Here is a 144,179-nt window from a genome sequence, read left to right as displayed (position 1 = left end):
GCGTAACTTTTAAGGACACTAAAATATTTGGTTCAGCATCCTTTTAAACAAACATTCTCCCCTGTGACACGCAGAAAATCTGCACAATGAAACGTCCTGCTGAGTGTCAGAGTTGAGACTGGTTTATTATTTTTGTAGATCTAAATATATTTTCAGTTTAATGATTCGACAACTTCTCTCTGTAGACAGCACCGGTTGGCCATCCCATGTGCTTTGCGGGAAAGCAGACGCTCCAAATGCTTTGGGGTACGTGCGGTTTACAGTACCGTTTCCTTAAGATTGAGTTTGAAACGCCTTCACCGCCAATGCATCCGAGTATTCCTTGAGTGGCAACAAAACACTTCATGGGAGGCAGCGTGCAATTGGTGGCCATCATCCTGCATGGCGGTTGATTAGAGAAGCGCCAGCCGAAAAGGTGAGCAAACGCATGTGTCCCATGCTGTCGCGGGGCTAAGTCGTGCTGCTTCAATTGATATCTGCTGGCTGGCTGCAGGGGTGCTTCAGAGTGAGCTGCATCCCAAATCGCGGCTGCCGTATTCACCTGTTCGGCTGCGCAACTGCAAAGATTACGGAAAACAGCACCACGGCACAGTTGGGACGGCACCAGCCGGAAGTGGTGGAGGCGAACATGAAAATAGGAGTCAAAATGCAGGGGAGCCGCTGAACTATTTAAGTGAGAAATAAAGCCTTGAGACAAGGAAACAAAAGGGACATGCACACCATGGTGTGTGTGTTGAGTAACACCGTCTTCTTGAGACGGTGGTGTGCATGTCCCTTTTGTTTCCTTTTCTCAAGCTTTTATTTCTGCGAATTATGCGAACATGAAGCCGCGCTACGCACAGTGGTGGGGGTCGCGTGCGGTATTGTGCGTACCCGGGACCCTAGCCGGACCTGAACATCGAGCACGTGTATTTTGACGAGCCCTCGATGATCGAAAAGCTCCAGCCATTAAAAGACGTTGCAGCGACATGTTGGCACTTTCTTATAAAGGAAAACGAAGTGCATGATATTTCCAACCCACTGATCTCTATTGTACTAGGCTGAATTACTAGGCTAAAGCTGTACTTTTTCGCACAAGAAATAAATCAATTGGAATAATGGGAGATATTACTCTCAACACAACCCCAATTGAGATTGTGAGCAATTTTAAGGTTTTGTGAGTGATCTTTTCTGAGAATATGTCCTGGGATAATCACATAAATTATATAATTCCCAAACTGCCACGAATAACTGGATTGATATATCGCCATCGATCAATTTTGCCAACGAATGTAAAATTACTGATCTACAATTCCCTGTTTTATTCGTATTTAAATTATGGCCATCTTGTTTGGGGCTCAACTACATTATCGAACCTTGAGAAAATATTTTTATTACAAAAAAAACAAAAAAAACTGAGGTCCATCGGTGGCGTCTTTTTTGACTCCCATACAGCTGGTCTGTTTAGGGCTTTCCGCGTTATTAATATATGCAATTTATACAATTATAGACTTAGGAATTTCTTTAAAACGGAAAACAATAGAAATACACGTTTCCTTACAAATTTGGCTAATCTTTATCTGAAAGAACCGGTTTACCCCACTCGTCATGCACACCTTTGGGAGATGGTGGCTCGGAGAACAAATTACGGTTCCCAGATTGTTCGATATAAGTTGCCTAAATTGCTAAACCAGTTAGAAGAGAGTGAACTGGAATTGAATAGAATATCACCAAAACAACTTAGATAATATTTTATAAGCTTAGATAGGTAAATTAGCAATGACTTCATCTTTCATTTAATATTCTTATATTTTTTAATATATATGTTTCTTTTTATTCCTTGTTTGCGTAGTACGTATTTTGCGCTTGTATAGAGTCCTCTTGTTTCACCTTGAACCATGTTTTGGTATGGAATATATTTTTTGTATCTGTTCTTTTTTTTTTCCTTGTGCCTCTTATATTTCGCCTAAGGTCGAGGACCTTGTCAAGCTGTACTTTACAGCCTTTTTTCTCGACCTCCGCCATCAGTGTTGCCAGATTGCCAGCAGATACAATCTTAACATTGTTTTTTCTGCGCCCTGCAAACTGGCTAAGATTTGTCCCATGATGACTAGAAAAAAGAAAGTTCTGTGCTCCAAGAAGCATGCAAGCCAATATACTGACTGTGTCACTAACGAGATCTATGAAATACCGCTTAGTTGCGGGAAAGTTTATATAGGACAAGCAGGACGCTTTTTCAATGACAGCGCAAGAGAGCACAAACTATCTGTACGCAACAATTCGGGGGGTCATCTGTCGGAGCATTGCAAGCGTAGTGGTTGCGAGCCGAGTTTGGAGTCAACAACGTTCTTGAAAAAAGCGAAAGAAAAAAACAGAGCGGGAGTTTATAGAGGCTTCCTTTATTAAAAAGAAGAATGACAAGTGTATCAGTGCGCCATCTGTTAGCCTACTAGATAAAGAAGTGACCTATCTCGATGGGTGTTTGTAAGGTGTTTTATTGGCTGTTGGCGTTGTTAGAAATGTAAACGGTGGATGAGTTGTCTATAAAAGCGTTGAACGGTCTTGCAATAAATCAGTTGAGAGTAGCGCCTTGTCCCCATCGTTTGTGTTATTTTCCGTTGTCCCTGTCTGTTTGCGCCTTTAAACCTTATATCGAACTAGAGCGCGACTCTTGGGGAGGAGGAGGGGGGGGGAGCCTAACGAAAGAAGGTTATGCCCCTCCTCTTCCTCCGTGCTCTTTTCTCCACCTCTCATTCTCCTCCCCTCCTTCCCTCCTCCCCCGTGACGTCACTCGCGACCCTCGTGACGTCCCTCGTGAAAGCCTCGTGAAGGTCGGGACTTTCGTGACGTCACTCATGACCCTCGTGACGTCACACGTGACGTCACGTAAGGCGACAGTGACGCCGCTTAGGCCGGAAACGGGTAGAGCTGAGCTCTAAAACGGGATACGGCCCACTCGTCACATGTCGATTCGTCATAGCGCAACTGGTAGCAGGTCCGTTAGTCACAGCAGAACATTGGCCATAGGAAAATTGGTCACTTGGCATTTAGTCGCATAATGCCCCCACGGTTGTCCTTTTTGTTTTTCTACCTGGTGTTCCTTGAATGTTTGGAAAATGAGTGAACCAAAACAAATTCGTCGAAGATCACTGAAGTTGATCACCGGCGATGCGCAGTGTAGTAGGCGCTACCGAAAAACAAAAAGTAACGAAATACGTTACTCTTTACTTTTCAATAAAAGGAAAGGGTTACCGCTACCGTTAGCGATAAAAAGTAATGCACGTTACTTCTGGATTGCTTTTATATTTATGAATTAGCTCGTTTTACTGTTATAAGGTTACAGGCATGCACAACTGCCATATTTCAAGAAACGTTATGTTAACGCAGAAACTGAACATAGCTACTTTATCTATCGTATTCATAGTTCTACCTAACTACTCGGGAGCAAAAAAGCAAAAAAAAACGCAAGAAAACGGAAAAAAAAATTCACATGGCTTGACGCCTAGAAACATGAAAAAAATTGAAGTAATTTTTTTATGTCATGGGAAGAAAACGTAACGAGCAAGGCAAATGCGTTATCCGTTACTTGAAATAAGCAAGGTAAGTACGTTACCCGTTACTGTTTTGAAAAAGTAACGAGTACGTTACCATGATACCGAGATCAGCAACGCGGTACCCGTAACGCCGTTACTTGTAGCGTGTTACCCTCCCTTACTGGCGATGCGTCTGTGTCAATTATTATTTTTTTTTTAAAGTTCTGAACGGGAAACAAAAGCAAGGTCAAATGAAAGCAACATTTCAAAGATCCCGGAGATAGGGAAGGAAGCATCCAGAATCAAACGCCGATTCAGTGAACGTATAATCACTTTGAAGCAGAAGTTCCTCATACAAAAATTTAAAAAATAAAATATGTGTACACCTAAATCAAGATTAACGAAGCGACGTTGTATTGGTCCTACCGGGGAAGAGGAACCCGTAAAACCAAAAAATGTCACCGATCACGCCAAGCCTCTTGTAATCTCTTGTTCTCTTGTTCCAGCGAGCGAGCACACACATGCCGCTAACCCCCCCCCCCCCCCTTGCCGGGATAAAGACACTGCGGGTTCGCCATAAAATGAAGAAGCAAGCTGGTACATACATTTGTTTTGTTGTTCTGATCCCAACACCAAGTGGAGGTAGCCGGAGTCATCTGGAAACTTTGATGACGGCAGCTCTAAACGTTGCTTTTTAGCATGTTCTACTGCGCCGCATTTAATCTTTTGTTTTTAAATATTACAATCACTCGTTTAAGTGTTGCCTTTTTCCGGTACAAACAATGGAAATGAAGTATAATGTTTATAACGTACGGATTTTTGCTGCATTTAACAACAACCAAAATTAGTAAATCATTTCTTACACATGCCCTTGACCGCGAATATCAATTGAATATCAGTGCCCTTGTTGCGCCGATCCCAGTATTCAGTTCACTCAGTGACGAATTCCCCTATGATGAATGTTCCGCTGTGACGAATGGACCTATTTACCAGTTGGCCTATGACGAATCCGCACGGGCCAAACGGCCCTACACCCTTTAAAAACACACCGAGACTGGATAAAGGAAAGGACGGGAAAACACAGGTCTCAAACGCAAATCAATTTATTTGACAACAGCAAGAACCCATACAAACAAAAAAGAAAAAAACAAACGAAGAAAAAAAAAAACTCTTTCAGAGAAACGCTTAAAACAACAAAAAAAAAAAAAAACAGTGACCTCCGAGAGGAAACACGGAATGAATCACCCCTTGCAGATCTCTTCCTTTGTAAAAGCGCAAAAAAAAAAAAAAAAAAAGCTAGAGACAAACGTTCAGCGCTAAAAGATAGGGGTGACTCGTTTAACAAAGGAAGCCCCGAACTTTATAGGGATTACGTGTTGACACATCCATCGAGCCAGTACATCCATCCACCCATTACATCCATCGATGGATGCAATGGCACGGTGGATGTACAAGCGCGTTGGATGCGTTGACATGTGTATGGATGTAGCTGCTCGATGGATGTAGTTACACGTTGGATGTAGTTGCTCGATGGACGTAGTTGCTCAATGGATGTAAATGCTTATCCTTCCTGTTACGACGTCTAGCGTGCCATTACATCTCTCGTGGTAGTATCTTCATAAAAGCCAAGATGGCCGCGATTGGGCCTTTTGCGTTGTTCACATCCTTATGCGGAGGGCAAGTTTGTCTCCTTCTTTTGCAGGGGTTGTGGCGGTGCGGTGGTTGTTGTTGCGTCAGAACGCCGAGCTCTGACTGGTTCTGGATGACGGATAGTTGGTAGACCTCAAGGCAGTTTGCTTTGAGGTGTACCAACTATCCTTCAATCAGAGCAAGCAAAGCTAGGTGTCTTTCTAACGTCACCGCAACGCCTGCAAAACAAGCAGACAACTTGCTCCCCGCATTGGTTTGGGAGCCACAGGAAACAAACCATATGCCCCAGGACGTTACTGTATCGCAATTAAATTCTATAAGACATTCAGATTTTTTTCTCTCAGGCGATATAAAAGGTGGGATTTTGTGCACTGTCGTAATTCTATAATAATGTTAATACTTAGTGAATTTTTTGGGTGAAAAAAGCAGTAACTAAAATTTGTTCAGTGTGGAAAAAACAAACAACGAGACGTCGAGGGCCGCATAAAGTGCATGACGCACAGAGGGTCCTTTTACTTGGTTTAGTACATTCAATTTAGCGTAAAACTCTTCTATATGATGTGAACCATCCTACAGTATAGTTAAACGAAGAAATAAACTTGCGTGAATGATGGATGTCATGGCACGTTTTTGGACGAAGCTGCACGATGGATGTGATGACACGATGAATGTAACGGCACGATGGATGTAATGACACGCTTTTGGACGAATTTGCTCGATGGATGTGATGGCGCGGTGGATGTACTGGCACGATGGTTGTAACAGCATGTTGGATGTAACGACGCGTTGGATGAACTGGCCAAAAATGGATGCAATGGCACGATGGATGTGCTGTCACTATGGATGTTCAGGCACGATGGATGTAATGACACTAAATTGGACGTACTTTCTCGATGGATGTAATGGCACGATGGATGTGTTGGCCCCAAGCCCTTTATAGGTTGACCCCAAATGAGGGGTAGAACTGACTTTGAACAGGCAAAAAAGAAAGCACGGTACGACAAAGGCTGAAGCCTGAGGCACAAGGCTATCAAACTTGTTGTCCAGAGCTCGGAACATCTGCTCCTCAAAGAAAGATAAAGAAAGTGAAGAACCGGCTGTCATCGGGGGCCGGCCTCAAAAAGAATGGCTACACCAACAGCTTCATCAGCCGTGTTGCCCGTCGTCTTGTCGCAGTTTTGAGCACTCACAGAACACTACGCAGTCCCGCCCTAACATCCGTGTCTTTGTACCTTATATAAAGGGAACTAGCAAAACTCTGGCCCGTACGCTGGCCAAAGAAGGGATTCAGGTGGCTCACAAACCTGTTTCAACACTTGGGCTCGTAATGCCTTGACCGAAAGACCGTCCAGCAAGAGAAAAAGCACAAGGCGCTGTGTACCAAATTCCCTGTGCTGAGTGTTCCGCTTCATACGTCGGCGAAAAAAAAAAAAAAAAAAACAACCTCAAGGAAAGAGTCCGCCAACATAAGAATGACGTACGCAAATTTGATCGAGAGCGTAGCGCTGTTGCGGAACACTGCGACGACAATGACCACCGCATCGACTTTGAAAATACCCGAATCCTGGATGTAGAAACCAACTGGCAGCAAAGGCTCTTTATTGATCATAATATTAAAACAGCACAAACAAACACGGACGAAGGAGAAGAAACACGCAGACGGGACAAGCGCTGTCCCGCGGATGGGTCAAGCGCTGTTCAGCACTTGTCCCGTCTGCGTGTTTCTTCTCCTTCGTCCGTGTTTGTTTGCGTTGTTTTTTACATTATGATCAACGAATACCAACTCGCTGCAAATCGTCTCATTTCACAGAAGAAACAGGCACCGTTCCTCTTCCAGGGGCCCGTGCTGTACCGCCATGCAAAGCGTCTTTTACGTCTTTTACCACTTTTCAAGTAACGAATGGAGATATCAACTAGATAATGGTTGCCGCCCGGCGTCGCTAGCAGTACGGTTACCATGGCAACCTCCCAGGCCCAAAATGGAGATCACTATAGGCGCTTCTGACGTCGTGTATCTAGATAATTCTGCGTCGTGTCGCTACCCTGGCAGCTACGCTGCCATATACAGTGGCTCTAGGCCACGCTACTGAGCTAGCTGAGCACAGCTGGCAGCGGCGCGAGCAAGGCCACGATGGGAACGTGATGGTGCTTGAGCCATCCCACAGTAAACTATTATTTCGGCCACCCCACAGGTGCGTGTCGCCATCTATTGCTTGAACCAGGGTGTCGAACCGAAATTTTTATCGGTTCGGTTCCGGTTCCGGAGAGCAAAAAATAACGGTTCAAACCGGTTCGAACCGGTTTGAACCGGTTTGAACCGGTTTGAACCGGTTTGAACCGGTTTGAACCGCTAAATTGAGAATATATTTTTTTGCGTTGTTCTGACAATATACACTATTTACGCCGTGAAACGAATAACTATATAGTTTTTTCGATCGTCCGTGCAATTTACTTTTGTTTTTAGGTGCCAAAAATATGAAATTCAGTTATTTAATTTCGACGCAACAGTAGAATAAAATCTACATTAACATACATAACGTCGTGTTCATACGACTCAACATCCCTTTGTTTACCAGTAACATATATTTTACCTGAATCAAAATGTTTAAGTACAAGAGTAAAGAGTTGAGCTTATTGGTACATGCCTGTAAATAGATCAGCTTCAAATTTAGAACTATACGGCATTTTCTTGTCTTTTCTTCACGTTTAAGTAAAATTCTAAAGTTCAAGCTGATCTATTTACACGGTATAAAATGTCGCGAAGCGTGGTAGGTCGTCTAAAATACCCGTGATTGGTACAACTTTGTGTCGCAGTATTAAAAGTGAAATCGTGTTCTTGAACTAAGGAATTAATTACATCACATAACATTATGAAATGAGATCTTCGTGGGGATATATATCATGAAATAAGGTTCACAAAATACACTTCACAATATATATGTATATGATGACGACCCAACTGAGCTAAAAGCAATGAAATTTTCTAAATGTAACAAATGTTTTAGGATAATTCCTTCCAGTCTATTTTTATAGAAACACCGAGCGGCAATCCAAATGCCTGTTGTTCTAACCAAACATTGTTTACACTCAGCACCGCACGCATGCGACTAATCATGGAGCAAGGAGTAATTGCAATTGTTCACTCTAATATATACGCACCTTCGCACTCAGATCGAATCTGCCCCAAAATAGCGCTTGTCCAAGTGAACATTTTCTTATACGGGAGAAGCAGGCATAGCCTGGCTGTTGAGGTTTGTTCTGGACAAGATGCTGGACAATTTAATTTGCAAATGAGCATCACCCTCGCTAATTGATGATTTTAACACGATAGCGTTAAGGAGCTCATGTCGCAGAAAAGCCGATGTTCGTGGCGTGACTGGAAAATCCTGGTTGGTCGATAGGTTCATGACGTCAGAGCTACATGCCCTCGCGCAAGAATTTCAAACAACCCAAAATGCTTACGTGAAACGTGACATCACGCGTGGAATGAGAGTGATTAAAACATGACATGTAATACGAGTTAAAGCTTGCCGTATGTCTCAAATGATTTCACTTTTGAAAGTAATTCTTTTGCCTTAAAGAAAAAAAAAATTAAAAATTTTAGACGGGATTCGAACGCACGACCCTTTACTTGCGAGTCAGACGCTTTTCACTAGGCCAGGCGAGGCACGCTTGCGCGGCAAATGAGAATGCGATGCAAATGAGACCCGTTGACGCTATTGCGTTCCACTTTTAAAGGCGAAGCTTAAGCGTCCTTCAAGATTTTTTTTTTTTTTGTTAAGTAAAATGAAGTACTATTTTACGTTTTACTCGACATGGCAGCTACTTAATTAGACACTTTCTGGCGGTTTGCCAGAAAGTGTCATCGTCATAGTTCCGCCGTGCGCCCCCTGTTTACTTCGTTTTTGTCCAGCCCACAGACACATAAAAGTAACGTTCACCGCATAAAAGAGGCAATAACAGACTTCTATATGTTTGAGAAGTTATATGTGTGAGGAACACATAGTTATTTAAATTATGTTCAAATCCGAAACGTATGTAAGGCCGCCCGATATCACTTACAACGTGCTTGTCGAGGATAAAAACGCCGGAAAATATTGGCAGAACACTTTTCAAATAATTTGGGGGGGCATTGCTTTAGGGTGGTCGGCCCTCTATTTATGTTGTCAAATATTCAGTTAGTAATTAACAGGGATGGGCAAAACACATGCAAATATGTGTCGAAATACAAATACAAAATACTTCGTAAAAAATAATTTAATTACCAATCTAATTACATTTCCAAAAAAGCATTTAAGTACAAGATACAAATACAACCAAATGTATTTGGTCTCCCTCCAAATACGTTTCCAAATACATTGCTCAAAATTTGCGTCAGCGACTTCAGGGCACCTGCAACGGGTTTCTGGGTATCTCATTTTAATTTTGCATCGTACACTCGGGAGTTAGTGTGCGAGGGTCTAGTAACGTGATAGAAATATAATCACAAAAAAATATAATCAGCTTGGACGTAATAGGTGAAACAAGTACAGAGCTTCAAGCAGTTTTTTTTTTTTTTTGTCGATCACATTTTGGTATAGACCAACAAACAACCGAGACGACCAAGACGCGCAGCACTAGCTAGAGAATTTTTTTTATTGTTGATACTTGCACGAGTTACGAAAATCTGGACGACCCGCGCATTTAGAATGTTCCAGACAAAAATATGGATGGAAATCAGGCTGGAAAGCATCACAAGTAGTCACAGGCACTTATTTAGCCAGTCTGCCAGTGAACGTCGATTTCGTCACTATTCTTGCCCTGGATTAGCACCGTAATCACAAAGTCACTAAACGCGTGCGCTTGATTGAGAGACACTGCATTCGGTGCAGAACGTAGTTTTCTTCCTGCTCTGGGCAGTGACAATAAACTTGAGGGATGTATTTCTCGCCCACAAAATTGTATTTAATTACAATTGTATTTGAAATATCCACGTTTTAGTATTTAAATACACACGTCAAATACATTACCCAATTTGTAATTAAATACAAATGCAAAATACACAAAGTATTTGAAATACGTATTTCAAATACTTGTATTTGAAATACTGCCCATCCCTGGTAATTAAATATATGTTTATATTGATCAGTAAGTTTTACTTTATAAAGTTCGCATAACCGCTTGAGACCGACAGAGAAGGACGATACTCGAAACTACGCGAGCTGTGGAGTAAGCGTAAGAGTGTTTTACTGTTTTCTGATTGGCAGTGTGAAACATCGGGTTGCAGGGCACGCTAAAAAGGACTCTGGGCTCACATGATAAATTGGAAGTCAAATACACGAAATGTTCAAAAAGGGTGAGATAATTAATTTTATTTTTCCAAATAATCCCTTGCAGAACGCCTTACTGCAAAAAGAGATACGTAAAAATGCAAGCAATGGAATTCATAATTTTACATAAATAGCGCGAAGGACAGACGAAGATTCTTAAAATCTTAGTATAAATTACATTTCATCAGCTTGCATGAGCTCGAAACTTCGCGAAATACTGCCTCTGGAGGCTAACGTTATATTCGGTTTTACCTGCACTTGTTTTGGGCCCTCACTTTACAACACTATGCTAGAATAGTCATGCGCTCTAACATTTCTCTAGGCTGCCATATCTCATCGCGAGACTGCTATAAATACTACACAACTTTACAATTAAAAAATTGGGTTGTGTGGTATGTTTATACAGCCTAGAACTTGGTCTGCCTCACATTGGCGACGAGTCTCCCAGCTGTAGATGAGCAATTTAGCCAGTGCAGTACAACCGCTAGCCTGGGGTCTTTAACGTGCATCACGCAGTAGTGATTAGAACATCTATTGCTAGAGTTCCGAATATCACATTTCGCCAGAAAGCTGAACTTTTTAGCATGGTATGCACGGGATGCCATCGCACTGTAGGCTGGTGGTCATTCTGATTTCTTCTTGCTGCGAAATTCGAATTCGACGGTGCAAAAGGCACGCTGCAGGAGGTTCAAGCTCAGTGAAAGCCAAGTATTTGAAAGACACGTATTATTATTCTTAGTGCATCGTTGTGAGGAACGGCGCGAGCGTCTGGCATGACAAAGACGTGCTTTTTGGCAAGAGCGTTTTTACAAACAAAGTAGTTTCCGGAGTCACGCTTTTTGGTCTGCGCCAAAGATGCAGGGAAGAGGAACCTTTACAACACAGTATGTTTTTAAAACTATCCCGCTCCCCCCCCCCCCCCCCCAAACACACAGACGCACTTCTTTATACAGCGGTGCTGTTAAGGGCTAGTTTCTCCAGTGTCGTATCCGTCAGCAAACAAATGATGACACTAAACTCTGGAGAGCTACCGCGATCTATAAATGACGACGGCAAGCAGACAACCGGCTTGCCGGTTGTCTCGTGGCCGCCGTTGCGCATAGGTGGCGGCAACCTTTCGAGCCTTTCCACTCTGGCTTGCCTAGTTGCGGCCGGCGATTACTTCATTCCCACCATAGTACAGCTTCACTGGTCCTACTTCTTCACCAGAGTGGAAAGGCTGAAAGTATTCCTGAGGAATTGCCTCCTCCGTTTGTGTCTGTTAATTCGACAATTTTATTTGACACTTAATAACCGCAACTCTTCATTGCTTTTATTTTGCACCCTGTGAAGTTTAAAAGGTTCATAAAACGATATGGGGTTGGAATGTTCATGACTTTTCCGAGGCGTACTGGTCCTCTGGCCCAAGTGTACTCGCACAGGCCACCACTGATTCAGAAGCTTCTTTGTCGCGGTGCAATGGCGAGGATCAAACGAGACTATTTCTTTTAGTCTTGCGTTCGCAAAGATTGATATCGTAATTGTGGGATCAAAACCACCCGCCTGTCGACAGTCGAGCGCGGCTCATGGATTGGACAGGAGAACTGCGTGAGCACCGTGCATCGGCTCGTAACAATCAATGCCTCGGCGGTCACTAGGGTAGTGGCTCGTGTCCAACCACTGCGCTGATGAGAATAGCCGAACTCTAACAATGCCTGGAGCTTGGCACGGGTTTTCTTCCTTTGAAACCCCAGCGCGGGGGTATGATTAACGTTGGCGGCATAAGACAGGCACTAGGCGACGTGGCCGCTTCTGGCTCCGAGTTGAGGGGACGAACGATGCTCATATTTCTCTAATTTTTGGGCGACTGTCATTGCCTAGAAAAAAGAGCAAAGCCAAGTTCAATCAGTGATTAACGTTTGGGAGTGATCCTGAGTAGTATCTAGTAATGTATAGAAATATTTTTATAGCCTATTTAAGCAAAATACAGAGGGGGTCGAAACTTGGGCAATAACTTGAGAACGACGCTCGTGTGAGACTTACAGCGCGACTGCCAACGTTCGGCTGTTCCTCTGAGGTCACTAAAATATCTCCTTTTTTTAGGTATTCCTTCCGTACACACGTGTACTTCTATGTAACGCCACATTAATAAGTCGCATGCAGTCATTTCAGAACTTCTATTCTCAGGGACATCTTTCAGATGCAGTTCAGCAACAACGAAAAAAATTTTCGGTGCCTCAATAATGTAAAACTGGTCTTGCAACAGTTTTTTTTTTTTTTGTATTTCAATAAATAGTGTTAAAAAATAACCCCTGTCGTTGATAGCTTGCGAAAACATCCATTAGTGTTTCCCTAATAACAGATGCAGAAAAAAATAAAGGGCAGAGACACTGTCGATATCTCCTCAACTCGCAATTTGAACAAGCGGCCACGTGATTTGACGCTAATTATATACCGCCAGTGTTCACGGTCATGCCCTAGGCGGCTAGGGTTTGGAAAGCAAAAGCTTGGCCTGAGCTTCAGATATTGTTAGAGTTGGGCTATTAATTCTCATATTTAATTGACATTAGCCATTACCCGAATATTTGGCGATGCTGATTGTCACGAACCCGAGCTCTCAACTAGGGGTTATGAAAATCGCTTACGTCACGGTATCACGTCACTCTCGGAGCGAAATCGTAATGTCATGTTACGTCATGCTGTGAATAATGTTAATACATCTAATGACTTCCTCAAATTAAATCGAGTTGACGCAGTGAGTCACATGACGTCACGAGGCCACGTGACATTATTTGACAACATGTATTGACACCATGACGTCACGTGAGAACGTGACATATGGTTAAACCTAGTGCCAATACAAAGGTGCCACGAAAACCCACAATTTATCACACATTGCAATTCTCTATATGACGATTTGATCAATAGATAGAAATACAGCCGCCAATTTTTTTTCCATGTGTTCATTTTGTAATACTAACAAAGAAGAAAGAAGAAATATTACCTTGAACCGTTTTGAACCGGTTACCGTTATATTTCTTTTCGGTTCGGTTCCGGTTCAGTTCCAAGATGGCGGCGAAGCTTCCGGTTCGGTTCAGTTCCGGTTCGGCTAAAAATAACGGTTCTGTTCCAGTTTTCGGTTCGGTTCGGTTCCGGTTCGACACCTTGGCTTGAACCAACGCCTTGTTCAAGATGGCTGCCGTCGGACCGCAGCCTTAACAGCTCCGCTGTAAAACTGTTACTAGAGCGAGGTCTGTACAGAATATACGTGAAACACGCTCTTTTTCAATAATAAACATACAAAAACGTTGGTTTTAGATATCAGTACGATCTTTTATTTCAATTCGCTTCTCTAGTGTAGACCGCAGCTGACGAGAGTAGGCCTATAGCAGCCGTAAAGGAGTTGCGGGAACTCAGGTTCACGAAAAGGACCTTTACGCTAAATGCCATTTGAGTTGCCGCGTTGCACTGCCTAAATGACTTTTACACTAAAAGTTTTTTGGGGTAAAGGTTTTTTTAGGTGCCCGTCTGACAGTGGTGTAAGTCATCTAAATAACGCAAGGATGAGGGACTGCCGACTCTCACAACTGTAAAAGCGCTCTGAAAGAAGATGGAACTTGCTTCTGCCACGTATCGTTCTCACTCGCTACGACTCTGCTGCTCATCCTTATGGTCTTTTAAGAAAAACTTAATCCTAAAAGTGTCACTTGAGATACTGTTCAACCTCGAGACCAGCAACGAAAATTAACTTTCTTTGAGGATGCCAACGACAATTCCTTCTTGATCTGTTTTATGTTACCGTGAAATTGCCTGAACAGACCCTCAAAGGCTGTCAGACTTTTCACAGAACTTGTCCACGGGTAGCACACCGAATTATCCAGAGATGTTAGTTTCAAGGAGTACCACCTTTTTTGCTTTTCATTCCCTCTTCATCGAAGCAATTTTTCCAAAGTTTCTACACTGTCAGTCCTAAAAGAGGGATCTACAGAAGCTATTCTTTTCAACGAGCATGAATGAAGGGCAGTCTTCTCAGCAGTATTCGGTTTTTGCTTTTCATTCCCTCTTCATCGAAGCAATTTTTCCGAAGTTTCTACACTGTCAGTCCTAAAAGAGGGATCTACAGAAGCTATTCTTTTCAACGAGCATGAATGAAGGGCAGTCTTCTCAGCAGTATTCGGTATAGCGTTTGATTGACACCGTCGACTGTTTGCTAAACTGACATTGCGGGGTTTTTTTTTCATTTTTTTATAAATGGCGGTTGATAGAACTTTTTAATCTGGAAACTATGCCGAGCCGAAAAGCTACGCGCCGAAAAACAGAGGGAGAGGAGGAGACGAGAGCGCGTTGTGACGTCAGAATGCCAAGCTGCGAATGGAAGGATTAGTGGGTAGACCTGAAGCTAGTTGCCTTTGCCTCCACTGCACTCTTCAGACGCGTTCGAATGCGTTCGAGGAGTGCAGTGGAAACAAACGCGCTTTGGGTCTCGCCGCTAAAGATGGTTTCAACCAATACGCATTCCGGATTCGTGTACAGGAACACGTATGGATGCCGGCTTCCGGTTCTGATGTCACCGCTGTGACTTTACGTGTTCCGGCACCAGCCTTTGGAGTTCAAATATTTCAACTTTTTACGTGCGCCCATATAGTGACGTAGGCGTCCGAATTGAGGGAGTGGCCAATCACGGAGCATGCTTCCTTTCCACATGTGTTCGCGCGCTCTTTGAATGCTTGACGAAAAAACGTTGGCGCCGGAGCCAGCAACGCCGGTTGGCCGGTGGCCGGCAGTGTTGCGCAATGGCCACCCCCTTTCCATTCCAATTTCATTCCGGGAATTGGAGTTTCTGACAATTCATGTTCTTTCAACTCCTCGGAATCAGACACTGGGCCCATTCCCACTCCTGCAGAATGGCTGAATTCTACTATCTAGTCTCTAAACGTAAAAGATGGCCACCAACAGCCGCATTGAGTTACTGAAAAAAGGCACTATGAAGCACCAGATGTTACCAAACGCGAAGACGACCGAAAAAGTGTGCAAAAGCTTTCTCAAAGCACTCATTTTACTAAGCCGAAGGGTGGTCGCACAAAGCACTTCGAGGAACTTAGTGTCACCGCAGACATCGATTGCACGATCAAGCGTAAAAAGCTCGCGAGCCGCGGAAGACAAAAATTAAAATCACCCGTTTTTTTCCTTAATAAATCGTATACCCTCCACAGATACATGCTTAGTCTGTTTGTTTGACAAAGCCTTAAAAAATGTCTGGTTCGTGCGTGGCGCAAGAAGCTATCTCTGCTTCGAATACTTGCACAATAGCACCGCTATGTGCGCTGTTAGAAGCGGCGCCGCGTATATCTGCCCCGAATCTGTACGCACTGCGGCAAGAACAGAAAAGAGCTGACAAAGTGCAATGGGTATACGACTCCAGCACAAGGAACTGTAGTACCATATAGTGAAAGCTCCCTTAAAACGTGAACTTTTACATTTGCTGTACAGTTCTTGCGATTCCACCACTAGAAGGTCGATTTATCCAGTGAAGAACGACCAATATATTGGAGTCATTAGCGGGAATCACGAAGCTCTGATACACGACCGCACGCCGGTACAATGCTCAATCAGATAGAAACGGCAAACTACCCACATACCGCACGGCCGAACACCTTGATCGAACAATTGAGTTGAAGAGGAGAAGGGCAGCCAAGGCTGGTCGAAATAGGATGAAAACAAAAAAGTACATAAACAGCAACAAGCGACTTGCTGTTTTTAAAAGAACGCACACTCAAAAATGTTTTCGTTATGTCCAGGACATCTGGCTACTGGCGACCCAGCGACCGGCGTCTCGCGTTCGTCGCGGCTTCTCCTCTTGGTGCCTCTAAATTTCACCACCGCGGAGCAAACGCGCCGACAGCCGTCAACGTTTTGTTTTTATATTGATGTTTATGTTCAATTTCTCCTTCCTTGAGTAATATTGCTTAGCAACAACAAAGATAACAATACACACATACACACACATACACAAAGAAGAGCTCTTTAGCCTCTCGGCATAGTCAGACATATTTCGTCTCACTTTATGATATACCGCGATGGACGTTACAAGCTACAGGAGTCAACCAATAGTTCGAAGACGCTTTCTCCTTCCTTGAGTAATATTGCTTAGCAACAACAAAGATAACAATACACACATACACACACATACACAAAGAAGAGCTCTTTAGCCTCTCGGCATAGTCAGACATATTTCGTCTCACCTTATGATATACCGCGATGGACGTTACAAGCTACAGGAGTCAACCAATAGTTCGAAGACGCTTTCTCCTTCCTTGAGTAATATTGCTTAGCAACAACAAAGATAACAATACACACATACACACACATACACAAAGAAGAGCTCTTTAGCCTCTCGGCATAGTCAGACATATTTCGTCTCACTTTATGATATACCGCGATGGACGTTACAAGCTACAGGAGTCAACCAATAGTTCGAAGACGCTATCTCCTTCCTTGAGTAATATTGCTTAGCAACAACAAAGATAACAATACACACATACACACACATACACAAAGAAGAGCTCTTTAGCCTCTCGGCATAGTCAGACATATTTCGTCTCACTTTATGATATACCGCGATGGACGTTACAAGCTACAGGAGTCAACCAATAGTTCGAAGACGCTTTCTCCTTCCTTGAGTAATATAGACCGTTTTACTGAAAGAGGGCGAGAGAGAAAAGGGGAAAGGGCTACCGGCGCTTTCCCCCTTTCTGATTGTGTAGGAAGAGTGAAAGTCCCGGATGAGAGGCTTCGCCGGTGTTGGGTGTCTGCTATGCCCCAACTTCGTTCGCGCTTTCTTTTCTGTTTTGAACTCGCAAACTTAATTAGAGTAACGGGCTTCGATGGCAACAGTTCCCCGGTCATCGGGACACCATTGCTCGGTCATAGGGTGCACGAATAACGACAGAAAGCGTCGAATACTGTCCGAGGACCCATGTAGCTTGCAATGAATCCGGCAAGGCGAGAGCGGCTGCACGCATTCCACATGACCCCGGTCTTGGCGGCAGTGGATTGCGTTCGTAAACCGAAGACATTTCCTCAACACCATCTTCTCGACTGTGCTCGGAACAGCTTGTGAATGGAGCTCGCACCGAACGCTGTACCGCCGATGAACATGGGGTACGCTCGCAAGGTGCGTGCCAGTTTTCTCGTGATAATTGCTGTTTCAGCTTCTAAAACTTCGTAACTGAATTTATCTTAATATTGATAATTTGCAGTGGTGACTGACTCGATTTCATCATTTACAACATTTAGTTGAAGGCTTATTTCCGCCGCCGGGTGAGGCTAGAAATTGTTGAAAAGGTACGGTTTTCCTGAGTAGCGATCCCCTGCGATACCAGAGAGCCGACAAAAGCGCTCCTTGGAGTGCCGCTGGTGGGTTGTTTGGGTTGTTTCCGTTGATTGGGCGCTTTGAAGCGCTGGATAGTCGTTCCAGGGTACGACTCGCGTGTTGCGATCTGCGTTTTCGAGCCCAGTGTCTACGTTTCTTTGTTCGAGTCATGGCATCCGCCAGTGCGGCAACGGGGGGAATAGCGGCAGCGAACGTGTCAGTGATAGAAATTGGAGGTTAGTACTCAAAATATTGCATCAAATAATAAAATAATTCGTGGCTGCTTTGACGCTTTCTGCGGTTCGATATAAGCACATCTAGAACGTCTTCGTCGTTCATCCACAATGAAATATGAAAACACGGACACGCAAGATAAAAGCAGCGCAGCAAAACGATATGTAGCAGCTCCGGGTGTTTACGAAAGTTAATTGAGGTTCCCGTTTCGTGTATCGCTTGTTCATTACTAAAAACGGCTGCGTTGAAATGGGCCTATTGCAAGCAAATATTTATGAATGGTTCATTATTTCCAGTCACGCGGAAAGCGGTGGAGCTTCAAAACATTGCAGCCGCACGTGCCTTGCCGAATTCCATGCAGGCTACGAGGTCCCTGGGCGGTATTCGACGCTTTCTGTCGTTATTCGTGCACCCTATGACCGAGCAATGGTGTCCCGATGACCGGGGAACTGTTGCCATCGAAGCCCCTGGCTCTAATTAAGTTTGCGAGTTCAAAACAGAAAAGAAAGCGCGAAAGAAGTTGGGGCACAGCGGACAACCAACACCGGCCAAGCCTCTCGTCCGGGACTTTCACTCTTTCTACACAATCAGAAAGGGGGAAAGCGCCGGTAGCCCTTTCTCCTTTTCTCTCTCCCTCTCAAAATGGCGCTACCCACGATAAAACGGTCTATTGCTTAGCAACAACAAAGATAACAATACACACATACACACACATACACAAAGAAGAGCTCTTTAGCCTCTCGGCATAGTCAGACATATTTCGTCTCACTTTATGATATACCGCGATGGACGTTACAAGCTACAGGAGTCAACCAATAGTTCGAAGACGCTTTCTCCTTCCTTGAGTAATATTGCTTAGCAACAACAAAGATAACAATACACACATACACACACATACACAAAGAAGAGCTCTTTAGCCTCTCGGCATAGTCAGACATATTTCGTCTCACTTTATGATATACCGCGATGGACGTTACAAGCTACAGGAGTCAACCAATAGTTCGAAGACGCTTTCTCCTTCCTTGAGTAATATTGCTTAGCAATAGCAACGATAATACACACATGCACAGACACACACATAAAGAACTCTTTAGCCTCTCGGCATAGTCAGATATACTTCGTTTCACTTTATGATATGCCGCGATGGACGTTACAAGCTACAGGGGCCAACCAATAGTTCGAAGCTTGTCTCGTGACTTTCCGCTCCCCGCGTCGCTCTGCCAAACCGGAAGGACACATATGACACCCTCCGAGCCACGGATAGACTCCGGTGGCCCGTAGCTAAAGTGAACTAGAGGTTCCTTTGCGGAACATCCTGAGTTTAAAAATGCATAGACATTTTTCACAAGGGCGCCGCCATCTTGAAATATTGTCACTTCCAGTATGGGCGAAAACATTCTTTTGCCGTCGCCACGCCAATAGATTGCATGTAAGAGATAAGCGTAACCGTCACCCATTCTCGTTTTGTCTGCCCTCGATTCTTTTACTAGTTGCAAGTTGAAACGTTTTAATATTTTTTCGTCGCCCATACCGGATACTTGGCTGTCGGGGGCGAGAGTAAGCAGAAAAAGTCTATAGAAGTGCACACCTCCACGCCGACTCGCCGACGCAAATTCGTGGTGCACAAACATGTAATATACTTATTTGTTTCATTGAGCTGTCTCCATGTCGTCTCAGCCGTTTGTTTAGTCCAAACTGAGCCGTTGACGCAACCGTGGCGAATATTTATTTGTCTTCACGCCAGCATTCGCAAGAATGCGCAGCTCACATTATATTATGCCGGACCGTTTCCAATGAACCTGTAACCGCAACATGTGATTATGGTTTTGTTCCGATTCGGGTTCAATATCGAATGATTAATTTTGGTTGCAGTTTTTTTACGATTCAGTTAAAAATAACGGTTTTGCTCCGGTTTTCGGTTCGGGTTCGGTTCTATACACTGGTAAATACTACATGCTAATCGCGCATGATTACAACAGCCACTTTGCCTCCCTTCGAGGCTCCAGGAACGACACCTTGTCTGTCTGTAACTATTTAATTTTGGTTGGTTCACTGAAGTGCGCGCCTATTCCATCCTCGAAGGAGCATAAGTCAGTGGGACTGTCAAGCCGCCAATCACCTCCAGTATACTGATTCTGCTTCAAGAGCAACTTACTGAGCGCTAGCGATTTGCGCCATCAGCCCATAGGCCCCAGATGAAAAGCGATACAGCCCACATAAGAACCGACCCCATTCCATTCCCCCTCCATTTCGGGCAAAAAACATATAATTCCATTCTCATTCCATTCCTCCCAGCACTGCCGCCATTCCATTCCCATTTCATTCCGGGGTCGCGAAAGTGTGGAATTATTCCGGTATTATTCCAACTCCAGAATGGCAACTCCGCAACGCTGGTGACCGGTGTCGCCGAGCACGGGGTTGACCGCGTGAGCTGCTGCTGCCGGCAGCGATTACTCTGCGCCGGGTCACGTCTCTCCCATCGCAAATTTATGTCGGCGCTCGCTTTTGTGCGCGGTGGTTTGGGTGTGATGAAGTGAAAATTCGCCCGTTCTACTCGAGGACTGTTGAACGTCCCAGCGCTTGGTCGAGCCGAGCGTGTATAGACGAGGTGCCCCTCGATACCGGAGGAAGGTCTGTGGGCGCCGCTTCTTTGTTCGTCAAGTTGTGTCGCAAACTCGTGGTGGTGAGAGCTTCCCTCGCGATGGTTTCCGTGGTGCGGCGTGAAATATCTGTGCTCACCACATGCTCAAGTTATACCGCCACTGTGCAGCCTCACAGGACTCCGTCTACGCCTCTGCTGGCGTTATTAAATGAAGGATACCTACTGAAACGTTGCCTTCAGAATAAGTATTCATTCGTCCGTTAAATGTTGTGTTCACGCTAAGCCTCCTAGCTTTCGATGAGTCGCGTGGTAACTCAGGTAAGCAATGACTGCCTCGTCCTACCACAGTCGCACATTGAGACTTCGTGGAACAAAATTACAATCGGGGCCTGCCGTCACCCTTTCAGCTTCATCGAAACGAAGGGGAAACAAAGGGGAAAGTATAGTGAAGGTACCTTATGGCGACGATGTCGTTCCGCTCGATAGGCACCGAGCCACGCGCCTGGAATTAATCGACGTTGCCGATGTCGCCACGTCGCGGAGCAGACGACGCGCAATTTTCTCGAGAGCGGGGGCATTTGTATAGCAGCCCCATTACACCCGTTGCCGCGAAGTACCCCCACCGCGCTACGTATCCCCTCCTTCCTTCGCCAGTATTCTGAATACGCTCGTGTTTTTCCGGATGGCAGTCCAAACCAAAGTATTCGTGCGCAGGAACACGTATTTTGTTACTTGTTCCGGTACTCGAATTCGTAATCCGCGTCGGTTTGTATCGCGCTCGGTGTTCTGACGACCCCACTCGCTCTCCGCTCCTCCCTCTGCCTCACTTTCACGGCGCATAGCCAGTGCGCCTGTTTGGGATTTTGATATTAGGCTAACTTTCCCACGGTCTCCCCGGGATCAAGGACACTGAACTTGCCAAAAAAAAAGAAATAATCCCTGGAGAAGTGGAACAAGGGGGACAAAGAACAAACACAAACCTCAAAACAACAACTAGGGGACTGGTGCATTACGGAAAAAATCCGCCTGGTCCTGATATCGAACCGGGGACCTCTTCCAGTAGAGCGCACTACCAACTGAGCTAACCAGGAGTCAGTAGAGCAAACGGGTTTCATCAGCTCCCACCAGTCTAACACCAACAAGGGTCATGAAGTCCTTCCGGACTTCATGACCCCGTCATGGTGCTCAGAAAAACCGGCAGTTCTAACCTAGCACCTGCTCTGTCACAGCGTTCGGATGACATTAGTGAGTCACCCCTTGTAAATATTTCTGTTATTTTTACTAACATTAGAAGCGTTATGCGTAACCGCGATGACTTGTCGTCCATTGTGGACTCATCAGACGCGGATGTTGTTGTTCTCACCGAGACCTGGTTGTGAAGCAAAATACGTAACGATGAAATCTTAAACTGTCATAAACGTTTCAATTTTTACCGTCATGAGAGAGGCGAAAACAATGGCGGTGGCGTATTGGTCGCGGTGGCGGAAAACGTATTATCATTTCAAATCAGTATTGCTTCTGACCTGGAGCTTCTATAGGTTTGTCTTCAGTTAAAAACAAAAAAAATATATATATATTTTAGGCGTTTGTTATCGTCCTCCTTCTAAAAGTGCCACTTTTGTTACAAGCCTACACGACGCCATTAACGGAGTCATGGTCCGTTTTCCCAATACGCCAATAATGCTGCTGGGTGATTTTAACTACCCCGCCATAGTATGGTCAGATATGGGTGCTAGCCTCAGTCCCTTTTCTTCAGAGAGTAGTGAGTTTTTGAACTTGTGCTTGGACTTTAGCTTTTCACAAATTGTCACGCAACCGACGCGTATTACAACTACAACTGCCTCTGTTTTAGACCTTATATTAACAACATCGCCCGAGCTTATTACTTCATTGACTTACATACCTGGCATTAGTGATCCTTTCTTGTTGCATTTTATATTAAACATTCCCAGTTCCCCCAAATCAAAACAAATAAAGCAAATACACGATTATGCTAGAGCGGACTTTGATGTGATTAACAATGAAATGAGTCTCTTTTTAGATCGGTATATGCACTGTTTTGCCGAGCGCTCAGTCGCAGACAGCTGGCGTTTATTCAAAGATAAGGTGGTATCACTGATGAAGGCACATGTACCTCTTCGCAACATAACGTCGTCACCTGAATCGCCATGGTATACCGTGACTCTGAAAAGGCTCTCAAATAAAAAGAAGCGTTTGTTTCGTGCTGCCAAGCTGAAGGTTGACGTACAGCGTTGGGCAGGGTACCATCTAGCTGCGGGCGTGTACAAAAATGCTGTTGTAGAGGCAAAAAGCTCATTTTTTAATATTCTGTTACCATCTATGCTAATAAACAACCCCCGTCAATTTTGGAAAGTTGTTAACCCCACTGAAAGCTCCGATGTTGCGCTTAGAATGGCTGACGGAGTAGATGTACCAAATGATCAGTGTTCTTTTGTTTTAAATGATGTTTTTGTCAAAGCGTTTTCGTGCCCTGCTACCTCCAACTTTACCGCAGCTCCAGTTTGTAACTTTTTGCCAATGTATCCTGTCATTATAGAATCTGAAGGGATTGCTAACATAATTGAAAATCTTAAAACCTCTTCGGCAGCCGGCATCGACAATGTCACTGTTAAGTTTCTAAAGAACACTAAAACGTATTCAAGCATTATTCTATCTTATCTTTTTTCCCAGTCTCTCGAACAAGGAATATTACCCAGTGACTGGAAGGTGGGGAAGGTGATTCCAATTCATAAAGGCGGCGATAAACATAATCCTATTAATTTCCGCCCGATCTCTCTAACGAGCATCCCTTGCAAAATTCTTGAACAAGTAATATATTCACATCTTGTTAATTTTCTTGACTCCAACTCTTTTTTCAACACAGCTCAACATGGTTTTCGAAAGTTTTATTCCTGTGATACCCAACTGCTAACATTAACTCATCATCTTCACCTCACTCTAGACCGGGGTTCTACGACTGACTGCATATTCCTGGATTTCTCAAAAGCTTTTGACAAGGTTTCTCACCAGCTACTTCCTCATAAACTTAGTAACCTTAATATATATCCCAAGGTCCTCACATGGATAAAATCATTCCTAACGAATCGCTTCCAATTTGTTCGAACTAATGACACTAATTCTTCGCCCTCACCTCTTAACTCCGGTGTCCCTCAGGGCTCCGTACTCGGACCACTCTTATTTCTTATTTATATCAATGACCTTCCTGTGCATGTTTCTTCCTCTATTAGTTTATTCGCTGACGATTGTGTAATTTATAAAGAGATAGTTAACGACTCTGACATTTCCGCCCTTCAGGTTGATATTAACAACATCTGCAAATGGTGCAAGGAATCGCTCATGGAGCTTAACATCACTGAATGTACATCTATGAGAGTATCTCGTCATAACAACACTCGTCCTTCCTACTCTATCAACAATTCTACTCTAGTTTCTGTGTCGTCCTATAAATATCTCGGCATTCACATAACCAACGACCTCTCCTGGAATATCCACGTCCAATATGTCACTAACAACGCAAATAGGCTTTTGGGCTATCTCAAACGTAACTTTTCGCTTGCTCCTCTTTCGTTAAAACTTCTCCTCTATAAAACCCTAGTTCGTCCTAAACTGGAATATGCAGCTTCTATCTGGAGCCCCGGTATCACCCTTGCATCAGCTGTCGAATCTATTCAGAATCGTTCTGCCCGTTTCATACTCTCGAACTATCATCGTACAGCCAGTGTAACTTCCATGAAATCGTCGCTCTCCTTACCTGATCTCTCTCTCCGAAGAAAAATATCTCGTCTATGTTTATTTCACAAGATTTATTACTCTAACCCCGCTCTCCGTCAAGCATTGTTTTTAGAACCATCGTACATATCATCACGTGTAGACCATGACCTAAAGGTAGGGATTCCCCATTGTAGCACATCCACTTTTAATGCATCTTTTCTACCCCAAACCTCCATTGATTGGAATCGCCTTCCCGCACATATAGTCTCAATAACTAACACTGTTGATTTTAAAAATGTTATTACCAACTTTTTAACAGATGATGCGTAGCGCGTGTTTTCTTGCTGTGTGTGTGTGTGTGTGTTTTTTTTTGTATTCCTTGCCTCGTTCAACTATGTTACTTTCATGTGCCCACTCCCCTCTGTAATGCCTTCGGGCCCTGAGGGAATAATAAATGAAATGAAAGGGTGAACGGCATGAATGTGAGGCTATGATGATAATGCATCTAATGCAAAGGTGCAAGCGAGCTGGAAGAGAATAAAATATTGATCCAAGGAGAAGGGAAACAAGGGGACTTTTGCGTTTGTCCTTTGTTCCCCTTCTGCAGGAATTATTTTCGTCATTCTTGTCGAGCTCGCTTGCACCTTTTGCATGAATCGCAATATCATCACACTGAATTTGAGGTCCATTTGATGACCGTGGCGATAACTACAGTACGCGAAGGGGGCGACGAATCCCGCGTACACTCGTATCCCTCTAGGCAGACTTGTACGTAATCCGTTACAAGTAACAAAATTACTTGTAATCCCTTACATTTATCAGTAATTTTGTAACGGAATAATTACATATTTTCTAGAGTAATTTTCAAGTAATTCCCTTACATTTTTTACGTAACGGATTCCTTGTAATCCGTTACATTTTTTTTTGTCACAACCAACCCCTCCCCCCCCCCCCCCCCCCCCCCATTCTAAATAAAGTTTTTTTTTTTTTTTTTTTTGTAAAGTCGAGCGCAGTGACACTGTCACGCGAATCGACCAGCGCAAAGGGAGGCTTGGCACTCTTCAGTTCCGCAAACCTTTTCTTGCAACACCAAGCCCCTGAATCTTACTTTTTTTAGACCCTAACATCACTGTCAAAAAATCCAAATAAACAATTCTACAAAAAAAAAAAAGCGGGGGGGGGGGGGGGGCAAGTTTTTTTCGTTTTTTGTTTTTTAGTCCCTTTGTTTTTTTCTTTGCGATCGAAGACGGGGAGAGGAGGGCACCAGGTGATTGTGTGCATCTTCGAGAAGCTCGAGGCGGTAAGTGCACTGAAAAGAATTTACAATGTCCTTCTCGGTTATAGTCACTACGACCATTTTCATAACGTCACAACACGAGACAACGCTCCGCCTACCCTACCCTTTTTGTGAGTCAGCTTTTTGCGAGCACTTAGAAAATGGTAATAGTCCTCCTTTCTTCTTCTTCCTGTTTTGCCCCAGCAGGACGCATCTTATCTTAAGCAGATATTTTTACAAATAAAACATAATGGTGGCTGACGTAGACTTGATATTCTGGGCTTGAGGAGAGAGTAAATTCGTGAGTGGGGCCATAGCGCGGCTTACTTGGTACTCTACCCTTTGCTGCCCGTGGCATCAGCGGACGACTATCTGGAGAACACCGGAGTAAACTGCAGTCGGTTCGTGCTCCGTGCGTTTTAGAACGACACCAAGAAAGGTACACGTGGCAAACGTGCGTTTACACTTCCTTGTTTAACCAACGTTCTAATTAATTGTTGTTATGAGTGTCCTTTTTCTTTTATTACTTATATTTATATCCTGGAAACTTTTTTTCATTCACCAACGTCTGAAGTGAGGCTCGAACTGTTCAGAAACAAAAGGAAGAAGAATATCGAGCCAAACCTTATTTATTTTTTAATTATCACCTTACTGTTCCAACTATGTTTTGCTATTGATGACTTCTACAGCTTCGCGATTTAGACAATGGAAAATTCTAGTAGATCGGTCCGATGGCTCCGATAACGATATTTGATACTTCGCCGCCGTCTTTGTGTATGCATCATATTGTTATCGGGTACCGTTATCGGAGGTATCGGAAGGATCTACTAAATTTCTCGAATAGCAGGCAACGGCTGTAACGACGAAGCTTTGCTCTACATTCGAGGTAAATAGTACTTCCCTTGCTTCGCTGAAAAAGCTCAATGCAGAGCATGAAGCATTAGGGAGGAACAATTTGGCACTCCCATCCAGTGCCCCAGCTCAAATGGCGTTTAGCGTAGCAGTCGACATATTGAGTAAGAAATAACGCAAAGTGTCTGACAAGACTTTCGAGAGCCGGCTGTTGCTCAAAATACTCAAGGTCATTAAATGGAACAGGTGGCAACAATAAGAACTTGAACAACCCTCTTCCCTTTGTTTCTTAGTTGAGGACAATAATATTAAAAGTAACGCCACGAAAGTAACGGATTACTTTTTGGGGTAACGGTCAGTTACTTTCATGGGAGGGTAATTGTAATTGTAATAAATTACAATTTAGCCTCGAGTAATTGTAAATGTAATTCCTTACTATTTTTCAGTAACGTGTACAAGTCTGCCTCTAGGTATGTCCTGTTCTCCATTAGTACACAAAGCGAGAAAACACAAACGCTTTCGAAGCTTTCGCGCGATAACATATAGAAGCGTGGAAGTCTTCGCAGTTTTTTTTGACGTCCGCCGAACAACACACTGGTTCCTCAGCCCAAAAGCTGGAGTCAAGTTAATCCTTTCCAGACGAGTCCGTCAGCTGAGTCGAAATTCGACGTCGCCTATCTTATCGGACCGGCCACATTTTCTCCTCTTTCTAGCTTCAGAGAGCCATCGCGCTGACCTCGTTGATATTTACATAAGCAAAGGCCTTCCGATGTTTATGGACCCTGGGAGTGTGTGTGTGTGTGCGTGTGCACACGCACTCCCCCGGCAAACATGCACCATGTGCCTTCCATCAGAACGGTTCAGACCATCGCCGCCAGCGTGAAATTCACTCGGCGCCTAAGGGTACCGCGCTCGGGCGAGGAGCAATGACTTCGGAATCGCGACAGTCTTCTCCACTTCCCGTCTGGGCCGTGAGGAGTCGAAGGGGTGAGAAAAAGGGATTAGGGAGCTTTAGTCAAGCTAAATTCCACCGCTGTGCGTCCGTCCCCAGTCTATGACCCAGAGGTCGCTGAATCACCTCCCCCCGCCGCGGACCTGTTTACGAACTCTCCGTGCACTCCTAAGCTGACAGCGCAGTGGAAGCTACCCGCTCCTTGGTCCAGTCATACGTTCAGCTTTCGTCACGTGATCACGCTCTCGTCCATATCCCCAGCTGACAGGAGACGGTGAAAGAGAGGCGGCTGATTGGTCCGCAAAGCGCGTAGCTCCCACCCCACTCTCAGCTTAGGCTTTGGGAGTGTAGTTATGGAGTCATCCTTCTGACCCATTTTCATCCTGCTTGAAAAGTTTGCATGGGGGTTGCTTTTATTTTATTGTTTTTACTAGTTTGGTTGTTGCTTAGTCATAAATGGAGATGGTCACATGCAACAAAAATAAGCTTTTTTGTGTGTTATTTTTGTTTTTTTAGGCTTTGTTCGCTTGTCCCATTGTGAACTGCAGGACTCCAGGGCCGTTGCTGGTGAGTCAGGGGGTGCCAGACAGTTCTCCTCTCTCTCTTTCTCGGCGGGCGAGGGGTGGTGATTGTGGAGGAGGAAACTTTCTCGGCCGTTAGGTGGTAAAGTCGCTGCGAAACGAACACCATTGCAGAAACATTCGATCTCGAGTCGTGGTCCTCGTCGTCGCCTCCCCAGTGTGTTCTTCCGCCGAGCAACGTGTTTGATCAGCGACCGAACGAGCCAAGAGCAACTGTTAGCCTCCGTCGAAACGAGTGAGTAGAGCAGCCGTCGTTGATTCCAAGTTGACCGGTATACTTCATGATTATTCAAGATTGCTCCGAGATTGACAAATGTGTCGAGGTTCCGATTTGACCGATTAATTTGTTGTTAAAGGAGCTGTGCAACGATATTCAATTGGAATGTTTTTCTCTCTACACGAGCTTACTGGCACACCTGGGACTCAAGGACACTCACACGCAACGCCATTGGCCAAGAAACTCCTTTGTTGCGGTGTAATTTCAAGGACAAAAGCGATCATTTTCATTCAATCTCTCCTTTGCAAAATTTGATGACGTAACTCGGGGATCGCAGCACACCCAAGTGACGATATTTGAATGTGGTTCATAGATTGGACCCGAGCATTGCGTGGGCACTCGACTTGGGCTCGTGACAATTGCTAGCTCGAGAAGCATTCGGGTTGTGACCCGTGTCCAATCGCTGCATTGACGACAAGAGCCGAGCCATAACAATGTCTGGAACTCAGCGCGTGTCCTGCGCTTTGCCAACCCCAGCGCGTGGCTATGATCAACACTGGCGGCATATAATCGGCTCCAGATCACGTGGCCGCTTGCTCTGGCTGCGAGTTGAGGGGGTGAACGCTGCTCGTTTTTCTTTAATTTTGTTCTGGGACTTCTGTTGCGTGGGGTGAAAAACGAACGCGTGTTTTATAGGTCATTAACGTTAGGGATCCATTTTAAGCGGTATTTGCGCAAAGTACAAAAATTGTTGCATTGCTCCTTTAAGAGGGTTTGCGCGGATAGGGGGGTAGATTGGTAATCAAGGAGATTTCTCTCTGTCTCTTACGGTCCTTGGTCCATGATTAGCGTCAATCTTCCCCATGCCGTTTTAAACTTGCGAGGCGGCCGTTTTGTAAAGATTTAATGGCGGGAGAGAAAGATGGAGATATATGTTCGGCATCCTAGCGATTGTACAAACGCCAGCCCCACCGAGGTGGAAAGATACTGGTTCTAAGGTCAGAGAATTTTTTTCATTTCGTGGATGGGTAAACAGAGAGAGGTTGGTGTTTTTGCCCTCCCGCGGTAATGGCCTTCCAGATACTGATGTTTTTCGCGCATTTCGAATCGGGAATTGCACGACCTCACGCCAAACACATGCCCATCAATTTCGAAGTAAAAAAAATTAACTAGGAACTTGGGGATTGACTTTTGGTTCGGTTTTCATGCCCGATATACTTACCACCCGCGTCGCTATCACTCAAAAGAACCAGTACCGGTGCCAAAATAGGTTTGGTAGTTTTGATTTTACTTGTGCGTACATCGTGGAGTCACGCCTTCCCTTAAATTTGATCCTAAGGTTCGAATGCGCCTTATTTTATCGAAACAATATGAGTGCAGAATGACTCTGTGTCTGTGACTCACTCGCGTTCTTCGTTGATTTCCTATTCTATACTGTTTGTAGCGTTCATTATTCCGTAGGAATATATCTTGACAAAACCCTTAATTGGCAGCTAAATGCGCGTCGTATCTGTAAGGTTGGGCTCTATAGACATATTCAACGTAGGAAGCGCAGGACACTGCGAGTCCCCGAATAGATGCCGACATTAGAGTCACTTTCAGAACCCCAGGGCATGACCTTACAACGTTCACGTTCTCTGCTGTTTGATTGGTTCTTAGGCGGTGTTATCAGTGACTGCCGCTATCTGATTGGCCGCAGAGCGATAATGAGATTGGCCACGCCTTGCGTCTCTCACGCCTTCGGCTACTACAACCCAAGCGGCCGTGCTCGGATTCGCGGCTGTGTGCTGGATTCACTTTTAACAGGCGTACATTGCTCGGGTCGAGGGAATAAACGAGCCCTCGTTCTATTCTCTTCGTAAAAATACAATTCCTCGGGTCAAAGTGGTGCTTAGAGCACCGCGTCATAAACTGCATTGCTAACTGGGCCTTTCGTAATGAGGGAGACTGTAATATTGCGGACGGACTCCCAGCGTCACATGCTCTCCGATAGGAATCCAACTTTTTGATTCCTCTTTGAGATTGGTTGTTCTTTCAGTTTGTGTTCGCGCCGCTACTTGGTCGCCTGCTATGGGCGCGAAGCAGACGACGCCACGGCGCTTGCCGACGTCATCGCCAGCTGTGTGGCTGTATCTACGATAGCGCGTCGTCGTTGCGCGACCTTGCGCTCGCATGTGACTCTTCGAAGTAAGCTCCGCGGAAAGCACACGGAAAGAGTCGGTCTCTGCGCCGGGACGTTGGAAGGGTGGAAAAGGGAACTGGGCGCCCTTTGCAGGGCGCTTGTTTCCGGCGCCGTGGGACAGGAAGGGTAGCCGCCGACTCCCTCGTCCTCGACCGGTCCCCGTGCGCACCGACGTCTGTCGGAGGGGATCGCAGACGCCCTTCGGGAAAACACGGCGCCGCCAGTTTGAGTTTCCGCTTAGGGAAGAACAACCCATCCGTTCGCTGAAGGACGACCCGTCGGTAAGCCGACCGGCGATAATGCCCCGTCGGACAATCGCGTGGGCGTTCCAGGGCCGAACTATGTTTTGGTGTTTCACCGGATTGCGAGATCCGCCCTGTTTTTCGGCCTGTCAATCGTTGCGATTTCATCCAGAGGAAAGTCGGCCGCTTCCGCCGTCCCGATACCAATACCGCATGTAGTGCCGGCGGCTTTCCGCGTGCACCCTACTTTTGCAAGGGTGCTGTTTGCGGAATTAGGGGGGGGAGGGGGGGGGGGGGCTACTAATTAAAAGTACCTAATAGGGCGTCCGCGCGCAGAGCCTACTGAGTAAGATACTGAAAAGCAGACGCCTTGACGGTCGTCCGCGGCTCGACTACGACATCGCTACGGCGTGTGTATCGTGCGTATCATCAGCCTATGTTACAGCATCCACATGTAGGACATCAACACGAAGTTTCCTTCCGAAATGCAGGATCGCTGAACTGAACGTTTTATCTCGGCGGCGGAGGTTGTTCGCCGCGTTCTTAGCCCAGACGTTGGCTGGGCACCCAGGCGGGGCTCGCATCGTCTATGAGAGTCGAAGGTTCGCCTGCCCATTATAAGACGCGCCTGTACTTGAGGCATTAAAAGTCTCAGTATCAGAGCTGTGCAAACTCGCGCCGCCGTCGAAGCACTCAATACAAGTGGGCTACGAATACCACAGAGATAAAGAAGCTCGGTGGCAAAGGTAAAAGCAAAGAGAGCAACACCGACTGTCCGTAATCTAGTAGGAGGTTTGTCGGACCCTGCAGCGTGACACTACCAGCCGCTGTAGCAAAGCGCACAGAGTGCGAATGTAAGCTCTCGGCAATCCATGCATTTTCCCGATGAGACGAAGCATAGACCACCAACACGGTTGTTGTTGAGGTTCTTCAATCCCTTCCGGTGTATGCGAGAAAGCCGAAAACTCCGGTGCTTCTCGAACAGCACCTTTGTCCGCTCAAACTGTCCGTTTATCGTTTTCTGCAAACAATACAGACTTGTATTTGGCATTCCGTTGTTCCCCTTTGCGGAAAACTTGCTTCTGCGGCGACAACCGAACATCGCGCAAATCGGCATTACTGCGCCACTGACCGCAAGTGCACATAGCACGAAATTACGGAAGAAAGAACTGCGCGCCGAAAACGATGCAGCGGCGGCTGACACTGAAACTATGTCGATCGGTACCGGAGTCGGCTTACTAGAACCGCTGAGACTGGTTAAAACCCGCGAAAGAAGCAGTGCAAAGGCTAGGGCCGTTGGCTAGGAGGAGCGAGCGTCACGAGATGCGGTTTGAGTCCCGCTCAAACCCTGGCTTTGGCAGTGCTTCCTTTCCCACAGTCTTAGCTGAGTCGCTATTTCTAGCAAGCCGGGCTCTGGCCGGCCCTGGTGATGGCGGCGACATATCCGAGTGACGTCCGTGGAGTCTATATTGCAATTTCTCCCTGACATCGCATAGTAACAATTGGATTACAGGTTCTTATTTTATCTAAAGAGTAGGACACCGAAAAATAAAATTCTGGTGGTTCATATCATTACTTAAGTGCACGGAGTTACTTTTTGCTTCGTCGACTGCAACGCTAACCTGGCATAATCCCCCTCCCCCCCCCCCCCCCCAAAAAGAAAAAGAAAAAAGAAAAGAGAGGCGTCTTTGATGTATTTCATTCATTTTTCTTGTGTCTATTTAACGTAGATGACAATTTCGCAAACAATTTCTGTGCCACATCCTCACCGCGCGTGACAATGTCCATGAGAACGGGAGCAGACATGAAGAGAACATCCCATACTCGACTAACTTTTTTTTTGTGCAGTACACAGGCAGCGACTTTCGAACCCCTAGTTTACTTTTCTGGATAGTACTCGAACCTTCAAAAATCGTGTTTCAGTGAAAAATATTGAAAAAATTATAAATACGCGGTCAGCGCAGTTCAGGAACGCCAACCTGCGATGAGGCTCGACGTTGCTGGTTCTCAGAACCTTAGAATTTTTGACAAAGTTCGACGGCGTTCGAATCCGGAACAGTGTCGCCTTAAAGTTCTGAAGAAAAATGTCCAACTTTGGGAAATAAATTAAAAAAAAGTGGAGTACGATAAATTTTTTAACATTGTTTACCCATGTTTACACACTAAAAGAAGCAAACATAACGATATTTTATTGACTTAGTCAATTTATTGCCCACTTACCAAAAAGGGGTGCCAAACTGTCACAAGCACTCGGACATGAGATAAACGTTTGCCAAACTTTGCCTTAAAAATCTGAAGACGAACCGGTTTAAACTCGATCGAACCTTGGCAGGTTCGCAACTCTCCCGTGTTTGGGCTTTGCGACGTCCTCCAGGCTTCTCGGTCGCCACGGGGGCCACGACATGAAGCGGCTAACGCAACCACTTTCCACATGGGCGGCGAAGACCGCCGTTGTTTGTTAATTGGACTTGGGGAGGCGCGGTGTCACCAGAGAGCCACTACCGCGTCAACAGAAACCCGAGCGTTGGTCCCCCCTCGGGCGCCAGCTCCGACACTGCGTGAAGAGGGGAGACGGACGAGCCGACGCACGCCCGTCTCCGCTTTCAAAGTTTGGCAACCGCCCGGCGCCGCTGGTCTCCCCTCCGAGGCCCGGCCGCGGAGGGTCAGTGGGCAGGGTTACGCCGGCGCGCAAGTCATCGCCCACTCTTTGTTTGTTTTTGGGGCAGCTTGAACGCGCCCTTGCCAAAAGGAGGCTGGGGCGTCAAACTGGGACCGTGTATGGTTGCTTCAGGCTGGCCGTGTCCCGAAGTCAAATAAAGCACGACAACGCGATTTTGTGTGTGTGTGTGTGTTTGTGAAATCTCAAGGTACAATTAATCTTTCAATAATGAGCTACCAAAGCCAGGAATGTTGCCATGTTTGTTTGTTTTGATTTAAAGAGAGTATAAGGTAATAGATCGTAGCGAAGCGGTTCCGCTCTTTGGATACATTACAATACTGATAGCGACTTTATTTTTGTGACTTAAACAAATAAATATCGAGAGGAATAGACCGATCTCACCGATCAGTTTGATGGCAACGCCATTGCTGGATGTGCGACAAGCTCACTGGAGATTTTCGTGTGTACAGCGTGCGAGACGGCATGAGCCGCCTGGGAACTAAGCTTATGGCGGTGTCACGCGAGCATCGAACGATTGGTGAGACCGGTCTGTTCATCTCGCGGAATATATTACTCTACGCATACAAAGGCAAAACCTATCACTTCAAATCGCCAGATTTCGTGCCAGCCAAATATTTTCCACAGCCACACTTTCCGAAATTCGCGAAAGATTGAGCCCACGAAAATTCAATTACTGCTGTGATTGATTCAAGGAGGGTTAGATCGGTTGCAGTCAGGCAAGATTGCACATAGCGGCAATATTATTGAGGAACTGTAGGCAGCTCCAACTGAACTGGCTCGACGTAGCTAAGTGGTGTCAAAATGATGGTGTAGAGGGAATCGACATCGATGGCGATAGCAAGTTACTTGAGCTCATGTCGAAGCTTGTTCCTGCATGCAAGGGGTGATTGGAGTGTTGTACGTGTGTAGGTTGCCGAGAGTCACTGAAAATCAAACGAGGCCAACTAAACGTCGTATTTTGATACTAACAAAAATGCCATTTGCCTATGGGACAAAATCAATCAACCCAAGTTTACTGGCTATTTGATTCGTCTCGCTTGTCACGAGTGGTGACTCAATGTGCGTCAAGCTTTGTTGAACCTGTACAAATGCCGGCTTTAGATATTTATTCCTGTTAGCTTTGTAATAGCGAAGGCAAAATGATTAATTCCGGAAGCATCGAAATACCTTCTGCGAAAGTCGAGACAACCGCAGGCTACCGTCGGTGTGTGGATATTGTGAGATCCTTACGGCGGGCAGAGGGTTAGCGTCTTACACTTGGCGACTGAGCAGGGTGGAGAATAAAGACCAAGATGATGTAAATCGTGATTTTAAATGATGATTTAGGTCAGACCAGTTTTGCTATGATGATTTAAATCCAACTTTTCACGCAAAAATAATCCCTGGATTATATTTTATTTACCGTTTTTTGGTTTGTATTATTTGATGCTCTCCGTGTGTCTTTGTCTTATATTTAAACTAAAGAAGCATCAGCAAAAAAATATTTATATCGGGCTGAGCACGAGCACAAAACAGTGGTCTTCTGAGAAAATCGGCACGTTGAGCTTTTTCTCTCATTCGCTTCGTTCTGCCGTTATGTAACGTCCCGTTGCAAGTAAATGAGAACACGGAAGGAACAACTTAACACAAGAAAAGTAATGTCAATTTTGTACAAGATCGGGAAAAACGCAAATAAAGATTTTTTTAATTATGTTTTTTCTAATATGGTGGGGTTTATTCAATAAAAGGTTGTTAGTTAAACTGGGTCTTTAATTTTAAACTAGTTCCTTCTTGTGCATTGTTTTCAGTTATCGGACGAACTGATCAATCGATCTGTCATGTTTCAAAATATATCTAGTGAAGAAAAAGCACTATTTTATGGCCACAGTTATTTCAATAAATTAATCCGAGTTAAATCAAAATAGCTCCGATTTAAATCAAATTGACCTGCCTTATTTCATATTAAATCTTATGTTGTTTTTTTTTTTCCACCCTGCTACTGTGTACTACGAGAGGACGATCTTGATCGCATTATTCAAAGTCCAAACATGAGAGATTCCGTAAAAATAATTAAATCGGGCAAATAGGAAGTCAGTCAAAATATACAGGGTGCTTGTTTTAATTCGAACATATTTATTAAAAAAAAAATATCCGCGAAAGCTACACTAATGCGCTTTGTGCAAGTGAGCTATGCGATCAGGGGGAAAAAATATAGGAGGGTAATCCTCACGGTACGTCGAATAATTAACTAAAATCTCTTAAGTCACTCTTGAGTTAGTGACAATAAACCCATAGTTTCATCTAGAAACTCGGTCGAGTGTGATCAAAAACCCCTAAAGCGAGGGCTTAAGCTAGCGGTGGAAAAACGCCGATGATAACCTAATTGTGCGCCTTTTTCCCTCCTCTAGCTTTGCGCTTGCTGGTAACTTTGGCGCACTCCCGCGCTTTCCCCGCGCTTCAAATCGTTGTAAAAACGATTGAAAAGTGGTTTTCGAAGACTATCAGGAACTTTCCAATTGGAACCGTATGCTTTTCTTTAATAATTAGTATGTTCATTAAGAAATTTCAGTGTATTATTTGAGTTATGGTGAGGATTTGCCCCCTATGTTATGCTCCCCTGGCCACATAACTTACTCCCACAAACCGCATTGTGTACCTTTCGCAACATGTTTTGTAATTAATCAGTTTGAATCTACAGGGGTATTCACACGGCGCGCGTGCCGGGGAGAAATTCCCGGGATTTCTCCCTCGTGTGAATACCCCACCGCCCTGTACGGAAATGTCTAGTCAGGAGACCTATCGGATGTTTCTGAAAGCCAGCACACGAACTAAACTAGGGGGTACAGATTTTTACTCACTCCGTTCAAAATAGATGAAAATTGCCTCAAAGTAAAGAGTCATTGCGTGCTTGCAGTGCCCGAGTTTTTATCTCCTTTTCTTTTTGGAAGAAAATATTACAAAACAAAAGCTAATCTCCATGAGCCTTTGTAAATAGAAGACACTCACTTGTATAAAATGCTAATACAGAAAAGCTGTAAAAAAAAATTTGAGAAAAACATGTAGCGTATTGCATATCGAGAACAAAGACCTAATCGAGGAAAGAAAAAAAAAACGAACCACATTTCTTATTAAAAAAAAACTCCGGAGGTGGGTCATTAACTTCATTACACGATGATGAATACCTCAAAAGAAAATTGTGTTTTATGTTGATTTCACTAAGAAATACAGAGCACAGTATACCCAAGGACATTCAAGAGTGATTACCACGAACACACTTTCAACAACCGAGTGCATCGCATCGACTGGCTCCCGAAGCATTGGGTGTTCCAAGAATTCTGGTATAACATGTTAGTGGCCACTAACCTCCGCTCGGGTGTAAGGGAATTTGAGTAGATAGCTCCATAAAACGTTACCCGATTATCCGTTGGCGCTTTTGGGCATTTATATTATCATCGTCAGAGCTCGAAAAAAATCGGCATGAGTTCCCCATTATCACAGCGCGAAACCGAGCAACTGGACTCCCCATTATTTAGGTATGAATCATCTACCGAATAACATTCGGAATTAATCGGTTCTTATGTTTTTCCTGTAGTAAATTATTTCTCGTTATTTTATTGACCTTTGGATAGTAAGGTTTATAAGAAGCTAAGACGTATTCCATTCATTTACTTTATCATTACCGCGCTCTTCGACGAAGCAACACCGGTCTTATACGAGGGTAATACACACACGGCGGTACAGGTTTACAATCCATCTGCACTGCAGTTGTGTAAGAGGCGAAGACTCTGGCTTGAGCCGCGGAGAACCCCGCCGTCTGGAAGGCGGCTATATATTGGGCAGAATGCTACCTGGTTGCGGATAACCTCATCTACGTAAGAGTCGCCAGGGCATCGACATCGACAGCCCAAAACTTGATCGTTTAGCGTAAACTGCTCCGTATACATGACAGGGTAAACAAAAGAGGATCCGAAATATCTTTCGAAGACAGAAACTGGGGAAATCACAGTTGAACATCTTATTAATCCTATAATTTATGGCTGGTCTTCGATTAAAAAAAAAATTAGCCCGATTAATCTCTATACTCCGCGACAACTTTTCTTGGCAATGCAGTGGAAGGTACAGGCCCGCGTCCCCTCTCCCATTTTGAGTGTACGCAGGCTCTCCTTCTCCCCCATTTTCGGGGAGAGGAGGAGAGCCCGCACACACTCAAAATGGGAGAGGGGACGCGGGCCTGTACCTTCCACTGCATTGCCAAGAAAAGTTGTCGCAGGGTATAGTCTTTGAGGAATAATCGGTTACGTTGCAACTCGTGGAAAATATGTTTAAAAAATGTCAGCACCACATATTTTTATTATTTCTTGCTACGTTTTCAATGGCAGAATAAACAGCGTGATATAAAATTTATTGTCGTGCCACCTACAAAAGAAAAAAAAAACAAAAAAAACAAGGAAATTATATTAAAACAAATTTCAGTTTATATCAAATTTTTGTAGTAGCTCTAGATAACAATCGCAAGGAGTCAGTGGCGTAGCAAGAGGCAAGACTTATCGCTCCCCCGAAATCCAGCCGATTCTATAATATTCGCATCCACTTTGAACCCCCCCCCCCCACCCCTGGGCACCCTTGTGTCATGGACCACCCAACCACGCCCCTCCCCCCCCCCCCCCCCCCCCCCCCCGCCTCAAAAAAGAAAAAAAAAAGAAAAATTCCCGGCTACGTTATTGCAGGGAGCGCTAAAGTGATTCACTATGGAATTCAACAGTGCAAACCCATCAATAGACTACAAGTAGTAAAGCGGGCATTTTTCTTCTCAAAATTTCGAACTCAAAACCGAACCGATTAACCGAATAAAAACATTATCCGAGGTAAAACCATTAATCGATCAATCTCCCAGTACTACTCACGATCATTATAATTTAATAGTGCCATGGCGCTGCAGGAAGTCATGACCCTGTGGCTGCAAAACAAACAGGAAGTGCCTAAGTCACAGCTCTTGTACGCCTTCTTCGAAACGGCCATTTTGCTCGAATCCATCCACTTCTCGAACATTGCCACTGACAATCCTTGTCGTCTTTCTCCCCAATGCCCGGTTTCAATGTGAGGGGGAGGAGGAGACGAGAGGAGACGTCAGAACGCCGAGCTCTGATTGGATGGATTAGTGGGTAGAGCTGAAGCTAGCTGCCTTTGACTCCACTGCATTCGTCGAACGCGGTCGATTGCGAAAGACAAATGCGACCCGCGGGCCGACGCCCAAAATCTGTACGCGACAGATATCGGCACGGAGCGCCTCGTCTGACGCGAAGTGACGCAGACGCGGATGAAGCGCGTGAAAAATGCTCCACGTGGTCTTTACGCTTTCGACGAGTGCACTGGACACAAAGGCAGCTAGCTTTAAATAGGAACATTTGTACCAAGTGCGGTCGTTTAATCACTGCTTTGTGATGCAGTTTAGACAGCACCTATTCATGATCGTACTGATCAGGTCAAACGGCCCACTCGTTATCAGGGACCATTTTTTCTTCAGTCAATAGCGGTCTTTCGGTGGATTGCTGTGTGCTTAGTCTAATGTCAATTTCACTCAGAATGAGCACCAATGTGTTCTATACATCGTTTCTCCAAAGTCCAGACGCAGCCGACGTTACGAGTTGATGCGATCAAGCAGACAGCGTCAAAAGGTCACCATCATGGTATTCGTCGTGTCTCCGTACGTGTTCTATCATCGCTGAACCGATCAGAAAGACAAATGGCCCAGTGACTTGCGCTTTTGACGCCGCTTGGTTGGATCGATTTGCTCGTAGCGTCGGCTGTGTCTGAACTCGAACTCAAACGAAGTAGATGTAGTCCAGGGTGCAATATAGACAGGTGGGAAGACGACCATCTGAGGCCTGCCGCAGCGGTGCGACCGGATTCTGTCCTGGCGGCTCCCGCTCGACAGGTACCTCGGCCTTATGATAGGTGGCGCGGCGGCATACGGAAGAGTAGAGTTCCTGTACGGGAACCCAGGTTGCGCGTTCATCCCCGTAGCGCCGTCTTTCCTGCACGGCATTCGGAGTCTGCCTCTCACGTGACTGAGTTCGGCGAATAGCGGCGCCGCGCGTTCGAGGAACGTGGGGTGCTCAATCTAATGTTACAACGCCTACACACACACACACAAAGCAGGGGAACGTACGCCGGGGCGCGCGCAACGTCTACTTTCCTGCACGGCATTGGAGTCTGCTCCTCACGTGATCGGATCTCGGCGACTAGCGGCGCGGCGGCACGTGGAAAACAGACGCGCAACTGTGCCTCCCGTAGGGAGCCTATGCAGGAACTCTATGGAAGGCTATGGACTCGGGTTTGTACGGAACTCTGCGAGAATGCACCGTGTCAGCCATATTCCTTAATTTAAAGTAGAATTTACTAAATCCTGGCAAAATAAAGTTACCACGCGATTATTTATTGACGTTTTTCTTAACTTTGATGCATTTTCCAAACCGTATGAGCGGCTGGCATTTTGAAGCCGTCTGCGAAACGTCTGACGTTTTCTTTGCTTTTCGCTTTTGTTTAAGTTTTGGTCTTGAAGGCGCTTTCAACAGACGACTGTGGTGGTAGCACACGAAATTGACATTTTTCGCTGCGTCTTGGCGCATGAGGACGGCCAAGATTCTTGAGGTATGGGCCGCTGCTGTTGTGCTTCGATCTGTCGGTCGGGCTTCGCCCCGAATGAAGAAAAAGCGGTGATATCTAAGGCGTTCGGTGATGAGTTCAGGTGACTGCCGTGGTTGGCATAGATTGCAATATAGTGCCACGGCGTACCGCTGGTTCAAATCACGTCGCACTAGAACTTACCTTACTTGTACATAAACAGCGGAAACTTATAAGCTAGACGTCCGAACACAATATGCAGGCGGGGTGGGATATACGCCGTCGACGCATCCACGACACGCCTCAGCTGATTTCCCAGCTGGCCTTCATTCTGTCACGCGCTAACCGGTCACCTAGCCGTGTTTGGATATTTGTGTTTGTCCTTTGTCCTCCTTGTTTTCCCCTTCTCTAGAGATTATTATTGTCATACTGGCCCAGCTCGCTTGCACCTTCAGCGCCCCCTTGAATAGTTTACTTTTTAATGTAAAGCTATAGGGGAAACACAGAACCTATATATTAAATATATAATTAGTTTGCTTGATTATACTCGCGCGGTTCATGCACATTTTATGAAATAAACTGCCAGTGGGTCGCGTTGCGTGCAAAATTAATGAGGATATTTAGTTTTTCATTTCTTTACGTGGCGCCATCTATGTCGGAAGTGCCACGAACCTTTCTGGAGCGAGGACGCAATCCTGTCGCCCAATCGGCTATCGTTTCTCCATCTGCTTATCTTACACCCTGGTATTGGCGACAAGATGTTTTGGTGGCGCCACCTCGCGGGCGCCTTCCTGTGACGGAACTGGTAGTATGCGAGACGACGACGCGCCATGTCAAAGCACAGAGTGGATGTGTTAGTTCGCATCTATGCCGATTAAAAACGCTTTATTTATTAAAGAAACGTGTATGCCGTTTTTGTGAGCGATCTTTCTAATGAATAGCGGTGCCTCGAAGTTTTTTTTTTATATTAAATTTTTTTTTAAATGTTTAAAATGAGCCTGGAGCTTCACATTACAGCTCGTGCGGCGTGCGTCAGGGCTATTCACAACCCCTCTGATTTTTTTTTTTCGGATCTGTAGAGGCTGTTGTACAAAAACGTTTTGCATTCATCGGAGTAAATGACGTACTGTCTTCTTAGCCGTGCATGCGCGCACAGTTGTGTTGCAAAGCGCCGCACACTTGTTTTAGGATTGAGCTTGCCGATGCCGACGCTTCTATCCGAGTGTGACTCCACAGTTGCTGTCGAGCAAAAGCTCGTCAGCAAATGTCGCCTAGGTCATCCCGTGTCGAATACGTGGCAAAGTTTGTCACACCGCGACTTCTGCTCGAAATAAAAGCAGACATTTTCATCAATTCTTAAATTGTCGAAAATGGCCCGGCAAACTCAGGCTTTTGCTAGTTTGCTCTAATCAAGTTTTACTAAGAAGTGTTTAGAAATTTATTGTTGCTTGCTGACAAGCGCAGCACGCATTATGCGCATTTGGGTCGACAAGGTTCAATATACAAACGATAGCAATTCATAGTAGTGTATACCTTAATTTTCGGGACCCTGAAATGTCACCGTCTTACTACATTTAAGACTTCGACCGCGAGGGGGTCTATTATGTTTCACGTCGACCGGGTGAATAAGCAGGGATTTAATTAAAACGACTCCGGAAGCCAGCCATCGTTTCTTCCTGCCAGTTATTTTGAGAAAAGGCTTGTTTACTGGTTTACAAAATAAAAAAAAAACGAATAAACTCGGCACTAATAAGAGACCAGTACTCACAGAACACATTGGAAGTAACAGGATACACGGAGTCCCTTTCACTGAAGTATTTACTACACGCGCGAGATGTTCTCGAATTTCGCTTCCCCATTTTCAATTTGATCACACATTCCTTTATCAGTTTATATTATCCGATTCATAATTAAAAATGTGACCTGTTCGCCGTGGTAGGTGTTGTAGTGGGGTAAAGCGCTAGAAATTCGATTTTTATCGACCAACTTTTTCTACACCTCCCTCGCAGCGCTTCGGCACCTCAGAGCTAAAGTTTTTTTGTTTGTTTTTAGCACGACTACGTGTGCCACGGTTTAAAGCACTGTTAAAATGTCCTACTACAGATATCACTACACGAAATAAACGCAATCCGTGAAACAGGCTTTACCACGCCTTACCCAACCACCGTATGAAGTGAGCTGACGGGCCGAGGGATCCAAGATCTGCGCGGTCTGTCCCAGTCTGTCCTACCCGTGACGTCACAAGCGATGATGATGATAGCGAGAGAAGCGTCCCCTGTAGTTCGCGCACGCCGCCAATAGTCGCTGCTGCCCGTGCTGCCATGCGCGTGGTATCGTTACACTTTTTTTAGTTTTTATATGATGCAAAGTATTGTAACAAAAACTTAGCTACGACGCACATATACCGAACATACCTTAGTATAGACCTTTTTTTTTTTTTGTTTTCGTGGCGGCCGCCATGTTAAATTTTTACGTAGCTGAGTTGGGCCAAAATAGCGAATCACTTTGTTTGCCAATTAGAAGGCGCAAGTATTCAGGCAGTTCGTGCCCGTAGTTCTATTTTTCTCCTTGGCATACTTCTTTATTTTGGTTATGCTTAGACTTTTTACTTTAGTTTCGTAGCCCAACCCCACAAGGTCATATTTGAACATCGCAACCCTTAGAGGAAAACGGCCGCCATCTTGAAATATCGTCAATTCCAGTATGGGCGTGTTTTGCCGTCGCCACGCCAATTGAATGCATTTAGGAGATAAGCGTAACCGTCACCCATTCTTGTTTTGCCTCCCCTCTATTTTTTTACTAGTTGCAGGTTGAAAGTTGAAACGTTTTAATATTTGTTCGTCGCCCATACCGGATATGCCGACTTGGCGGTCGGGGGCGAGAGTAAGCGGAAAAGGTCTATAGGTATGGCCGCCGCTGTGAGATTGGATGAAACGGCTGAAACAGCTCAGTATTTATCGAGGCGTTCTTCGTAGATCATTCCCGTGACTCCAGCAACAGTAGCCGATATGCCACCGGCACCTTTGCGCATACGTCGCATCGTTATTCAAGCTACCGGGGAGATCTACTAAAACTCCCTAATTTCAAAAGACCCGCATACAGGAGATCTCTTCGCACACGGCATCAGCCACACTCCCGAGACTCTCACAACTATCTCGTCGCCCAGATGCCACAACAGCACTGCGGCTGTGCGCGCTGGCCGACATGTTCGAGTCATCGGACCAAAAAACCCTGCAGCTTCCCTCGCTTGGTCGGTCTCCGTTGGCAGGCTGCGCGAAGGCGCCGTCGACTAGAAAGCCCGCGACGGGAAACCGAACCCGGCCGAGTTGTCGCCTTCGCTTCCGTGGGCGTTGCGACGGTCCCTGCAGGGGGGCTTGGCGGGGTGTCGGCCTCGCGAGGGACGGCCCATCGGGGACTCGGACTTGGCTGGCGCCTGACTTGGTGCGGCTGAGAGAGGGGGACGCCATCCTCGGCCTCAGTGTCCGCGTGATTTGGCGGCATCCACACTTGGCCATAGGTCCCGGGCATGCTCTAGCCCAGCATCCGTCGCTGTTTTATTTTGGGTGCGCTCTCGCCCGTGGCATCGTGGTCTGCGAGCTTTGATTTCGGTCATCCATCGGCATTTCTCGTGAGTTCAGATTGCGTCCTACTTTTTCTTCCGTGGAGTTTTGATCGGGTTGCGGTTTCGATAGAGAGCTTTAGTAGATCGTTCCGGTGACTCCGATAACGATGCCCGTTACTCTGCCGACGCTCTTGGACATGCATCGAATCGTTATCGGACATCATTATCGGAGGTGTCGGAACGGTCTATTAAAACTTTATCGTGTCTTGTTGGTGGCGCCGGCTGTGTTTCCGTTAAAAGCAATTAATGCTTGTGCATCTTGCTTCGTACCGGCGTATGTTTGTGTTCCACTCTTGCGTGGTGCACGTTAAAGTCTTCAGGCTAGCAGTCATACTGCACTGGCTCAATTTCTCATCTGCAACGTAAGCCGATATCATCATTCCTTAACGGCAAACCATTAGACTGCCTAACGTGAACGCCTCATTTAATTTTTTTTTCTGTCTAACTTTCTTTGGTATATCATCTTAAACAACCAAGGATGATTATTTTACTATTTGATGCAATCAGGATGGGATTACACGCGCAGCAGCCATGTCTGCGCTCTTGTTCCTCACACAAAGTACTCGCTTAGTATGCATCTGCTTCCCTGCGTTCAGTAAAATAGGCTTGACAATAGGTATTACATCAAGACGGCTGCGGGTTTTCACGCCAAAATGAAGGAATTCGCGCGAGTATGTGGATTGAGCGTGCGAAATCGCATCGGAGCTAGAAAAGTCAATCCGAACGGAGCATTTATCAAAAAGGCAACTCCTAAGCTAGCTCCAATTGCGGTACGATTGAAGCACCAAGACATGGTACACTAGGTTTCCCTGGATAACGATCTAAATGCACTGCTCGTCTTTTTTTTTTTTTTTTTTTTTAACCGGGATGAAGCAGCTTGTAGAATCAGGCTGTTGGTCAACCCGTGGCCTATACATAAAGGCCAACATGTCATTCTTATCGCGGTTGTAATCTACAGGGAGAAACGTATTGCACCCCATGCTACATTAGACAAGTTATGTCCCTTTACCAGGGTACCACAACTCCAGAGATATCAGTCGGCAGTACCAGCTCACATTATAGCGTCATCGCGTTAGCCGCCTCGGTGGCTCCGAGGCTCCGAGGCAAAGGGCCGGCCTACGGATCCCCAGGTGGCGGGTTCGAATCCCGGCCGAAGTCCCCGCAGTCTAAAGGAGGCTCGTTGCCGAGAAGGCGTCGCGTAACCGAGTTTTCAAGGTTGCACTTCAAAAGATCCCCAGGCGGTTGGAAGTAATGGCGTGCCAGATGCCCGTCATTGGTTTGGCACGTAACCGCCCCCCCCCCCCCCCTTTTTTTGTTTCTTTCCAAATTTGACTTTTTATTTGATTGCGTCGTCGCGGCGTGCAGTTATGGTGAGAAGCCGCCTGCTCTTTCGCATTTTTTTTTATTATTTTTGCAGTGACAATGGGCACCTTGAAATTTGACAGACTGAGAAAGAACCGAGACCCGCTCAAGATTTCATGCAAACGCACTCTTTCTTATAAAGTCTGATTCCCGCCAGCGCCGTATGCGACCTCGTGCACAGCAGACGTCGGCGATGATAGATGTACGGATCAGTACGTATGGTGACCTTTGATTTGAGTCTGTGAAGGGAACAGGAATTTAGGAGTTACCCGCAGTAATCATCTTGCTGTTGTACAGCAGAAGTGTACGAGGCGTGTCTTGTATGACGGTCACATGGGTCATACAAAAACTGTCTCCAGGCATGTTTGAAGTTTGTACGAAACAAATGTGATTGGAACATGCTGAAGGCATGTGCGAAGATAATTCCGTCATCGTGCCTGCAGCGTACACTCTGTCCTTTGTGTGATGTGTTGAGACTGCGGAGTAAAAGCTTACCTTCTAGATTGCCGTGTGCTAAGACGAACCTCCAACCTGTATTATGCTCGGGTCGAGGCTGTCTCGTTGACGGATGTTCTTTCGAAAATTGGTTTTGCGCTCCGAGAAGGCTCCCAAGAACTATACAGTATGTGCCCAAATACGGTGGCGAAGTTTGTGCCATACACTTGATAGAACCATCGACTCAAACACTTTCAATTTAACGCTCGTATTAGGTTTTCTAAAGGTTTCCTTCAAAAACGCCGTATCTAAAGTAAATCCTCGTTTGGTACTGCAATTTCCGATGGCGCTTCATAGCTTTTCAACTCACGCTTTGACGGTTTCCGAAGATTTCACGCCTGCCAAATCATCGGACACTAGAATTTAGTTGTTTACGGCTTCATTTTTATTTGAGGAGACATATTCTGAGATCAGTGTCACATTGTGTACAGTTGGTTTTTAGTTGGACTCAAAGGAGTTGATAAACATCTTAACGCTTATTAAAGCGCGTTGTTTTGCTCACACCCAAAAGAGACGAACCCAATAACTTTGTTCGTGCCCCCGTAATGACCGACATACATTTTTCAAACTTGCTCGCCAAACCCTTTTTATCTTCGGCGTCCCTATCGCACAAGCGTCGGAACCTCCCCCCCCCCCCCCCCCCCCCACACACACACACACACGCTCTCTCTCTTTCTCCCTAACAGGAGAGTGTTCGGAATCTCGTGCTCGTAGGCTTCTCCTGCTTTGCTGTCTCAACAGCTCATAGTAGGGCCTTCTAGATATCAATTTTTCACGTCACCGACAAGGGGCCAGTGCAAGGCGGGGATTGGATACGAGCGCTGCGTCAGCGTTCGGCAGGTATGGCGTTCATTCTGATTGGACACGAATACCAGCCGAACGTTGACGAGGCGTCCAATCCGTTTGCCGCGCTCGCCCATTGGAAGTGACGTGGAAGATCCATCGCTACAGCGCTTGGCTATTCATAGACCTTTCCAACAATCGCCTTCTGGGCGCTGCCATCTTTGTCTACTGGGCTGTGGGAGACGTCGTAACGTGCGCAGTATAGCTCTCTTGCGCGAAGTGTGAGACGCCGCCCAGGCGTCCACGGTCAAGTGACTCGTCATTTTTCGCCCGAGGTGATAAACGCTGGAAAGTTCTATAAACCGGTGTCCGAAATCCTAGCCCCCGGCGATTAAAATGGGTAATAATAATAATCTCAAACGCAGGCTCTCGTGAAGAGGGAGGGGGGGGGGGGGGGGGGTGTGCAAAAAATACGAAATTTTTTGCTTCTTGCGGTACTCTTGGCATCGGTGCTGTTCTCGGAGATTCCTGACTGCGCATTTCAGACGTTCTTGCATTGCGACGTGTGCGAAGGTTTCTAAAAAAAAAAAAAAAAGCAAAAAAACAACAACAAACAAACAGTCTCTCAGAAAGCGCAGCGCCCTTCTGTGTCATGGCATCAGCATAAACAAACATGGCAGCGCCCATAGAACGGAGCAGACACTGGTCTGCACTCGTTGTCACCTCAAGAAAAAATACAAAAACAATTTTACGCATTGTTGATACACCGCGCGAAATAGTTCCCGCGAGATTTGGTTGTGGGAGGAAGAAGCGATGCTTTGGGCGTTTGAAACCCTGTACGTCTTGATAAGATAACATATATCTAATCTAAATTGCACCTACACGCATCTTAATTCTCCACATAAAGGGAGAAATTAGTAACGCTTCGCAAGGGGCAGGACTTTTTTTTTTTTTCTTTTCTTTTTTACGGTTTTTGTGTTGAAACCGAGCATGGAGGTGTTGCCTATCCTCGTGGTTTAGGGGGAGAAGGGGGGGGGGGACGCTGCGAGGGTTATTATTGCCAAGGTTTGAGGTCTGGGGGGGGGCCTTTACTGGTAGGAACCCCTTGCAATAGGCTCAATATCAACGACGGGGGTGTTGAGCGGGAAACACGGCCAGAAATATGAGATCCTCACTACTCTCGTGGTCGAAATTTATTCCCGATTTTCCTTCTTAGTTGGTCTGTGTTCCCGGAATCGCTTTGTACTTGTCCAAACTGGGTTTTCCTGTTATCCAGCGGCCCCACCTTGACCCTTTCGACGCTTTCGAACGTTTTGGACCTGTTCCGCGTTGGTTATAGCTTCGACATTTTCATCATTTTGTTAGTCAGTTGCTTTTTAGTGACTTTTTTTTGTCAAGAAAAACATGATATTGGGTTCTCAGGTTCGCACACGTAAGGGCAACTTGTCAGTCTTTCATTGAGGCACCAGCAGGGGTACGACAGCCTCAGAAGTTACTGCGCCCGGCAACAACGTGGAGGCCGCGGGGAGTAGGGATTTCCCACTTATTTTGGTGGAGACCTCATCCGCCCTATGTGCAACTCGAGGATTTCAGTTTTACTCCCTATTGTAGCTTCATTTTTCGTTTATTTAATTCTGTGCGCCTCGTTTTGGTTCAATGAATACTTCCAAATCAGTAAACCCACAAATTGTTGCAGCCACACCGAAAAATTGTACCCATGACACGAGAACATGTTGCTGCAGTTCTACTTCGAGAATGTTCGAAGTGTTTTGAATTATCAAAAAGGAAAAAAAATGCCCCCCCCCCCCCCCAAAAAAAAATATATATATATATATATATATATATATATATATATTGCCAGCGATTTAATTAGGGTGAGAAGGCTACCCAATAAATATTTTGCCAGAGAGTCGCGTATATTTTTAATAAAGCATTAAAAAAATTGCTCTAAACCTAAACATGAGCACCGAGTAATGACACTTCATGTCAGCTAGAGAGGAGGGAGAAATATAGAGGAGGAGAGGGTTGCCGGAAATCATGTAACTACACCCGACCGCGTTTTAACATTGCAGTGTTCAAGCACACGAGGTGGAACTCCTCGTTCGCAGTAATGCAGCCAGTCGACTGTAAATGAGAAAGTTTGCTGCCAGTTTCCCTGCTGCAAACGCACTCGCCAGGCGGCTCGAGGTCGGGCAGCACCACGCATTGGCCAAATTCGCACCTAGGAAGGAAATCGTACTCAAGCATATTCAACACCACGCACGCACTTGGTGCATGACGTTTGCGCGTTTTTCGAGCTCTTACCAATTCGTGTTCGTAAGACGAGCGATATCTTCATCCAAGGGAAGGGGCGACGACTCGGCGACGAACGACTTCCAGCGAATCAGCTTGGTGGTCGGCCGCGTCGTACGGAATTGTTTTGATTGGTCAAAAATGTATCTTTCGAAGCTCGAAAGATTCGCCGGTACCAAGAACGACAGTTCCGAAGTACACGCCTCACGCCCGTCGTCCGCCGCCGCTTAGTCCAGCCGTCCAGCCCGTGACTCCAGCCATACGACCCCATGCTGAGGATTACGCAGAGAATGTACAGCGTGCTTCCGGTACTCTGAGGAACTATTTTTTTCTCTTCAATCAGCGTATTAGAAGTTTTTTTTTTTTTTTTAGAAATCCACGCAAAATGGGTTTGGATTTCTTTTTTCTACTTTTAATATTGAGTGTGTACCTTCGATGACCCACGACTGTGATTATATTTGGAGGCACGTGACCACGGAGAGGAGAGTGAGCGCGACTCAAACCTGCTCGTTCTCAATCGGCTGTCTTGAAAAGAAAAAAAGAAAACGAATTTCGAGCCGCAAGTTGTGTTCTGGGTAGTTGGGCTGCCATGTGGCATGTACAAATGAAAACCTTAGCGAACTTCAAGCTGAAACGAAGTATAGCTGCCTTCGTCTCTACCAGCGTTGCCAGATTGGAAAGATGCTTCGGTACCAAATCGTGGCCGAAATTTTACCAGCACTAAAATATCGCGTCTATTATATCCAATTCTTTCAGCTTTTTTACGCATGAACTGGCAAAAAAATAGCTTTCAAGAGGTTAACAAATATAAGCCTCATCACAGCACAATAAAAAAGGAAGAAAGCAGACATGTGGCGCATCAGCATTGTTACTTTTTAATATACAATGTTTATGAGATGTTGGGGCTAGCTGAGTACTCCTTAGACGGAAAATTCAAATTAATGAAGGTCACCGGCACGTAAGAAAGGCCACATAGTATTGCACTTAAAGACACTCGCAGTCTAAATAAAGCGTACATTCTCTGCACAGCATTAAGAAAAAGAAATGCTAAGAACGAAGTCCAAATACGACACCATGATAAAGTTCAGTTCATAGCAGGTCTTGAAGTAAGCGTCAAGAAAAAAACTGATATGCATGACAACCAGCCACATAACACTTAACTTCACACGAAGTCCAGTCACACTGACACGGAATATCTCTTGACACATAGAGCACATCTATCGCTCATATCCATAAAAATATGGAACATAAACAAATAGGGTACATAAATACACTAACAAGTGCCAGAGCTAAATACCCTGCTTCGTACATCTCTCACATAAACCTTCGAAGCATGTCATCAGTTGCAAAAAACTGCACACAGCAGCCAGACTTCAATTACAATGTGCGAATGCGCACAATAGCATCCAGCGTTGCAACAGACATCTTATTTCTGTACTTGGTCTTGATGCAGGTGACTTGGCTAAAACTCGTTTCCACTGTAGCATTCGACACTGGGCAAGACAGACAAGAAAAGGCGTAGAGGGCTAAATCTTGGTATGGTCTCTCTCCTAGCCCGTTTTCGTACTTGAATATTCCACTCCAGAATAACGTGCAGTCATCCGGCACTTTGCCATCAAACACGCACTCTTCAGCCCAGATGTGCGTCACGATTTTTCTGTACTGTTGTCCCAAAATGTCTTGCTCTTCCTCCAAGAGGCGGTGGAAGTGAAGCTTCTCAAAAGGGTAGCGTGCCGCTTGTGGCAACACTTTTGACGGGTGAAGGGAAGGAATTTAATTAATGCGAGTGGCAAACCGTTTCTCAAGATATTTCACCAGTTTTCACCAGATATGGTCTGGTGTAGCCGTTCGGGTACATCAACACCAGTAGCCTTCCATTTTCACCAGATTTTACAAATCTGGTGCCGAATTTCACCACCTGGCAACGCTGATCTCTACTCCCAGTTCGAGCGTGATACCCTGAGCGAGGAGTAGACGACGCTCTTGTTCGCTATTATTGGAGGGACCCAGCGGGCAGAAACAAAGGCACCAGCCTTTGCGGCTACCCACTAATCTGTCCAATGAGAGTGCAGCTCTCTCATCTCCTCCTCTCCCTCAGTTTCTCTCCATATATGCTGCGTGACACTAGCTCTGTGCAGTACGGGCGAAGCAACACCAGGCGACGGGAAAAAAGGACAAGCACTGGGAAGGCTGGGGGGGGGGGGGGGGGGGGGGGTGAGGAGAGAAACTTCTCAAACGTTCCTAGTGCTCTCCCTTTGTCCCCTCGCCCTCTTCCCCCGTCCCGTCTTCCTAGAGCTCGGCCTTTCTTTCTTCGCCTGTCGTTACCTTCGCCTGAACTGCACACAATCAAAAGCGCACCCCAAGTTAAGCTGCAAGAAACTAAAGAATCCTCTGATTGGGTGAAAGCTTTGTTGATATTCATTTCATAGGCTCGTCTGCAGGAGAGCCTGCTTCACCGAATGAGGTGAATATGTTTCCGGCAGAAGACGCGACCGAAGCTTATGCGGTACAACTTTCTTCGTACTTCCTTCCGGGGATGCTGGAGTGCAGATAGCGCAGTCAGGAACAAAGCGTCTGACTGACAGAGTCGTGCAGGCAGGGTGGGCACCATTGATCCGGAATTTTTGCTCTCTCGGTGACACGATACACAATTCGGAGAATTTAGATTGTCCGGTAATGTCTCGGAGTTTGATAAAATACTGATTGAGACGCGAATATTCGTAGAAAAAGGGTAAATTGTGGAGTGTTTTGGTAATTCGTGCGTAAAAAAAAAAAAAATGAAAACTTGAACACAAGTTTTGTAATGTGCCTAACAAAAAAGGGTGTCCCTAAAGAATATAGTTTTGTTGTTTTTTTTTTACCGCAAAAGTAAGCTACGCGACGCCAAAGGCTCATTCTCCACCTAAATGTAACGCTAGCCCAGACGCCAAAGTTTCAAAACCAACCCATACCCAATCAAAAGCTAGAGGTTATTTTCTAAAAATTTGTATGGGAAAATGTGGCTCGCTTTTGCCCGTTTTGAGTAATTGGCTCTATTCAGCTCCATGTGAGACCGTCATTTTTCCATTAAGAATTTTAAAAAATTACTTACAGACTTTTTTTTTTTTAATTTTCAATGGGAGGAAGGCAACGGGCAAAGACGGGCCCTATATTTTCATTGAAATTATTATGTAATAACTCTTTCTTGGGGGGATACGGTTTTTATCTGAAACTTTGGCATCTGGATAAAACCGCGAGCGCTATATTTGGGTGAGCATTCTTCGACGTGTAGTTTAGTTTTGCGGTGAAAAGAAACCCTATCAAAATTTCTTGGGGGCACCCTGCATATATACTTATCTATTTTTCCGCAATGATGACTTTAGAAGCAATAAATGCCACAAGAATCTGAAATTAAAACAAATAAAAAATTATTTCGTTAGACTAGGGTCCTTTAATATTAACATAGCATACAGAAACCTGGCGGTTCTTTTTTGTATTTGTTCGCACTTTTTTTTATTAAGTTATGTATGGCTCGCCGCAAGTCGGTAAATTGGAAGTTTCAACTACCGCAAACATTCAGTTGATGCAATGCACTCTTATTCAATTTAAAGTATTCTGTCATAGAACTCGCAAGAAGCGAGGATAGGTCAACACAACGTAAGCATTTTCATTTAATTTCGATAGACATTCTTTTTTTTTTTCGCTCTGAACACATCGCTTTGCATTTTGCTTCTTAGAAAAGGTGCTGGCCAATGCGAAATTCCTGGCTTTTTCAGTGGCAATTTTATGTCATCGTGCGTCGGTTCAGTATTGACAGAATGTTGGAATTTTTATAGCCTATAATCTGGGACACATCATTAGTTAAACTATTCAATGCAGCATTGTGACTATAATTATCAATGTGCACTCTCCGTGTGGGGAAGATTACAGAAAGCAATTTTTATAACGTTAAGAATAAAATTTTGATAACGAGTTAGGACACAGAGGACTTCGAAATTCGCAGCGTGTCGTATGGCACTTTTGGGGGGGTTGGAACTAATGCGTGTCGGCACTAAATGACGCCATTATAATTGCCCCATTACCCTTCCCGATAACCAAGCACTGTCGGCGACAAAAGACACCGGCTTTGCTATCTTGACGCGACAAGACATAATGCCTCCGATTTGGGTGATTACGCCACGAGTGGCTCGGCTATTAAGCCCTTATGTGGGATGTCATACCAGACTCTCCTTTCTTGCCATTGTTTCTTTCGTTTTACGTAATGATGATGGTAGCTTTATTTAGTAGGAAAGAGCAGACCGGCCCTTAGGACGCGATGTATTGTGGATCAAAGTTGAATTTATATCCGTCTAATCTTCTACAAAGCCAGGATCATCGTAAGTATGCCTTACGAAACCTAAACCCGTTGCGCTTCCCTCGTCTTAAAACGGTAGTGGTTACAGCATTTTTCGCGAGCTTCGGAACGTAACCCTTTTTATTACTATTTGCGCTTGGCCACGTTCTTGTTGTTTCCAGGCATTGTAAGCACTATACTCCGTTTCACGGCAACTTGGCAAACTGTGGGCGCTACGGCCCCTCGACCGAATAACAGCGTCGGAGCTAGGTGCGTGAAGCCACGTCACGGGTCGCCTGCTGGTCAAGAGTCGTTTGCTGCGAAACTAACCAACTTCCGATTAGCGTCCACTGCCGCAACAGTGCGGCCTCCGCTAGAGTAGCGAGCTCTTCGGGTAGACCTTAAAACAAGCTGCCTTGAGGTCTACCCACTATGCTCCAATCAGAGCTTCGGCGTTCTGACGTCGCCAAAGCCCCTGCAACAGAAGCAGACGAACTTGCGCTCTCGATATGCTCAATTTACCCGCGCTAATGCCAGGGCGATGTTGCGAGTGGAAGCTGTCGATTACGCTGCTGCAATCGTCGCAACATTGTTAAAAAGCCACGTTGTTCTCAGAAAAGGGCCGATCCGAAATAAGTATCGTTCAAAAGTAACACGTCTTCGTTTTTCTTCCGTGTCGTGTAGTGTCGCGGTCCGGAGAGTCTCTGCTAAACGCGATCTTAAGTAACGAAAATTTCATCGTGATAGTCGCACTTTCTTAGAACTTCAGTTTGTCGCGGACAGCGCTGTTTCTGTGGTGGTAACGAGGCTTCCGTGACCTCGACCATGGAGGTTTGTTACGTGCCTCGCTCCGACGCCCTTACTGGGCCGCGGGGGCCAGAGCGTTCGCAGTTGGCCAAGTTACCGTGAAACAGAATATACACCAACTCATGTTTACAAACAAACCGGAGCGCCCCTAGCGGACGTCACCGGCGCCGCGCATGCGCCGTGGATGGTGGGCAAGAAGTCCGCCGTCGCCCATAAACAGACCATTGAATTGCCTTGTTGTCGGCGTCGGTGGGAGTCCCCGTGCTCTTTTTCGCGTTGGAATTGTTGATTCTACGTCCTCCTAACATTGTCTGACTACTTGAGCGGCTTCACCAAAACTATCGAGGCAAAACTTTGCGTGGATAATGTGACGTGCGGCGATTCATTTCACGTGGACGCCGCAGAATGGGCGCTAAAGCCTGACTCCCACGTCGAGATTCTGCTCGCTATTTTCAGTCGCGACGTCGCTCGGACTGCAAAAGCGTGGACCGTAGCTGAGATGGTGGACATCGATACTGAAAACCTCAAGTAGAATCGGGCAATACAAGTCGGTGATGGCCACTGGTAACAATGATCAACAACTTCTTGTATCTGTTTACACTTAGCCGACTTACCCCAACCAACCTTCAAAAATGTTTTGAGGCCTGCACTTAGTTATTATCGCAATTACCGGGTCAACGTTTGGTTTACGAGCCGCTGTCGTTTGAACGAACTAACGACAAAAAGCAGCCAAGTTTGAAAGAGCAGACGACAGTTCGAACGCACGCGCAATGGAGTACGGGCAAGAAGCACCGCGTCCCGCGTCAACAAACCATTCGAATGTCACGTTGTCGGCGTCTGTGTGAGTCTGCATACTCTTTTTCGCGTTGGAGTTGTCGATTCTACGTCCTCATCGCAATGTCTTACCACTTCAATCGCCTGAGCGAAATGATCGAGGTTCGTTACGCCGCTAAACTTTCCGTAAGTAATTTGACGTGCGGCGATTCATTCGCATGAACGCTGCAGAATGGACGCCAAAACCATGACGAGATTCTTGTAGCTATTTTCGGTCGCGACGTCGCTCGTGCTGCAAAAGTGTAAAAGGTAGCGGCGATGATCGACATCGATACTGAAAATCGGAAGCGGGAACAGACAAAGCGTAACAAGCAGGTGATGGCCACCGGTACCAATAATTAACATGTATCTACTGTTTACACCGAGCCTACTTAAGTCTTTTGAGGCCTGCAATTACTTCTTATTGCAATCACCCGGTCAAACTTTGGTCTACGGGCCGCTTTTGTTTGAACGAGCAGACGACAAAAAGCAGACAACTTTGAAAGAGCAGACGAAAGTTCGAACGATCAGGCGGCCGTGTGAATTTGAAGACGCACTGAATCCGTGGGTGGTCCGGACAACTTGGGGGTTTTCTCTCGGTCATGTTGGAAGAAAGCAAATACATCTGGCGACTACAAATTGTGGCCCGCACACGCAATCGTAGTTCGACAGCGTCAGGTTTGCCCTTTTCACGGCTGCTATCCACGTTCTCGGACGAACGGAGAGTGCAAAAACACATGAAAACTGATCTTCAAACCTTCCCAGACTCTCTTGGTAAAGCCCCCATCGCAGCATTTTGACGAGAAGGCAGGTTTTTTTGTCTCGTTTCTTCCAAAGGAACACAGGAATGCATGTCTGGCACGGCGACTTCTGCCCACCGCCCGAGACCGGAAGTGCGTCCGGCGCGCCACCACCGCGGCGTGACGTAGGAGAGTTGAGTTGGTGTATTCGCGACTCCAGCGACCTATAGGGGGCGCCACCACCAAACAAATATGGTGGCTGAGTCCAGGTCGCGTCGGCTCGGCCGCGCCGCCTGAATGGATGGCGCATTCAATTTAACAAATTTTCTTTTGTTGAATGCCCAATTTTATGGGTATTTGAACTGAGACAGTTAAGTGTAGCCGGTGCGCATAAACTTGCCGAGCATAGTTTTGTTTTGCCGGTGTTTTTTGTTCTTTTCATGTCAAACTTTCGTTTCGGAGACTTCGATCAAAACCGAAACTATGGGCTCCGGAGAAATGGTGATAGACTCTAATTAGTTTTGATCATCTAAGGAAAGCGGCGAGGGCTACAAAATTGTTCCACTGAGAGTAATTTTTAGCTAACTCGCATACCTCGACCATGCGACTTAACTGTCCTCGAAATTGAGCTTTTGTGCCTGTCCGCGTTTCAAGAAACAGCTCCAGTCGTGTGCTCGGTCAACAACACAGGCTGCAGGAAAATTGCGAAAATTAAGCAAGCGCTTCTTGAGCCAAAGACCATGTTAACCCGCTGGCACCCCACTAAGCAGCTGATACTCGTATTTCAATTCAGGTTTTAGTAGCAATCGAGAAGTCATTTTGACGAATATGCGGATTATGGATTATATTACGTACTATGGGTCCCACTAAAGCAATATTAGTATATTCTTCGGGTTGAAATATGAACTTAGTTAACTAACTATTAGGTGAACTGCTGAATAAAAGTATATTTCACAGACAGAGAGATACTACTTAAACTTAGCCAAATGGTTCTAGCCGGTAGAACTGAGACGAATGCGGACAAACTGAGAGTCTTCATCGGAGATTCACTCAGACCTCTCTGCATTCAACTTGACTTCGAATCCTGAACGGATAAAATGAGTATTTTTTGTGGCCGGTCAACCTGAGCAATGTAGACGTATATTGCTGCTGGCTTCGAGAGGGGTTATAATATAAATATTGGGAGGCGCGATAGATCCTAATGACGTGACAGCTTCTAACTTTGCGAGACGCGTCCCTCACCTTTTGAAAGCAGATAATTTCCCTCGTTAATCATATGCAGCAAGCAGGTTTTCTGAATCAAGTAATTGCGAAATTAGCCCAACTCCTTCAATGTGGTCTTTTTCGGCGAAAAGCCGCCAAGATGAATAGCCAACGCACCGGCCGGCGTTAGTGGCTAAATTAACTTGAAGCTAATCGAGCACAACCAACCTCAAGGAAAGCAGCTATCGAACCTTCCCATTCACTTGACTGCAACATTGGTGTTCCCTCCAGTGAAACACTTCGTCTGTCGACCTCAGTCCACTGTTCTACATCCTTATAAAGGAACCACTTATCAGTTACCAAGCAGTCGTCACTTTGAATGTGATTAGAGACAGACAAGAAATGAAAACGTTTTTCCGTGATTCCTCCTCATCCAAAAAATTGAAAGCACGCGACCGTGTGTTGTCGAGTAAACGGGCTTTCAAACACGTGATGGAAAGAAACAATCTATTGAGGCTTCACAACGCTAATGAACACTCAGGCAAACCTAAGAAATTTTCGGACCTTCGTCAAAGTACATTGGTCGCCCTCGCGCCGACAGCACGTGTCCGCGAAAGCCATCAGAGACGCGGCGGGGCGCGGAGCGACCTGGACCGACTGGTTCCCGGTTTTCCCGCTTGGCGGCGTCCGTTTTGCTGGAGTCGCGAATAGGCAGACTTAAACGCATCTGACATGCATGAATGTTTCTAACGAAGTAAAACGCTTTGCAGCAGCCGAGTACGGGCGCCGCCATAACCGACCTTCAATTTTCGCTTCCTCTTATTTTGATCGCCTCGCTCTGTGATTACCACCAGGACAGGTCTTCGGCATTTTACATTCGACCGTGTTTTTCTCCCCAGCATTGATCTTCGTGGAGGCGCGTCAAAGCCCGCTTTAGTTGCTTGGTATCTCGGTAAGACAAAAGAAGGTCAGCAATGGCGGCTGTAAACTGGCGCGTAGGCAAAGCGTCTATATGCCTACCTGCAGTCATACGAAAACTTGAATAAGAAAAAAACAACCGGGAAAAAATATATGTGTCTAAACATTCGGCCTTTTCTACAAGAAAATGGCAAATCAAGGACCAAACCCTGCGGGCTGTTTTTCAGTCGCGCACGAAACGTAATTTCTACGACTACAGAAACACTGAACGCTTGTTGGTTTAAAGAAACTTTGAAAGCGTATGCGTATAGTCCTGTGAGAATAGAAGCAGTTTCTCAGGTCTCTTAACTTTGTACCTTTGTTCTCGGCTAATACGCGAATTCGAAGTGAAATAATTTTTGACTGATGTCTCGTGTTCCCCGCAAACAATCAATTCGGTTGTTAGGCTGTTGTTGTTTTTTTTCAATATTTTTTTTAATGTTTTCTAAGCTAGGTGTGATTTTAGCCCACTTTACAGTCAGAACCGTTTGAGCGCAACACAGATATTACTGCCTTGGATTCCTAACCGTCTGTGCGAAACTTCACCCCCAAATCAACTTCTCTGCATGTACAACATAGCTGGCAAGCAGGTATAGTTACGATAAGGAGAGATGGACATTGAAAACAAACAGACAAGCCAGACTCTTCCATGCCTGTTTGTCTTCAATGTTCATCTTTCCTTATCTTAAATTAGCAACCAACACGCTCAACCATCTACAGGTATAGTTATGGGCCTGTTAACCATATATTCCCAATCAATCAGATCTGCAAGCTTCAAAAAATACACGGCCGCTGACACAAGAGTGACAGCGGTAGTTTCTTAAAACGCCGTCTTTATTAGACAAAAAAAAATATTGACTGCTACTTCTACAGTTCGGGATATTTCATTGATTAATAATAAGCCACATGAAAAAATCTGGTGCTTCTCTACCCCCAGCCCGAGAAACACCACACTACGGAAAGCCAAACTGAATCAAGAAAACTGTACGCTAAAAACTATGTTACTCTCCTGAAGAAGGGATCTAGAGGACCTAACAATAACGAATAAAAAAAAGAACGCGGAATACGGGGAAACAAAATGAGGACAGGACAACACAATTTATTTTGAGTTCTACCTATCAACTTTTGAGCACTTTCTGAGCGAAGGTGACACCTGGGACACACAGAAAAGAAATAAGGCTCGAAAGGGTCGTATGGCGTTCGCTCTTTGACAAGTCGCGGTCAAACGAAGTAGGGAAGGACCACTCGGTGTTTAAACAAATCACATTAGAAGAAAAAGCAAGTGTAGACCCCTGGTGTGGAATGCGCCTAACTCAATCTTTTTACACCGATTTAGCTCATCTTGATGTCTACAAACAGTATATAATCATTAAAAAAAGAATACAACATGCTACGTCAAGGCCTCCCGAATAATAAAATGGCAGAAATGGGTGATTGGACGCGGGCACTGTGTCAATCTTCATGTTTGAAAGGCAGGTGAAATGATGGCATTTACGATGAGTCAGAAATAAGGTACAGGTGTTAGCAAGACCGGAAAATGGTAAAAACTGATATGCGCCAACATGTTGTACAAGACCGCGTTTGTCCACACCAGGTGTGGACTCTGCGCTTGCGCAGAAACCAGATTCGCGCGAGGCGTCTGCGCATGCGCAGTGTCGACAGCAGCGCCACCGCTGCGTCGTGACGTCAGAGTTGAGTCGGTGTATATCTTGTACCGTGACCGACTCAAATACCCAAAATTTGCTTCCAAAAGTCCACACAAAAATGCCCGGGGCAACTGAAGCTGAACACCGCCAGAGGTTTGGTCTTTTCTTTATGCATCCTATATACAAAAAGAATCGAATAAAAAAATGACTAGGCGTTGCTTTGTTGTCCCCAACTGTCATCTCTTGTTTAAGTGAGAGAGCAACGTGCGACTCTGATATCACGCCGCTACGGTAGCGCCGGGGTCGGCACAGCACATGTGCAGACGCTTCGCCCCTCTCGAATCTTGCTTCTGCACGGACGTAGTGCCCCTCCCCCCTCCCCCCTGGTGTGGGCAAATAAGGACGTGTTTGTAAATTGCGCGTTTCCGTAGACTTGCCGCAGAATTGTAGCGGTCTTTGGAACGGTCGGTCCTAACTGAAGCCTGATCTCAAACGCGGGTGTACTGACATAGATGATTTTTTCTGCCGTTCCTCCTTTGTCACATCTCCAAGGGAGGGGTGCAATCCAGCCACTCCACAGTAGTCAAGGCACCACGGTACTCGCGGACGAATTTCTGTGGCATTTTAGAAGCGAAGAATGCACGTACACAACTTTGATGGGCGCTCAATATACGCAAGCCCATGTGCGCGAGCATATAGGTGCAACTCCAGAGCCAACCACCCTGGTGCATATGGTACGCAACTGACCGGCTTGCTCATTACCGTGTATTATGTAGATAGTTTTTGCCTTCCAATAACGATGCCCGACGATAACGACAGGACGCAAGCGCAAAAGCACCGGCGGAGTGTGGGATATCTTGGCCAATTTGCAAAAGCGATCTAATAAAACTCCCTATTGGGTAGCCGTCGTACTCTTCGAAAAAACGAAGAAGCGGGCATCGGTTGACACAGTTTCTTGTCCCCGATGTCGGGGGCACATCGGCAGCCTTGAAAAGCGCCGTGGGTTTTCCGTCCCGTTATACGCTTTCTAATTTTCTGCCCCGGCTTCCTGAGAGCCGGGCTGTCCCCTCGCGTCGGCAGTCCCGTACATTTCCCGTTCCTCGGGCATCCGGTGCCTCGAGCCCGGGCCGAGCGCCGACCGGAGGCTGCCTTCGAAACATCCGGTGCGGTTGCACCACGTTGTGGCCGGCGTCGGTTCCTCCGGCAGCGACGCTCATTTACCAGACTCTTGAGCGCACCACAACACATCGTGAAGCTCCTCCATAGTTTGGCGAGTAATGACAGCTGAACCCGTTGAGAAGTAACCGCATTCCAGAGGCGAGGGGAAGGTTGTTTGGGAAAGTACCATGGCACCCTGCAGCTCCTCTTACTGACAGATGTTCCAGGAGCTCTTCAAATACCATAAAGCCGTAGCCATACTGCGTGGACATGGTACAAAATACGCGGTGTTTGGTGCAGACAGGATGAGAGAATTATCTTCGAATAGGCCTAAAACATGCTCGAAGGCTTCGTGCACGTGTGCACTGAACACGTGAAATGACAGTGTTTTTGAGACCATCGGGACAGAACCGTCTTTCAAAGAACAGACATTTCTCAGGTAGTGCCCACAGACTGTGTCTACAGGAATCGAAATGCGAATGCGCGGGAGAGCGAAGTGCACGTGCCGTCCTCCCCTCCTTATCACGTGCATGCGCGGAGTGCACGGCGAGGCGCCCATTGGATGTGCCGCAGTCTTCAGAATTCCTCGCCAGAGGAGGGCGAAGACTGAAAAGGGAAGAGCTAAAAATTACACCATCTTCCCGAGGGGAACCATGGGGTGATGCGGAGCATCGTTCCATCACACTTCATCGGAAGAACGGAGTGAAGTGGAGTCAACAGCGGTGAACTGAACGCGCGCAGAAATTGGTTTGCTCTTTATGTTTATACAGCCTTGATGGAGATGCGCCTCAACGGGTAATCGGTCTCTTAGCTGTAAATGAGAAATTTAGCCAGTGCAGTACAACCGCTAACCTGGGATTCTTAACGTGCATCACGCAGTAGTCATCACACGAACGCGTGCCGGTACGAAACTCATCCAGATCGAAACGGGCGGGGGTGGCGGGGACTCGAACCCAGGAGGTTCTCAGCGCAAGCTTTCGCTCCACGCTCCGAGCTGAGACGCGTTAGCCCACTCGGCCGTGGGAACAGTCGGTCCTTCCTCCCCTTGAACGCGCGCAGCGCGCTACCGCTGCTTATAGGGAAGATGGGGCACTTCTACATTTGAGAAAAAACGCTCTAATTGCATTCATTTGGCCTTTAGAATAACAGATATCGCAATTATATTTCAATGCGACGCGCCGGAGAGCCATAAGAGCAATTTGAAAATAGGGCTGAAGCCCCGCCTCCCTAGCCTTGGCAAGCCAAAAGATCCGTCGATGACGTCACGTACAGCGACTATCTTTCGCGTTTTTCTCGCGTTTAACAATACTTGCGCGGCAAATGGTTTTGGTATTCGGGTTCACGAGGTAAAAATACACTAGAATTCACTTCTAACTCATTTTTTTTTCAAGAAATAAGCTCCGTAGCTTCCCTTTATATTCAAACTTGAAGGAGAAGAAACTAGAGGAGGAGAGTTGCGCCTGCGCGCACGGTGTGAGTAGAAGCGAACGCACGCGAAGTGCACGCAGCTGATAGCTGCGTGCACTTCGCGCAGCTGTTGAAGAGAGAGAGAACGCACGCGCAGCTGTTGGAGGGAGGGACGCAGCTGGTAGCTGCGTGCACTTCGCGCAGCTGTTGGAGAGAGAGAGAACGCACGCGCAGCGAGGAGAGTTGCGCATGCGTAGTGTGAGTGCGGACTACGACGCCGCGGGACATAGCCCGAGCAAGAGATGCTCCGCATCTAAAACAGAAGCACCTGCCGAGGATGGCCGTGCTGGACGTGACAAAGGGACGCCCGAGAAGAGAGGGCGACATTTGGCAACGGATATCATGATAGACAAGCAACGATATCGCATTTCGACGTTGTCTGCAGCGAGTGATCACAGAAACACAGCCCACTTCATTTCTCTTAAAGCTCTATTGCATCCTTTATTATAGAGCTTCTCCTATTCTTCTCTTCCTCTTTCTTTATCTCGCTCTCGCTCTTCCTTCCGCGCACGTTTGCTTTGAGCGTAAACATATGCGCCAAACGTATACGGGATTGTGCGGCCAAGAGAGTAAAGTGTAGTAGAGTGTATTCGTCAATCTACTCAGCTCCGTACAAAAAATCAAAGCGTAGCGCGTGTATAGGCTGATTTGAGAGTCCTTAACTTTTAGAAGTCTTAATAAGAAATCTTATCAAAACGTTTTTTTTTGGCTGTTGAATCTATGCCTAAAGCAGATGAAGCTGATTGCTTTTGCTGATTGTCGTGTGTGGGCTCTAGTGGCAGGCGTAATGAATGCTTTCAAGGAACATATAACAGACTAGTTCCTGTCGAGGCGTTGTTAGGTGTGATAGTTCCCCTCCAGCAGGTAGTTTCTTCGCAATGTTCGACATGCTCCGTTTTAACGTTTTTGTGTGCTACGTTGTCAGAGCTGGAAGCCACGCACCATAAGCTTCCAAAATGCTGCAGTTTGCCTGCAGCACTGTGGCTTCGTCTTGAGCGCCTCATTCGCACGCACTGTCGTGCGAAGGAGACACCAAACGAAGTACCTCTGACAGCTTTAGAGTACTGCGCTGACTACGATATCCTTGAGGACACAGAACAAGAAAAAGTTGACAGCAATGTACAGTTTTTGGAATTCAATTATGAATGTGTCAAAAACCTTCGACGATCTCTCGACTAAAGAATCCCTTGGCAATTGGTCATCAACCTTCTCAGGCGCACTATCAATAATCCCTTTGCAGCGATAATTCTTTTTTTCATTTAGGATAAACTTGGCGTATGTTTAGAACCGAACTCACGTAAGTTTATTTGCTTTCAAAAATCAGATGTGCAGTTTTTATAATTTTAACTGAAACGCTTTAAAAAAAAAAAAAAGTTAGGCAGTCTACATTTTGTTTTAAATCCGCTTTAGCTCCCAATGCTCTTCGCATAATGTCTCTATTTAATATATAGGGACAATATGAGCTTTTTGATTGGAGCAAGCAGTTAATTGGAACTAATATGTTGCGCAGAAAGCAGGAGCCCGAGTGGAGGTGCGAGTGAAATTTGTGCAGGCTGAGTCATTTTTCAGTCACCCGGAAGTTATGTTGTTGTTGAAAAGGGGTTACAAGGTGGCTAGGATTGCACCTTAATGACCTTCTTGATGTAAGAACCGCGTAGAAAGAAGGTGACAAATATTGTCGATAATCAGGCACCATAGGTCTTATAATCTTCGGAATATTTAAAGGTCAAAGCAATACACTGCATCATCGGTTTCAAAGTAATTAATGTATCTTCGTGCGAAAAAACTGAGACGTGCATCCTGGACACATCGTTTTTTACATTCAAGGGGGAAAGATGTACGATTTCTTAAAAGAATGGATATTTGAGCAAGTTGGTAGACATATTAATCTTGACTTGCCCGATTAAAGCGATTAACTCGAGACGCAGCCGATCTAACGAGCTGAGGAGACCCATCAATCATCCTCAAAGTTGTTTCTGTACCTGGTCCATATTGTGGGCTTCAAAACGGTTTAAAAGTGTTCGAAGACAGGTGGGACCGTTGGGAAATTAGCTTAAATATCGCCAAGTATAAACACACGTGTTTTTCTCACTGTACATTTTCCCCGACCGAATATAAACAGAGGAATGTTATACCTGAGCATGTAGAAAATTATAAGTGCCTGGGAGTTCATTTGAAGTCCATTTTAAAGTAGAATGATCACGTTGATAACACTGCTGTAAAGGCTAGTAAAATGTTGTATTTTATTCGCAGGCATTTTAATAATGAATATCGGGGTGTAAGACAAGACAAACATTATACTTTTCTTTTATTCGACCAATTTTAAAATATGCTCGTGTGATCTGGGACTCGCCGTAAAATTACGGCGAACGAAAGTTTGACCGGGTTCAAAACCAGGCGTTGCGGTTCGTTACAGGTGACTACAGCCCTTACACAAGTTGTAAAAAAATGAAAAACAGATTACGTTGGGATTCACTCAAAGAGCGAAGAAAGTGCGTGAGAATGAAATTCTTTCATAACGTGTATTACGGACGGACTGGCATTGAAAGAAGCCCTTACATTTTTTAACCGCACTATGCATCTAAAAAGCGGAATCATTCTTAAAAAAAAAAAAAAGCTTTTTTTTTTTTTCGTTACAATACTGACTGGTTTTCATTTTTTGTTCAAACCATTAGAGAGTGGAATACACCTAAGGGAGAACTTGCATCTATTCCTGATAAGTATCTGTTTTATTTTTGTTTCCGTGTATCTATTGTATGAACATGTACAGATGCTTCCTGTACCCCCCAGCCTAATTTCGAACGGCGCTGCAGGTATTCGTGTAAACAATTATCTCTGAGCCTATTATGTACAGCAAAGGCCCGTTGACTTTGGATTTTGATTATTTGAACGGTCCCATTTTCTCGTAACGTTGGCTTCGTCTGGACCTCACGTGAAACGAAGTATAAACACGGACGAAGTGAGAGGCGCTGGGCGAAACAAACAGCGTTCGTTTCGTCCAATCTCTCACTTCGTCCATGTCTAGTAGCGCTGTTTCACAATGCGTCCGTTTTCTGCCAGCTCTTGGAGGACCCGCCACGAAAACTTGCACCGGCACGATGAAAATAAATATACTTAGGAAATAGAATGTCCATAATCGAGGAAATCGCAAAGAGAGGTCTGCTTGTGGCCAGTGTCGCTAGACTCGGATCCCGCCGACCGCTGACTCCGACCCGCAAAGTAGTGCCAGCGCTCGGCGCAGCCCTGGTTCGCCGAGGCTGCATCCGTAGATAAGCGGCTCTCTTTCCTCTCCCGTTCGGTGGGAGCCGCCGCGTCAGCAAATATGACACTCTTTAGAAACTCAAGTCCGACTACTGACGGTGCGAACCTCGCGGGGGCTTGCGCGCCTAGTTTTGTTGCCTTCTCACCCCGAATTTTCACTAATATACCAACAAAAATAAAGAGTAAGACAGCTTTTCTGATACACGCGCACCGTCTCGTTGACGCCACGGGGTCGCTTTATTCCAGCCACGTATTTTATTTGTAATTTCTTCGAGCTTTTTTTCTAGCTCAGGCTTGGCGCAATTCAAGGTTCACCTAGAAGAACCTTGCGTCAGGCAAAGACGCTCCGACTACTCTAGGGTTTCTTTCGTTCGTCGTCGAGTCGAGCGAGCCCACGCGACGTTATAGCGACCAATCAGAAGCGCCGGTTGTCTTCAGCAACGGTCAGCAGCTGGCGTGTCTGTCTTCCGTCCTTCGGCTCTTCTCAGCACGACCGCTACGTGTCGCAGTGTCGTTTTCGCGCAACGTGATCACGCAGTTGCTCTCTGACTGTGGCTAGAGCAGTTTTTTTTTCGCGAAGCTTATCGTAGTCCCAACAAGTAGCCGCTCCCGAAAATCACCCTGGTGTGTTCCCAGCGCACGCAAGAAGTCATCTGGCGTGGAGTCCCACCGGCCGTCCACGCTTATATCTCAAGGTAAAAAACGAAACGCTGCCGTAGGACTATCTCGCCCTCATGTTATCAAGTGGGAGGTTCAACTGGACATCTCCGAGCACCGGTAGCGGTCTAGACTGGGCGCTATCGCTGTTGTGCGCTATGATAAAACGTATCGAACAAGTTAAGGATGGTCGAGTCCGGTAGCTCGTATGCGTATAGCTATCGGCCCTTTGTGCTATCGGTGTTTCTAGATTTAGATAGACGACCTAATACGTCGCTGAACCCAAGTGTCAGCGCGTGTTATGCGCAGACAGTGATACGTGACGAATACTAATATCTTACGTCCATAATACCGAGGGTGTTTATACTTTTAAGGTTATTAACTTGCTTTTGGCGGTTCATGCGTGGGCCGTTTTTGCTCTAATCTCGCTCTATAGGGATTGTGACATCTGTATATTTTTTTTATCAAATCTGTTTCACTATTTTGTGTGCGTGCGTGGGCGGAAGTTAGCTAGATTGCTGTGTTACCTGCGTAGTGTTTATAGGTATTTTGTAAAAACAAGAAACCAAATATTACTTTATGATTAATATTTGCTCGTGGTCTCGATACCCGAGCTTTAGGGCAACGCGGTAGCGGCATAACATGACTCACGTCACGTTGACGCCTTGCGAAGCCAGTTTCGGCTTAACAAAATTTCGAGCGTTCTTAAACGGATCTGCCGACCGTTTATAGTCGCAAGTGAGCAATCGACGTATTTTATAGTCACATCTTAACCGTGCTCTCGATATTTATTTTTCATCTCATAATTATTTTATTAAGATCTAATCGTTGTTTTGTATAAGCTTTTGAAAACACACACACACACACCCGTGCGTGCGTGTGTGTGTGTGCGCGTGTGTGTTTTTGCGCTTGCTGATAAAGTCGTTCTATACGTGTAATCTATTATTTTACATTGGTTTTGTTAAAATATTCGAAGTGTCGGAGCCTTCTCAAGCCGAGTTAAGTGCACCGTAGTTGACTGGTGGAATGCCTGCTCGTCTCGTTATTTTATTGGTGTTAGTTTTCTAGCAGCCACGCGCCTTTTTTAATGGCTGCCATTGAGCAAAGAAACACTCAACGCTGTTCCGCGGCACCAGCAGATTTTGCCGACTGCAGCGATATTAAACCCTACCACCCGCTCACAGATCGTACCTTTCCCGTCGATGGTGGTCAAGCGTAATGTTGTCAAAACCTCGTTAGCATTTTTATTCACAAATTTTGATATGTCTGTGGACACGTTCGTTGAGTTTTCGTCTGGTGAGAACATTCAACGTATACCAATGTACCCTACGTGTCTGGAAAAAAAAAAACGGAGGAAAATCGTAGAATCTCAGAGCTTCCTGAGAATTTGTAAGGCTTGGAGTCAATTCCATCCTGATAAAATGAAAACAATCTACGGTATCTACACTTTCGCTTCGTGATTTTATTTTTGCATTCGAAGGAAAAATGTTTCACTTTGTGTTTCCTTAGATCACTTCAACCACATGAAGTGCGCAAACCTGATTTAAGAACCATATTGAGTCATTGAAATAGTTTTAGACGTAGGTGGATGCCGCTGTGTCGTAGTGGGGCTTAGGGCGCCTACATGTCTGTCTGTCTCAGGGTGAATTCATGAATACAAGGCCTAGCATGTGCCAGCGCGTGACGCTCTGGCGCACTCGGTGCGCGACTTGGGCGATAAAATGGCGTCTATGCACTAGCCAAAGCTACGCGCTCGAGTTGAGTGACACCGGGTTGCGCGCACTTCAAAATGCATCAAGAAACAATTGGGCAGACAATGGGGAGTATTCACTGGCGGCCATATCCGTGTGCGCTGCTGCTAAGCGTGTGCTGACGGCGAGCTTCCGCAGTCCTTTTGGAGCGTGCATTTAGCACCATCAAGGCTGCCGGTCTTAGCAGGTTATTACTGTGAGTTCGTTCTGAGCATGCGCTCTAAACATCGCCCTCAAATATGGCGCCCAGTGAATACCTCCTATTGGCTGAGATGTCACCACTCCAGCAAAAGCGCGCGTGTGAATGAAGGCACTCTAGTGGGGCTGTATAACCTGCAATGCTGTTTGCACATGGTTGAAAAAAACCCGAGACTGCGGGTAAACGACACAACACTAAAAAGTCTCTAGAGACTTTGTAGTGTTGTGTGGTTTACCCGCAGTCTCGAGTTTTTTTCAACCATGTGCAATGTACACCAGCTCGTTAGCGCCCTTACTTTTTGTTCATCAATGCTGTTTGGTTCGGCGCTATCTAGCTAGTGAAGCAAGGAACATTGGGCACGCCCTGAAGTGGCGGCTGCACTGTTCAAACGTGAGTTATTACTTTGGTGGTGTTGTCTAGCCTAGTGTCTAGCAAGAAATGCTGGTTAGGCCAGGAAGCCGTGGGCGTATGACATGCGAGTACGGCAGAAGCTACGGCACGTGCGGGCCAATGAGAACAACTGAGTGATGCAGACGAGTACGTATCGCCGGAGGGCGCTTTTACTGCAAAGAAGATTTTTCGCTGCGTCATGCTCCAATTCCAATATCTGTGCGCTTCGCTCGCACAGGTAGCGCTTATCGGAACGCAATGTAGGGCACTGCGTTCACCCTTTGCCAAGTTGCAACGAGACAGGGTAGAAACGTGGGCTTTCACTCTGCTGGCGCCGCCTGGCCGTTGCCGGCTGCCTATTACTATCGTATATATCGGGTTATTATGCCATAACTCATCTTTTTATTTCGTCAATGTGCTTCTATGGCTCAATATTAAATTAAGCCAGCAAGCGTGCTTCGCTTGAAAGGCAACAGGCGCAAGCATATGTCGCATATCCGCGAACAAATTATGTCGTGTCAGTTGCTTCCTTCGGAATAGGGCGTGATACACATTTTCCTAATGCTGACGAGCAATTAATAATAATTATTATTATAACTACTAGTTGCTAGTGTGCCTAAACCGCCCACAACCCAAGTGTTGAAGTTTAACGTTGGAGTCACATAACCGAATCACGAAGCCATGCCGAGTAAATTTTGCACGTGAGAGAATTTCGTTTTGTCTTCTTCATCCATCTCGACCCCTTTCTAATTAGCCTGGCATTTAATTAGATCTTAATAGCAATGTAAAAAGCGAGGTCAATATCTAATTAGCATAGTAGCAAGATAGAGAACGCAAAAATTCAAACATACGACTTTCTTCGCAAAAGCGTGTGTGTATGTGTAGAATGCGCGCACGAGCGCGACATCGGCACGTTTCCGCATTTTGCGGAGAGAGGTCATTGGGAAACCTCTGACTCTAACTAAGTTGTTACAATGAATTAGTGTTGTCTAACACAATTTTATTTTTGACTACAACCTTAAATTTGTAAGAGCAAAGCAAGAAATTTCTACGATCGCATGTTCGTCCGATATGTGTCTGTGCAAAAGATATGCCCGTATAAACCTAGATACTCCAATTTCTTGCCAAAAGAATTTTTTTTTTTTTTTTACAATTGTTAAGGTTGGTTTAGGCATTTGCGTATGACGGTGTGATCGACGACGTTGCAACCTTCATGTGTCCCCTTATGCCGGATGGATGGATGGATAGATGGCTATATGGCTGAACCGTTTTAATTGGGCGGCGACTTGCGCCACCTAGCCGAAGCTTTTAAATCAAATACGTTGTAGAGAGGGTCCATCTCCAACCATGCATTGGGAGCGTTTGCAATTTAATGGCGGACGCCTACTGCGGAGATTGATCGCAAGTGCGCATGCGCTGCGTTGTCCCGTGGCAAGGAGGAAAACAGGCAGAAAGGCAGAGTTGTTTGCAGACGATCTTAGCTCGTATTGCAAACACGGCCAGTAAACCACGTGACCCCGATTGAGCAGTTGGACACTCTGCAAGACAGGCTCCTTACATCTATAGACGACACATTGGTGCCATTTATAGGGTAGCTCAGGCACACTTCCTAACTGCGTATAATTTACGCATCACTCTTTCATCGTGTGCCTTAAATAATTCTGACAATGTTATGAGCGGCCCCTTTCTCATAGGCAACGCGTAAATTTGGTCTCACGAATACTGCGAAACCTGCGGTCTAGAGTTATGGCCACTTTACATGGGTGCCGCCATCTTAGCATCACGTGACCCTGCCGTCATAGCTGACCTCCAGCTTCCCGTCAGTGCAGTGATTTTCTGCTATTCCTGTCACCACCAAAACGATTTTCGTATGTTTTTTTTTTTTCATTGAAATTACTTGGTTTTGTATGTATCGGGCATTCGGGTAATCATTTTCATTCATGTTTGGAGATATCAAGTGCCCCTTTTTTTAAGAAGTGAAATTGGACTGCGAGTGGGTTGAACTTGGCATGAACTTGACAGACGAACTTGGCATGAAAATACGTTGTTTCGAGCAATAATCAAAAACTTCCAAAATTTGCATCAGCTTACACCTAACCACCCGTCCGTGTAGCGGCGCCTGAGCTATCAGTTTTCGTATCAATAAAGTGTCATTCATTTCAGGCGCCGGTGCAAATGGCGCAGTAATTACCTCACTGTGGTCTGTGCGGATCATATAGGAGAGCGAGTTGTCATCAAGTGTTCGCGCTGAAGCAGACAAGGGGTGGGTTGTGCGCTTCGACAATGTTTACAAATACGGCATGATCGGTTTGTCGCGTTTCCCAGCACAGCTTAACCTGACGTAAGAAACTATTATAGTAACAAAGCATTTGCGTTCCCAAGCGCCCCGGACCGTACTCGAGGAATTGTGGGAACGGTGTTAATTCTGTTCCCTCGTGATTGCTAATTTCGACCAATTCGATGCTTACTCGCTTTTGATAGTAATCCGGTCATCCTGAACAAGCGTCGTGTAGATTGCAGAGATCTCCTTTAAAATGTCTTGTCAACGCTGTGCATGCAACTCACCCTTCAACCGGTCTGAGCTGCAAACATCTCTTATAATATCATCCTTCTCGTGATTGTTGGTCTAGCAGGAGTTGCTTAAAAAGCAGATAATTCACAACAACCCAAACCACGATTTAGTTCGGATTCAGCGGGGCTGTTTATAGAATTTTTAGCGGTTCTAAGTCGGAGGCATGCGGTTTAGAGAAGCTGGTTTTAGCGAACGCCCTCTTACCGACCCCGGTTTATCGAATGCCTTTATAGAGAACCCAGTTTAGAGAAAATGGCGATGAGCCTCCTTTTAGCGAATTCGGCCGCCGCAAAGCGGCGTGTACGGGTAAATCAGGTGAGTTAACATGTTTGTAATGAGCCGCCGCAGACTGCCGCCGCGAAGCGGCGGGAGCACAGCGGGGGCCATGGCTTAACACGAGCACCAGTGATACACGCGAGAAGTAGGAAAGCCTTTTTTTTTTTTTTTTAAAGCGTCCCCTTTTCGATAAACGGCGTTTCTCTAAACTGAGGCTCTGCTTTCTCTAAACCCTGTTTCGATAAAACGTGCCCATTCTCTAAAACGTGCTTCGATGAAATGACATTCGATCAACCGTAGTAAACCCGTTCTAAGTTATTTTCAGCGTCTTTGAAACCGTACGAGAATGATAGAGATTTCTGCAGCTCGGGCAGGCTGAAATGTGGATAGTTGCATGCACAGTACCGAGAACGCGGACATTGACGAGCAATTATAAAGTTGATATGACAGGTCTCTGCAATATACCCGACGCTTATTCAGGATGACACTCAAAAGTGTGTAAGCATCCAATTGGTCGAAACTACCGATCATTAGGGGACCGAAGGAACACCGTTCCCATGATTCCTCGTGTGCGGGCCGTGGGATTTAGCAAATGCTCCGTGCGGAGCGCAACTTCGTCTGTTTTTTTTCACAATGGTTGCGATGACGTCAGAACGCCGAGCTCTTATTGGCTGATTGAAAACAAAATGGTGGGTGGACCTCGAGGCATCTAGTATTGAGGTCTGCCCCCCATCCTTCCAATCGAAGCCGATCAGAACTCGGCATCGTACTGACGTCACCGCAAGCCCTGCGTGGGAAGCAGACGACTTTGCTCTCCGCGTTGACAGGATGAGAACGCCAGAGCGTCTCTTTCGCATGCCCGGCCTCCAGCATGCTCTCGTTGCCTTCCGCCGTGCTTTGGCTGTGTGTGCACGCTCGAGGCTCACGAAATGCTGAAGGCCCTTTTCTGTCGTTCTCATCTTGTCAGTGACTGTGGTGTGACAGGATAAGCGTGACTGCGCTGCCCTTAGCGCGAATAAGCGATCGTCGGATTCTTTCGTTTCTCTTCCGAGATCGAATTGCTGCCATTAGAACTGCTAGGAATTGTGGCGGAAAGTGCTCACTAAGTGCACTGGCATAAGAGGTAAATTTTGATGCCTCACAGTGTCATTTTCAAATAATAAAAAAAAATCACTAATATTGTGTTCGCGCTAACAGTGTCCGGCCACAGCGTACCCTCTAAAATTCCGTGACATCTTCTTGTGCAAATAATTTCTTGAGCCTGCAAAAATAAAGCGAACCAACGACGCCCGGCGTAAAGTGCGTAAATTAGGAATACCGTCGCGATTGATCGAAGCCGCCGTACCATCGACGAATTGTAGCAACAACTGTCGACGTCGTCCTCTGTTTTTTTTTTTTTTTTCATTTGGGTAATTGGTGTTTTGGAAATGGCACGAAATATGCCCAATTCATGTGCGCCAGATGGGCCTGTTTAGCGCACATATCATGGTTTTATGTCTTAATGCTTGCACTGCAGATTTTACATGTTACCATCGAGGACGTTTTCCCAGCTGGACTGCGTTCACACTTCCTATTGCGGTCGCCCATCGCACGCAGTACTCAGTTACAAGTTGAGAAGTTTTCCAGGGAAAGGAAGGCTAAGCAGGAGGAAGCAGACGGAACGCTGCAGAGGGGAGGATGTTTCCTTCTCTCCTCTCCAGCATTCCGTTTGCTTCCTCTTCCCCAGCTCTCCTTTTCCTCGAATACTTTTCTTAACCTCGAACTGACTATAGCGGTTACAAATGATGTATCCTGTAGGTGGGAATAGAAGGCGCGATCATAACTGGAGGTCCAACAATGGCGGCTCGGAGGGTACGCCGACTGGCGGTGGCTCGAGTAATATGCGCGAAAAGCGTTTGTACGCATATCGATAGGGTTCTAGGGCTCCCTGACAGATGGAGCCAGTCTGTTCACTCGTCGTAGGCGCTTACAGACGGAGACAACGCACTCAGTCACGCTGAAAAGCAAAGGTGATTTTTTCCCCTTTAAAGAGCGTGTAACATACAATTACATTTAATATTTTTATATGGTAGTATAAAGTAGAAATACTTTGTTTAGAATTGTCAATGTTGTAAACGTCCAAGTTTTTGATAACTTCTGACTAATACAAGCTTTGCAGTTTTTGTTTCAGCATTTGGAGCACCAAAAATGGAGGGTCATTCATATGACCCTCCCTCTGGGGCGTCATTCATATGCGGAGGGCAAGTTCGTCTGCTTCTTGCACAGGGGCTAGCGGTGACGTCAGAACGCCGAGCCCTGATTGGCTGATCGTGACCCCCTAATCTGAGCGTCGTCTGCTCCTTTGCAACGTCGTCTGCTCGCAACGTCGTCTGCGTCTGTCTTACCTTTCCTGCGACTCCCGGAAGTGCAGGTCTTTACGAGCGAGCTCGATTACGCCTTTCAGAGAGGGCAGACGAAATAACTCGGGCGGTACGTCGGAGATTCACCGCTTTTTCACCGGCGAGAACGCGGCATTCGAAAAAAGATTTGTGTTTGACCTTTGTCCCTCCTGTTCCCCTTCTCCAGGGATTATTTTCGTCATTCTTGTCCAGTTCGCTTGCACCTTTGCATTTATTTGCATTATAACAATAATTATTTCTTGGTGTCAACGAGACTACGACATAACTTCCACGATACGTTCGACGCCGTTCGGGTAGCTCGATCGATCTTGCTCGGATTCTCTTCCACAGACTAGCACAGGTTTTTAAACTTTTGCCACTTGGGTTTACGCCACACATACATACCCCAATACGCTAACTGACAACAGCCTTTTAGTCGAGCGAGAAAGTTGTGACGACAAGCAGTGATCGAGAACGTTTGGGCTATGATGTGCTCACAGTACCGATCGCACAGCCGCATTTGTTTATTTACAGTCACTACATCGCCTGTCATCTGGTATTAGCTGATTATCTTAGAACAACTCATTAAACGCGAAGTACCATTCACGAAACTCGTGCAACCAAATATTTTAACATAGCCATGAACACGGTGTTTACTTCTTACCTGAGCGAGCGACCTGCCGCGGCATGCTGCTCTTGGGGCGTCGCAGCCGCTGCTGCAGAAGGTCCATCTTGGACAGTCCATTTAGAGCCGCTTAAAGTGCGGTAGCCACCATGTGGCTGCACTTTGCGACCCAGCGAGGGCACTCACAGTGCCTCTCTAAAATGTCACCTTTATCGAAGAGCGTCATCTTTACCGCGTAGCTACAATTCTTAAACGACGCCTGGACATTCGCGACTAGAGTGAAATCCTTCACCTCAAAAGGAAGGACGTATCCTTCAAGGTATTTCCTTTCGCCATTTTCGAAGGCCGCGTTCTCGCCGATGAAAAAGCTGTGAGTCTCCGACAGACGCAGGAAAGGTAAAGCAGCCATCGCTTTGCCTAGCAGACGTAAAGCAGACGACGTTAACTGCGCCAACGGCGCCAACCCGCCGACGCCGTTAAAAAGTGAGGAGTCTCGCCGCACACGAGAGGAGGGAAAAAGTATTTGGGAGGGAACTTGCGGGGCACAAACACGCTTACTCTCGGTTCTTAGCAAACAAACCTCAGCGCCTCGGGACACCTCGCCAGTGAGTCCTTTGACTTCCCTCCTTGATGCGCGGCTGCTAGTTGTTAGACAAAAACAACGTACCGCTCGAGTTATTTCGTCTGCCCTCTCTGAAAGGCGAAGTCGAGCTCGCTCGTAAAGACCTGCACTTCCGAAAGTCGCAGGAAAGGTAAGACAGACGCAGACGACGTTGCAAAGGAGCAGACGACGCTCAGTTTGCTCAGATAGGGGGTCGCGATCAGCCAATCAGGACTCGGCGTTCTGACGTCACCGCTACCCCCTGCGCAAGAAGCAGACCGAACTTGTCCTCCGCATACCTCAGTTACTTTGCAACGTAAAACCCCGATATTTTGTTTTATAACTACATTTTTTTTTATGCAGCATGCACCGTTAAAGGAGACCACCACAAAAAGTCGGCAACACGACAGCCAAATTTGGCAAGCGGAGCCATCGCCTGCCATATTTAGCGAACTCCCGCGCTCAGAAGAACTCATAAATAAATACTCACCGCAGGTTTAATAATAATTGGGGTTGTGGGGATATTTATACAGCGTGTAGTTGGTCTGCCATTTAAAGTTGCGACGAGTCACACGCTGTAGATGAGCAATTTAGCCAGTGCAGTACAACCGCTAGCCTGGGGTCTTTAACGTGCACCACGCAGTAGTGATACACGACCGCACGCCGGTACGATGCTCATCCAGATCGAAACGGGCAGGGGTGGGGCTCGAACCCAGGATCCCTGGGTTCTGCAGCGCGAGCTTTCGCTCCACGCGCGTCGAGCTGGGTGTGCGCTTCAGCCCACTCGGCCACCGATCCCCCCCACCGCAGGTTTAAAACACGCTGGACGCTGTGTTTCCCGACCTTTTCCGTAGAATTAAGATACATTTATACCCCTGTTACACGGGCACACTTAACCGCGGTTACCTCAGGTCTAACTGCGGTTACGTGGCAGCACAGATGCCGCACTAGACCCTCGGACAGCTATTTCAAAAGAAGTGAAGAGAGCGCGTGCACTGCTTTGATGGGTGCTCAAGATGCTCAAGCGCACGTTCGCCCATAGCTCTGACTGCATCACCGCAGAATGTTGTCGGCAAGTATTGTGCGCTAATTGTGGCTTAGCGTAACTGCAGTTAAGTGTGCCCGTGTAACAAGGGTATTAAAACTTAAATACCTTTTTTGTAGTCTCAGCAGTATTAGGAAGGGCTTTAACATTTCACATTAACGTTTTGTTCCAGTGTAACGAGCAAAAGGCCGGTCGATATACGGCAGAAAGCGTCCTTGTATGCAGCACCTTGAGATTGGGTGAGCGTATACCCAGTAGAGAGGCTGGGTGCATGCCACCCAAAATAATAATGTAGAATATAATTTTATCAATCACCATCGTTACAGCTGACAAACATTGTTTCCAAAGGTGCCAGGAATTCCAAGTTTAGTAAAGTGAACAGTTTTGTATAACGCATTACTCAAAAGATTAAAGTAAGTAATAAATACAAATGTTCCCCTCAGTCTCCCCGCTTACAGTGCTTAAGGTCGTCTCGTCAAAATAGTGATTGAAGAGCTTCTACTTCTTATCTAGAAAATACTTCGCAGTGCAAATCTTTGACTAACTTTGTGCGTGTTGGATAAGTCTTAAATATAGTGGTATAAATTACCTTGAGCACATACGTACTGAAGTAGCTGCCAATGTATTTGCATTTAACCCTCTAATTCTTGCATGTTTTTCTTTTGTTCTTGTTCTTGAATAAATCGGCAAGATTAGTGCAATCAAAAGCTATAAGACCAGCAAACATAAATTAAATTGCAAAGTCACGGTGCACTCTCTGAGTTTTGAGTTTCATAAGGAGCCACTATCAAAACGACAAGTGCAGTGACGTGACGCTTTAAGCATTGCTTGATTGGCTTCATAGACTCCTAGCGTTTGCCGCGCATCGACGTATGGTGCAACAAAGAACTGAACGCTGTCGACATCAGGAGTACGCATAAATATTCTAAAATTAAACATGCAGTGCTCATGAAACACGCTTAGCGTGAAATACTGAAACACAGACGTACGAAAACACAGGCGTACGGATATAAACTTCTAATTTATTTTGAGAAGAAAACAAAATCTTATCAACAGCTAAGCCGAGAAAGCGTGGATCTGTTTTGCGGGCACAGATTGACCTCAACCTTCCGCTTTCCCTGTTTCAACAACCTTCTTTCAACAATTCAAACATTTATAAAAAAACACACAATCGTGCGAAGATACGCAAAAACAATAAATACCTGTGATATCTCTACAAAACATAAAACTGATGGTCGTCAAGTCGGTGAGGTTATTCATAACCGGCAACCCTACTTTTGTTTCGTCCTTTTATACGCGGAAGTTTCAGAAGAACGTGATTTTGTTGTGCTTATCCGCAGTCATCCATCTTTTACTGGCCAGACTTTGGAATCAACGTGTTGTGACCTTGCCTAATCTCTCTCGTCCCCGCCGCCTCTTTCCCGGCTCGTCGATAAAACCGGCCAGCTTATCAGTTGCTCCAGAACGAGCTGCACGCGGACTAGGATACTTGAAACAGCATTAAGCAAACCTTCTCCACACACAGCCTCCTCACCCGCCTACTGCCCTCCGGGCTCGTAGTCTGCTTAACTTAGACATGCCCACTGCGGAGATAACTCCTATTCAATTTCCTTTCCTTTCCTTTTTTTCTCCCTCCGGTACAGGCAAGCAGTCTGTCGGGCCGATAATCGAGCAGCAGATAGATGCGAAAGCTGGTGACCTTCCCCAAGCAGCCCTCCGAAGACATGGGCGACAAGGGCAGCCCTCATCACAACCCGACGCAGCAGACGGGACAGGCGGGCCAGACCTGGATCAAGGAAGAGCTGCCCGATGAGGAGCAAGATGTCAACCATGACTCTCCCGTGGACCTTCAACAGCAGGATCCGTCAGCGGTGCACCCGTCCAACGGGTCCGGTTCTTCCCCCGAGAGAGACGAAGGATTCGCTGGAGTCGAACAGCATTCGGAGGACCCAAGGCACGATGCTTCGTCGCCCATCAAATGCGAATCACTGGAGCCCGAAGGCCAGGAGACAGCGGTCTCGAGGAGTTCGGGAGTGGCAGAGACAGCCATCTACTACGCGCCCAAGTACACGGGGAGTTACGGCGACGGATACTACCAGACGCCGACGCCTTTGTCGAGTTCTCATATCGTGGAAGGCGCCCCGTCGACAGTGCTGAGGTACCAACCGGCTTCCGGTGCGGTTCACTCGGCTCCCTACTACCCTCCGGTGTCATCCTCGGGGATGTCCTCGGGGCCAACGAGAGAGGCCTCTAACATTCTGGAGGATCCGAACCCGACCTACTCCCACCTTACTCCAGCAAGCACGGAGCCGCTGTCCTACTCTCCCAGCAGCCCTTACCAGCAGATGCAGCAGCCGAATCACAAGTCTTACCACCAGTACTCACCCCAAGAGTCGTCCTCGCCTTCTAGTCCCGTCATGATGACGGCCACGAACGCAATGTGGACCGCCCAGACGCCTCCGCCGCAGCATCAAGAGGACTACGTGTCCGCGGCCAAGATGAATAGCAGTTCGGGTTTGCCTTCGATGACGACAGCGAGGATTCAGCACTCGTCGCAGCACCAGATGAGTCCACCCAGGACGCAAGTGAATGGAATGAGCCACCAGTACGGCCAGTACCTGGGCTTCGAGCATGGAGGTCAGGCCACGGCTGTGCAGTGGAGTCATGGAATGGATGCCAGCGGTGCGGCCATGACGGGTCTCACTTCCTATACGGCGCTGGTGGGCGACAAGAGGGCATCTCTCGGTGAGTGAATATTCCACTGCTTATCGGATCTGGAAGTTTTGTTTATATTCTCTTTTCGGTTACAACAAGTGATCAAGATAAATGGCACGTGATTAGCTTCAATTGCGAAAGGTTTTCTCGCATTATGTTCACTGTTGGCTTCTGTGAAATGAACAGGATGTTAGAGTAAACTATTGAGCTAATGATATGTCTTAATTTGCCATTGAATATACATTTGTGAAAGGGGATTGAAAACCGCGTTCTAGAAATTGCTATAAAAGGGTAAAGGGTGGCTGCCTTGCTTGCGCTATACGTCACATCGAGCGCTCTTCGGTTTCCATGGCAACACCGATCTCGTCGCAAAAAAGCCGAAGGCGATTGTAACACGCTTGGCCGTACTAAAAATGTACACTATGTATCTGTCCTCTGTGTCTGTGCTCAGACACCAAGGGCACAGTCTGACTGTACTCAAATCATAGATATCTGTGGCTTCTGGATACATTTTAACCTTTACTCATAGATTCTCTCCTTTATGGTGGCATTCTGGCTCCCACGCCTGCGAAAAGTAGAAAAGTTACTTTCGACTAACATTCCAGATGGCGTGTATCATATTCAACTAGCCTGGCGTTTATTACAGACAAGTCTTGTACAGCTTACCCAGAATGTCGATTATGATTACTTTTACACCAGGCGCAAAAATCTTCGATAATTGTGCTTTATTACTCCACCCCAATCGAGTAATAAAGCAATAAACGTCTGACTCAATTACCCTTCAGCCACTATGCACAATACAACGAGGGCAGTTACGTGCACTGCACATCCCGTCCTATGCAACAGTTACGTTTTTAAAACAAATATCTAAACCACAAGGCACTTTGAATGTGCATTCACCAATTACTTCTAACCTTCTAAAGCGAGCGCGTTCTGCGCGCGTAGTACCTACGTTCCCAGCAGTCTCCTTAGTGATTAGGTAATCTGACAAAATCTTTATTAGATATTACTCGAAAAAAGTGGCGGTTAGATTTTCGTATTGCTTTCCGAAGTCACGCAATTATTGTGTCTTATTTTCCATGCAGGTTGTATTAAAATGTTATAAACGTTGTAAAGCAATATTTTCCGTTTTTTTTTTAAGGGGAAAGGGGGGGGGGGGGTTATACACGTAATTGTGCAGTTAAGGCGCCTTTAGGACCAAGGTGCTGCGCCAAGTACTCCCAATTTCAGGCAGTTCATAAAAAAATAATGCAACAAACGTCTGAATGACACAGGGTGCGCCTCCTTTGTAAAGGAAATAAGACTGACAGAGATGGGCAGCGTTAGCCCTCGTTTTCTGTGTCACGCAGATGTTCCGGCCTCTTTTATCATTCTTCATAAGCTGACAGCTTTTTTTTATGTACCGGATTTTGATGTTTATTTGACGTTCGAACGTTCAAGGACGGGACGGCATTTAACCGGTGTTTTTTTTTTTTTGTTTTTTTTTCATTCACGGATTTTTTTTTTTGGGGGGGGGGGGAGGGGGGGGGGGAATCACCAACCGACCCCCTAAATTTTAGATTTGCTGGTAACAAGAGTAGTCGCACCTGGGAGACGTAAGCAAGGGTGAGCAGTCGGTGACTACTCACTGTTTCAATACCATATGCGCATTTTAAAAAAAAAAAAATATCTGCATTTTTTTTTTTAGAGCGCAGCACTTAGGCGCCCGTTTCTGGGTTGAGCGGCGTCGGCGTCGCCGTCAGCGTCGGCGTAACCATGCTAGATTTAGCGGGAGAATTGACGTCACGTGGCCTTAATACCCACTCAGTGCGTTGAGGTCACGACGTAAATTTTCCCGCTAAATCTAGCGGAGAAACTGAATTTGCTCATAGGCCTCTCGTCGTTCGTTCGAAGCGCCGGATGGCTGCTATGGTAACTGCAGTGTGTTCTATGGAATACGTATGCGTTTCGAAGCACAGCGTCTAGATGGCGTTCCAGCTCTGCTGTATGAAACACACAGTTATGAAACAAAAATCTAGATGGCGCTCCAAACGACGGAAGGCGGACTGAGGTGAGTGAGAGGGGGAGAGGGCGGGAAGGGGGGGGGGGGGGGATAGACCCCTTCCACGGGAGTTCCAGAACTGACCTAATCTAGTAACGTTGGTGGATCCCCAAACCGTGACAAGCGGCAAACACGTCGGACGAGGGTAGGCCGCAAAGCGGTAGACGCGGAAATCTTGGCTTCGCCGTGTCCTGCATTGCGCCGGTAGTGAAGCTCTGCAAGGCGAACTCGCGGCGACTCGTATCTGAGCCAGGAGGCGCAGCGCGGATTCACTAGATCCATTTTCCGTTGTTTATCCCCGAGGCGGGGTGGCGGGTTTGAGTCCCGGACGAGGTGTCCGCAACCTGACGGAGGCTTATATCGGAGAAAGGCGTCGCGTGTGACCGAGATTTTGGTTGTACGTCAAAAGATCCACGTGGGTCATAGAAATTAATTATGAGTGTTCTGGTAAGGCGTGTCAGGCCAATACCATCTAAACGACAAGGCCTGGACGTTTCCTTTTCTAAAAGTCAACACTAGTAGATCCCCTCAGCGCCCCCTAGGTAGCCCGGATGAGCACCGTTGTCTGCAACATCGTCTCCTCCATCGTCTGCTCCATCGCCTGCTTCAGTGGTTTTTATAGTAGATAATGAAACATGCTCACGCCGAGTGTCGATCGCTATAGCAGATGATGAAGTTCATGTGGAGCGCTTAATGCATAAGTGGAAATGCCTTACTGTTGTGCGAAGGGCTGCAATGCCCTTTCCTGGACGCTGGCACTGGGCGGCATATTTCAGGGAGCTGTTTAAAGCGCATGCTCAGAACGAGCTCACATTAGTAGGAGACCGGCAATCTTGATGGTGTCGCATTGCAAATGAACTGTGGGAACTCGCTATCAGCTCGCGACCGAGAGCGTCGCTGTGTTCGGCCTTCCACGATTGGCCGAACGCTGACTATGACGTCGGAAAGGGGATTTATCATTGACGAAATAAGAGGAATGAAAGAACTTTAATTTTGACGGTGTTGGCAGTGTTCCTTTGAGAGTGCAATGATTTCAAGCTTCCACCATGCTATTTACAAACACCATCGAACTTGTTGTTTGCAAGGTAATGACGTTACAAGGAGGAACCATAGGAGGGCGCCACCAAAACATCTCGCCGCTAATGGCCGCCGGTGAATGCGACGTAGTTGTGACGTGGCCCATACTCTCGTCAAGCTTCAGCCTGTTTGCCGCTTGGGGCGGGTCGGGGATCTACTAACGATGGCGTCGTGCGCACGCCTTGTCTTCTAGGTGCTATTGGTCAGGTGCCCTTCGTCGGTTTGACGCGTAAAACTTGCAAATTTGACTTCCACCGAGGCGAAAAACGCCAAGTCACTGGGTTGTAGACTTGTGTAGGCGCTACAACGTAACTATGTTGTAGCAGACTCCTGTGCTTTATCTGATAATTCCCCAGGATAAAGTAAGTGCGCATGCTGGAAACGCCTTTCACCGCCCAGTAGACCAAAGTGGCAGTGTGCGGGAGGCACGCTGTCACTTTTGTCTACAGGTCAGTAAATTGACGTGGAGTGGAATGATCCATAGTAACTAAGTGAAATGATCTGTAGCTTGTTACTTTCCCACTTGATGCTTCGTGATTGGTTCTTCGGCACCCATAACGGCCAATTCTGCAATCCCATTGGCTGCGAAGGCTAGCGAAGGTGCCCGAGACACGCCAGGTCCTGCGTTTCCGAGCTTACAGTGACTATATTGTGGAGACGTAATGGGAGGAAAGGCGCAGTTCTTGACTTCTGGGGCATTGTCAGGCCCCCGCTTTGAAAAGATCAAGTCTTTGTGCCCTGAAGTCGGCAGATGCCGCAGTGTAACCCCCTTTACAGTGTAATATAGCACATGACGGATTAAAGGAACTCTCTTAGTCGCCATATGACCCTACAAGATTAGAAACGATCTTACTTTGCCTGGGTGACCGTATAATGTTTCATGGATTACTGCAAGGTTGAAATGGGTGAGCAACAGGCGCGGGCAGAACTTTCACTTTTCAAGGAGTGATTTTTTTGTATTTATTTATTTATTTATTAATTTTTGCAAAAAAACGATAAAAAGCGTGCACAAGCACTCCTTTAAGGCTTGTCCAAACAGGACACTTCAGAAATCGTGAGGACACATGACTCTGTTAAAATTGTGGAAGTTGAAGCGTCCGGCAGTACGATGTCTGTTTGAACACCACCGAGCAAACATCACGATTTTCCTCCTCGCTTCCTCCGCTTTTCGGTGACCTCCGTGCTCGTCAGACTTAAAGTGCTGAATATTTAGTATAGTATCCAGCGCTTTAGTCAGACTTGACGTCACGCGCCACCTGCCATTGCTGTCCATCTGTTCTGCCGGGCCCTCGTATGCTTGGTCGTGTTCCAAAATTTACTCGATCTTACTTCGATCTTACTGATCGAAACGCTTGAGGACGCTACTGGCGATTATGATTAATGGACTTAGTTTCGTAGTAGCGTAGCCACCTTTCGCCATTGCCTGTTTCGTGTAAGCATCCCACTTGTGGAACGACTCAAAAGAATACTCCACCACCACCTGATTTTAGTTAGATCCCTTTCCCTTTCAATCTGAATAGCGGCCGCACCCTTCTCCGCTCCCACAAAAATCTTTCCATTTTTTATTCCTGCGAGTTTGTACGCTTTTTTTCCTAGCACATGTCTTCGTTGCCCGCACTAAGCTCTTCAGTGCACGACGTAAATGCTCTCGCTACGAAGAATCGCCCGCATCCTTGCCCAAAGGTCTCTCGTGCGTCTCTCGGCGAACGTCGCCAGAATACGTAGAGGCCTACGTTCCTTTGCCTTCAGCATACGCGCAGCTTCGATATCTTTGTCTGCTAATTCTAGAAAATAGTAACGATTTATTTTACTTTTTCATTAAAAAATAAAAAAAAGTTTTAATAATGGAATTTTTGTTTAATTTTACCGATGTTATCAATCCGACTTTGTTTCAAGCTGCCTTATTTTTTGTTGTATTTCATGATGTGCATTTACGCCCAACTGTTCTACGACCGGTCGTCGTAATCTTCCAACAAAAATGTGAAACTAGCCACGAACAGGGGGCAATGTTCACGTTGTCATTCTTGCAATGTTCGGCTTGATAGGTCGCAATTTTACATGCTTAATTTCGTTCTTCGTAAATTTTATGAAGCTCAGTGACGCCACCTTGACTTTGGGGAGATACAGAATTTTCGTTTGTTTTGAAGGAACGCGCTATTTTATCGATTACTTTCTAGCGCTGCACACACAACCAAACGAAGATGCGATAGGCAAGTTACACGTGTCATGGTGCAACTGAGAAGAACCTCACTAGTAGGGTCATTCTCGTCATAGCAATTATGACATTGCGCAAAAATATCCGCACGACCCATCACATACAAGCTCATCTTAAAATTGAATTAAAAATTCAAGACGTCTTCATTGCGCGAGGACGAGGACTTCGTGGCTCTATTAACCGATCAAACGCTGGTAACAAAAATAAATCCCTGCGATCATTATTTTTATGATCTTCATCACGTTGACTATAGTTTCCCTCTTCACTGCAGTAAAAATTAAATGTAATAAGATGACATTGCTGTTATATGCGCGTAGTCCCGGGTGACGCAGAAATATAGAATGTGCTGTCTGCGTGTACTGTCCTACTATGTACAGTCTCCGGCGATATGAAAGACCCACTGGGAGCGCGTGGCCGAGGCGGTGGCTGGCGGGGGCGCTGCGAGCGCTCCGGGCAGTTCCGTTCTGCTTCGAGGGGAGGACGCTCACTCGGGGCTCAGCTAAAGCGCGCGCTTATCAGTTTGTGCTGAGCCCCAAGTGAGCGTCCTCCCCTCGAAGCAGAATGGAGTTGCCCGGAGCGATCGTAGCGTTCCCGCCAGCCACTGCCTCGGCCACGCGCTCCCAGTGGGTCTTTCATATCGCCGGAGACTGTACATCTCTTTTTCCCCAAGTTTTAATCCTAAATTTTCAAGAAAACCACAGCCGTTAAATGCTTCATTAAAAATCGAATCTAATTTAGACAAAGAATTGAAGTAGATATATCTTAAAAAAAAAAAAAAAACTACAAGTAGACATGCAACTGTTTCCAGAGCTTCAGGACCTGCTTGGCTCTCGGTCTAGTTAGATACTAGCATTGTTTTCCCATTTCAATATTATTTCAATATGCCGATGGCCTCTGCGGTCCCTTTTCAGAAATTATCCGGTCTCCTGAAACGCGTTCATTTATCAGAGAACGTCGCCATTGCAATTTGCATTGGTCAAATGAGATACAAGTTCATTGTTTTTCAATACGGCTTGTAGAACGAAACCATTGTAAAGCACAAAAACACGTTGGATTTCATTTTTACAGACCGACCAGCCAGCCGAGCTTTCTGCGTATTTCGTAAGAGGCAATAGGTCGAGTTCCTTTCCTAGCCATTCTCGAGCACGCGTAGCCAGTTTCATCTCTAAGTGGTTGCGTTACTTTATTTTAGACTTCGTGTATCGCAGCTGCAAAACAATTCTAAAATGGTTAGTCTTAGAAGTGGCTTTGCTCCCAATTAGGTATGTTTTATCTCTTCATGACCGTTACAAAACGAAACTTTGACGTAAAGTTCAAAATGAGATGCGTTACTTGAAATTCAAAGATAAAAAAGGACGAAGGACTAATACGGGCAACCGCTCTTTGAGAGAAACGGCGTTTAACTTTGTATGCAGAGTTGCAGACACTGTTGGACGTATCCTTGAAAGATGGGGGTGAATCGCTTCCCTTCGAATCTTACGGGGTATTTGCACGGGGGATGTTTTAGGGGAGGGATGTGCTCGACGTCAGTGATCGGCGTACCCAGCGGCCCCCGACTCCAGCATTCACATGGGCGGCGGGGATCTGAGACGGATGTCTGCGTTGTCAGTTGCATTTACCGGACACACTGTCGACAACAGGGCTCTGTGCACGATGACGAGAGTAGAAAAGTGGATGCGTACGTGAAACGGCTATACGCGGTTATGGCAGCAGCGCATGTTAAATGCAAAAAAAAAAATATATATATATATATATATATATATATATATATATATATATATATATATATATAACACAACAAATTGCTTTTTGTTGGAAAAAAAAAAGAAGCTTCTTGACTGGGTGGAAGCAGTACCAAGAAGGTAGAAACCGAAAACCAGTTTCATGAGGAGCGGCTTGAAGCTTGATGAATGTCGAAGACTCCTTCGGGTGCCTCGGACGACATGCGCAATGGCACAAATCCACGGTCTCCAGTATACGCTATGCCTGTCGGAAGCGCATCCTAAGGCCGTCGTGTTAACTAATTTCGCCTCCCCTTATAACGCCCCTTGTGCGCCGTGAGGTGGTGCTACCTGCGTTTGGGAGGCTTTATAGAAAGCCGATTGAAGAGGGAGTCCATCTCAAGCCATATTCAGCGTTTGCAATGTAATTGCGGGCGCCTCCCGCGTCCGCCATCACTCATCACGGAGAGGGATCGGTGGCAGAGTGTGTTGCGTATACCGCAGCTCGGAGCAAGTGGAGCGGAAGCTCGCGGTGCAGAACCCATCGATCCCGGGTTCGATCCCCGCCCCTTCCCGTTTCCATCTGGATGACCATCGTACCGGCGTGCTATCGCGTATCGATCGCTACTGAGTGAGCGTGATGCACGTTAAGAACCCCATTCCCTGTGAATGCGGGTATGTTTCCCGGCACCTAAAATAGCCGCAAAAAGAAAAAAAATTGAGGTCGAGGGACCAGCTCGTGGAGACAAGAGACTAAAGGAAACATGCGTGAGGCTTATCCGCAGATAATTATGTCATGTCTGCGGAGAAACTCCGTGTCTCTTTGTATGTTATACGAGCAGTTTGAGTGCGCTCACGTTTGCTGGTTGAGCGAGAGCGCTGGCCTACGGATTCCCATGTGGCGGGTGCGAATCCCGGCCGGGGTGCCCGCAATCTGACGGAGGCTTATTGCGGAGGAGGCGCCGTGTAACCGAGCTTTCGGTTGCACGTCAAAAGATCCCCAGGTGGTCCAAATTAATCCTCAGTCCTCCGCTGGGGCGTTCCAGATGCCCGTCGTTGGTTTGGCACGTAAAACCCCCAAATTTGACTTTTGACGTTTGCTGGTTGGAATCGGCTGGAACGTTGGGTACTTTCTCCCCGCTGAGTCGGATCACGTGGCCTCGAAATCTCTTGCGAATATTTGAACCTCCCGGAGAGATACCGGCCAAAACGGCCTCGGCTAGCAGTCGTACCTCGTATATACATGGTAAACCAGTGTCGTTGTTTCTCTATGGCAGACCGACATTGCGCTGTCTACACGAACATCCAAGTTGCTTTTCTTTATTTTTAACGTGAAATGTTCTTTGGCTATGGCTGCTCAGCACTTCGTGAAGCCTCATCAGCCTGGCTGATGAGGCTCGATGCTGATTGGTTAACGGGGGAGGCCACGTGACCGGAGGGGTAGGCGAGGAGGGTTTCGACCACCTGTGCGCACTGAGGGACAGGCGCTCGAGAGTAGGGAATGCTCTGGAACTTCGCCAGGTCGATTGACCCTGCATACGTGAAACTCGAGTATCGCTACACGTTTGTGATGCTAGAACAATTTACGTACGCAGCGAAATTTCCACACCGATTTTTTTACTTAACAAGGGATCTCGTTGGCCATAATGGGAACCAAGAAACCCTATGACTCGAATCAAGTTCCCACTTCCTAGGATCGTGTACAATGCGTGCCAAAACTGTAGTTCTTAACGTTTTTTCTTTTTTTTTCTTATTACACAGTCACCGACAATGTCAATACCCGCGCACAAACTCCTGGAAAACAATATCCGGTTATTGTGTCTGCACGACGCGTGTTCTAGATAACGCCTAGCTCCAACCAGGAGCGCTTGAACTATGATCAGGTATCAAGTTGTCCGTTATCTGGACCGAGAACGTCTTGACGTTCGTACCGGTCAAGTTGCACGCGGAGTACTAAAAAAAGAATACCAACCGGCTAAGAACACGTACAATAGAATAACTGATATCAGCAACGAATATTCCGAAGAAACGCTCGAAATCGTGCGCGACCCGGCACTCCTCAAAACGATTGCCTCATTTGCCGAGAGATAAGGACGACGGCCCTGCTGAGTATGAGTACACTTATTATAATGCTCAAGCTCGCCTATGTTTTCGTTAGCGGCTCATCAGTTCTTGAAAATAAACTGATAAGGTGATACGGTAAAGAGCCAGATAGATTTCAGCGGCCCAGGTACTTTCTGCTTGACTTTTATTTTGGTTTCATTACTCGTATTACCTCAAAATACGCTTGGTGGTGTAAACCATCGGATATAACTATTTATATTTATATTTTTGCTCTTATGCGAGAACGTCTGTAATCAATCAGATAATCTCCTGGTGTTGCAACTTGCTAAATGAAGTAATGTCGCAAAAAAAAGGAGGGGGGGGGGGGGTCTTGTTTTTACAAATATCGCAAGACGTACTCTGGAAAGAAAATTTAATTAAACGTAGTTTAGACAGCAAGCAGACTTTGTTAGATTGGAGACAGGTCACCCCAGATTTGATAGCTCTAGCTGGGGCGTTCGGTCACTAGGGTAATTGCCTCGAAATCACAAAGGGAGCTAATGGCTCACACATCGGCTGTAATTACATTAATTACAAAACAAAAGGAAATGCCGCACCCCAAAAGATCTCGCCATCACCAGGTCTCGTCTGAAGATTGTTACTCTACGTAACGTTGGGCTCGAGCTGCTTTCTGAGAAGCCATTTTGAGTTCCGTATTAAAGTTCAATCTCAAAAATTTGCTTGCTCTCCAAGACATCGTGATTCCATCCTGGGAGTGCGCCAGGAGTACAAAAAAACGGTTCCGCGGTTATCAGCGCATAGCACGATTGAGCTGACTATCTTGGGCGTCTGGGTCCACACGGGCGCCGTATCGCTGGCTTCATATCTGGAGACTGCAGGGTACAGAATACGATATGCGTCCGCTCTACAGATAAGGAAACGGCATAGTCCACGTTGGGTGCTGGACCTCCTTTGTGCAAGATGTTCGGCGTGCGACTGACGCTCCAAGGTCCAAGTGCGTATTTTGAATTGATCGAGAACGCGCGCTCTAGATGTGTGCCGTGTAAACTCCAAAGTTGGCTCGTAATCCCACGCCAGCGTTGAACTCGGTTTATTTTCGAGGGGCGAGATCACCACTAGACCGTTGTAGACATCTCAACTGTCAAGTTGATTGGTTTAAATTAGGCGATTGTTCGATGATTAGGGTAACCATTACGATACCCATTACTAACCGTTACGGTAACCATTACGGTAACCATTACGGGTACTCGATGGGCGGCTTTTCTCTTCTCGTTTACAAAAATAGATTCAAAGGATGTTGTCATGGGATCTTGTTTCCTATTGATGGTTCTGTCGACTAGAAAGGAAGCCTAGGGGACACCAAAAGGGGGTCTCCTAGGTTCTTCTTGTTGGTGAATCCATCCGGCTCGGCAATACGTTCGAGTATCCATAACGGACCGAATTGAGAGTAGATTTAATTACGGGAAATACATTTTAGTAATAACGCTCAATATTAAGAACGACGCACAAATGTATTTCTAATTCATGTGTCTCGTATACCTATGTCATATGGTCCCAGGCCTGCCGTATTATATGTGAAACGAACAGACTTCTTTTCTTCCCCCCCCCCCCCCCCCTCGCCAAGGAAAAAGACCTACTAGATTTTTATTTTAAAGGAAAACTTTTTATCCGTTAGGTGCCCGGAAAATTCCAAGTTAATATATTTTAAAGAAATGGCGCCGAAAAACGTTGGCTAATTTCTTTTGACCAGTTGGTGTATCCACGGCCGCCATTTTGGCAGTAATGCCTAGTCTCCGACAGTGAATCTGTTATCCCTTTATCTTTGGGTGCGCAGGCATCTCGTAGAGTAAAGAAAAGCAGCGTAGGATATTGATTAAAGAGAAAACGTATAGGCTCGGAGAAGAAAGATGGTCGATTGCAATCTTCAGTGCACCGTGCTATATATTATTCTCGCGTTATCGCTAACACGAAGCGCAGTTTCTGATTCCCAATTATGGAAAGCACGGCAGGGCACCCAGACGCTTTTGTCGGTTTTGATGATATCCTCTTCTCAGACTTTGTTCTGCACTGTTCCAAGTTGTTGGTCTCCGCGGTACGAGTGGAGGGTTCAAGTCCGCAGAAGGCTGCAGCCTGACTGGACAGATCCGGGAGCGGCGCTCAAGATTCCGATTTCGATAGCTTTGTGTTCTCTGCGTTACAAGTGCAAGGGGAACGCACTTCGATCAAATGCACTCGGACTGCCATTTGTACGATTGTACTTTGATAGGAAGAAGTACGAAAAGACGCTTTATCTTGTCTTTGATTTAATATACCGAGGTAGAATCAGAACCTAGAGGCTCCAGCTATTGCCGCTATCAAACATTGCCTCTCTTGCTTTTGTGTGGAAACGCAAGAAAAACTTAAAACAATAGGCGGAAGTAATAATGAACGGAAGTGAACGAACTCCGAAAAAAAAATGCATTTGAAAACTCGGAATACAACTGAAAAAAGCACATATACATATATATATATATATATATATATATATATATATATATATATATATATATATATATATATATATATATATATAGATAGATAGGTATATAGATAGATAGGTATATAGATATATATATATATATAAAATGTATGCTTTTTTCAGTTGTATTCTCAGTTTTCAAATGCATTTTTTTTTTCAGAGTTCGTTCACTTCCATGGTTAACTGAGACGACAATTCGTTGATTATTACTTCCGCCTATTGTTTTAAGATTTTCTTACGTTTCCACACAAAAGCACACACAAATATATATATATATATATATATATATATATATATACATATATGTGTGTGTGTGTGTTGTGTGTATGTTGTGTGGGTGTGTTGTGCGTGTGTCGTGTGGGTGTGTGTGTGTGTTGTGCGTGCGTGCGTATTTTGTGTGTGCGTGTCTTGTGTGTGTGTGTGTTGTGCGTGCGTGCGTGCGGTGGTGGGTGGGTGGTGCTTTTTTAAGCTTAACAGATTTGTTTAAAGAAAGCTGTGAAAGCTACACTTATGCGGCTTGTTCAGGTGAGTTATACGGCCAAGGAGACATGATATATGGGGCTAATCACAACGATCAGTCGGCTAATTAATAAAATTGGTTAATTAACTTTTTAATTAGTGCAAATAGTATTATGGTGCCAGTTAGAAATTTGCTGAGCGTCGTCCAAAACTCTAAATCAGTAATATTTTTTTAAAGACAGCGCCTGAGAAGCGCAGCAGTGCGCTAAAGTTACCACTCGTGGCGCAGGTACAAGACGGGGGCAGGATAAGAGACGGAAAAATCGCGCGGGCGCCTTACCACAACCGATATAGCTTCGAACCTGCTCCACGAGTGGAAGTTTTAGTGCACTACTTCGCTTCTCACGTGCTGAAAGTCTTTCTGAAAATTACCGATTTAGTAGTTTTCGATAACGCTCAGCAACTTTCTGATTTTAACCATATATCTAATTTTACAAATTAAAAAGTTTATTAACAAATTTTAATTTTTTTAGCCAACTGATCGTTATGGTTAGCCCCATATACCATGTCCCTCTGGTCGTATAACTGGTCGTATAAAGCGATACTAAACATAGTAGACTCAAAAGAAAGTCCGCAATTTAGGTCACAGTTGTTCGCGGAGGCATCTCCGGGAATATTTACAAATTATTGCTAGCAAAGTACAAACCACATCCAGGAAGAAGTCTCAAATTTTTGAAAGAAAACCGTTAAGGGTACTCCGTTATTACGTGAAAGTGAGAAGGCGATTCGAAAGAAAGCTGAATAATTTGAAAAGTTAAGAAACGAAATACAAACAGAAAACAAAATAAAAGGTGTTATAATTATGACTACCGTAATATACCGACAGTAATAACCCACTCCTATTTTTGGCTTGATTTGCCATTTTTCTCTTAAACACCGAAAGGTAGCCCACTGCAAGTAATCGTACTGTTCGGATTAATGATGGCCTCGGCGTAAATGTGTTTAGTTAGCGATGGTGGTATATAAGTAGGGTGTTTACTTTCCGGTGTTTATTTGTGAGAAAAATCGGCGGATGTTTTTCGGTGTTTATTTTCAAAACACCGGTGTATTTCGGTGGAACGTCTCACGGCGAGGCTAAAATCGGTGATTATCGGTGAAAAGAAGCGATTGATCACAGATAGAGGGTTCCAATTTTATTCACATAGTTCATACACTTCTTCTCTAGGAAGCAACTATTTCTCACACTTGGTTATTATAGCAGATGCAAGCATTATAGTATATGCAAGCATACATGCCTTGCGTGTAGATTCTTGCATCTACACGCAAGGAACGTGCTGCCGTCATGGCAGCACGTTCCTTGCGGTTCGCAACCCGCAATTATGAAAACGCACGCTCCTGTACGACACGGACTTTGGCAGTGTCTTCCAGGAACCACAGCAACCTCTGAATACATGGCTTGCACCGACATGACTTGGCCAGACACAATGAGGAAAAGGCACGTGAGAGCCTACCCTCTACTGCGTTCACTTTTCCACAAAAGGGGGCCATGGGAGACACAATAGGGGAAAGGCGTATGAGAGCTTAGCTTCCACTGCGTTAACTAGACGTTTTTGACCCCCAGAAAGGAGGGCGGACTGACGCCACCTGCAAGCCATGTATAAACACTGGAAGAATGCAGGATCCACGAGATAACACGCTTGACGAACCTCTACGGGGAAAGGGTTTCGCTAGGTCGGAAACTAGCAACGACCGGTGTTTTTCGGTTTTAACCAGGGCGGAAATATCCGACCACCGGTGTTTTTTAACCGATTTTATATTTTCGTCACCGACGGATGTTTATCGGTGTTTTTCGGTTAAAACCGGAAAATGCTCACCCTATATATAAGTGAGCGTTGATGACGTAAAAGTAGCATCTTTGCTTCGTTGCCCCACGCCGCGATAACAAGTTTTGCAGGGACACATGATTTTAAATTTTTTTTTTCAACTTTTCTTGATTGCACACCGAAAGTTAGACCACTCCTAATTTTCACCCGATTTTCTTTTGATTTTAGGTGGTCTATCTCTCGCTAAATTACTAATACCTCGGGGATTGGTGGGTGAAGTATCAACGCAAAGAAATGGACTGATTTGGTCCTGACGTTTACTTGTCAACGGCAAATAGGCTGTTATTTCTAAAATCCCAGCTTGTACGTAGCAAGGACCGGTTGTTTTCTGTCGTACGTAATGCAAAGGAACTAAAAACGAGCCATGGTCACTCAAAACCCATTAAAACCCAGCGCTCCGTTTGTACACTTCGTCTTCTTGTCCTCTGTTTTTTTTTGTTTGTTTTGTTTTTTGCACTGTCTTACTTTTCCCATCAAAACGTATTTTTCCGAAAATGGCATAGTACAAATGTTGCCGTTCTTTGCGACTTTCTTTTGCTCGAGAGATGCACCTAATGAACTAGACTGTTTGTGTTTTTTCCAAGCACCAGACGACACACTGATATACATTAGCGGTCATTTGTCCATGTGCTTAAAATGTGCTCGATTCATAAATCTTTTGTTTGCGTTGGACACAACGGGCTCATAACGCGAGAGCGAAGATTGATCACCTGCTTACGGAAGCAATACCTACTGCATGTTCTCTTATTTTACGTTGATATTAATTTTATATACGAATTATCGAGCGTTGTGTTCTATCTCTGGAAATGGGTGACGAAAGAATCCATTTCGTGAATCGTGGCGACGTTCTCTAAAAAGATAAATAATAATATTAAAATCGCAAGCACTTCTTTTTCTTTTTTTGGTTTAGTGAAGCATGTCTTGAAGCAGACGTTCATTTTTGAGGGTCCTCGTCATCGAGGCTCCAATTTCAAAAGGAACAAATCACTGAGACGGAAGTGAAAACTGTCGCAAGCAGACGACAGTTCCAAGTTAGTAGCGTACGAAAGAGAAAGCTTTAAACTAAAAATTATAAAAAGATGGAACGGGGAAGGCGGGAGAGGGGAGGGAAATGGGGGGAGGGGGGGACGGACGAGTACCGAAATTCAAACCGGCGGTCGAACGGGACTGGTGTAGTGTATTTCACGCGCCCATAGTGCACGCCTGGTTTGCTTCAAGAGCTGCTTGAGCTCTTTTTATGAAGTTTGTCCGAAGCAGTCCCCAAGCGAGTTGTGCCGCTGTCGACACACTCTGGTTTGACGTCTTTATTTCTGCGCTCCGACTGCCGTCTATGAAATTTCCTTCGGAGCCGTAAGGGGACACGAACTGCATTTCGGATCCTCCGGTTTCGTTTTTACTGAATAACTTGCGTGTCTTTAGTTTATTTACTTTGGGCAAGTATCATCCCTTCGGAAAGAAACTGCGTGAGACTGCTCATGCACGTGGATGGTCAAGGTTTGAAGTTAAAACTGAACAAGTCCAATCAGAAGCCGTATAAATAATCAGAATCTCCCAATGGGCTAATTACAAAGTAGAGAAGCTGAATACTTCACGAATTACCACAATGTTTGAAAACATTCCACTCGGGTTGTTTCTGGTCATAGCTGATATGCTGTTATTCGATAAAATCTGACAGCATCGACATATCATAAAACACAGTGAAAGCTGGACCTGTCAATATAAAGAAACATAGCCATGTGGATTCTCATTAATTGCTGGTCGATATGTGAAGCCAGCTAAAGAAAGCAAAAAGCCAAGGCGACTTTGGTAATGCACTACTGCAGGTGAGAGAATTCAAGCACGTGTATTTGACCCGGCTGCTTGGTAGTTCTCGGCACGACCTGGATCGAGGTTAGCTAGCCAATACAGAGAGCACGTGCTCAAATCGGTTCATATGGACGTTCAAGGTCTGCTTGAACTTTGTCCAGCTCGAACATGATATGGGTGTAATCATCTGCTAAAGCTAAATTTAGTCCACAAGTATACATACAATATGTTGCCACAATGACAAACATTACCTCAAATCAGCAAAGGCACTGACTGACAGATTTGGCAATGCGTTTTGAACCGAAGCTTCACATAGAAGCACCGTAAAGAGACTTTCCTATTTCGTGCGTGCTTCGTTACATCTGCATTTGTTGTTTCTGTGCATGCGAGAACTGCACGTGTAGTGCGTGTTGCGTGCAAACTTGTCGCTCGTAAACAATATACGCTATTTAGGATGCTGCTAAGGTCGACAACGCCTGATTCTTTTAGGGTGTTCACGAGCACTCGAAGGGTGTTTCTGTCCCTGGGCAAGGCTGATTTACACCCTTGAGTCACACCGCTTATACATTATACAAAAGACAGGGTGTTCAACGCAGACATGATGACAGACCTATGCGCGACCTTGAGCACGTTGGAAGTAGGTTTGTTTTATACATGCTTCGTCTATTAGCGGCGAGATGTTTTGGTGGCGCCCTCCTATGGTTCCCTCTCGTGACGTCATTACCTTGCGAGCAACAAGTTTGATGGTATTTGTAATTCGCATGCTGGAAGCTCGAAATCATCGCACTCTCAAAGCAATACTGCCAACACCGCCAAAATTAAAGTTCTTACATTCCTCTTATTTCTGTCGATGAGAAAACCTTTGCGGACGTCATAGTCAGCATTCGGCCAATCCTGGAAGGCCGACCACAGCGACGCTTTCGATCGCTCACGTCGACAATAGAAACGGCCTTTTGTATGAGCAACGTGAGAGGACCGTCATACAAGATGCACACCTCGGACAGTGTCTGCCGTCTTCTGGTGTGATGGATCAGCTGAGCGACCGCGGCTTTAAGGGTGTAAAAAAAAAAAAAAAAACAGTTCGTGTGTAGGCTTGAATTTTCTACGCCCCAGAATGTCCGAGTTCAATGCAAGCAACCTCGCCAGAGTGCAGGGACCCCAAGGTACCCTGACCCGCGTCGGGTCGGAATCTCCGCCTCCGAAGGCACTCCGTCTAGCACGACAGCCGTTATGCCGAGTCAGCCGCCGCCGGCGCGAATTCTCGCTTGCCGCCGCAGCGACTGCGAAATGCGATACTCCGCCAACGAGCCTTTCCGATGTCTACTCCTAATTGATGGATGTCCTCGTTTGAACTCTTTCGTGTTCTGCTTGTTTTTCTAAAGTGTGTTTCCCTCTGGTTTTCTTTTCCATGTTGTCCCGCTACAGCGGACCTGGAGTACTTTGGCGGCGAGGGCCGGGAGTGCGTCAACTGCGGCGCCATTTCGACGCCGTTATGGCGCCGCGACGGCACGGGCCACTACCTCTGCAACGCCTGCGGCCTCTACAACAAGATGAACGGCGCCCACAGGCCCATCATCAAGACTCCCAGGAGACTGGTGAGTCGGGGGAAATGGAATCTTGGGCCTCCCGGGAATGGATGAATGTGCGACATCCGAAAAAAAATGTTTTGTTTTTTTAATTGGTTTTGAAGACCCCATGGACCTCACTGGCTCGCGTTAGTCTTACCATAACAAGCAAGCGCATACGAGAGTGAGAAAGAGAGAGTATCAATAACGCTCTCTTCCATGGTTTGTGACGCTCCCCTATGACTGACATTATTCGCGACTCCAACTAACTATGGGCGACCTGAGCGATCGAAAGTGTCGCTGTGGTCGGCCTGCCACGATTGGCCGAATGCTGATAATGACGTCAGCAAAGGTTTTCTCATCGACGGAATTAAGAGGAATGTACGAATTTCAATTTTGACGGTGTTGGCAAAGTTGGTTTCAGAGTGCTATGATTTCAAGCTTCCACCATGCTCATTACAAACACCATCGAACTTGTTGTTCGCAAGGTCATGGCGTCTCGAGAGGGAACCACACGACGGCGCCACCGTAACATCTCGCCGCTAATAGGTGGCGCCACTAATTTTCCAGAATGGCGGTTATAGTGAGGGTCGGAGATGCGTGCCGCTGTTGGACCTGTCTAGTGTGCTGGCTTCACTGAGCGACACAAATTATTTCTGGTAATACGAGGAAGCTGGGGTGTAAAGAGCGCAGGTCACCTCTTTACCCCGAAAACAAGAACGGTGTTTAGCGTAATATTTACGCTAGGGTGAGCGTTTTAATTCTGGAGCGAAACCGAAACTAACCTCTATTTTGGATTTAATTTATCGATATAGGTCTTAATTTTGGATTTTTTTTTTAGAACTCAAGATGTGACATCGTAATTATTTAGTTAGAGAAGTTGTTCGCGGAAACTTTATTTGGGACATACATGTTCAATCCAGGCTGATATTTGTAGTTGTTGTAAAAAATCGGTGCTGATATTCGTGCGTTCTCGCAGCCTTTTCTCGCTCAGATGATTGTCATGGGAAGTAATGAACTACGGTCCTTTTAATGGGTTTTTGGGTATTCAGTTCCCAGTACAAGGATAAGAGAAAATTCTCCTTTTTACAATATGTCTACAAAACGTATAAATAAATAAACGCGGTTCTCATTGCAACAACCCAAAGACGGAATCCGTGTCAGATAGCTGGTGTCTGTGTGTGTGTTTTTATAGCAACGCGTGAGGCATAGGACTTTATATTACATCCAGCGTTTGACTGTTTGTCTATCTTAATAACGATGTCAGTTTTTCATATACTAAAAAGAAAACAAAATCATACCTTCCTGGAAAAACTATTATGGTTAAATGTCGTATTATCGTGATCTTGGCGTTAATTGGGGGCATACATTGCCGCGATATGTATTAATAATAATAATATTAAAATTCAGATATTTTAATACGTAATTTTTCAAGCTCTAATATAATTTGTTGGTTATAATATAATTTCAAACGCGCGAACAAATATGACAATCAAAAGTGTGCTAATTCTCATCACTAGTGCCAATTGCAGCATTTTTAACTACCAATTAGTAAAATAAAAATTGTCTAAAATCAATGAAAACATTCTAGCTAATGTGAGAAACCCATGTAAAATTACATCAATTGTGGGTAAAGTATATTTTGCTATCAAAGTCGCGACTTTTGACAATCGGCAAAACGTCCGAAATCGCCGCCAATATCCTTCCAAACCAAATGCCGCACCCCCCCCCCCCCCCCCCCCCCACACACACACACACACACACAAAAAAAAAAAAAAATTTTTTAATTATTAATCTTTTTATAACATTTAGTTACTTTCTTACTTTCATTTTTACGTTCCGTCGTTTTGCCAATCTCAGCCTTTTCAGTTCGAAGGAACGCCTACCTGCTTGCACGTCTGCTCACCGCAGCACGTTTCGTTGGCGTTGAAAGCCGGTGAAACAGTAGTGAGTTTTAGTACTGCGTCTACGAGCGAATGCAAGCGCTGTGTGTTTGTGTTAACTTTGCGTGTTTCACACTGCGCGTGCGCGAAGCATGAAATTGCGTCTTATAATGGTACGTTTACACTTGCGGATTCGCCAGTGAATCCGCCCAGCTTTTGCCGCTGGGGCGAAACGCTGGGCGGAAAACGCGGCGGCGAGCCGTATAGGTCCGGGACCTATTTCTGCCGCCGAACGAGGCGTTTCGCTGACCGGAAGTGACATTCTTGTGCAGCGCGACGCTGCCTACGTCATGAGTACGCGTTCTTCTGGAAGCAGCAACGGCCCGGGAGAGACAGCCGAGGTGGGAACTCTCGCGCCTTCTCCTCATATTTGACGGGATGTTACGAGAACAGATACCGCCGCCGCCGCCGCTCGAAGGAAATAGATGTAAACGCAACCCGGTCGTCGCCGCCGCCGCCGGGAGCGGATCCGCTCCCGCGGCAGCGGATTTCTTCTCAGGTGTAAACGTATCATTAGATGGCACATGGCGATGAGGCGCACGCACGACGTGGGGCACGCAACTCTAACGCAAACGCACAGCGCTTTCGTTTGCTTTTATTCTCAATACTAAAACTCTCCAGTGAGGTACAATCCCATACCGGCTACTGCACTACGTTGGGACAGTGAAGCGTGTTGTTTGCATTCCGAAACGACATTTCGCGAGCCATGATCGCGAGCAGTTCCGCCGTGCCCGCTGAGCAGGAGAATTGGGGGACCCTTATTAGAGCGCTTCCCGTTTCCGCCGCCGGAGGGCGAGCGTCGAGCTGGAGACGCGAATTGTTTGTTGCAGATTAAGATAAACAGAGCAAGCCCCTCCTAAAAAGCCCTCCACACTTTCCACTTTAGCAAAGCGAACTCTAAAGAGAAGGTGACTGCCAGAGAAGGAGACCACCGATCTTGACGAGCCGTTTTTCTTTGAGGAGCTTGCCCTGCTTTCCCTAATCTGCAACAGGTCGTATCTCCCATGGTTTGACGTCATAACGAAGGTGACCAATTGTGCCCTTCTCTCACCCTCCCCCCTTCCCTTTCTGAAATTATGAGTCAAATTTTGAGGTTTTTACATTCCATACCCACTAAAATGCGTCTGGCAGGCCCCAGTTGGGGCCGATGGTTAATTTCGATCACGTAAGGATCTTTTGACGTGCAACCGAAATCTCGACCACACGGTGTCTTCTCCGCATAAGCCTCCGCCAGATAGCGGTCACCTCGGCCGCCCTTCTGCGCTGTGTAAGAACGGTAACTATGTGTTATATGTTACCTTAAGAAGGTCTTAATAAGATCTACGTAAAGATATTATTTACCTGAATAATATTCAAAGGAATGCCCGCTTTACGGGCATTTTATACGTCACTATGCCCGCTTTACGGGCATAATGACGTATTCTCGCAAACTTAGTTTGCGAGATTACGTCATTGCTTTTTTATCTGTGTCATCTGGCAAGCCTGTGCTCGATTCCAGCAGAATAAACAATTTCTTTTTTTTTTTTTTCACAGATAGGGAGGGTTTTAATACAGGTCTCGTTCAACAAAGTGACGGTAATGTTGCATTATGAAGAAAAAAACGTATTCAGAGCGAGTAACATTGTATGCACTATGGAGCGACCATACCACTCTTCTTGTATGTTTTTTAGTTTAATGCTGGAAAAACATTTCCATTCATTTTGGAATAAAAGAACAAGCCAAAAATTTTCTTTAAATTGAAGAAAAACGAAAAAGTCCCTCTTCATATAAATGGTGATCGTCCACATACTTATGTGAGTGCGACACCGCAAAACATAGTCGTCATCGGTGCTCCGAAGGGGATTTGAGGAAAATGACTTTTCACTGGGGTAAAACCCTTGCATGGGCGTTTGCACAAGCGGGCTGCAGGGTGTCGGCACTTTACGTTTATCATGGCGCGTCTCTCAACGCGAAAGCCAAGGGGCAGGCGGGGAGCTCACGATTTGTCCAAACAATCGCCGACGATGCAAGAGACACTCGTAATCCGAACCCAGAGCGAGCACAAGCCGTTTCTTTATTCCTCGGGACCTAGCGTTGACGGATGATGTGTGATCTCCCACGCCCGAAAATATTGCCGAGTCCTTTCTTTTGTTGCTGTTAATGAAAACGGCTTGCCGCACCCTGAATTCTCACGAAGACGGTGCTCTAAAGAGAGAACTTTTCCGGAACCCCGCGCCTACCCCATCGACGTCACTGCGCAAGTGACCCGGAAGACGATGTACGAGTTGAGAGGCGGCAAAAACCTGGATCTTTTTCATTTTTTAAAATAAAAAACTAAGGTATCCAGGCAAAATCTGTTTTCTGTAGTTCACTTCAGAAGTGTCAGGCATCAACTTCCACAATAATTTAAGCAAAGCCCTGAAATTGTTGCACAGCTCCTTTAATACGATTTTAGACCCGTCATTCGCCGAGTTTCCTCCGTAGGTTGCAGCGTTTGGCTCTCCCAAATGGTTTGCGGTGAAGAAAACACAAAGGTATTTGTAGAGTGTATTTTCACCCTAAAAATGCCAGCGTGTTTACACTTTCTCTTGGAACTTTATGTAACAAATTCATTGCGTTACATGTCGATGCGCATCCAGGAACTGATAAAGTCGTGAAAAAAATTAGCGTAAAAAAACAACGTAATTTGCGTTGGATCCCTGAGCGTAAAGTTCAGCTTGCTTCTTGTGCGCATCGTGGTTACGGGCTCGGACTGTTCTTCTGAGTCGCGACACTCACAGAACACGCTAAGTGTATTAGTATTTTTAGAGCGCAGTTTTTAGGCGCCCGTTTCCGGCTTGAGCGGCGTCGCCGTCGGCGTAACCGCGCGGTGTGTTATGGTTAAATTTCCCCGCAAAATTTAGCGGAAAATTTCCCCGCTAAATCTAGCGGAAAATTTTCCCCTAATGGAAGGCGAGCAGGAGAGGAGGAGGGACATAGCCTCCTCTCCGTACCTTCCCCTCCTCCTCCTCAAGAGCTGCGCTCTAATTCGGCGTTCCAGGGAGTTGTAAGCGGCTTTCATTTTATATCTTATCGAATATGGTATTCAGTTTAACAAATTGAATGCCAAAGACTCCCCAACAGCGAGCGAGATTAGAAGCCAATACAATCTTAATTGAAAATGGTATGCAATTTATTAAAATGACTTCATATGACCCCACTAACGTCTAATATTGGAAACCTATTACAACTTTGTTTCCAGTTTATCTAGTGAAGTGTTTTTTTTTTTCATTCTTAGTGTGCGGGGGATTTGCATGTTATATTCTATGTCGCGTATTGCACCGATTAAGGCGCACATTTTCTTTTCCTTTTCAGTCGGCGTCGCGTCGCGTGGGCCTTACGTGCTCCAACTGTGAAACGAGCACCACTTCCCTGTGGAGGAGGAACAATGTCGGGGAGCCCGTGTGCAACGCCTGTGGGCTCTACTTCCGACTACACGGGGTGAGTGGCGCCGCCTAGGGCTCTCAAGTACAGGCAAGGAGACGCGATTAAGCTATCTAGCCTACCGTTTGACTTGCTGATGTAAACGGATGCTGAACCGAAAGTTCGGTTTCCCCAATATAAGGCCACAGAAACGTTGAGCGGGAAGCTGCCAACTCCAGAACATTGCTCGTAGATCGATATCTCGAACGGATGACCGTATTTTTGGAAAAGAGGGGCGCGATCAAGGCGAGGACGACGACGTCACGGTCCTCCTGGAACAGTTGTGAGTGAGGGGAAGCGGCCTCGCTTCTCTCCTCCTCGCTTCGGTTCACCAGCTTGACGGGACGAAACGAAGGAGAGAGGGAACGAGAATCGGCGACGTCTCGGCCTCGTCGGCCTGTTCAATCGCGCACTTATTTAAAAAAATAAAGCTCACCCGTTAGAAATATCGCCGTATGAGTGATGTCTTTGGGTTTTGCAGCGTCCCACCTATCGCTCCAGTGTTTTTTTGTGAGCTCCAAATTTCGGTTCAGTATCCCATCAGAGGGTACTGCGAACGATTATCGTCGTTCGAAGAGTAGGGGTAGAAAAGACCAAATGCCTTCTAAACTTACCTTCGGGAAAACTTGACAGACCAAAGGTGACTTGTAATAAAAACAAACTCGGAACGTCCCAACTTAACAAGATTTACGCTTGTTTATGGTGTCAGCTGAACATGAAGGAATTCGCTAGAAGAGAGACAGGAAAGGCAAACGCACCGCTGGTGTTCTTTTTTCTTTATATGTATATATATATATATATATATATGTGTGTGTGCGTGTGTGTGTGTGTGTGTGTGTGTGTCTACGTCTACGTCTACGTGTTCCTTTGCGCTCAGCTTGCGCCAGAAATACGCAATGAACCCACTAGGCTCAGCTTAAGGTCGTGGCGCGTTTTACCCACAAAGCACATAATGTTCCAATTGTGTCGATACTTGAAAAATTAAGCTAGCTTGTAACACTTTATAATTATGGGAACTGGAAACTGGTGTTTTAATATTGATAAACAGTTCGATGAAATCGACAATCAGAAGCGGAAAGAACAAGAACATGTTTCAAACAGTTAGTCAATCGACGCAATGGGATTCCAAAGGACCAGCAGTGCGTACAATTAAGAAAGAAGTAGTCGTATTTTAGTGGATTCTATTTAACAAACATGGAACGTTGTAGTCGTGCTGACTAGCGGTCATGGCCGACACCGCTATTATTTCGTGTGCGTTAAAGGCAATTTTAATTCTTATTACGTGTACTCCAGCCAACTGGGCGTTCCGGTGGGGCGCGACCACACGAAATGCCCATTTTTATTACTATTATGAGGAAGTCAATGGCATAGGCACGCGGGTAATCAGAAAAAAACTGGTACGGAGGTATTCGTTTGCTTCTATCTTGAAGAAATTGAAGGGGCAAGATGCATCGCACTTCACATCATGCACGCAGGGCCTGTCAATTACTTCCAAATACTATGAGTACATCTCCGCCATCCTCACTTCGCGTGCCGACGTGAGGCAAGCACTGCCGCACAAGTTATGCAACAACTTTACCCCCCTGAGCGACATTGTCACATAACACGCCCACGCAGGCTCTCCTACAAAACCAGAGCGACCGGGCGCAACTCGCATATATGCAGCAACATCGACGCGAGACTGACAGTCAGCGGGCGTTATCGCGATGGGCGAATTGCCGCGAACCTTGGCTCCTGGGTCTCGCCCGGCAACCCCCTGGCCACCCCGCGATAACCCGAACCGTCAAGAGTTTGATCATAACCGCATGCCGACTCCGGCGTCGACGCCACCACCGCTCTGACGCCAGCTAAGGCCACGCAGTGTTGGGTGTCCGTCTCCAGAAGTCGGCGAGGAGGACGATTCCTTCCTCGGAGACGGTCCCAGAAAGCGGGCGAAGACGCGAGGCATCGAGAGGCCAAAGAAGCCGTCCCGGCGGCGGCACGCGCACGGCCACCGGCCAGCCAGTGCTGAACGGACGGCGAGCAGTCCGTCGGCGCGGGACCTCCTTGTAACTCGAGGATGGCGCGCGTAGAGGAGAGGCCACCCCTGGCCCCATCCCGGCGGCGCGAGTGGGCCCGCTAATAGGGCAGATAACGCGCGTCTATTATCAAGAGGCGTGCTATGTTGTTTTATATCAAAAAGGGGGCCGGCCTGCCGGAATGGACGCCGCGGCGCGCTCGGTTCTTCCCCGGGGCCGCTATCTCCGGGCTCGGCTTACAAGTGGCCTGGGGTGTCGCGCGTGGCTGGACTTGTTGACGGGGGCTCGGGTTCGGCTCACCCGCTGTTCGGGAGCGTTCCTAACCGCCTTCTCTTAGCGGTGCTCCGCTCGTGGGGAAGGAGACAATAGAGTTTTCGTAGATCGCGTTTTCAGGACACGCTATTTGTAGCGGAAGATTGCGTAACGAATCCAATCTACAAGCCGTGCGTTCGCTCGCTCTGCCGAAAACAAGCTGGACAAAGTCCTCTCTCTCTGCGGGTAAAAACTGAGGGAGAGAAGGAGACAAAAACGTGCGGGGACATCAGAATGCCGAGAATGACATCAGAATGCTGGTTGGAGTGAATAGTGGATAGACTCAAAGCTAGCTGCCCTAGTGTCCACTGTCCACTGCACTCGTCGTACGCGGAACGCAGGCGTCCGGCGTGGGCCGCTAGCTTTAGGTCTACCCACTAATTCTTCCAATCAGAGCTCGGCGTTCTGACGTTCCCGCTCGCTCTCGTCTTCTCGTCTCCATCAGGCTCTCTCCCTGCATAGTTCGATCTAGTCAGTCAAGTAAGCAGCCTCGAATACTGGCAGTCAGAGCTGAACTCCCTCGGTGGTTCGAACGAGTCAATGGACCACTTTCTGACGGAACCGCCAATTCTTTAACATGCATGTGTGGTTATTGTGACATTGAGGATGTATATATATATATTTTTTTATATCTCGAGTTATTAAGGCATTGTGAACAATTTTAAACAACTGTTCGCGGCGTCTGTGCACTTTGGTCAGTTTCCTCTGAAATTGTGGCGCTCACTCCAGTGATGAACGTCTGTAAATTATTCTAGACACATCAATGACCCTCTCTAGCGTTAATGTCTACTCGTCTTTCTTTGGTATTGAGCTCTTAGCTTTGATGAACGGTGCTTTGCTGCCGGTTTAAATCACGCTAGCTCTTTTTTTTTTTCATTTTCCCAGTTATTGTGGGCTGTCGGATGCGGGCACTGTAAAGTGTTGCACCGCCTCCTTAACATTAAGGCGCCCTTACCATCACATCCTCAGATCACGTCAATCTTTAGCGAGTCCTCTGTGTGCATATGCACCCACAAAAAAAAAAAAAGGAAAATCGGCTAGATGATCTTTTGTTGCCTGATTTTGGGATAAGTGTAGAAAAACAAGCACTCGTCTTTGGCGACCCTTTGCAAAAAGACACCTTCACTTGGAAATGGGCCGCTTATGACATTGAATTACAGGCTGTTGAAAACGACAAGGTCGAGCTGACAGAGGCGCCTGGTAACATATTGGGCACTTAGACCATTTGAATGAAAGTCCGAAACGGGAGCTCGTCGTTGTTCTCAAAAGGCATAGAATGGACACAAGAGCCCAAATAGCTGGAGAATCGGTATCAGAAAACACATTTCTTCGTCACAGACAAGTTTCCAAAAGTGCGCCGTAAAATTATGAATGTCTCTGGGTATTCGTATATATGTTACCTGGTCGCTAAACGATCAGGGGAAGCTGACAGATAGGGAACGCTTTTTGTGTTCCTGAATCCAAAGTCTTAGTTTCAATATCAAATTGCCGCTGGAACTCACCCCCCTGCACATGGTGTTACAACATGGCAAATTCTATTATGCAGTCAATAGCGGGTATTGCTAGTGCTTAAATTCAAAATCGGACAAACTTTTACCAAATTGAAATAAAAGTTACACTTTTAATAACATTTAAGGTCAGGGCGGGCTGTTCACAAAAGCGGCTGAGAGCCCAATGCTCCGCGTAGCTTTGAGTTTCAGTTTCGCTGAAAGCGAGAAAACAAATTACCAAACAAACAACCAAACAAAACAATAAAAAAATTTAAGAGTCTTCCGGTTGCAGAGAGCAACGGGCGTCAGGATCTCGTGATCATGCGGCTGTTTTTGCCAAGCGTCATTCGGCCAACCAGCGCACACCGGATCCGCGAACCTTTCGCAAACATGTCGTCTCCAGTTCGGCGGTCGCCGCTGGTCAGCGGCACGCCGGACACGGGAGACGTGGGGAGGGCACGGCAACTGTGCCTCGACGTTTGCTCTCGACTGATAACAGCCCAAACATTTCCTTCCGAGAAGAAACAGAATCCGGACACCCGGCTGGCATGTACCCCTCCAGACCTACGAGACATATGGCTTAAAATTTTGTGGTTCCCCGATAATCAGAGAGGTGGGACATGGTTGCTGGCATGACAAAATTTGTTATCGCTTTGTTGGAAAAAGGTTAACAGGAGTTCAAAAGGAAGTGTACTATAGCTGAACATTATTCCGCTCACATTTGATGCTTTCAGTGTGGAGTCGATGAAGTTTTTAAATTAAAATGATGATGATGATCATCATCATAATCATCATACCGTACCGTAACTGTATTTTTTTTTTAATTCGGCAGTGCCGAAGTGGGGTTTGTACTCAGTCAAAATACAAAAGTATGGGAACAAAAATTCACCTCACTTTTTATGCGTTCTTCGCCACCGATCCCTCAGCTTCCTCTGAAAGCTTAGGTGCGCTATGCAGCGTCCCACTACGACCATTGCAAGCACGCGTGTGCATTTTTGGGCATCATGAAAAGGCGCCATGGCACACCGCTTGTGTGGAACCCATTACAAATGAACATAGAGCTCCATGTTCAACACGTGGCTAGAAATTCGTCGAGAGCGCCGATTGGCCAGCGCCGCATTTGACCTTGGAGCTGACCATGCAAGCAATAGTGGCGGTCAAAGATGTCGTCAACTTTCTCGCCAGGTGTCCACCTTAGAGCCCCGGGACCAACGTCCGGACATGCGTGTAGCTAAGGTTCGCAGTACGCATTCTGACAGACTTGCATTTGGCTTTTCTCGCACCAAGAAGGAACGGTGCCACGAAGATGTTTGTGGCACGGTTCTATCGTGCTGGGTGCGCGCCATAAATCCTCTGCGATCATTGCCAAAGTCCACTGTTCATTACTGGCTTACCCGAGCCAATGCGCTCCAACACTTAACTGTAGTTACGCTTAGCCACAGTTACCTCACTGTACTTTTGGACAACGTTCTGTGGCTATGCAGTCAAAACGCATGTTCTTCTTGTTGCTGTTGTTCTTGAGTTGTTGGCGCATTTCCCGAGGAGGGGGTTGACCAAGGTTTAGTTTTATATAAAAAAGAACACAGAGAGACTGATCTTTTATATATAAACATTTCACCTTGAGACTAAATGGCCCGACCATCGTACGCACTTGGATGCTACAATATCCTGGATAGTTAAACGTAAAGCGTATTGAGCAAAGAAAAGTCTTACCAAACAAAAGGTAGTTCCCAATATTGAGAGGAATAGCCAGCACTGAGAATGGTTGCACCATATAACGTTGGCGCTGGCACATAAATTGGAGGGAAGATAAAAAGTAGTGCTCAATAGTTTCACGAGTTTTGCTGTATGGGCAAAGCCGGGATGTAGCCGAAAAGCCAATTGAGGTCCAGATCGTACATAGCATGCGTGTCAGTGCTTCCCCACACTGTCGGGACTTAACAGCAATCAGTTTTCCGGGAGTATTTTAGACGCCCGTAATCAGGCATGGTGTATGAAATTTCATTTTGGTCGTGTGTGAAAAATCGTATCGGCAATAGCGCGCACTTAACACAAATTGGAGATGGGAGAGCGTCAAGAACAGTCCAACGAAGATTGTGCCCCAGCGGCCTCATTTTCAGGTATTCCAATGTGGCTGGGTACCCAACTTGAATGTACGTCTGTAATGTGCGTCTGTACAAGAACATGAAAATTTGCATGCGCACTGTTCACTACTTTTGAATGGTGAAGCGTAACTGCAGTACACTTCACTACGTTTGCTGCACCATATAAACTTTCCGACATCCATTTCAGACGTGAAGAGTGCGCGCACGCAGTTCTGGTGGGCACTCAAGATGTGCAAGCGCACGTGCGCCTAGCTTTGACTGCTTAAGGGGAGACGCGGGTCTTAAAATGTTCAAAAAACGCGAAATTTCGCGTTTTTCAAAATTCACCTATTTGGATTAATTGTAGTCTAAGGTACCTGCCTGCAAAGTTTCAATGTCGAATTCAATGTCTAAGCATGAAAAAAATGATATTTACGATGTCCCCGCAGCGCCCTGGCACAGCGAGTTCAATGAAAACAAGTGGAACTTCGCGCCCCGCGCGTTTCGCGATCGCTCGTCGGATCGCGGCCATCTTGGTCTTGTTGGAAAGCCGCTTATTTTCCCCACGTCCCCATGCCATTCGTTATCGCGACAACATCGGGGAACGTCCGCATTCCGCGGGTTTCAAAGGCCCCAATTGCAATCGCTCATTGGCCGGCTAGCAAGGTGCCCGTACGTCAGAGCACGCGCGGTGCCTAGCGCCCCTGCTATTGGCCTAAACGCGCCCCTCCGCTCTTTTTCTCCTTTCCTCCTTTCCGTTCCCGCGCTGGCGAGAGGTGCGTCGTCTGCTCCTGGGCCCGTCTCCGCCCGTCTCCTTAGGCCTGTCTGCTTTGTTTCCTCCGTGGTCGAGCGCACGTTTTAGTTCCCGTTTGCGCGCTTGCGTTGAACATTGTTGGTTTGTTTTCCTACGAAGTCGCGCGTGTTTTCTTTTGTTTCGCTTCGAGTTCTCGAGATGCCGGACGACGCTCGGTTGAAATCGAGCACGCGGCAAGCGTTCGGAAGGAAGAGGAAGCGACCGTGGAACAAAAAGCCGAAGCTGTCTGCTGCAAGTGCGCCACCGCGATCGGCACCGCCGGATGCCTTGGATCTTCCGCAAACATCAGCCGGAGACATCGCGAATCCATACAGCAGCGGCAGTTTGTCGAGCTTTGCGAGCGCGGTTCGTGTTGACACCGCATACTACTTCACGGCCGAGCAGGCGCAACGAGTCGCACGATCGGACGAATGCAAGCGTGCGCTATCGGAAAAGTCGGCGACCCAGCGCAAATTCGACCTTCTCGGCGTCACCACAGGAGGCCAGACGCGCGACGCTGGGACACAGTTCATTGTAGTGGGCATGAAAGCTCTCCAAGCATGGAGAAGGACAATCTGCGTTTGCGTAAGGCCAACGCTGCCCACCAGAGCAGCAGCAATGCAAAGCAGAGGTTCTCCAGGCAACACCAAACTGGAACAGCTGGGGACTACAGTCCTGGACGGCTGTGAGGGGCTCCCCTTTCAAGTGCTACACGAACAAAGGCCCTTTTCAGGGCCAAACAAAATCTGCTTTCGGAGCGTGCAACCCTTGGTGCCTCCTCCCGTTGTCCCTTATAGAGTCTACTCATACTTTTATAACTAGATTTTACATTGCAGACATTATTTCTCAGTTTTATATTATTTTTTAAAGGTTCTTGTGAACAGATTGCAGAATTTTTCATCTGAATTTGTTCAGATAGAACTATGCTTCATATTGCTGAACATTATTACATGGGATCCCTTACTGAATTTTATGCAATGAGTGCCAAAACTTCAACTGCAATTTTCTCAGCTTCGCATTTTTCGTCTACATGCCTAGCCTTACGGTTGTTTTGATGAGATTATTCTTCAAGGATTTCTATAAACCTTATACCGTTGAATTCAGAAAGAAGTGAACTGAAGGGTGATGCTATTTTTGTATGACAGTATGGGCCCGAAATTTTATTATTAGTGATAATGTGACCTCGTTAGGCTTTGTAAATAGTGTACTTGACCTAATTAGACTAGTTTTATACAATGATCTATTTTTACAAAAATATAAATAGCATCATCTTGCATGACAGGTCTTTAGCTACAAATCCATATCACTTATGCAAAAAAATTTGTATTAGAAAGTTCCTTAATGAGTCGTAAGAAATGACCTAATTAGGTTTCATTATTTTCTTCGTAACTCAAAAAGTAATTGAGATATTGCAGAACTAATTAAATATTTGAAAAGAGGAAGCCAAAACACATATACACACTGATTTTCATTATAATCCATTAATAAACAAAAAAGTCGATTTTAGAACCAGTGTCTTGCCTTAAGTACAGAACGTTGTCCGAAATTGTAACTGTGGCTTACCGAAACTGCAGTTAAGTGTACCCATGTAACAAGGGTATAAAAATGCATTGTACTGAGCTGTTTTACAGCTATCTTAGAGCTTGTCGAACAGTACGTCTTTTTTCATTAATGTTATCTCGTTAGAGAAACCTTGCAAGCACGTGGGTCGGAATTTCTCGCTGCAGAACCCAAGAAACCCGGGTTCATTATCCACTCCTGCCCGTTTCGATCTGGATGAGCATCGTATAGGCGCGCGATCCTGCATGATAACTGCATGAGGCATGTTATTAAAGATCCCGGTCTGGCAGTGGTACTACTGGCAAATTAAGTTTCCCATCTGCAGAGTAACGGCAGACGCCCATTGGGGCTGCCTAACTTCCCGTTGACTAAGCATACACAAAACACAATAACATTTATGAGTAAAACTGCAGATCAGCTAAGGTATGTAAAATCAATTGAGCATTCAAAAGTACTCGCAATATATACATACTATTCAAGATGTCCTGCTTTTCCACCCTTTTTTACCTACGATTTATTTAGGGCGACGTTAGAAAATCGCAGCTCCTATGAAAACTCAGAAGTCCGGTGTCGCTAAGCCTCCTTGCCGTCCCCTGCTCCATACATGCAGGTGAACCGACCACTGGCGATGAAGAAGGACAGCATCCAGACCAGAAAGCGCAAGCCGAAGAACTCTTCTTCAGGCTCCGGGTCTTCTGGAGTCAAGGGGCTGGAGAACCCAGGGTCTGTGGGCGGCGTCAGCGGACTCGGCCTGTCTCTCAGCTCCGGAGGTGTCCTGGTGGGCAGCGGATCTCTGGAGGAACGCCAGCCGCAGCACCACCCTGCGCAGCAGCAGGCGCAGATCCATGGCACCACTCGCATCCCAGAACCGTCCTTAGGTGAGGACTTGTCTTCTTCAAGTCTCCCAATAAACAGGCCACGGAAAAAAAAAAAAAAAAGGCATGGAGGATAGTGGAGCTGCACAGAACCAATAGTTTAATGAAACTGTAAGACTGTGTTGATTTCACCATATGGCAGCGAGCGCTGATTACTTAAGGCTACTTTACGCACTTGCGTTGGACAGCGACCGACCGACTACGCCACAGCTGTTTTTGAAGCTTTATGTGACTGCCGGTCGTAGGCACTCACAGGATATTTCGAAAACAGTTGTGGTGCACTCAGTTGCAACCAAACGCAAGCGCGTGAGTCAACCGTTACTGAGAAATGACGCGAATTGAGATACCCACTCGTTATTTGTATTTGTGTCTGCGGTGAGGATGTGCATGATACTTGCAATCGATGTGGTATAGTATCACATAACGACATGTTTGACAAGGCCGGCGTGGAATGAAACCTGCGGAGGCGGCTGCAAGAGCACTGACTTAGCAACTGCAGCATTATGGAACTTGGTTGTGAGACGAGAAGTGTCCTTGCCGTGGCATGGCAAGCTCTCGACGAATCGGGAATAGGCATGACTATGTTCGGTTCTACGCGGCTATAATACAAAAATTATTTCTGTGGCAAAAAAACGTTAGGCATGTATACACTAAAATGTTATAGTTCTCCTTTTCAACAGCCGTTGTGAAGCACCTGGCTGCTGCACCTGTACCTTCTGCGCTTTATATTTTTCACCATCAAATGTGTTATTTTTGTTATGTAGCAACCATCATGGGAGTTCTTAAAGCCAGAAAATGTGTTCTTTTTGAGTGCCTTCTGTGCACTGCGCCGAAAAACGATCGCTTGATGTTGAATGAGACGCAAGAACAGCAAGGAAACCTTGCATACGAAGTCGTGCGTAGGCGTGGATGTATATTCCGATCATTTCTCTAGGGTACTTACAACTTCTCAAACTCTGCCGTTACCGTTTTGGTCAGAATGCTTCGAAGGTCGCTCGCGCGTTGTTCGACTCACCGTGGAAGAGACCCCCGTTGAATGGAGAGTCCCGAGAGCAATCCCTTGGCGTGGAGCGGCTAAAACCGCCACCCCCTGTTTTCAGGCTAGTTCCATGGTACAGGTTATTTTTTCTTCGTCGTCTTTGTTGGGAAGGTAATTCCTTTAGCTATGTGAATTAGTATTATTCTAGCTGCAGCTTACATCCTACTTTGTTTGGTAAGCCATCTCTTGTTTTTATTGATAACCCTCGTACATTCCGCGGCAAAGAAATATGCGCGAGCGAAAACTGTAGTGAATAGACCATGTTCGAATACCAGTCTGGCAACTTCGTGTATCCTCAACTTTGAATGAAAAAGTTGAGGGTGCACGCTTCCATTAAGATATTCTTAAATCATTGCTACTGGCGACGTGGGCGACCACAAGCGTCTCTATGATTGAGCCCCACGATTTTCAAAAGGCTCAGTATAACGTCTTAAATATGATGAATTATGATTTCATTAATGGAATTAATGTCAGACTAAACACTATGACGGTGTTGCTTTAAGGGGTGACGCAACAATTTTTGTACTTTGGGCAAATACCGTTTAGAACGGATCGCTAACGTTAATGACTTATGAAACACGCGTTCGTCTTTCACCCCTCGCAATAGAAGTCCCAGAAAAAATTAAAGACAAACGACCAGCGTTCACCCCCTCAACTTGCAGCCAGAACAAGCGGCCACGTGATCTGGAGCCGATTATATGCCGCCAATGTGGATCATAGCCACGCACTGGGGTTGGCAAAGTACAGGACACGCGCTGAGTTCCAGACATTTTTATGGCTCGGCTATTGTCGTCGTTGCAGCGATTGGACACGGGCCACTACCCGAATGCTTCTCGAGCTAGTAATTATCGCGAGCCCAAATCGAGTGCCCCCACAATGGTCGGGTCCAATCTATGAACCACATTCAAATATTGTCATTGGGGTGTACTGCGATCCCCACGTTACGTCATCAAATTTTGCAAAGGAGAGATTAAAAGAAAATAATCGCTTTTGTCCTTGAAATTACACCGCAACAAAGGAGTTTCTTGGCCAGTGGCGTTTCATGCGACCGTCCTTGAGCCCCACTCGTGCCAGTAAGCTCATGTAAAGTGAAAAACATTCCAATTGAATATCGTTGCACCACTCCTTTAAGGACGCGATGACTTCAAGCTTAGACCGTGATTTTTTTTACACACTATAAAAATTGTCGCTGGCAATCGATAATTCTGGGTGTGACGACACCGAAACATTTCGTTGATTGTCGCCATCAATTTGATGGCCAGTGTGCAAAGCTCTCCTCTTGATGTGCCCGGCCTACGGATCCCCAGGTGGCCGGTTCGAATCCCGACCGAGGTGCCCGCAATATGACGGAGGCTTATTGCGGAGAAGGCTCCGTGTAACCGAGCTTTCGGATGCACGTCAAAAGATCCCCAGGTGGTCGAAATTAATCCTCAGCCCTCCGCTGGGGCGTGCCAGATGCCCGTCGTAGGTTTGGCACGTAAAACCCCCAAATTAGCCTTAGTCCTCTTGATGTGCCAAACACTCGGTCGTCCAGCGGAAGAAGCATGCTTACTCCCTTGTTTTAGCGGTCCACCAGGCGGCAGTGCTTTCTGAAAAAGAAAGATCATGTTCAAACATTGAATGAAGGGGTACCAGGTGATGTGGGATGGTTTTAATTCGCAGGCACTGAAGTTAGTAATAAAACTGAGATAAATATACATGGGTGAAAATAGACATGGAAAGTATTTAGTTATTTGTACGTAAGAGATTGTTTTGCTATTTGTACATAAGTGTTCAGCTATTCTTACATAAGACAGTGTTCAGCTATTGTACATAAGAGAGTGTTTAGCTATTTGTTCATAAGTGTGTTGTGCTATTTGCACATAAGAGATTGTTTAGCAATCTGTGCATAAGAGTATGTTTAGAGATATTTATACACAAGATGGAGAAGATCAACTAGAAAACTTGGATCGAAATTTTAGCGGCCGTGAAAATACGCATCAGGAAATACCAGTATATATTTATTAAAAAAAAAAAAAAAAAAAAACAGAAAAGCTAAAGCAGCAGCAGAGAAAAATATTGGATGCGGGTAGGCGGACTAAATCAGCTTTGGGCGGATATTAAGAGACAAGAAAAAATTACCTTTCTTTTAATAAAATTAATCAGATTTATTTGACTTAAATAACTGTATCTAGAAAAATAGTAATCCTTTACCACTAGATACATTTTTAACACGTCAGGTTGATTGATAAATTCGTGCCATCACTGATAACAATGCGGAAAAAAAAATTAGTGAAAATATAAAGTCCAGCTTCGTTCAAAGTTTTCGTGCGATGTAATATCCACTATACTAAAATAAAAACAGCTTTTTTTATATATATATATTTTTGCGTTTTGACTTGGTTGGAAACGGATATCACTTTTCTATTCTCCGTTTCACCTTAAAGCGATTGCCAATGTGCAACGATGTTTTGTACTTTGCGTAAATGCCTCTTGCGATGAATCCCGGACGTTTATAACATATACAAAACGCGTTCAGCGTTCACCTCCTCAACTTGCAGTCAGAACAAGCGGACACGTGATCTGCACCCGATTCTATGCCACTCATGTTCATCATAGCCACATGCTGGGGTTGGCAAAGCACAGGCGCTGAGTTTGCAGACACTGCTAACGTCAGGGCGCCCCTAAGCAATAGGGGCTCACCACCGCCCATCCGCCGTACCCAAACCATGTCTTGTGTCTCTTGGGTTTATATTTCGCCCCAATCGCGAGGCCCCTAAGGCAAACAAACATGCCAGCGTCTTTCATCGCTTCCTTCAGGACAAAACTATAAAGTTCGCTGCACTATTAATATTAGGCACGTTCGTCGGCAATGAATGGTGCAGCAGGTGTAAGCATATGAATGCGAGGCTTGATCGCCCCCGTTCCTTTATTTGAGATTTAAAAAAGTGAAAGCCGTTTACGATTCCCTGTAACGCCGGTTAGAGCGCAGCTCTTGAAGAGGAAGATGGAAGCGTACTGAGGGATAGGTGACTCCTTGAGGTCACGTGACCTCAAGGGGTCACGTGACCTCAAGGGGTCACGTGACCTCAAGGGGGTCACGTGACCTAGGGTTGTCTTGACTTCACGTGACTTCTTGAGGTCACGTGACCTCAAGAAGTCACGTGACTTCAGGGGGGTCACGTGACTTCAGGGGGGTCACGTGACTTCAGGGGGTCACGTGACTTCAAGGGGGTCACGTGACTTCAAGGGGGTCACGTGACCTCGGGGGGGTCACGTGACCTCGCGGTTACGCCGACGGCGACGCCGACGCTACTCAAGCCGGAAACGGGCCCCTAAGAGCTGCGTTCTAAAAAGAAAAGAAAGACGTTTACCATTCTCCGTAATGCCGGATTAGAGCGCAGCTCCATGAGGAGGTGGAGGGGAGGGAATGCCCCTCCGTACCCACTCCTCCTCCTACTCTTCTGCTCCAGCGGGATATTTTCGCTAAATTTAGCGCAAGTTCCCCTGCTAAATTTAGCAAGGGGAATATTGCCGTTAAATTCAGCGGGAAAATTTTCCTCTAAATTTACGGGTGACATTGCCCCGCTAAGTTTAGCGGAAAAAATCCCCCGCTAAATCTAGGAGAGAAATTTCCCTTTTGATTTAGCGAACTCCCCACTAAATTTAGCGAAAAATTTAACCGCTAAGGTTAGTGGGAAAACGTCCCATAATGCAACGCGCGCGGTGACGCCGACGGCAACGGCGACACCGCTCAAGCCGGGAACTGGCGCCTAAGAGCTGCGCTCTAGAAACATGAACACGACCCCCGCGATCTAATCAGAGGGACGTAGCGTAACACGTGATGGCTTTTCGAGGAGTGCGCGCCGATGGTACGTTCATACTTCGATCTCTCTAAAGCTATGATTGTATGGATAATGTAGAAGCTTTTGCCGTCTGCCAAGTTGTGCTCAAAGGGAGCGTATCCTTAACTTTATCTGCCACGTTAAGAAACCGCATAAATCGGTTTGTTAACGTATCGCGCCAGGATTTACTACAGAGGTGCCCGAAGGTGGTGGAAGCAAGAGTGGCTCACTCGAGTAAATCGCGAAAAATCAAAAACTATATTTTCCTTATTGTGGCGCTTATTTGGGCCAAATGAAGTGAAGAATTGCTAAGTCAATTGTATTTTTCTTTCATTTCACCCATTTTCAGTCGTAATAAACTCCAGAATAGCCGAGAACTATTTTCTGATTATTCTGAGAAAAAAGGCTTAGCAATAATTTTCCATACAAAAAGACAGTTTTTTTTTTACTCCGGGAGTTTTATGCATTTATACTCTCAATCAATGAGTGCACCACCTTTGTACACCTGTGTAGTAAATTCTTGTGCGATTCGTTGAGAAACCGATTTATGCGGTCCCTTCAAACAGCCATCGACCCCTTTACTCACCCGGTACAATGATAAACGCTTTGGGTGCACGTCCATAGCTCGAAGAGGTTAAAGCCTAGGAAGACCTAATCCAGCATGCATACCTGCTGGTTCTCTAAAATCAGTTTTCCCTAGGTTTAATCGATCCCAGTTGTGAAGAAGTCTGTCGTTTAAACCTGCTTTCTGACGAGAGAGACGCCACAACACGACCAACGTGAAGCAATAGGTGAACCGAAGGCACGAAGCATGCCGGCCTCGAGACGTGCTATCCAAACCAACTTCAGAGTCATTGAGTTATTTTAGGTCAAGCTGTGAGAGGCACAAGGTTATCAGCGCGCGTTCCGCAGGCGGCGACAGTCGCAGAACCAAAAACAGACGTGGGAACAAGAAGGAACTGCAAAGCCGACTAGTACCCCGAAAAAAAAAAAAAGTAAAAATAACCCGACAACCAATTTTTATAATCGACTGTGTCCACTTTATGTGTTTTATTAGTAAAGATGATAAAATCATGCATTGGCAGTTGACATCGAAAAATCTCGCACCGCTTTTGAGTCGAAAAGATCGTCTGCCAATGACGCCGGCTCTCGGCGCCGTATGCTCGTTCGTTGGCGGCAGTTGGCATCACGACCGTTTGCGCCATCTCTTGTCTCCCGTGCGAAGCGGCGCCGTATTGTTTGAAGACCGGTGGCTTCGCTGAGTTTCCATAAGAGCTAAGCCTTTTTTTTTTTTTTTACTTTTTCCTTGGGTAAAATCGCTTTTTGCAAATTTTATAAAAGAAATGCACCAGCTGTGCGATTTTGTGCACGCTGCGCAAAATCGTTTCGCGATAGGTTAAAAAACCAATTTTTGCGGTCAATTTAAAGAGATTGGCCGCTATTTGAGACACCCTGTGGGTACACTGTCTGGTTATTTTCATGAAATGACAGCACGATTTCGCGTCTTTCTTCTATTAAACCTTAATATGTGTGTCTCGACTAACGACACTGGTGTTCCGCTTCCGCAGCCGACATGAACGGGCTGCTGAACAAGAACGGTCCGCTGCCGCACATCAGCCTGGGTCTGCCGTTCAGCTTCAGCCAGGCTTCCCTGACCTCCAGCGGCGTGCCCCTGTCTACTAGTCACACAGTGAGCAGCAATGCCCGGATACCGTCCGTCATGACCCTGTCGTCCCTGGTCGCCTACGGTGCCAACCCACTCCGGCCATCGGGACACTACGCTTCGTCGGCCATTGTAACCTCACCGACGCTCAGCGCGCTCGAATCGCCGCAAACCACTGACCAGAGGACGGCCAGTCTGATGACGCTCAGCTCGTGAATGTCGTAGCAGTCAACACTTCTTCATAATGTACAGTGTTGAAGGGGGACTCGGCGTAGTTCTTGTAGCTCTTGTAGCTCATCTAGCTCTCGTGTGTTGCCGACGCTCCGCATGCTCAAGCCGGCTCGAGCCGCTGACGAGAAGACCTCCAGCATGATGACGCTCAGTTCGTGGATAGCCTAGCAGCCAGCACCTCTTCGTAATACACAGTGTTGAAGAAAAAAAAAGCACGCTATAAGTTCAGAGATGGTGTCGTCTAGGTAATCGTCGTAGGCGGTATTACCAGTCTCGATGCGTACTGTCTAATGTTACCGTTAGACTTGAGGACAACCATGGGACAAGCATTTCTGCCGTTGCTGTGGACAGTAAATAGTCCGCTTCAGGCTTCAAGTAAAAAAACGGCGGGTCAGAAACTCGTGTGAACGCATCAAGCTTAATTAAAAAAATACGCGAAGCGCGCGAAAAATAAAAAGGAAAAAGGGAACTGTGCGTCCTTATGATAACGACCAATTAAGTAGATATCTTGCGTATCCATGTAGGCACCCGTTTTAGGGTGTACCACGGCCCGCAGCTGGATGATGCCTCGCATTGCAAGTCTCTGCTGGTGTGGTTCGTATTGGAACGTGCGTAGGCGCGACGTCTGGGTGCTGGTGACAATGCAGTGTCATAAGTCATTTTCTGTCCGAGGCATATGCGTCAATAGGAGTTCGGCTGAAATGGAGAGCCTGGAACAACTTTAATGTCCAGTTCATTATTCGAGGATTTAGATTACAAATTACCTTAAATAATAATAAAAAGCTCACAATCAAACATTTTCGCCTTTTTTTATGCTTATTACGGGTGTTCGCGTAATTGGATTTTCGTCGTTATTTCTTGCGTCTGCTCGAGCGAGTATTTTTGTCGATCAGGGGTCACAACTGGTTCGTCTGCCTGATGCAACAAATAAGTTGCATTAGGGTGCGTAAATGTTGCCAAAGAGATCACCAAAAATATTTTTTTCTTTGTGCAACCGATGTTTGGGTGCTTGTGTCAACGAATAAAAATGTATTTGGGCGAATGAGTCGCGCGAGCTTTTTGTTCTGTGTATATAAATCCAATACTCAATCGCACTTTATTTTTCAATTATGACTCGCGTAAATGTTGTTTGTTGCTCATGAAATTTGATAGTTTACAAATTTCTCCTCCTGGTGTTTTCCGCAGGGATTCGATAAGTAGTAGGATGTTTTCAAAACGAAGTAAAACTCTGTGCCATAACTACAACGACAGAAGTGACTCAACGAAGTGAGCGCCCTCTGTTATTTTGCTGTTTTTCTTATGTATAGTCTCCGCGACGTGAACTACACGTCTGCTCAATTTTCCTTAAAATGCACTAGAAAGACACCGAAAATATGTTGTTAATGTGACGAAAAAACTGAAATAAATATAGTCATGCATTTTCAAGTCTCCAAAGCCATGACCGCTGCTGGGGTTCCGACTTCGTTTGTTTTTCATGTGTTTCTTTTTCCTTTCGCACTCTGTCTTTTTTTTTTTTATTAATCGTTAATTGATTTTGTTCCTGCAAATGCAAATTCGCCGTTGCGTCTCTTGTACAAAATTAATTGAACTTTTACTGCACTATATGCAAATTCAAGTTGATGTAGGTATCAAGGTTATAACCACGTCCTTTTTGTGAAATTCCTTTCCCGATCATACAAGTCCTAAGGTTCTTTGCCCGCCAAGCCTCAGTCGAATTGGCCTTTGGTGCTAATATTTCTTTATTAGTCATCAATAATCTTTCTTTCTCTATTTTTTTTTTTTTTTTATCTAGGTTCTCGCGTATCTGGGTTTCTGGCAAAGCTTTTCGGAACGTATATCGAGCCAAGGCCTCCTTATCAGGAATAAGCACCTAATTTGTTTAGCGGATGACTATCATAAGCTCAAAGTTCGCGTTGTATGTAGGTCAGGGTTGCCTCCTTCGCACGAGAGCGCCATCGTCTGCTCACAATTTGTCCTCTGCGATTTCGCCTGTGAGATTAGAGGCGGGAAAAGTCAAGGAGCCACTACGCTGTGTAATTGTCCACTTGCTTGTCTTTGTTTATTAACGCTATGGTGGCACATTAGCTTATACTAAAATGTACACTGGACGGTGGGGCTCGGAGCAAAGATTGAACGGTTTTTCTACAGAATGTTCACTACCATGCTTGCTTGTTCCTCACTTTTTTTCTTGTATCATCTTATAAAAGCGTGTCGCTCAGTGGCAATTTTTTTTTCTTGACGTACCATGTTGGAGGAGTGCCTTGAACTGGTGAAATTAAAGTACAAACTGTGGCGCAATTGAAAGCGTGTACCTCTTTTTAATAGGACCAAACTTGTAACATAAACACTGGCCGTCGTTGCAATCTTTACGCCAAATAAAGTGCCTCCCTTGAGTCAAGAACGGTGTTCGATCTACTAAATACAACTTCCCCATATTTTTAAGCTAAAACGGAGTATATATACAATGTCCTAAAATTCGGACCGCTACGGCTCGACGATGGAAGCTCGTAAGGCTGCGCGTTTAGACAACTATCGCGGCGCACCAAGACACACAATATCTGTACAGCATGTCGGCATTTACGCTGTAGCACCACAAGGATACCCAAGAGACTGCTACATAGGCACTGACTATCTGCACATACACACACACACCGGCGCACGCACGCACGCACGCGCACAGATACACACACAAATGCACCGACTTTATAGACCAGGTGCTTTTGCATGAGGACGAAGCGCAAGCACCTCGCTGGAGCGGACAGGAACTAATTTATTTAGCCTTGATCCCTTAGCTTCTTTTTCTTAAATGTTGCATTGGCACCCACAATATTGCTGTCATCTTGCAACAAAGATTTTTCAGTTGAATGTTTTCAATGCAGTCCAACGCATACTTCAGCTTAAACTCAATGGGTTCATCATAACAGTCGTCAGACCTTATGTCTGAGTTCGCTTCTTGACATCAGTGATGGTTGGCAGCGAGTGCCATTGATTGCAGAGTTTCAACTTTCCGTTTCTTTTGTTTGGCATTCTTGCCATTAAAGGCTCGTTCACACTCTTGCAACCGAGTACGACCGAGAGAGACAAGACCAGTTTTTAATCCTCTTACGACGTCTTAGGACCAGCTCCGCCGCAGTACGCCCGGTCCAAGAAGTCGCAAGAGGATTAAAAACCGGTCTTGTCTCTTTCGGTCGTACTCGGTTGCAAGAGTGTGAACGAGCCTTCATTCGAACATTCGTCTTGCTGCAAAAATGTCACAATAAAACGCTTGTGCGTTTTCTTGTGACAACAACACGTGTTTCAAAATGAGCTCACTTGTGTGTTCATTTCCACAGGCGCCGAAGTTGGAAGCCTCCTTGTTGGCGAGATATGTAGCAATTCGGCGCTGGCTGGGCATCACCAATTGGTGAACAACAACATAGTTGTGTTTTAGGCATTTACACCAGGAAAAAGAAGCCCTCCTATAATGAGTTTCATTGCGAGAGCATATAGTCTTCCTTTGCGAGCCAACTTTAGCCAACTTGTTTTGTGCTATCGATGCGGCCTTGCATTTTTCGCCCTTCTGGTTTTTTAAGGTGGTGTACACTGCACGACCGTCCACATAGCCCAGGGCCGGGAGGGTGTGGGTTATTTGTTATAGCCCAGGGCCACATTGCAGGTATACCACGTTGGAGGTAGGGCGTCAAGTATCCGCTCGCTTGTGGAGATCGTCCCAGTTTCCACCCTTGCTAGCTGTAGTGATCGTCGAGAGCGTGCTGCTCCTCAGCGGCATTTTGTTTTCACCTTAGTAAATCTGCCTTGTAGACACGTGATATTAGAAGCCTATACAGTCCAAAGCGATCTTCTAAGCCATGGTGGCCAAGCTGCGGCTTGCGAACCGCATGGGGCTCTTCGCGTGTTAAAGTGCGGCTCCCGGCTCCTTCCCCTAACCCCCCCTTCCCCGGACACAGGGAAAACGACGACGACGACGAGCTGTGGTGAGGCTGATCTTTGAAAGCTCTCGCTATCTTTCCAGTTTTTTCGCGTTGCTTAATATACTCGGCGCCAACCGTATTATCCCGCAACGCGACTTAAAAATATTGCATGTCCCGGCCTCCCGGCAGGGTCGGTCGCTGGCGCTGTGCTTCGAGAATACAATAAGCATGCAACGTAGCCCATGATGGAAGCCATGGACATTCCAATCCATCCCAACCCATGTAACGAGCTTTCAGATGCCACCGACCAAGAACTCCCGACATGTGGCCAAAAAGATCAACCTACAACCCAGGCCTCCGGGATCCTGTTAACGGAACAACTGTCAATCAATGGACGACCAACTGGCACTGAGTCAGAGGACACGGACATGCAACATGAAGAAGACATAAAAGAAGTTACCATCATTTCAAGTGACAAGTCCTTCAGCGCAGTGGGGTCCCGAAAACGCCAACGACCAGGCAGGAATTCTTCGAGTAACAACACTGTTATCTCGTCCACATCCGCTCTTACCTGCATTGGACATACTGTAATATTTACACCACAAGATGCCTCAAAGCAGCTGGGAAACATGAACAGCATTCGCTTGACATCTTTCTTCGAAAACATCGCCCCTTCCTGCATCCTAGAGATCAAGATAAACAAGAAACTAAACCTGATCGCAGTGGATACACGAAATCTGCACACCACGTCAACACTACTGACACTGACAGAGCTTCTTGGAATAACGGTCTACGTATATGAGCCACAAAACAAGAACACTTCAGTTGGAGTCGTTCATGACATTGACCCGGACATCACGATGCCACAGCTTCGAGAGCAACTCAAGTGCAACGCAACAGTTGCACAAATACGACGTCTGGGAACGTCACACACTGTGCGTATAACATTTGGTTCTCCCGTGCTACCGAGTCATGTACTTGTCGGGTGCGTTAGGCACAAAGTAGACGCCTTTGTACACAGGCACGCGCAAGGCAAAAAATGTGGAAAGCTAGGTCATGTCCTTGCTGCTTGCAAGCGCAAATAGGCCTGCACCCGATGCTCTGGGGATCACACACCAGACAAATGCAGCGCGAGAACCCCACTTTGCATTAACTGCGGTGGGGAACATGAGGCTTTCTTTCCGAAATGCCCAAAACAAAAGTTTGGCGATGCCCAAGAAGCGGGTTCCAGGCCTGAAAATGTAAAAACTGCAGCTGTGCGCCACACCGATTTACTGCCTCAAAACCACCCACAAAAAGTACCATATCAACGTGAGAACCTTGCTACTACAGCAAGTGCGAACAGCAAGCAAAAAGAGCCCCTAAAAGCAGACCTTGCGAAAGGTAACTACGGCAAAGAGAGAGAAACTCTCAAACCGCAACCAGATGAAACAGTGAACAATATGAAATCCCAACACCGCTCGGGGCCATCGGTACTAGTGGATGGTGAAAACGCGTCAACTGAGACAAGCAAGTATAACTACGTAGATGCCCTGAAGGCAACATACAAAAAAATTACAAACCCGCATACAGAACCTTCCCCCACTAAGCCCGAAAGAAAGTCTCAAAGCCAAGAGCAAAATGAAACTTCAAAGCCAGACGATTCAGCTGCATTTGATTGGAAAATGATATTTAGAACAGTAATCAAGGCTATCACAAACTTCCTTAGTCAGTTCACTTCACCAGTAATGCAAGGCATCGTACAAATACTTAACTTGGTATTTCCCACACTCTTCGATATCTTTTGATCAGCAACTGTTTCTGTTTTACAATGGAATGCACGAGGCCTTCAGTCAAAAGCATCAGACATTCGTCAATACCTTAGAACTAATTCTTGTCCCGTATTAGCTATATCAGAACATGGCGTTCGAGACCGCTTCAGGATCTCAGGATACCAAATATTTTACTAAAAAAAGCACTCTGGAAACAGCAGAACTTTACTAGCCATCAGAAATGATTTAACTTACGTGGAAGAGGATATTTGTAAAACATATAAAATAGCGCAACAGAAACAAGGACAAGAAGTAAACAGGACAGGCGCCTGTCCTGTTTACTTCTTGTCCTTGTTTCTGTTGCGCTATTTTATATGTTTTACTAAGATGAACCAACTAGCCCAACAACGTACCTTACTAAAGAGGATATTTGCCCACATGACGAAAACGAATATGTATCTGCAACTGTCAGAAATGGAACGAGCTCAATAACTTTCATCTCTGCCTACATACCTCCCAACGTAACATTTGATGTTAAAAGGTTAGAAAATATCTTTCTAGCAGTACCAAAGCCATGCTGCTTGTTAGGGGATTTTAATGTTCATTATGAACTCTGGGGTAGCCTACAAAACACTCGTAGGGGACGTGAACTTCTTGAGGTTGCCATTAAGTTCGACCTTGTCAACATCAATGATGGAAGACCCACGTTTTTCAAGGGAACAAGAGTAAGCAGTTGTTTGGATTTGACCATTGTGTCGAAAAACTTTATACAAAAATTCACCTGGCAGCCAGCCCTCAACACATGGGGAAGCGATCATTTGCCGATTATGATATCTATAACTGGTTTCGGAGCACGCAAATCGCGGAGTAAAATAAGAAAAACGAACTGGGAAGCATTTCAGTTTGTTACGGAAGATGCCATAACAGCTGCAACGGAGGATGAAACTATCGGTTTAACTATTGCTGCTGCTTTAAACAAATCTACTAGATTGTTTAGTATGCCCGCTGGAAAAACAGAACTCGATGCGGAATATGAAAGTTTAAGAGCAATACGGAGAAGAGCGGAACGACGGCTAAGACGAACTCACAGCACCAACGACCTCCGTGAGGCACGTAAAGCACAGCGTCACGTAAGGCGTCATTTGAACGTGTTGGCTAAACGCAGATGGATGAGCTACTGTGAAAGATCAGACCCTCGAAGTCCCATATCACAAGTATATCAAGTTGTACGGGGACTGAGAAAAACACCAGAGCAATTACATCCTTTTCGAGCATTGTCTTTAAAAAAGAAATGCTCAGAGTTAGAAGTAGCTGAAGAGTTTTGTAAGATGATAACAGAAAAGCAACAATGCCTTCGCCGCAATGCCCAAAACACGCAGAATGACACCTTAGTTGTGTTAGAAGACTCGAGATTGGATACACCCTTAACACTCTCAGAGCTGAAAATAGCGTTAGCATCAACGAATAAGAAGTCATCACCAGGAACTGATGGTGTAACGTATATGGCACTAGCCCATCTTAATACAAATTCCTTAATGAGACTTTTAGAGCTTCTGAATAGATCGTGGGAGACAGGAAACGTTCCAAAAGCGTGGAAAGAAGCTGAAATTTTACCTTCGCTAAAACCAGGGAAACCGCCAACTGCTTATAGTTCTTTCCGTCCAATTTCATTGACAAGTTGTATTGGAAAAACATTAAAAAAATTGTACAAGGAAGACTAAATTGGTATCTTGAAACGTACGATATACTTTCAGAGGCAATGAGTGGATTTCGTTCAGGAAGATCTACAAGTGATAGCATACTTAATCTAGTTAGTTCTATAGAAAAGAACCACACAGAAAACAAAATCACTGTTGCAGTCTTTCTTGACATCAAACAAGCTTTTGACAATATTGAACACGATGCCATTCTTACCGCTTTAAAAAAGATAGGAATCTTAGGGAAAATGCTCCGCTGGACACAAAACTACCTAAGTGATAGGTCAATTTTCATGAAAACAAATAATAACCGCACAAGTAAATACACGGCATCAAGAGGCGTTCCGCAAGGTGTGGTACTTAGTCCGACCCTTTTCAATCTTGCATTAATATCGGTAGCAGATGTCATTCCTGCAAATGTCATGGCCACATTTTATGCTGACGATATCTGCCTGTGGTCCAGTAGTGTTCACCGAAACGTACCACCACGTAGGCTTCAGAAAGCTTTGCACGTGATTAGCCAACAATTATCACAACTGGGACTCACTTTGTCGTCAGAAAAAACAACGGCAATGGCATTCACTAAAAAATCAATGCGACGATACCCTATTTTATTAGCTGGACATCCTCTGACATATGTAAAATCTTACAAATATCTTGGGGTTATTGTTGATCGAAATCTCACATGGGCGCCCGAGGCAAACCGAATAAGAAAAAAGATTGACGCAGTCATCGCAGTATTACGGTGCCTAGCTGGCACTGCTTGGGGTTGCTCGTGCTCCGCAATGCTTGCCCTAGAACGCTGTCTTGTAGGCGGAATTCTCAGATATAGTGCACCGATGCTTCATGGTGCTAGCAAAACTACCATCAAAAACCTGCAAACAGCGCAGACGAATGCACTTAAAGTCTGCTTCGGTCTTCCTAGAGGCACGTCTACTTGTGATACGCTGGCTGAAACGAGAACAGTATCTGTCAACACTATGAAAACGCAAGAATCTTTACGAGTACACCTACGCCACATTACTCAGCATAAGAGACACTATATGCGAAACATTGTCAGAAAAAGGCCGCATTCCACATTTGGCTAAAAATACAAAAGTGGCATAAAGAAATTTCTTCGGTAACAGAGCACAGTGGAGAAACTCCGCCACCGTATTGGATTATGCCCTCTATGAAAATTAATACCGAGATACCTGGAATGGGGGCAATCAATGACACAGCGATACCCGTTCGATTTCAACAAACTATGCTTCACGTATCTACTGTATACAAAGACGATGTATTTGTATATACTGATGGATCCACAACCAAAACATCATCTTCCTCTGCATTCGTAATTCCCCAGAACAATGTACTTGAGACCGCACGGCTATCCCACCGAACAGCATCTACAACAGCAGAACTACATGGTATTCTGTTGGCGATTACTTATATTTCAAAATCAACGAATATACAAAACTGGGTCATCCTAACCGACTCCATTGCGGCTCTTAAAAGCCTAATGATATTTGGGAAATCGTGCAGCAATAATACTCTCCAATTACAGGTGGGACAAGCATACGCTAAAGCCGCTGACATAGGACATCACATAATACTGCAGTGGATTCCAGGTCACAGCAGCATCAGCGGAAATGAACAAGCTGACAGGGCTGCTAAAAACGGACACAAACTCAGAAAGCTTCAAAAAATTCCATTCACCAAATACGACATAAAATGCTCCATAAAGAAGTAATTAACACTATGATTATGCAGTCGTGGTCTTCATCAGTTCATCAAAATAGCAAATTACATTTAGTGGATCCAGAGTTGACAACGCCAACTACCAGATACCCTACCTAGAAAACTCGAAACTTTGTACCACAAACTACGACTCGAGGTGGCTTACACCGGCAGCTATAATTATCTTCTTGGCCGAAGTGACACTCCAACGTGCACCTCATGCAACTGCAAAGACGATGTAGAGCATACATTGTCCGCATGCGCTAAGTATCAAACACAACGCGAATGCATGAAAAGAATACTTCACCAGCTGGACCCCAGACCATTCAATGGAAAAAAAATCCAAGGCCCATGGAAGAACAAGCGGCATCAACGCATCGTCTTAAAAGCTCTGCAAAAGTATGTCGAAGACACCGGACTGATTGATCAACTTTGAATGTGTGCGTGTGTGTGTTGTGTTTATGTGCGCGTGACTTACTCTCCTTCTAATCGTCTTTATTCCCCTCTACCCTTCCCCACGGAGTAGCCAGCCAGAGAAAGCACGAACTCAGGCTTACCTCTCCATGCTTCAATAAATATCCATCCATCCATCCCCCCTTCCCCCTCCCTCCTCTCTACACACACACAATTCCCTTCCTACCTCCCGGTCACACGAGCACCTCCCCAAAAAGAGAAATGGAACGCGTTTTAAATCGAAAGACAGGTTGCGGTTCGGTAGTGTGCCGACTGCTACCTTACGTACAGTTAGACGGCTTCTGACTCGGCTAGATTGAAAGTAGTTCGAGTTTCGTTTATTCCTCTGGACAAAAGTTTGCTCCCCCCCCGCCGCGGCTCTTGGAAGTTTCGTGGTTTTGTTTGCGGCTCTTAGGCCAGGTCAAACTGGCCACCCCTGTTCTAAGCTGTCAGTTTTCAGCTTGTCCTCGGGCTGCCGTACAGCAGCCCGATTTCATCAAAGCAGTATCCGGGATCTGTATTTGACCGCTTCTGGAGGAAATAGAACGAAAGAGGAGGAAATCATATTAATCCAAAGAAAGGTAATGTTATCAAAAATAATGATAAAAAATGCTCTTTTCTAAAGGGCAGCTGAAGTTGTTCCGTATTTGAGAGAATACACTGGCATTGTTTTGATCTAAGATTTGGATCACGAACACCAAAATTATTTCTGGATTTAATGCGCCGAATGCCGAATGCGCTATAATAATAATAATAATAATAATCAATCAATCAATCTTTATTATACAGTGCCCAGGAACAACCCTGAGGTCTTGGTGCTGGTACACTGGTGGATAAAAAAAACACTATACACATCGCAGAAAATAAGATACATTTTTAAGCATAATACTAGGCAGTGCACGAGTAATTAGTACAATGAAATAAAAACGAGGCAGTAACAGTAGACACGGAACACAAGACCGAAGGAGAAGTGCACCACCGGAAAACACGACATGGAGATGACGAAATTCAGACATAACAGAGCAATTCAGCAATGCGCATCCTGTACGGGCAAGTTTTTAATAGAGAGGACAAACGTCCTGTAGCAAGGATTGAAAATATCAAGTTTTTCAGAGTTATGATTCAAACGCTGAGCCATTCTCACAATTGGGTTTACCGGACTAAACGTTCTAGAAACATAGAAGGATGACAGAAGACGATTAGGCACACGTGGGACCCTAAGGCACAGTTCCGATAACAGGCTCGGAGAATTGATGAGTCCATGCAGCGTTTTAAACAAAAATAGTAAGTCCGCGTTCTCCCGACGCCGGTGCAAGCTAAGCAAACCAACACGCTCTAACGCAGACTCATATGTTAAACAGTGAACATCCTCCTTTATGTAGCGATGTTTAAAGATAGAAACAAACTTTTTTTGCACACGCTCGATCTCCAAGGAGTGACTTTTAGAAATTCCTATCTAAACAACTGAGGCATATTCCAACTCCGACCTGGATAGCGAACAGTATAACGTGATAAAAGCCGTCGGGTTTTCGAACTCCCTGGTTAAGCGAGAGGCAACACCCAACATTCGCAAAGACGAGTTAACCAGCCTACCAACGTGATCAGAGAAACGCAACCCAGAATCAACCATGACTCCGAGATCTTTCATTACACTTACTCGAGACAAAGACTCTCCTTGAATATTATATGCAAAAGAGATGGTGTGAGTTTTCCGAGAGAGCGTCATGACCTTGGTTTTGGACGGGTTCAAGAAAAGGTCGTTTTCAGAGCACCATCGGAAGAAAGAACATGCATTTTCCTGGAGCTTAGCACAATCATGTTCAGTAATGATTTCTCGATAAATTTTTATATCGTCAGCATAGTGCAGGAATGAAGAATTTAAGACAGCAAAATAGACGTCATTTACGAAAATTGTGAACAGAAGGGGTCCTAAAACAGATCCCTGAGGAACGCCAGAGCGAGTCCTGTATAACGAAGAGTTCATGTTGTTGACCCGGACATACGCCTCTCTCTCTGACAAGTAGCTTTTTAACCAGTCATGTACTGAGCCACATACTCCATAAGAGGAAAGTTTGGATAAAAGAATAATGTGATTTACTACGTCAAAAGCCTTACTTAAGTCAAAGTAGCCAACGTCTAACTGACCTCTGTTACATATTACACGAGATGCAGCGGACATAAAGCTAACAAGATTGGTAGTAGTTGATCTGCCGCTCATAAAACCATGCTGATTTGGAATTGCTAAGTTTCGAAATTTGAAAGACAGTAATAATAATTTTGAAATTTGAAAGACAGTAATAAGTTTCGAAATTTGAAAGACAACAACAACAATAATAATGATAATAATAATAATAATAATAATAATAATAATGTAACTGGAGCCTGAAGAGGCTCCAGCTAAATTTTTAGTACATGCCTCTGTTGTATGGATATGTAAACTGGTCAATGAACCATATTCCGGCTTGAGTGCACTGCAAACTACAGCTCAAAGAACGCTAAAATTTAGGTATTACTAGGGAGTCGTAGGGGATCATTTCTGCGCTCCGATGGCGATACGCAAAAACGACAAGATGTACTGCAGTTTTTTTTTTTTTTTTTTTTAATATTGACATTGATGTGTTGGCTGCAACCCTTATAATCTATCACTTGCATACCATGTGAAAATTATTACAGCCTGAACTGATAAATCAAGTCATTTTTATTTACTACGAGGATGAGTTGAGCTATTTGGTTATGATACATTACGGGTTCGCTTGGGAGAAGAGCGTGTTGGTTTAAGCCATGGATGAGGAAAGAATAAAACAATTAAACCAGGGACAACACAACCACATCTTTCAACTAGCAACAGACGAGTAAACTTTCAACAGCGAGCAGCCGAAGAAGGGGGGAGAAGGGAAGATAAGAAAACGCGAAGTGCAAGTCAGAGTGGTGGGCTTATCTTGGACAAAAACTGAGGTTGAATTTCTAAAATCCTAGATAAGCCCACCACTTTGACTTCTGTTGCTAGTTGGAAGATGTGGTTGTGTTGTCCCTGTTTTAATTGTTTTATTCTTTCCTCATCTATGATTACGGATTCCACCCGTAATTTTCATTTAGTTCGGCACCTAGAAGTAGCGCCAGCATTTGAATATGTTGCTTCAAGGCCACAACCAAATCACTACTAAGTACGCATTCAGCGAAAAGTTCAAACAAGAAACGAACCCACGATCATAAAATTTGAAAAGTTCTTACCCTGCCATGCCGCTAAAGAGCGAGATCTTCCCGTCAATTTGCTGTAGTCCACGATTCCGTAGTCAGCCTTGCAGAAACTCAAATATGGACACTTTCACATCCTCTGTATACCAACTGCACTATCTCAGTTTTCCGCGAAAGCGCGGATATACAACATTTGTACTGCATAATAGCACCAAACTATCGAACTGAAACGTACGAGAAGACGTTTGCGTTGGATTCCAAAATGTACTCGATCTCACTCGAGAGTTAAACTTCCGACCCTCGGCGTTCGAAAACCTACTGGCGTCTAGCGTTGTTCTTGTTGGTTCCTCTGGCCTCATCGTCACGTGACCCAACCCGCAGGAGTAGCTGAACAAAGCAGTTGAAGAAACGAACGCTTCAAACAACCGATAAAAAAAAAAACGGAAAAAACCCGCAACGAAATGGCGAAAGGGCAAAAGCACAGGCGAGCTGGTGAAGAACTTCCATCGTAAACCGGAGACAAGACAAAATAAAAAAAAGAACAAAACAACAACAAGTCTCAAACATTTTTGTTTCACCGCTTTTATTGTAGACAGGGAGAGAAGAAAGTAAAAGAGAACGTGCATTGCAAAGAAGCCAACTGTCACGGGAGCCTTACGAAGAAGCGCACTACCAGTTCAGCCTACTCATGGAGATGCCCCTTGAAGGGAGAGAGGGAAGCGCAACGGCCTCAAGATCTGGGTGGTTTTGACCCGGGGCTGTTTGCCTCTCCCCCTCCCCTCCTTGTGACGCCACTGGACACCCCCCCAATGATGACCAATACCTAAAGACAGCACTGGACGGAAAGGACTGGTTTGGTGCCGATAGCTCCTTTGGTCACCATTGGGGGCGTTTCCAGCGGCCGCGACCTCTACTTCCGCCTTCACTCGTGATTTTTTCGTTTGGCTGGCATGAGCCGGCATGTCGCCTCCTCTTCTTCCTACCTCCATGTTCGATGGCATGTGTAAACATAACCATGCAAGTTTGAACTGATCGCGTTCTTAAAACCAACATCGCCACAGTTGACACCCGGACAATGCGCTAATTTCAGTCGATGAAGTAACAAGTTAATTCTAATGAAAACGTCCCAGTAAGCGTTTGGCCCATTGCGCATTACGACCACATCGCAAGTCGCTGATACTCGCTGAGAGATCACAAGAGGGCATGCTGTGTCCCGAGCCTCGCTCCGCAGCCAATGGGGTTGCTGCTGTAGCCGATAAGAGCGCCTTAAGGACCAATCACGAAGCTGGGGAAACAAGATGGAGGGCGCAGGTGAGCTGGTCATTATTAAGCAACCTAAGAAAACCGGAGACACGGGAAAAGAAAAGGAAGTACACAACACCGCCTCAGCGAGAAGAGCGAAGATAAGCACCGCACGGTGCTCCTTGGGCTCTTTCTCAGTGGCTATGCGTAGCTCAAGTTCTTCTGCTTCTTTCGCAGGGGTTGTGATGACGTCAGAACGCCCAGCTGTGATTGGCTGATTGAAAAATATAGTGGGTAGACCCAGGGACTCCGGAAGTAGATTTTGAGTGTGTGTGTGTGTGTGTGTGGGGGGGGGGGGGGGGGGGCTGAAGTCAAGCATTTGTTTTTGTAATTTTATTATAGGAGACAAGGGCTGTAGCCGAATTTCTGTTGTTTTATTTTCCCTCACTGTTTGATTAAAATCAAATATTATTTGCATTAAGTTATTTATTTGGCATGTGCAATCACTTTTCCTTCCTGCTTTATAACAACAGTAGGGAGTTTTAGTGGCTCGTACGCAATACAATTGCGGGTCGGAAATGCACAAGTGTAGAACGCAATATTGCGTTTTGCGCATCCACTTTCCGACCCTCAAAGCTTTTACGTACGATCCAATAAAACTCTATAATATCGCAAAAATGCTTACGCATAGTGCTTCAGACAATATCAAAATTTTTACAAGGATACACAGGATTGCAAAATTGAGTTTGCGGAGAATCGCGTTTCTTATTCTTCAAATGTTAATTCATCCAAAAAGACATCCACGCTATGAAATGAACGAGTATAACCAAGATAATTACATATATACAATGGCATATTAATACATATTTTGAAAATGTGCACAAAAGCGCGATGAAGGAAACAGATCCATATATAGGCCCCAAAGCCACGTGTGCTGATCGCCTCGGGGAAGACCAAAGGTCGCCGTCCGCTTTGCAGTCCTGGAGACAAATTCCTTGATGATGTCGTCCAGGTTGAGCTCGACGCTCTTCCTTTTTTGAATGTACAAAATAAGGAGGTGTGTTAGCCTCCCCTGACTCAAGCGGCTGCATAGATACATTTTAATTCGGCGTAAGGTTCTAAACGAGCGCTCCCCCGAATAGACAGATGCAGGCACAGAATGAAGAAGTTTCGTATATTTTACGACTTGGTCCGGGAGGTCACAAATTTCGTCGGATTTTGCCTGTAGTGTCCTCAAAATGGTGTCAATGGTGAGGGAATCAAGGTTGCATAAAAAAGTCGGCAAAAGTAAAAACTGCGCAAAGAGTCGGGCCAGATCAAAATCACATGCATGCACTCCTAAAGCCTCTTTCAGGTCATCTGTTGTGAACTGTCTTCCCCCGGCAGCGTTAATCAAGGTACTCCCTAGTTTTACTAGCCTGCTTCATACCAGGCTGTTCAAACCGCAGTTGAGTTTCACTCATAATGAAGTCTACAACCGCAAAGTACTCCTTTCGTAACGCTGCCTTGCAATCAAGTACAACTGGCGAGAAGGTTTGTTGCTCATTTCAAGCCTTTTTGGTGGTTTTGTCGGCCTTGCGCTGCGAGGGTCCTTCAAACCTAGCCGCATTGCAATTGAGCTCGCGCGGTCCCACAACTCTTCAAACGCGACTTCAGACCGCAGACGCGACAATGCCTCGCAGAGATTCACCGCAGCCTCTTTGATACCCATGCGGCGCGAAACGTTGAACGTTGCAGTACCCTCGCAAGTTCTTCGCATGGATCGAACAAAGCTATAGAAATGTTTATTCCTAGCAGCGTTTCAAACATTTTCAAAAGCCTCTCATAACCCTTCAAAATGGCTGCAATTGAATATTCCTCTTGTAGCAGCTCGTTCAGTGTCTCCTGAATTCATAGTTTTCAGCGAACCTTTTCATTGACTTCATTCTGACAGTGCACCTTGTTGAGCAAAGCGGAAGAAGGTCATTTGGCGTATGTCCTGCCTCTTCCGCTGCCTCGCTGATTACAATAGATGAATAAACAGCTTTGCGTTTCTTCGAAGTGGCGTTTCTTCGAAGACCTGACAGTGCTGGACTAGACACCACTTAATATCTTTTGATCAGTGTGTGTCTTGTTTGAACCTTCCTTCTCTTTCTTCCTTCTCTCTCTCTCTCTCTCTTTCCCTTTTCTTTTGTTTCTCAGACCGGGACTGGCAGGCCCCCATTAGAAGGAGTGGCCACACTGTTCCGGTCTTCCTTCCCCCTCCCCTTTCTTGGTTTTAAAATAAATTTCAACGCTTACACACACATTAATCAACGTGCCAGAAGGATAAGTAGGCTAATTATTGTAAATGTTTATTTCTTTCCTCAGTACTGTATACCCAAAGCAAGTGCCAACAGAGCATAAACAAAAATTTGCCGAGAAAACACAAAAATGAATACAGTATAAAAAAAAAAAAACATCATCACATCGAGGGAACGTTCAGATTTGTCATAAAAAATTCGACATTGGCATTACCAACAATGTTCGTTGGCCTACCACAAAAAAAAAAAAAAAAAAAAATCACGCACATTTGGATATATTGGTTAAATATTAATAGTCACTGATTTACCTCAAAATTCGTTCAATACATGGATAGACACATCTGAACTAGAAATCCTAATTGCAAGTCGCAATATTTTTTTCTTCGCGAAGTTGTTGAATTTTAGAAATAGGACTGAAAGGCTGAGTGGTTCTACTGGCAATACGGAAAACTTGACTCCCTCCTGCGTGGCTCCGGACCAAAGTCTCAGCCCTATCCCCGTGTGGGTCGGGTGTTAGCTAGGTGACGCCGACAAGGTTCGACCAGAGGAAAAGTGGCGACTCCCTCGTCGGGGGGAGGAGGCGGGGGGGGGGGGGGGGGTGACGTTTTCAGGTTTTTTACCCGATCCCCCGAAGGTCCGTCTGGCGATCATCTTCATGACTTGATGATAGAGAGACGCATTGGCTTGAAAAGGGAAAGGGGAAACCAGGTTTTAGTCATCGTTTTTAGGCTAGGTGGCGCAAGCTACCGGCCGTTACAAAGGGTACAGCCGTTGTCATCCATCCATCCATCCAACGTCATAGGGGGACTAATGGAAGCGCCGGTACAGCTTCTTTCAGACGGGTTACAAGAATTATGACGGTGTGAAAGAAATGCTGGGAATATAACGCCAGCAAAGTGAGGGGGGGGGGGATGAAACGCACAAAATATTGTTTTTAGACTGCCTGCTCGATTTGCAAGTTATACTATTTGTTATGGCAAACCACTGGAGAGCACAGAAAAATTTGAATGTTGGTTTTGGGCATAAATTCAGCGATAATTAATATCATGCGAGAAGACTAGACCCTGGATGAATTGATAGATGCATGGGTGCTAACGGCTCTATCTGTTATAGCGGGTGGTAGCTTGCTCCACGTAACCTAGAGGAAAAGAAGTATGACTCTTTCCCTCGCTCTTTTAAGTCAATTTTCCTTCCCCTCTGTATTTCTGTAACATTACCAGGCAGCGTGGGATATCACCCGTATGACCTTTAAGAAATAGCGAAAAAGAAACATACTTCCCCTCTCTCTCTTCCCCCCTCCCCCTTTTCTACCCGGGGAGGGAGTCGCCGTTTTTGCTCTGGTTCAAGAACGAAGTGAAAGGTCCTCCCACCCCTTTCCACTTCAGCGGAGCAAACGCTCCGCTGAAGTGGAATAAACGAACATGCGCTTAAAACCAGGGCCGACTTGCTAGAAACAGCGTCTCAGCTGAGACGGGGACAGAAAGCACTGCAAAAGCCAGCGCACGAGCCGAGCGGGACTCCGCGTCTCAAGAAGCTCGCGCGCCCCACCCTTTGCACTGTTTTCTTTCAGCCAGTCTCAGCTGACACGCTGTTAATTCTAGCAAGCCGGCCTAGAGCAAACCACTGATCTCTATAATAGAGATCAGTGGAGCAGCTGTCACCGAAAGTACCGAAAGGCCGAAATTGGACGCTTCTATTTCCCGCTTTAAATGTTTCCAATATTGTGGCGTCGCAGTCTGCTGATTGGTCGACGCTGTGTCGCACCTTTATGCTCTAACCGCGAAGGGAGTATTCGGCGCTAGCGGCGGCCTTTGCTCCGCCCATTGTCCAAACTCTCCTAATATACGGCTCTGCGGGAGACGGACTGAAGTGAGGGGGGGGGGGGGGGGGGGTACTTCCTTCCGCACGAGCCCCACAACAATCCAGTAACATTGGCCAGTGCACGTGAGTGCACGAGGCCCCTTGGAAGCAAATGGAGGAAGCGCTGAAATTAACGTTGGCTCCGTTCTGCTGGACAGATTGGGGCCACTTTTTTAGAACAGTCTCTATGGCAGTTTCCCAACTGAGTGGTTCTAGTAACGTTGGCTGAAATGGACGGCCCTTGGAAGCGAATGGCGGCGGAGCACCCGCTAGTTGCACGTGTCTTGCGCGTTTCCACAACAATGGTTGACGGTACTTGTAAAAAACGCTTTTGTCAAGGGGCTTTTCGGGAAGCGAACTGAAGTGAGTGAGGGGGGTACCCCTCTCCGCGGGAGTTCCACCACCGAGCTAATCTAGTAACCCTTGGATCTGACCCATCCGACACGACTTTACCACCCGATCGAGGAGGGTAGCGTGAGTAATTACTCCGGAGTAAACAACCCGCTTCTGGAACGCGAGTTCTGAGGCCATCGAGTAAGCGCGAGTAAGTTGTAAAAGGGCATGGTACGAAACCTTTACTCAGGACTCCGGAGTTGGATCGAGTAGAATTTAAAACTCAGCCCTCTATATTTCTTCTTCCACCCCAGTCCAGTTTCGGTTTTGGTTTCGAGCAGTTGCGCCAAATATTTTTGGTTGCGTTCGCCTAGCAAAAAATAAAACACAAGTTTTGGTGGGTGTCAGTGTCCCTTTAAACAGACTTGAACAGTAAAATATTATTGTCTTGTGTATTTTGTAGCCGCTGGAAGTACAGACGGTAATTTTATCCACGTCATTAGTAATATTCGTTGTCGAAACACGAACCAAGACTGGTGTCGCATTTATCAGTTTCGGATATGTTGTCTGGCAACGACAAACAGTCATTGTTGCAGGTTGAGGGTGGTGTCCAAAGAGGGCGCCACCGGTTCAATATTCCATTCATTTTCAAAGCGCAATGGTTGTCTTCGCGGTGGACCTTCGTGAGCATGTGTGGATGTGAACCGTGTAAACTGTGTCAAGAGCGTAACATTGTGAACGAAGTGGTCGTGCACACGTGCAGCGCTTTCTAACATATCGTCGACTTACAAGGAGGAAGGTACGTCTCTGTTCTCATTGTCTTAAATTTGATAAAAATACTGTTCAGCTGCATATCGGTGATTGAACACATTTTTCACCGGGATACGCTCTCAGAAACTGTGTACATGATCACAAATCATCGTATCACTCGCATCGCTCGCTCAGAAACGATTATACATTCGTTTCGCAAGCTAATAGGCGGTTTACGGGTGTCCTAGTAGTGCTAAAGCCGACAGAGTCGACAGTGTAAACTTCACACTCTAAAGTATCGTGTAACAACACCTTCCTTTTCTTTCTTTCTTGCAAATTTCAATGACATGTTATGAGTGTGAGCCCCGACAGTGTAAACGCTCCGGGTCATGGTGCACTTTCATGAGCAGATGGAGTGGCAAGCTTCTTAGCGTACAGATCGCAGGCTGTTGCTGAGTAGAGGGCTGGTCAGTTAGCGGAGGATCGGTTGTTTTGAGAGCACTGCGAGTAATTACTGAGTAAGTCTTGTGCCGTATTAGAGTTGGTCATTTGGTTACCAATTAGTTGTCGACATTCGGTATGGCGAAGGGTGGAAGGAGCCAACGTTGAGGTAGCTCGCGGCACGCGTGGCTAACCCTGTGGGAAGCTGGCAATATTAGAGAAGTCAATTTCTGCAGCCTAATGTCGTTCGCAGCGTTGCGCATGTACAAACGGCCCGTTTGATTTGAGGCCCGAAGAAAAATACTTCGAATATCCAGTACAACAGAAAGAGGTAATCAGTCACCATTACCACATGACAGCAGCACTCGAGACGAATGATTGATGTGCAGCACACATATGTTGCCAGCTAATGATCTACAAAAGCATTGTGCACAAGCACCCACACATGTAGCATGTTGTGCAGCAACAGCGGCAATGCTGGTCAACCAACTTTTCAGGATGTGCCATGTTTTAACCTTCGAGCTATGAGACAGAACATGCACCAATCTGCATCTTACTTACTCTCACAGTTTTGCCGCTTGCCGAGACTATTGAAGGAAATGAATATCCTTTCTCTTAGTACCGAGCTGGATATACCAAATGGATGTGTCACCTTTGCAATTCGCCAAACTATTCAAGCATACAAACCGCCGATCTCAGTCGATGGTACAAGGCAGTGTCTTCTTTTGGGTCGTAGAGCTGAATAATAAAGCATGATTCAGTGACCTCTCTGGATCACTATATAGCTTTATTTGTAAGAACTGAGGAGGTATGTTTTTTTCTTCGAGCTCTTCAAAACAAAAAAACTGGTTCAAAGTGCCAGAATGAAGCTCTGCTGTCCACTTACGTTGTGTTTGGCTATCCATGACTCCAAGGGCGTGCACTTGACAGCTGTTCCGCCGTTTCATACTCAGTCGTCGGGCCATGAAAGATTTTGCCGCACGTTCCGGCTGACGTGAGCTCCCCACTTCTAAAAGTCGCATCCTTGTCGACGGTGGCCTCGCCTCCTCTAGATTCGTGAAGTGGACTATGGGGGGGGGGGGGGGGGGCTCTAGTGCTTTTGCCGCCCGCCAGTCTGGCCGACCGTCCACCTCAACTATGACCCGTACATCTTGCCTCCGCCGGACGAAACAACCAGATAGTCAAGTTCGCCAGACTTGTGTGGCACTTTGCAACAGAACTGCATGATACCTGCAAAACGAAATCACTGCTGTGCGGCAGAGAAAGTGCAGACGACACCAGAAGTTGCAGCAATCGCCCCTTCCCCCAACGCTTTGGAAATCGTCGGATGTCCAGATCTCAAGAGTACAGAGTATCTGGGCAGAACCCTGCTCTCGAGTGTCATGTGTACACCCGGAGCCGCCGAGAGAGAGAATGGCAGGGTGTGTCTTTTGCACGCCCTCACGCACTCCGTGCCTTCTGCCGTGCGCACAAGACACGAAAGCGTCGTTGAAAGTAGGAAAAACTGAGGTTCCTCCCTGCCGTTCCCACCTTGGCAGAGGCCATGACTTATGTAATTGGAAGTCTATGTTTTCGGTAAATACCAATGAACCCCAATAATTACCCCCAAGCTGGTTTTGATCAAAAATGGGAAAAACCGAGAGCCCCGGATTGTTGGAGTTGTCCTTTGACGTAAAAAACACGAGCTTCGCGGGAAAAAAATTTGTATCTAAAGCTTTGTTTAGTATTGACCCGTAACATGACACCCACCAAACCGTTCGCCAGGCTGCGTCTTTCTTTAGGAGCTACACCTTTCATCTCGTTTCCCTCACTTAGAGGTACGAGGGCGTTTTCCAAGCATTTGGGTTTTGCACATGTTTCCTGGAGCTTGGGTAATCCCATTCCCAGAAGCCTAAGCCCCCGATAAACTCCGATCTTTTGTTTGACGCCATAAAATTACACCGAAAAACACCTAGTCTGCAGGAAAAACAAACAAAAATAAAGTCTTCAAAAGCACCCCAAATTTGAAGAAAAATAGACCCCAAAAACAGGGAACCCAGCCTATAATTTTTGAATCCTCCTATAGATGTCAACAGCCTGCATTCTCCCGCGGTTTGCTTCCCACGCAACCATGCTACCTTTGTTCGGTGTGCTCTTCAGCCCTCGGTTATTTTCTAAAATTGCCCTTACTGTTATTTTCTACGCCAGTGCTTTTTGTTTGTTTCTTGTGGTATATTATCCTCATCAGTGATGCACTTTTCCTCACACATCAGGCTCCTGTGTACAAGGCAGTTGACTTTGACTGATATTTTATCAAAACGTTTCGGAAAATGAGAAACACTCTTTCTCTCTTCGAAATCTTTTATTTGTCTCCAACCCCTGCAGATCCATCGTGATTGAGTCACAAGCTGAGCATCAAATCAGAACTAAAAAGGCCACAGCGTAACCAACGCTGCATCAGAATCCAATATTTACTAAAAGATTATGATTAGCAGAGTATCATTATGCACACACACACTATTGTCCACAAGCACACGGTCAACTGTAATGAAAGGAGCACAGCACCATAAATCTTTGACTGTGCACTTTGTAGTGCATGGACAGTAACAACATAATGTGAAGTAGTTCTTAGTTTGTTTCATCTTTTAAATTGCAGAATTTGAAGAAACATATAGACATAAAAAAATTGAAAAGAAAAAGTTTAGGTAAACTGCTTCAGCTAGTAGCAGTCATATTGACTGTGCTTGCTGTCGTGCAGATACCTTTTATTGTGGCTGGCATGACTTAATTGTTTTATGCAGGTCCTCAGGCTTTTTTTTACATTTTTTAGGTGCTAGAGCTAAAATTTTCAATCCCAGTAGCACCAAACTGAATAATGTAATGTTAAATGAAAGAAACTTGTGGGTGCTCGACCCACCCCCAAGTGTTCACCCGTGGCAGAGTGCGCCACCACTTTAGGGTGCGCTTCCCCTGCTCCCGTGAAGTACTAGAGACGAGCCCGGCAAACCGAGGGGCGTTCACTCTCTGAGGAAAGCCGCTGACTCCTGCGGACGTGCTGAATGGTAATAGACACCTTTGAGTGAACAGAATGAGTCGTCCGGTTGATCACCTGCGGCGGATGACAGAAGTCGAAAGCCACAAACTTCCCATCAGTTCCCTATTGTGAGGGGTTCAAACATTAAATAAACTCTATGTCTTCTTCAAGGGTCACTGTGACCTCTGAGGAGCAGCAGTTTCTTTTTCTTCTAAAATGATGGTCTTTTTCTTGATTTTTGTCTTTGTCGCATGGTGTGCATCACACAGTAGCAATTGCTGCGTGATGCACACAGGGGTAAGGTTTGAGCCCAGAATCTCTGTGCTCTGGATGCAAGCTTTTGCTCCATATGCACTGATCTATGGTGCCACAACATACTCCCTGGGTATGGAATTTAAACAACGATGAGAAATGGTGGCTCAGGGCACCAAGCGTGGCTAGTAACCCTGAATCTTGTTGTCAACTTCTTTTCAGCTTATTTTCTCTGAAATTCACATTGTCCTACATCTAGTGTTAATCAAAATTATTATACTCAACTTTGCATCAAAAGCTGTAGTAAAAAGGGTCACCCCCTCCCAGAGGGCTACTAGTTTTCCCTTTTATGTTGTGAATTGGTGTACTTGTTTATGCATTTAAGGTATTTTTTTGTTATTGTATCAAAATGTTCACATTTCAAATGTAAAAAGCATAATATTTTCCCCCTGGGAACCGAGCCCTTAAAGAAATACATTGTGCAGCACATATATTATGCACAAAAGTAGTAGGTTCAGCGGATTGTTACATTTTTTTTCTCAAGTAACCCACAGAAAGCATGATAAATAGACCGAGTCACCAAAAAAAAGTATGCTAATTATTTTCAAGAACAAGCAACATCTTGTCATTTCAGAAGCCAATCGAAGGAGAGAAAAAGCCCACTCCCGAGTACGAATGTGTCAGTATGAAAGCAACGTGTGACTTGTGTGAGCGAGCACCCGAGGAGCAACATATCACTTGTCAATGTGACTTAAATACATATCATGTTGTGAGCTTTTGGTGCAGATAGAGAGTTAATGAACCCTTTGGCATTCTCAATCTTTCAGTGACTATGACATTAAAGCTGGTTTACAGATGAGTGGTTAGTCTGCTCCAAATGTAAAGCGGTGGTTGATATACAAGTCATGTTTTGTAATTGTATGTAAAACAGTCTGCATTAAGAGGACCTTGAAACTTCTAATGAGCCTGTGTTACCGAGCTTTGATGGAGACGAGGAAGACAAAGCGTTGTAAAATCTTTTTTTCCCTCTTCTCTTCCCGCTGTAGAGGAGCCTGCCAGAATATTTTGACTTACCTCTCTATTGTGTTTCCCAAATAAGAAAAAAAAAAAAAAAGAATGTGGCGCTTTGATAAGAACCTTAAAGGAGCACTCCGAGTCAGTTATGACGAACGACAGATGCTGTCAAAAGTTCTGGGACCCAAGCTAGAACAGGAATGGTGAGCGGCGGCAAATGCAAACTCGTTCCACTGCCAACTACCTGAGGAATTCGACATTGCAAGTCGAGATGAGTGGCTTCACTGGAAGGGGTGATTTGAACGTTTCCATGTTAACAGTGGTCTCTCCACGAAACTTGAGCCTGAAGAAGTGAGCATCTTATTCTATTTCAGGGGTGACAAGGCAGACAATATCGTCTTATTGCTGAACCTGAATTCAGCCAAGATGGAAAAGATGGCACTTGTGGTCCATCGTAACACCGTCTACAAAAGAGCAGAATTCCCCAAGGGAGATGAGCGCGAGAAGGTTGTGGGATTTGGCCTTTAGGGGTAGGGTACCACTTAGAAACACAGAGAAGGTTCCTTGGGTTCGGATAAAGACGTGTTTATTGACTGAAATGCCAACACGCTTCGCTCTTAGCCAACGAAAAAGGGGGGAAGGCTCTGGGCCACATAGCCTCATTCTTTTTGGAGCTTTCCCCTTTCCACGAATCTGCCTAATGCGGCAGCGTGGGCCCCCTCCAGGTGAATCTGTCTAATGCGACAGCGCCGACCCTTTTTCGTTAGCTAAGAGCGAAGCGTGTTGGCATTTCAGTCAATAAACACGTCTTTATCCGAACCCAAGGAACCTTCTCGGTGTTTCTAAATGGTACCCTACCCCCAAAGGCCAAATCCCACATCTGGCGCCCAACGTGGGGCTTTCCATGGACTGCAAAAACAGCAGCATCCACCTCCTTTCGCTAAGATAGCGAACCAGGTCAATTTCCGGCCAAGGATCAAACAGGTGGAGTGGTGTAGAGGTTAGCACACCCGACCGGACATTGGGAGGCCCAGAGTTCAAATCCTGGCTCCGTAGAGCCAGGGCCTCCGCCGACGAGAGCCCCTGGCCCACCTTCGAAGCCAGCTTATGTAGCCTCGGAGAATGGACGCGCCCGGGGAGGCCACTAGCAGTCGCGTCCATTATAACTCTCAAGGGTGTGCCGAAGGCGCGTTCACCCAAATGGGCAAGGGAGAGCCGGCCCCTTCGGGGAATTCGGCCTCGTGGTTCCTTGTATCCGGGAGGCCGACGCCATTGGTGACGACGACTCCCACGGCCTGCTTGAAGCTAGGCCTGGATAGGGATAGAGGGAACCCCATGGTTCCCACAAGGCGAAGGCACTGAAAAATTCTTCATGGGACTTCACTGCCTTGCCAAGACTTGCGCCTTTAGAGTTCATGAGGAGATGATTTGAGTCTGTATGGTCATTGGAGCTTGCATCCATCAGCTAGGTCCAGCATTGATGCTAGAGAACTACAAACCTCGCTAGACAGGAGCTGTAAGAAACGGCGAGTTTCTCTCCGCTCATCCCCAGAAAAAATGTGGCACATCAGTAGTTCAGCCCCATGTAGCCATAGAAAAAGACCAAGTTAAAATCCCGAGCTAAAACTCGCTTTTCGTGTAAGGCCTATTAAAGTGTTAGACACTGATGAAAATCATCCATTTGCATGAAGTAGTTTTCTTTTAACTCTTTTTGTTCACATTTCTCCAAATGAAAAGCACTTCAAAAGAGCCCAAGTATGCACCTGATCTCACAACACAGCCATCTCCTTCTGCACAAAAAAGTCAGTCTGCTATGCTCAACGTCGAGAGCGGGAAGGGGTCACCTGGAGAGCCCTTGGCTGTCCTAAGACGCTTTCTAAAATCTAGGGACTGAGATTATAATCCATTTTCCTTAATTGAAGCGAGTGGTGACTGTGCGTAGTGCAGTCTTTTTAGAAGCCTAGGTTTTGCTGGCTTCAGAGTTTGCATTTTCATGTGTGTCCATTCAGCAGACACTTTGTTGCCATGGTGACAATGACTATAGCAGACAAACTTTATCGTGCAGAAAGACACTTTAGTGAGGCGAAATTAAGTGCATTCTTGGGCTCTTTTGCTGTGTTTTCGAGCGCAACTCTTAGATGCCCGTTTTCGGCTTGAGCGGAGTTGCCGTCAGCGTAATTGCGCGTTGCATTATGGGTAAATTGCCCGCTAAATCTAGCACAAAAATTTCCCTGCTAAATTTAGTGGAAAATTTTCCCCGCTAAATCTAGCAGAAAAATTTCCCCGCTAAATCTAACGGGAACTTTTCCCCACTAAATTCAACGGAAAAATTTCCCCGCTAAATCTAGTGGAAAAGTTTCCCCGCTAAATTTAGCAGAAAAATTTCCCCGCTAAGTTTAGTGGAAAAAATTTCCCCCGCTAAATCTAGCGGAAAAATTCCCCCGCTAAATCTAGCGGAAAAATTTCCTCGCTAAATTTAGCGGAAAAATTTTCCCGCTGGACAAATTTTCCGTTAAATCTAGTGGAAAAATTTGCCCTAAATAGAAGAAAAGGAGGAGAGGCATAGCTTCCTCTCCATACGTTCCCCTCCTCCTCAAGAGCTGCACTCTAATTCGGCATTACAGGGCCGAATTAGAGGCTTATTCACTAACCTTGCAGATGTTGAGTTTCTTTTTGAAGAGTATAAGGCATCTGCCTTATGCTTGCACGAAACTCACTTGAAGGCATCTCACACTAACTTTCTGAGACACTACAATGTGTTTCTTAAAGACCATTTAAGCATGTCCATTTCTTGTGCGGTGTTGTGGTGGTGCTTTCAGAACATATTCCGTGTGCAGAGGTCCCGCTTCAGATGCCACTCGAAGCTATTACTGTTCGTCTCTTGTTGCATAAAGCCATAACTCTATGCTCAGTGTACTTTCCTCCTTCTCTTTCTCTGAAGCGACAAGATCTCGACTCCCTTTTAAGCCAGCTTCCAGAGTCCTTTCTTTTACTCTGTGATTTTAACGCACATAGTACCCTTTGGGGTTGTGATCATACAGATACACGCGTAAAGATTATCGAATCCATATTATTTTCACATCCACTATGCATTTTTAATGCTGGCCATCCTACATATTTTAGCCCATCATCCTTGTCATCTACATGCATCAATCTTTCTATTGGCAGTGCCAATCTGCTACCTGATTTTTCATGGACTGTTGATCAGAATCCCCATGGAAGTGACCACTTCTTCATTATTTTAAAATGTAAAGACACTCCTCAGTCTTCACCTACACACCATCCACGCTGGAAATTTGAAAAGGCAGACTGGAGCCTTTTTAAGCAGTCGTCACTCCTGGCCTATTCTCGCCTCGATCAGCTTTCGATTTATGAGCTCAACCTTCTTTTAACATCCCATATTCTCACTGCAGCGTGATTTTCAATCCCTCGGTCGTCTGGACAGCTTCCTAGACGCCCGAAGCCATGGTGGAACGAAGACTGTGAAGAGAGTCGCAAACAGCAAAACAAAGCTTGGGGCGTTCTAAGACGTCGTCCAACTC

The 144,179-nt window shown here is 45.8% G+C and overlaps 1 protein-coding gene and 1 pseudogene across 2 annotated transcripts; one reads left to right on the top strand and one right to left on the bottom strand.

Moving 5' to 3' along the window:
• Nucleotides 1-65,161: 65,161 nt before the first annotated feature.
• LOC8052207 (box A-binding factor) lies at nucleotides 65,162-119,022 on the top strand. 2 transcript variants are annotated; one of them, XM_040500137.2, is made up of 6 exons: nucleotides 65,162-65,588; nucleotides 77,031-78,132; nucleotides 95,312-95,481; nucleotides 100,728-100,853; nucleotides 109,703-109,970; nucleotides 116,399-119,022. In XM_040500137.2, exons 2-6 carry the CDS (start codon nucleotides 77,070-77,072, stop codon nucleotides 116,707-116,709), a joined length of 1,938 nt encoding a protein of 645 aa, XP_040356071.1. In that variant the 5' UTR covers nucleotides 65,162-65,588; nucleotides 77,031-77,069; the 3' UTR covers nucleotides 116,710-119,022. The 2 variants fall into 2 exon arrangements, with proteins under 2 accessions (XP_040356071.1, XP_029842940.2); XM_029987080.4 differs by lacking the exon at nucleotides 65,162-65,588 and having other exon boundaries at nucleotides 76,861-78,132.
• Nucleotides 119,023-131,471: 12,449 nt separating this feature from the next.
• LOC115326280 lies at nucleotides 131,472-132,617 on the bottom strand (annotated as a pseudogene).
• Nucleotides 132,618-144,179: the final 11,562 nt, after the last annotated feature.

Source organism: Ixodes scapularis, unplaced genomic scaffold, assembly GCF_016920785.2.
Source record: "Ixodes scapularis isolate PalLabHiFi unplaced genomic scaffold, ASM1692078v2 PGA_scaffold2__306_contigs__length_199485367, whole genome shotgun sequence".
NCBI lineage: Eukaryota > Metazoa > Arthropoda > Arachnida > Ixodida > Ixodidae > Ixodes > Ixodes scapularis.
Note: the sequence above shows the minus strand (reverse complement) of the source record. Positions and strands in the feature narration are given on the sequence as shown.

Coding starts and splice junctions, on each gene's coding strand:
- LOC8052207 (XM_040500137.2), top strand. CDS start 77,070: ATGCGAAAGCTGGTGACCTTCCCCAAGCAGCCCTCCGAAGACATGGGC. Junction 78,133..95,311: donor CGACAAGAGGGCATCTCTCG/GTGAGTGAATAT, acceptor GTCCCGCTACAG/CGGACCTGGAGTACTTTGGC. Junction 109,971..116,398: donor CATCCCAGAACCGTCCTTAG/GTGAGGACTTGT, acceptor CCGCTTCCGCAG/CCGACATGAACGGGCTGCTG.